Here is a 144,179-nt window from a genome sequence, read left to right on the forward strand (position 1 = left end):
CACAAAGACAACAACAGCCCCCCTTGGGGGTGAGCAAAGCTCCGTATGGAACAACCAATCATATATACAAGTATCTAAACAATGATATATGGTATGCAATGCATGTATGTCGTGGAGGTATCAGGTAATATGCCCATCCACTGAGCACATGTCAGAACCAATCGAATCGCTATCAAATCAATGCTCAAGCTGGCACACCGGCCAATATGGGATACTCGTATGATAGCGTCGGCAAAGCGCCATCAAATCCCAAATCTCATATCCAATCATATGGGGCCACAATTGTCTATGCTTTACGGGTCATATAATACCGGCATAGCGATTGTGTTCACAAACCCCGGAATCCAATCCAATCATATCAAGGTATCCAAGGATCATAGCTCAACGTGCATGTCATGTATCGATGTATGCATAAAATGATGTGTGTTTACAAAACATTTATTTTATACATCGATATCTCAATCTCAATGTCATGTATGCCACATCAATCAACAAATAAGGCATATAGACACATAATCTCATTCCAATCAATCAAATCAATCTGACATATATCATATAATACAGATACATGTCGTATGTTACCCGGTCGCAACATACCTCAATTCTTCGTTTCCAGTTGATGTAGCCTGAAGATATTGATATTACACTTTATCTACATCAATAACATACTCATTCCAATCAATAACATACTCCAAAATTATTAATATGAGTTTCAAATATCATTTGAAACTTCAAAAATTCATATCAAATTCAAATCATATCATAATTCAATTCCGACTTCGAATATGAGTTTCTTGTCGGTTATTCTACTACATATAGGAAATTCAACTTCAAATACATGCTATTCCAGCACTTTGATATTTAGAGCTGCTGGAACTAGAAGAAATTACCTCAGTCAGAAGCCCTCAACGCGACGATCACAAATATATAATTTGTTTCGCGTTTAGACAGCGTTTCGAAGTCGATTCGGACGGAAGAAATTGAATTCCCTCATATTCTTTCGAAACTCCTGAAATGAAAATGAAGAAGAAACAAACAAAAATCTGATTTTTATCTCCACCGCTCTCGCGCTCGGGCGGTAGAATTCTCGCGCCCGAGCGCGAGACATCCTGCCCCCAGCTAACAATTGCACCGCGCTCGGGCGGTCACAAATTACCGCTTGGGCGCGGCATGTTCTGCCCGAACATAGATTTTATATATCCTGGCGCTCGGGCGGTCATTTCCTACCGCTCGGGCGCCACATGTTCTGTACAAATATTGACTTTTGTACTATATTGGCGTCCGGCTTCTCCACTCGAGCTCTTACAACGTCAACTCATATTCAATATTCATTTTCTCAATTTCATTGTCATAATATACATCAAATGTATAATCACATATCAAATTCATGAATTATCGATAATCACACAGGATTTACGATAATACGATACACGGTCCTTACAGATGAACCACTACCAGACTTCTTAAACTGTCTTCCTTTGGCTTTCAAATGATCTTTCTTCTTCCCACTACTACTATCTCCACTCTCAAAATCAACAGATGTCTCAGTGCCCTTCAGAGTCGATGGTTCAAACAACTGAGATCTCTTCAGTAGTGTTGTATCATCCATCGGATTATTCGAGGTACTTCCCTGTTCTGGGATTCTTCGAGGAGGCATATCTGATTACCAAAAGGAATAGTAACCAAATACAACAAATCTGTTTCAGTCCTCCTCTGATCATCTTACTGCTGATCAAGAATCGGTTTTGATTCATTTCTCAATAACACATGTTTCCAATCAAATCAGATAATCAGGTAAACATGCATTTCAAAGTAGTAAACCATCACAACATAATGCAATGCTAGCATGCAAAAGCAGGAAAGAAAACTCAATCTACCCCGCTCACTAGCTTCTATCTCAGTCTAAGGAACCTACTGCTCTGATACCACCTGCTGTGGCCCAAACCTAATTCGTATTCTTAATCATCATTAGGATCAATTAATTAATCTGGGTCTAAATTTTTCTTAAAAAAATACAAGAGTGCGCAACATATGAAACAATTCTTATTTCATTTACAAGATCAACATCCAGATCTAAAGTACAAATCTTGTTCAAAAGTAAATCATAACAAACTACTGTTCATTCACTACATATCAGGTGATGAAACTAATCTACTTCTAAGTCCGGATCTCCACGCTAATCTTGATCTCTCATCCTCCTCTTGACCCTGATCCTGTCCCGCCTGTTGTCATGCACACATACAAACACAACAACAGCCAGATAACTCCGGTGAGAAATACATTCCCAGTATAAACAATGTATACATGCAATCATATAAACAGATATAAAAGCATGAAACAAATATCAATAACATGTATCATAATCTGAAAGACATGAATCGATATAAAACTGTAAATTAAACTCTGGACTCGTAATCTCTGACTCGACTCTTTCCAAATCTAGGGATCCCGGTCTAATTCAGACTTTGGCATTCTGTATAGAATCTTCGCAATGGAAGTCGATCCACTCCTACGCAACATCGATACACCAAAAGTCTGGTGTCTTGGCGGTTCCGTCGAAGACTTGGCAACTCAGCCAATAACAAGGCACATCAGCCCACAGACTTTGGCATTCTGTATCGAATCTCCGCAATAGAAGTCGATCCACTCCTACGCAACATCGATACACCAAAAGTCTAGTGTCTTGGCGGTTTTGCCGAAGACTTGGCAACTCAGCCAATAATAAGGCACATCAGCCCATGACTAGGCACATCCGCCAATGACTAAATATATGCTTTGCTATAAATCAATAGACTAAGCATATCAATCTTATGAATTGCAAATATCAATGCAATAAAGTAAAGTATGTGGTTTTGGGAAACTCAAGTCAAATCAAACTCGAGTCATATCTTCCCGGTTCGACATTGATTTATACCTTTCTCTTGTCGATCTAGCGAAGTCAAAGTCTCGAATTCGAATCTGTCAATACTCAATCTGGCAATGACAATATCAAGGAGTATAATATCAATATACCACTCAAATCAATACTGGATATAATCAGAACTCAATCAAATTCTGTTTCAACGGCATAACCGCACAATCTCAATATACTCAGCAATACAGATATCAACAAATACCAATCTCAACTCATAATCAATAACAAACTCAATCTGATATCAAATCTGTATAATCTTAATCAAATCAATTCTGAAAATGATAACAAATTCATACGGTATCCATTCTTCAAACTGATTTCAATTATACGATGACAACAATCTCGGGAACAGATAATATCAGTTATATCAGGATTTCTTCCATATCACAATTTCAAGTTATATCAAAACATGATAAAACTTACGTCCAGTTGAAGCTCTCGTCAATAGAAACACAGTAATACAGTCAGATTGAAATTCGGACGGACGGATTTCACAAAATCACAATTCTAGTATCAAGAATTGAAACTTTTCCCTTGGGCCTCGATTTTTTTTCCATTGTTTCCTCTGAAGAAATATGAAGAATATGATATATATATATATATATATATAATATATATATATATATATCATGCATGTACGGGGCAAGTGGCTTCATCTTTATGCAGCACGTCTCGCGCATATGCGCGACCCTCCTCGGCGCGTGTCTTCTCGGTTGCTCGTGCATATGCGCGCCCTCTCCCGGCGCATATGCGCGAGGTTCTCTGCCAATCTCACGCATATGCGCGGGTCCTGGTCGCGCATATACGCGAGGTTCTCTGCCTACCTCGCGCATATGCGCCCGGCTGGGTCGCGCATATGCGCGAGGCTCATTACTCGCACAAAATTCAAGTCTTCTTTTCGTCTTTTCCGGTCTGTTCCTTTCCGTCTATAATCACATCAATTATCAACAAATCATTTCAGATTACAATAACAAAATTCTCAGGCATTACAATAATTTAACACAAAACTGTTAGAAAAACTGAATGGGGAGTATGAATAAATGACGCAATTTTTTTTATGGATGTTTGGAGATATTATTCATATGTCACCTCTTCTTTCAGCTAAGAAGGTTTCCACTAAAAGACTTCGGCTTTACATTGTCATGTAACAGCCCACTTCTGTTAAGACTTATATATCTAAATTGAAATTTTAGTGATTACTTTACAAGCCCTCAGCCCTGGATATTTCAGAACCATTAATTCACCAGGCAACACAACAAATAACAATAACCAACAATCATCTTTTTAACTACTTTATATAGTTGATATAGCACGGGTTGATCCTTAAAGATCTGAATTGATCTGGTAAGCGTGTGCTTTGGTTGAGCAATCTGAAATGTGAGATGTTAAGTATAACGTCCCGAAAATTTGAAGGTTCACGTTAACCACATACATGCAAATTACAAAATTTCTTATGTATTTTATTAAATTTTTTTAATGCATGTTTATTGCATAAATATGTGTTTTGATTCATGGGTTATTAAAGTTTCATGCATTAGGGTTTTAAGTTGCATTTCATGCTCGAACGAGTAACGGTGACCAGGGATAATCAGGAAAAATATTTTTATTGAATAATTATGTTTAATTATTTAATATATGGTGTATTTAAGTATGATTTTTTAAAATGGGCCTTGGTGGAGTAGTTTTACTCGCCGGATCATATTTTAAACCGGTACTCGAATTTTAGGGAGTCAGGGGACTTTTTGAGGGCTGTGAAAATATTTTTTAAAACGTACCTAAACGAAATATTTTTCGGAAGTATTTTTGGGCTTGATGGGTTTATTTTAGTGCTTAATGGGCCCAAAACCCTTTTAATGCTTTAAATTTTAATTAAGGGCCCATTAATGTATTATATTTTGACTTAAATATATCATTAGTAAACCCTAACCCTAGCTCCCACTTGGTGGCCGCCCCCTTCATTTTTCCAGCAGCCATTCTCACGTAAGACAACAGATTTTCAATTGTTCTTCAGCAGCCACTTCGAATTCTTCAAAGGTTTTCAAGAAAGATCCTTCCCCGCTTCTCCGGTGCAAGCCCTACGCGCATACCTTCGAGTTTTTGATCACATAAACGCTAAGGCGCACCATGTATCTTTATTTTCGCATCATTCATGCTGTATTTATGCTGATATGTGTGCCATGTATGAAGATTTCATAAACCGTGCATGAGTAAAACGTTTCTTGCTTCGGTTGTTCATGAAAAAGAATGTTCTTGCGCACAACTCACGTTTTTCTTAAATTGTTGTGTAAGGGGGCTGTTGGTCTACATTTCTAGGATGCTGAGCACGTCAAGGGACGAGGGACCAAGGGGCTGGTGTCATGGCTTGGTCCAGTGGAAGGGGTAGCTAGGCGACTTGTTTTAGGTTAGGGCTTGGGTTGGATTGTTCGAGTACTATAGTTTGTCTAGCCGTGCATGGCTCGATTCCAGCCAAGGAGCCAACCCTCTTGGGTCCGTGACGGGTCTAGGAGAGGGCCATGAACAGCTGGTCATGGTCTAGGAGTTTATCGAAGGGCTAGGTTGATGTGTGGCTCGATTGGCTTGTGCGGCGCGGTTTCGAGGGTATCGCAAGGGGCTGGTGTTTTGGACAGTAGGGTTAGATAAGGTTGGTCAAGGAGAGCCTCTTGGGTTCGATCATGGTCCCAGTATAGCTGGTTAGGTGCTGGTCCGCTTGGTCTTGAGCTAGGATCGATAATATAGAAAGGTTGGTGCACTAGGGTTTCGAGTATGCACGTATAGTAAATTCCATCAACTTTATCTTATTGTTTGAGGGTCATAAGTGTTCTTAAATAAGTGGTTTAAAGGATGGTCATGTAGGTTCAAGTCATGGCTTGAGTTGGAAAAAATTTGGTTAAGTTTCGGGTTGATTTGGGTTAAAACGGGGACCCCGATTCAAGTTTTAAAACGAATCGTATAAGTTTTGAAACAAAATCTATTTTACGTCTAAAAAATGCTTATTATTATGTTTTGAGGATTTTGGTAGGTTTCGGGTCGAAATTTTGAGGTCTAAGGGTAAAATGGTCAACTAAGGTTTCCAGGGGCAAAATTGTCATTTTGCACCCAAGTCGAGTTTTTAGTCCTGGCAGCGCTCTAAACACAATTTTTTTAAATATATACGATATCATGTATATGACTTTTTATGTAATTATGAAAGTACGTTGCATATTTGATTTTAAGGAAAATTTCGTATATGCATGATTTTGATAAGTGATGAAAATTATGATGTTTTTAAAGGATGGAAGTTGGTTGTGATTGACGATATATGTATATGATGAGCTGTAAGGCCAAGTATCGGTGGATGGGTAATATTGTTGCTAATGTCCCCGCCGTCGGGTACCACAGTTATATGTAGATGGATCCATCGAATAAAGTTGATACGAAAGTCACACCTAACGAACTGCATTCGATTAAAAAAATTGAACAAGTACATGATGATATGATTAGATGTTTTGACACGCTATGCTATGACACGATATGTTTACGTTTACGTTTTAAGATCATGAAACGTATTTTTATTACAGTGCTTTTCAATGTTGCTTGCTATGTATATGTATCCGTTATAACGTTACATGTGTGTTGTACTAGGCATGAATGATGTAAGCGAGCATGTTGATGAGGAGGCTGGAGGTGCAGAAGTCTGGGTAGGCGAGGCTGGAGGTGCGCACGTGAACCCGATGACCATATATTTTCCGCACATCATGATTTGTTATAGGAGTGGACATGATTATTTTATACGTTTTTGTTTTGGCATATTGATGATCGTGAGGATTTTTACTTGCTTCATGTTATTTTATTTTTAACGAAAGTATAGTGTTGTCGACTCGGTGAATATTTTTTTAAACTGCAGTATTTTTATTGGTAATTGGATTACATCTATTTTTAAATGAGAACTCTTCAGCAGTATTGCATGCATGCATAAGTTATGAATTTTCGAAATTTAGCTTACAAAAAAAAAATTTGTCGCATTTTTAGTAGTAGATGTTTCATTAAGTATGTTCAAACGATAGAAAATATGCAGATTGTAGAATTTGTTAATTCAGTGAGAGTTTCCGGTGTTCTTCAGTTTGAATGTTCTGCTTATTTATAGTTGAAAAGTCCCAAATGTCAGATTTTATTTTTAATGATCATATGTACTACTTTTCGACAATATGAACAAGTTCTTTTCAACCATCTTATGTATCATTAAATTCTCTTTAATGTTCTTCTTGATTTTGCAACTTTAAGTCAACGTTATTTGAAAAGTTGATAGAACATAAACCAAATAGGTAATTTCTGTCGCTTCGGAGGTTGGTAGGGTACCACATGATCTTTCCATTTGCAACATTCATTTGAATGGCTTGACTTGCAGTATCCTCCTATAAATGTTCAAATCTGTCCACTAGTAATACGGTTGGAATAAGACGATTTGAATCTTTGCACTACATTGGATTTTCAGACCGGTCAGTTTTGTCAGATGATCTTTACAGCTGAAGTTCAATAAATACAACGGTTTTACTTATTGACATAACAGTTTGGACTCCTAAACGACTTGAAATGATTGAGTTTATCCAATGTTCTGAAATATCTGTTTTACTTAAAAGAGAACGAATAGATCTTGAAACAGCTCGATGCTGTTTATTTTTCCAATCACCAAAGCTTTCTGTTGTATGTAGATCTCACAATTATTTAATTGAATATAGAGGAACTGTTGTAAGGTACATAAAAACTTAGATGATATGTCAATTTTTAAAATTTATGTGAATAAATGTAATATTGATATGGTATATGTAATTTTTAAATTTATTTGAGTTTTTTTAAAATGTAAACTAATAAACTTGATAGGAGATTTATGTGATTAAAAATAAAATATATTAATAACTTGTTTTTTTGTTTCTATATTGTGGCCGCTCTTTCTTTATTGTGTAACCCACTGAATGATCAAAACCACATTTACTTTTACTTTTAAAGTCACATTTAAAAACTATAGTAATTCGGTCTGAATTTAATGGAAATACAACATACCCCAAAGTTCAAGTTTCTCTCTGGATAATAACATTTAGGGAAAAATAATCCAAAAATAAATGATTTTTGTTCTTTCGTTTGGAAAATTTCAATTTTAGTCTACATATTTCTCTTTATAATTTTAATAATCTATGTTATCAAATTTCAATTTTGATCAACTATCATTTTTTCTCCTTCAAATTCAATCTTTTTCCAGGCTAACGTGTGTGAAAATATTGCTAAAATTTGTAAAAAAAAACTTAAATATACTTGTCCAAGAGTAAATATTGTCCAGAACCAAAATCACAAAGTGACAAACATAAACAACCAAAATTACAGGACAATAAACACTAGAGTTACAGAAACACTCAACGCTTGCACCGGCCGACTAATACAAAGAAAAAACTCACAAGTTCGTTCTCTTCCACCAGACTGTAAGTCGCACCATTTTAAGTTCAGATGGAAACCAAATTTCTAGTAGTAATCAACAGTATGAGAAAGAGAGTGGTGGTGGTAGTACTAGACTACAAGTAGATTAGCTAAGGGATTCAACAATACGGAATCAGAGATAAGACACAAGCAAATGGACAAAGCAACACCTTAAAAAACACACATCAAAACAACGTTCCATATAATACAAAAAACTAGTGAGTCCTTTCATAACACAGTGAACGAAAAACCAGCAAATTAGTTCTCCCACATTCTGATGATGCTAAAAAACTCAGGTTTGCGTCGTGTTACTGCTACTGCTTCCACCAATTCGGTTGGGTTCACCCATTCTAGATGCCATAGCAAAAACTTCAGGTGACATTTCCCAGTTTCCACTTTTCCTACCCCAACTCGAACGCCTGGGATGTATTCCCGCACGATCACCCTCGTCTACTGTATTCCTGGTGATCTCTGGGGACATTTCACCATGTCCCACGTCCTTTGTGTTTAGGCCGTCACTGTCACTCAATTGACAGTCGTGATGATCTAAAACAGACCCTACATCTCCCCAAACTGCTTTCCTTCCCATCTCAATGTCCTCAGCAGCTTTCCCCATGTTTGGACTAACAAAACCACCACCCACAGATCGAGATGGTAAAGCATGTTCTTGTGGAACTTTTTTCCTAAAATCATTCTTTGATGGAGGCGTGGGACCACAAAATATCTCTTTAAAGTTCTGCACCAATCCTTTGTTGTAGGGATTGGCACGCTGATCATATCGATATCTAAAATTCTCATATGTTGTCTACAACAGCAAAAAAAGCATTTAGTTTTAACCATGGACAACAGGTTAAAAACGACAAAACACAAAGACCGTCATAAAATTTCAGATAGTAGCTTACCAAGAGAAATTCTTACCTGATTTGTACTGATCAGATAAAGATGGAATGCAGTAAGACCACCCACAAACCAAACTGATATAAAAGTGTAGAGAATCAAAACAATGGAAGCAGGAGTCTTGATCATCGCTCTCCATATAGATATCCCCTCAGCATCCATGATGTTTATAATATAAATCCAGCAGAAACTGAAAACATATATACAGAGTAGAGTTGTCGAGAAGACAAACACGAAGAAGAACCGATAGTTTCTCTGCGAAAAAAAAAAATCATGATATAAGCAGGTCAGACATGCTTTTGAACAATGCAAAGAGAGTCAATTACCTAAGTTGGTGTCATTGTAGAAGTTGATTTCACCAAGAAAAAGAACATGTAAAATATCTAGGTTGCATGAAACCTTCTTTGACTACCACCACAAAGCAAAGAGTACTACTAATCAATGTAACATGAATTTTCAGGGAGCTAAGAACACCAAAAGGCTATGAAGAAAGAAGCTTCAAAATGGTAAATCTTGATGGAGAAAATGTTCAACCATGCATTCATAAAAACTTGATGTTGAGGCAAATAAGAAGCATAAATGGACAAATTGAAGCTGACATCTTTCTAATGCAGCAATCTACGAATGCAAGTAACCTGACTAAACTTACATGGTAAGACGAGAGATTTATATCATATGAACTTTTTTAGAAAAAATCTATTTCAATTTTACATGTATTTTCCTTTAAATTATTAAACTACAAGGAACTAAATTTCAAATCAACGGAATATGTTAACTATACTCTAAAAGGTATGAAAGGGGGACCACATCATTATTATGATGTAACGTATTAGTCTGCTCGGCTGGGTCATAACATGGCGGTAAAGAATTTTTAAGCCAAAAGATCATGCTAATGACTTCTCTATTTCACAGGAATTTAAAATTTTGTTTCTATCCATCATTGTCAAACACGATGCACTCTTCAAAATTAAGTAAAATATTTCAAACATATGAACTGAAGAAAGAAATTTTCTAGCACTTTTTACTTGCTATGAATTCTTTTTCAATTTTTGTCAACATCTTAACTCTTAAGGTCACAAAACATTGGCTGGATGATTTCAGAAAATTCTAGTCCTTTCCAATAGACAATTCACGTACTGGTATCCCTTTGCATACACAAAAAAATGTGTCCCAGAAAAAGCGACTCTTACCAGTCCAATGCATTGACCAACCCAAGGACAGTGATGATCAAACCGCTCAACACAATTATTACATATTGAGCAATGAGAGCAACGGGGAGGTCTATAAAGCATGCAGGTGTCACAATACTTTATCTTCACCGTAACACCGTTAACTTCAACTTCCTTAACACGAGGCAAGCGTAGCTGCGGTGTTTGAGCCCCTTCTACGCTCCCATCATAGCCTTCAGGTTCTGGTGGGTGTGCATTTCGAGGAATTATACCTGGATCTCTTCCAGAAGTAAGCAGTAGAAGAATTAAATCCTGCCATATGAACCAAGGAAGCCAGTTGAGAATCTGACTTAAAAAGTAATAATCAAGATATTGCTTCAAAAGATGTCATTAAATCCATTGAATGATCAACATGCTTAAAAAGAACCATACCGATCTTCCATAGGATATTAGCTATATTTGAGTTCAAATACAGAACGACATCAAGCCACACACTTCAGGGATGCATAAGTGGAGAAAAGGTGTAGATCAAATACGGAAAAAACAAAGACTACATAATAAATTTTGATCATGAGTGTCTTCTCTTCAGCAAAAATAATACGAAGATGATTAATAAATTATCCAAAACCTCTAAGTCAATCTTTACGTTTAGCTAAGACAATCAGCACCTTAATCCATGTCTCTGATTAATAGAGCTAAAGGTCATATCTTACAGAATCATTCAACGACAACGTTCAAAAGCCCAACTATATAGAATTCCTCGGAGTCGATACGCAAAAACGATGAAATATTGTCACCGGAGATTGCAAATACAAGAATCACCAAACAATGCAAAAGCATACTAGAAGTTTTTGAAATTTAGGGAAATTGATCAACAGCTCCATCCAGAATGGTTATTTACCTTCAAAACCTTGACCTAAAAATGACCATTATCTCAAAACTTAGAAAATGCAAAACCATCACATCCAAGGTGACCGTTTTTCCATGAAAATAGCTCCAAATACTCACTTCAAACCAGAAAATTGAACTCCACCAGAGTGCATGCGTGTGTGAGGTTGTGTGGGTGCATGTGTGTGGAGAGAGAGACAGAGAGAGACGTACATAAAATGTGAAGCCGGCGGCAATAACCATTATTGATACTCCCCAATGATCAGAAAAATCATTCATTAGCTTTCTAGCAACAAAGACACAAAATACAGCGACAGGAACCACAATCAGTAATATTGTGAGTGCCAATGATCTTACATCTGGTCCAAAAATAAACCTTCCTTGAAGACAAAATTTCTGCAACAAGAAAAGAAAGCTACAACATAAACATAACATAATATCCAGAAAGAGCCTCAAAATGCGAAAACCAAAATCAAAGTTCAGTCATAACATCTAACTTCTCATCCCTACAAAGTAGTACAATATATTAGAAAAAACATTGCTAACATCTAACTTCCATTAACTGGAGAGACACAAAATTTAACAACATCCCAAGTTCCAAACCCCTAAAACTTAATTCTAATTAAGGTCATGAAACGCATGACTAAAATCTCAAAAGGAATCACATTAGATTAACAATTTCAAATGGACATACTAGCATACAATGTTGAACAACTCAGAGATGTAAACAGCAGATTGAAGTATTTTTACACATGCACAGGGGCGGACTGAAAAACTCATATTTTGGCTTACCCCTTCCGCAACTGCACATGTGAATTTAAAGCAAAAATTTACACTCCTTTCCTCATCCCATTTTCACATTCCACGGGGTAGAATGATTGCTTCAGAAAAAACCCACGTACATTGAACAAGATAACAACTTTCTTAGGTATGAAGAACCCGGTGAATGCCAGACAGTACAGAAACAGGTTACCCCAAATAAAAGTAAGAAATATAGATCGAAACAAGCATTCAGACTCTATGCATTCAGACTTTATCAACTATTACACCATTTCCAATAGAAAAACCTTTGAAGATGGAATCGCCAGATACAAGCAGTACAACCCGATGTTCCAGTGGCCATAATTATAATAATGATCACAAATCACTCGCGAAACAAGAAAAAAGAACCCCAAGTATTCCAAATTTCAGCAAACACAAACTTCACAGTCCAAGAAGCTAAGAAAAAAAGAAAGACTTACATTGCTGCCTTTCCAGGTCTGATAAACCAGCTTGGCATTCAACTCATTGGTAGATCCGGATAACGGATCGGATCTCTTCGGAGGAGGAACCACATACATCTTACTCTTTCCCTTCTCTCTGAGCGCCCCAAGTTCAAATCTTTACCGAAAATAACTGCAAAAAGAATTACCACCCGAGGTGGTTACAACAGCTAAAAGGTGCTCATAAGCTACTGGATTCAGTGTCCGAGTACCCTCCGGCGAGGCAATTAGAGACGAATTGGTGGAATATTCCGGCGATGTAGAAGGTAGTGTTTGGGGGCAAACAGAGCGTGGGCACGAGTGTTTTCTTTATTTTGTGCGACTGAGATTTGTGAGGGCTCACTGCGGTTGTCCAATCGACGTGGCTTCCTTCCATTGCATGTCTTTTTTTTTTTTTGAGGAAGTCTTTTTCTTTCTTATTACGCGTTGGACATAATTACGATATCAAAATCAGACACGACTCGTCAACTCGATACGATTCAATCCAAAAAAAAAAATTTGGGTTCGAGGTTTTCGGGTTAAGTTCAGATCAGATTGGACCCGATAGTTGACTCAAATAAAATGATCGGGTTGAGTTGGGTTGGATTGGGTTCGGGTCTTGACACGAAAATTTAAATTTTTTTAAAAAAAATAAAATCAATAAATATCACCTACATTTTTATATATTGTACATTTGAAAAATTATTTATTGTATATTTATATCATAAATTTTCATAATTTAATATTTATTTTGAACATTTTTTATTTTTTAGACAATTGTTTATTTGATTTAGTAAATATGTTTTATTTTTCTACGATTAGACTTTTAAATTTAAATCATATATATGAGTGAGATTTTGTTATTATCTGTTTAAATTAAAATATTATTATTATTTGAATTTTATTATTAAAAAATTTAAACAAAATTCAAAATCGGTTGATCGGGTTGATTCGGGTTCGGGTTGGGCAATTTTTGAATAGTACTATCACTAAACCCGACCCAGTCCACCTGAATTGACACCCTTAGACCTAATACTTTACTCATGGTAACTTGTGCATGTCTAAACGATTTTTTTAAAATGTTATTTTTAATAAAAAGAAAATTACCATTATATGATACAATATAAGAATTTTTTTACTATTTATAATTATTTTGTTGGTAAAAATACAATGTCAATGGTTTTTATATAGCTGAGCCAACATGACAATCGCATTTCTAAAACTTATGTCACTGCACCAAAAATATTGTTATGTATAGTTATTTCATCTATCCTTTCGATTTGTCTATCTATAGTTAGTTAGGCTCATCGTGTATATATAATTAGAGTGCACATGTTTGTGTAAATAATGAAGAGAAATAGAATGAATATTATTACTTAGAAATTTTTTTGTCCGAGCCTTCTTTTCTGCATGGTATCATCAGATCCCCTCTTTTTTTTTTTTTTTTTTTTTTTTTTTCCTGGACCTTTACGTATTCATATCAAGATCCAAGAACCTTTAAATCTCCATAAAGATGGATACATCAAAGGATAGTGGGGAACATGAACAGCGTGATAATCACTCCACTTTGGTTGTCCTTGGATGAATGAGATTTTGGCACAAAACCTAACCAGTATTCCCACAACAACATATGATACTCCTGCTACACAGATTCGAATCAAACTTGATGAAACAAATTACGATTTATGGTCCCAAGTTGTTGAGATGTATAAATGGTGATCTCCCACTACCTGAACCAATTGATCCAAATTTCAGAAGATGGGAGAACAAAGAATGCTATGATCGTCAAGGAATGGCTAATTAATTATATGGATTCATCATTGGTCGGTAATGTTATTCGCTTTCGGACTGCCAAACAAGTATGGGAGTCGATCCCCACGACTTATTTTGATGGAACCGACATCTCGCGCGCATGTTTACAGTTTAAAGAGACGGGTGACACGATTGGAACAAGATGGAGGTTCCATTGAATCTTACCACAACAATCTCCAAGGCTTGTGGAGGGAGACTGATTTTCGTCGCCCAAATCCCATGGAGTGTACAAATGATATACAAAAATATATTGCATTTCTCAATGGAACCTCCAGCTTGTTTGTGGTGCATGTTCGATTAGAAGACATTAGACATACAGTGATGCTATCAGAAATAGAGGCGACACCTGCTGCGGTTCTGGCTTCTAAAAGTTTAACACCAAATTCTCAACGGACCCCTTCACTCAAAATAGCAAAATCTGGACTCTTTTCTCAAAATGTGGAAAACCTAAATTTTCTTCTAAAGGAAAAGAACTTGCAGAAAGAGAAGGTTGTTCTCATTGTGGAAATCCAAAACATTCTCGTGATACTTGCTTCAAAATACATGGATATCCAGAATGGTGGAATGAACACAATGTTGGATTACGAGTTTTTTCGTACCTAAGGTGTAACAGAAGTTTAAAATTTTTAATTTTGATATTCAAAATATTCATTGGGCGTCGTATGATTTAATACATTCATAGGGTGTTTCCATATGTTTATCTTTGCTTATTTAACGTTAGACATCAAATTATTTCGAGATTAGCGGAGTTGGTCCTTCTTATAAATCTCTACGGACTGATCTTCCTCCTGCTTCAATCGTCAAATAAGTTCCACGATCAGAAACTGAATTCCTCGTATTTGTCGCACTATAGATCTAAACGAAATTCATGTCGAGATTGGATCGTGGGAATTTCAAAAATCTAACGGTAAGGACTGATGCATTTTCTTTGTGAAAAATTGAAGTGGCCGAAATTTTTCTTGAACGAGTAAAGGAGAAAGACAAACTTTTTGGTGCAAAAATAATCTGTTTTCATAAAACTTTAGTGAAATATTTATAAAATTTGATTTCAAATTTTCGTGTAGTATATATCATGCAAAATCAACTATCCATATTGTTATTTATTTTAATACATCATGTGCGCGCGCGCACACAAACACACACACACACATTAAGTGGTCACCATTACTAACACCTTTATTTAATTAATAGATTCTAAATTTGCTAAATAAATAAATTATTATGAACTCATTATAATCTCGATCGACGATCAGACAGCGCCGATGTACCGAGTGTACAAATTTGGTTCATATAATGAAAATTGAAAATTTCGAAAATCAAAATTTCCACTGATTCATTTTTTGCAGCTGCCAATTTTGTGAACTCCTTCTCCAAAACAAGCAGTTCCACTCTGTTCAGTTAATTAGCTGTTAAGCTAACTTTCACATCTTTCATCATAAGAAATTACATTATAAACTAGTTTATAAGCAATATATTTGATCTCCATCAAACTACAGTCGCCAAATTCAACTCCTTGAACTTTACTATCTCAACTAGAACACAAAATTTGATGCTTGTGCGATCCTCAATAGTTTAAAAATACAACTAGTTGTGAGTTCACAACTTTATGTTACTCAGATTAAGATTTATTCTTATTCTGACTTACCATAATTAGCATCATTCATTTTATCAACCCATTGATAAAAAATGTCAGAACTCGAGTCTGATTGCACCCATCAGATCATGGTAAGAGCATCTATTAGTATCACCTTATGATCCCTAGGAATCATTGATAGTGAATACAAGAACCTTAAGTTATGATTAGCATACAATACGGTCTCTTCAACTCATATATCTCGATCGAGTCTACAACCATTGGTTTATCGAAAGTTGCAAATGAAATCGTAATGATGCGATATATTTTGAGTGATAACATTGACATGGTATGTTCAACTGATGAAACATCTTTCCAAAATATATACGTCTTACTCTAGCTAGAGATTCTTTGCACTATCAACTCATAAGATCACATAGAATATCTTCACGCATAGGAAAATGATAAATTCCAACGACAATACATTAGCTCCTACGTATTTTGAAATTTCACACAACCACGTCACCTGATGACCTTCAATGAATCTAGTAAACGGATCAAAGTGCTTGCTAGTACGTAGACTTCTACGCTGTCCCGAGTCAAAAATTAATGGTGTACAACCATAACTGCAGATTATTCAACTCGATAAGTGATAACCATTTAGAGAGTTTGAGAGAATGTTGTTTAGTGCATCATCATATGATCACTCATCTGTATGAATGGACATCTCAATTATCTTACTAATGAAACATGACGTTTACATCACATATGTTAATCTCAAGCTCAAGCAACATTTATCTTTGAAGGATCAGGAAAATCCTCTAAAAACGTGATGAGCTGCAATAGCTCGTGTTCTAAGAATATTTACGCCAATGAATTAGATCGAGTTTGAAATTAAATCAAGTGGAAAATACTCGAAGTAATCCTTCGTTAAAAAAATTGATCGGTTAAAGCTTTTAATCTTATGTAACTAATTAACTGAAGATAAGAGATATCAGTTCTCGCATGTATCAGTTCAGTTATGGTGAGAACTGAACTGACTGATAAAGACAGTTTAAAGCTAGGGGTTAACAGTTAGAGTACACAAAATATGTTTATGGATGTTCGGAGACTGAACTACTCCTACGTCACCCCTTCTACCTCCTCTGGTAGGTACCACTAGAAGACTTTGATTAATTACAACCAGTGTAATAACCCAATCAGCTTAGGACTTACCCACTGCCTAACTGAACTCTTAGTCTAGAATGAATGGAACACCTTCCAGCCAACACTTGTTTAACGTCTGTGTGTCAAAGACTACATACACATGTTTTACGTCATTGTGCAAGACGAAATTTGAGTGGTGGTGTGTGTGTGTGTGTGAGAACTGATCTCTGAAAACTACTTAAAAGTGTTCTCACACACTGAGGAAAATATGCTTCTAAAACTAAGCTGATAACACGTTGAACTGTTCCCTCTAGGCTGATTGCTTCTTCAAAGCTGATGTGTGCCCTCTCTGTATTTTATTTTTTCACTCGGTCAACTCTCATCATCATCTGCACTGAGCTTCAGCTTTTATTTATAGGTGTTTGGCTGAACGTACAGTGAGACTTAATGAATGAATATGTTGCAGTTTGAATTTGTTCCCCCAAATAGATATCTGGAACATTTGGCTTTAAGTGATGCTGCAACGTCTCTTATTGTACCTTGATCGTACAATAGCTTTTTCACCTTTGTGCACAGTTGGATTAAGCTTGTCGTACAGTTTAAGCTTGGTAACTGATCAGTTCGAAGCCTGATCAGTCTCTGCTTTTGCGCACGTTGGTAAACTAATTAGAAACAAATAAACAAGTTTTGTTAACATCAAAATCAAGATTGCGAACATGAAATGTTCCAACAATCTTTATTTTAGGCTGTTGATTCTACTAAGAACCTGTTTAGAATATACAATACACTTCCTAATGAGTTTTATTATCTTATGTTACCAGACAAACCTCATGATACATATAGAATATTTAAAGACTTTATCTATGCAGCTTGCATGGTTATACAGATAAAAGTAAATGACATAATTGAATAAAATCGTAAAATATTATTAAAATAAATATTATTTTTACATAAAATTTAAAAAATCAAATCTACAATTTGGCTCGCTGGACATCTACTCTAACACATAAATCATGAAAACAAAAAGAAATTGTTGGAGAACGTCACTAGCAACACCGAATGCCAATTATCCCTTCTACCACATGTCAACTCTGAAAATGAACCAACTACTCTTAATGACCAAGGTAACATTTGTGCATTACTTGTCACTAATGAGCATGAATATATTGGTTGATAGTAGTAGACTCTAGTGCAATATATCACATTATGTTTTCAAACGAGGACTTTGTTGAGACTATAGAGCCAATATGCACTAGCATACTCAATGCTAATGGTGTTTCATATCCAGTTACAGGGTCTGGAAGAGCAAATCTATCACCCACACTTTCATTATCTAATGCTTTGTTAGTTCCCCCTTTCCAAACAAACTAATATCAGTTGGCCAAGTGACAAAAGAAATAAATTCAGTAACACTAATATATCCAAATTTTTGTCTCTTTCAAGATATTCTCACCAAGGAGATCATTGAGAGTGGAACTAAGAGAGGGGTGCTGTCCTATATGGACGAAGCACTTGCAGGATCAATGTCGTTCACTCAATAAACACCAAAGAAAAATATATATCGCTTTGGCATCAGCTGTTGGAACACTGTTTGTTTCGATATATGAAACATTTATTTCCCCATTTGTTCTCAGTTGTGAATCACTTGAGAGTTTCATTATGAACATGCATTTTAGCTAAAAGTCATCGTGTGCATTTCCAGTTGGTTCAAATAAAATAAATGTACTGTTACGAGTCCAGGAATGCTTAAAGAAGGAGAACAGAGGCATCAACGCATGAGAAGTGCACCTAGAAGATTAGTAGATTTTGTATCAGAGTACTTGCATACCAATTGTAAGAGTAGTGTACAAAGCGTGAAACAAAATTTAGAAGACAAAACTTGTTTATAGCTTGACTATTGTAAGTCAAAAAGAAAGGTACTTGTTTACATATAAAAAGAAGGAAATTAAAGAAAAATGATAGGCCTCGGAATTGAATTCTCCCATCTGTCGTTCTTAACTCCTCTCTCTGGATTTCTCTTCTTAGATGCTAACCTGCAGGTGGATCTGATCTCTGAAGCGGTGGTCTAACATTGGTGCTCTCGTTCTCACCCCATTGACGGATTAAAATCGTGGTTGCAGTGGTACATCAGCAAAGCGATGGCGGAAGGAACGCGATTTGATCGATTAGAGGAAACTCTTTCCAAACTCATTAATCTACAGGAATCTCAGGCTGCTTTGATTGAAAAACAACACAAAAGCATTGATACCTTCAATACTTCACTCAGCGAGCTCACGGTTGGCTTAAAAACACTCTATGCGAAGGTGGAGCAGCAATTGAGGCGCACCAACCCCGCAGTTGGTCCGAGCTCGCCGCTGCAGCCACAGTTGGTGAATAATTTGAATAGGCTCCAGAATTCCGAGCTACCATCAGGAGCGAATAAAATCCGAATTGATTTTTCGAGATTTTCGAGTGATCACCCTTCAGCGTGGGTAGCTCGCATTCAGAGGTATTTTGAATATTATAGAACTCCATAATCATAACGTTTAATTGTTGCATCTTTTCATTTGGATGCAGATTGTAATATCCCAACCTTTTATTATGCTATTGTTATGATGTTGATATTGGTAATGGATATTTTTATGGTTTGATGGTTGTGATATTGTGGTATAGTATTGGTGATTGAGTTTATGGGAAATGGTTATTGGTTATGAATATGGTTATTGGAATTGTTAAATATGGTTATTGTTTGGAGTTATGTGTAACCTAATGAATGAGTTTTCTTGTTGGTTGTGTTGGATGATTGAGGATGATTTTTGGATGTTTATTTCATTGGGATTGATTGGTATTGGAAAAGGTTGGATTTAAGGTGAGTTGGGGTGTATTTTTGGTATAGGAGATAGCGCCGCAGCGCCGGAAGGCAGCGCTGCCTGGGCTTGCAGGGCAGCGCCGCCTGGGCTTGTTACAATCTGCATTATCTAATGCTTTGTTAGTTCCCCATTTCCAAACAAACTAATATCAGCTGGCCAAGTGACAAAAGAAATAAATTCAATAACACTAATATATCCAAATTTTTGTCTATTTCAAGATATTCTCACCAAGGAGATCATTGAGAGTGGAACTAAGAAAGGGGTGTTATCCTATATGGACGAAGCACTTGCAGGATCAATGTCGTTCACTCAATTAACACCAAAGAAAAATATATATCGCTTTGGCATCAGCTGTTGGGACACTGTTTGTTTCGATATATGAAACGTTTATTTCCCCATTTGTTCTCAGTTGTGAATCACTTGAGAGTTTCATTATGAACATGCATTTTAGCTATAAGTCATCGTGTGCATTTCCAGTTGGTTCAAATAAAATAAATGTACTGTTACGAGTCCAGGAATGCTTAAAGAAGGAGAACAGAGGTATCAACGCATGAGAAGTGCACCTAGGAGATTAGTAGATTTTGTATCAGAGTACTTGCATATCAATTGTAAGAGTAGTGTACAAAGCGTGAAACAAAATTTAGAAGACAAAACTTGTTTATAGCTTGACTATTGTAAGTCAAAAAGAAAGGTACTTGTTTACATATAAAAAGAAGGAAATAAAAGAAAAATGGTAGGCCTCGGAATTGAATTCTCCCATCTGTCGTTCTTAACTCCTCTCTCTGGATTTCTCTTTTTAGATGCTAACTTGCAGGTGGATCTGATCTCTGCAGCGGTGGTCTAACATTGGTGCTCTCGTTCTCACTCCATTGACGGATTAAAATCGTGGTTGCAGTGGTACATCAGCAAAGCGATGGCGGAAGGAACGCGATTTGATCGATTAGAGGAAACTCTTTCCAAACTCATTAATCTACAGGAATCTCAGGCTGCTTTGATTGAAAAACAACACACAAGCATTGATACCTTCAATACTTCACTCAGCGAGCTCACAGTTGGCTTAAAAACACTCTATGCAAAGGTGGAGCAGCAATTGAGGCGCACCAACCCCGCAGTTGGTCCGAGCTCGCCGCCGCAGCCACAGTTGGTGAATAATTTGAATAGGCTCCAGAATTCCGAGCTACCATCAGGAGCGAATAAAATCCGAATTGATTTTTCGAGATTTTCGAGTGATCACCCTTCAGCGTGGGTAGCTCGCATTCAGAGGTATTTTGAATATTATAGAACTCCATAATCATAACGTTTAATTGTTGCATCTTTTCATTTGGATGCAGATTGTAATATCCCAACCTTTTATTATGCTATTGTTATGATGTTGATATTGGTAATGGATATTTTTATGGTTTGATGGTTGTGATATTGTGGTATAGTATTGGTGATTGAGTTTATGGGAAATGGTTATTGGTTATGAATATGGTTATTGGAATTGTTAAATATGGTTATTGTTTGGAGTTATGTGTATGGTAATGAATGAGTTTTCTTGTTGGTTGTGTTGGATGATTGAGGATGATTTTTGGATGTTTATTTCATTGGGATTGATTGGTATTGGAAAAGGTTGGATTTAAGGTGAGTTGGGGTGTATGTTTGGTATAGGAGACAGCGCCGCAGCGCCGGAAGGCAGCGCTGCCTGGGCTTGCAGGGCAGCGCCGCCTGGGCTTGTTACAATCTGCATTATCTAATGCTTTGTTAGTTCCCCCTTTCCAAACAAACTAATATCAGCTGGCCAAGTGACAAAAGAAATAAATTCAATAACACTAATATATCCAAATTTTTGTCTCTTTCAAGATATTCTCACCAAGGAGATCATTGAGAGTGGAACTAAGAAAGGGGTGTTATCCTATATGGACGAAGCACTTGCAGGATCAATGTCGTTCACTCAATAAACACCAAAGAAAAATATATATCGCTTTGGCATCAGCTGTTGGGACACTGTTTGTTTCGATATATGAAACGTTTATTTCCCCATTTGTTCTCAGTTGTGAATCACTTGAGAGTTTCATTATGAACATGCATTTTAGCTATAAGTCATCGTGTGCATTTCCAGTTGGTTCAAATAAAATAAATGTACTGTTACGAGTCCAGGAATGCTTAAAGAAGGAGAACAGAGGTATCAACGCATGAGAAGTGCACCTAGGAGATTATTAGATTTTGTATCAGAGTACTTGCATATCAATTGTAAGAGTAGTGTACAAAGCGTGAAACAAAATTTAGAAGACAAAACTTGTTTATAGCTTGACTATTGTAAGTCAAAAAGAAAGGTACTTGTTTACATATAAAAAGAAGGAAATAAAAGAAAAATGGTAGGCCTCGGAATTGAATTCTCCCATCTGTCGTTCTTAACTCCTCTCTCTGGATTTCTCTTTTTAGATGCTAACTTGCAGGTGGATCTGATCTCTGAAGCGGTGGTCTAACATTGGTGCTCTCGTTCTCACTCCATTGACGGATTAAAATCGTGGTTGCATTGGTACATCAGCAAAGCGATGGCGGAAGGAACGCGATTTGATCGATTAGAGGAAACTCTTTCCAAACTCATTAATCTACAGGAATCTCAGGCTGCTTTGATTGAAAAACAACACACAAGCATTGATACCTTCAATACTTCACTCAGCGAGCTCACAGTTGGCTTAAAAACACTCTATGCAAAGGTGGAGCAGCAATTGAGGCGCACCAACCCCGCAGTTGGTCCGAGCTCGCCGCCGCAGCCACAGTTGGTGAATAATTTGAATAGGCTCCAGAATTCCGAGCTACCATCAGGAGCGAATAAAATCCGAATTGATTTTTCGAGATTTTCGAGTGATCACCCTTCAGCGTGGGTAGCTCGCATTCAGAGGTATTTTGAATATTATAGAACTCCATAATCATAACGTTTAATTGTTGCATCTTTTCATTTGGATGCAGATTGTAATATCCCAACCGTTTATTATGCTATTGTTATGATGTTGATATTGGTAATGGATATTTTTGTGGTTTGATGGTTGTGATATTGTGGTATAGTATTGGTGATTGAGTTTATGGGAAATGGTTATTGGTTATGAATATGATTATTGGAATTGTTAAATATGGTTATTGTTTGGAGTTATGTGTATGGTAATGAATGAGTTTTCTTGTTGGTTGTGTTGGATGATTGAGGATGATTTTTGGATGTTTATTTCATTGGGATTGATTGGTATTGGAAAAGGTTGGATTTAAGGTGAGTTGGGGTGTATTTTTGGTATAGGAGACAGCGCCGCAGCGCCAGAAGGCAGCGCTGCCTGGGCTTGCAGGGCAGCGCCGCCTGGGCTTGCAGGGTAGCGCCATTCAGGCGGCGCCGCGGCGCTAGTCGGGCGAGAATTGTGTTTTTAAAACACGTTTTTGGTAGTTTTGAAGGCTTATAACATGATTCTAGAGGCTTCTAATTCATTCTATCATTCTCCCTTTTTCTTAAATCGATTCATGCCCTTTTTCTCTCCAATTTTCTCTCCACTTTTCTATTTCATTTTTTAAGGGTTCTAGTAGAATTTTTAGTGTCTCCTACCTTAGACTTCAAGCTACAAGGTAAGAACTTTTATATTCTTGGAGTTGGAAGGGTTTGAAGTAATGAAGGGTTAAGTTGAATTGTTGATTTCTTGGATTAATGTTGATGACTGTTGGTTATTATTGTGTATATTGATGTAGGAATTCAATCAAGGTTACATTGGCAACCATTGTGCTTGTGGTTGTAGGTAGAAGCTTCCTTTCAAGTGCTCACATGATTTTTATATGTAGCAAGCCATGTTATTGTTAATTAGCTCCTTCCCTTGTCATATAATTGATATGTATATTGTTATATATTCATTTTTCAAGGATTACCATTGAATTCATTGACAAATGAGCTATTAATTCATTGTCCCTACCAAGTGTTTGTTAAAATGCCATCAATGAAATTTCCTACGATTAAAGCCAAGGAATGATAGTAATTCATGCATGTCATTGGCCAATCACATGATTATGAGTATCTCTCATAGTTTTGATATTTGTATATATCAAAAAGATACTATCCACAGGTCACAGAACTATCATTTCCTTTCCTTTAATTCATGCCATGAAATATCATCTATATTACTTTGTTATCTATTGTTCATTGAAAATGGTATTATTCATCGTTCATTGCCATTGATTCATTGTTCATTGCCATTGTTATAGCCATGTTTCAAGCCAAGCTCATATATATGTACTTGTTATGTACAACTTTCTGCTTACTGAGTTTTATCTCATTCCAGTTAATGCCATGTGATGCAGGTGACAAGAAAGCTTGAAAGGATTGTCCGAGGCGGGACAAGTCATATGTAATGAGGAAGGGAAACTTTTGGCATGTGAAATTTGTTTTGATGGGTTGGATTTTGGGTGGTTATATTTGTTGTAGTATGCATCTTTTGGGTAAAAGATTGTATATTTTGTTGATGATATTGAATAATGGTTTAAGATCAAAATCTAAAAATGGTGATGACAAGTTATAGTCAAGTTTTGTTCACATGTTGGTAAATTTTTTTAGTATGAGCATTACATTGTTATTTTCCCTTTATCATGCAAAGTTTTCCGCATATGTTATCTCTTTATTTTTAAATGTCATGAGAGCGGGTTGTTCAAATTGGTATCAGAGAACAATTTTCTTGGACCATATATGACTTCTTCTACCTAGGACAATCCGGTATGTTTTCGATCATGCATCTATTGATTTTAACATTGAGAATTGATTCTATTTCATTGCCATTGATATATCATTTCTTCCTATCTATGTTAAAGTGAGCATTTGTGTAGGATATGCCTCCCAAGAGAAAGAATATTGAAGGGGATGATAGGACCCCTCCTACTGATAAGACTGCCAAGGTTGTTAATGAATTCAGTAAGTTATTACAAGAACAAGCGAAGGTTCATGGCGAGCAAATTCAACAGCTTTTGAGCATGCACACCTCGACCAAGGGTCATGGTCGTGGAAGAGGCCAAGGCACAACTGAAAGTTCTGATGATGGTGCATATGATCGTTTCAGACGTATGAACCCTCCTGATTTTATTGGTGGCCCTGATCCACTAGTGGCTTTGGAATGGGTCAAATCATTGGAGGCCATATTCGATTACTTGAAGTTCACCGACCATGATAAGGTAAGTTGTGCTGTGTTTATGTTGGTCAAAGTGGCTCGTATCTGGTGGAAAGCCACCAAGGTCACAGTTAATGTTCGAGAATTAAAGTGGGACGAGTTCAAGGAATTATTCTTCGCCAAATATTTTTCAAGAGAGGTCAAGGCCAAGAAGGTGAAGGAATTTCTTGAATTGAAGCAAGATGCTATGTCTGTCGCTGAATATACCTTGAAGTTCGAAGAAGGATGTGTTTTTGTTCCTTTTATTGCTGAAAACGACAAAGATAAGGGAGAACACTTCCTTTGTGGTTTGAAGTCAGAGATTCGAAGAGACGTTCATATGTCAAAGGTGATCACCTATCAAGACATTGTTGAGAGAGCCTTACTTGCCGAGCATGATGAACAAGAGATTGAGAAGGAGCGGCAATTAAAGAGGCAAGATTTTCAAGCTAAAGGGCAAGGGACAAGTACTAATGTGCGAGGTGGCCACAAAGGAAAAGGCAAGATGGAACATCGCAATAAGCCTTCTTTACCTTCTTCAGATACGGAGCGACCTGTGTGTCCTAAGTGTGTCAAGCTACACAAAGGTGAATGTTTGGTTGGTAGTGGTCGATGTTTTAGATGCAAGGAAATGGGGCACACAGCACAGAAGTGCCCTCTTTCTTCGAATCAAGGAAGAGTTTTAGGAAGGATTTTTGCAATGACCAAAGAAAGTGCTAATCATGATTCGTCAGTGATATCAGGTAATATTTTAATCTTCGACAGGAAAGCACTTAGATTAATTGATACTGGTGCGACACACTCTTTTATGTCTGAAGTGTTCGTGCATTCTTTGTCTGTTGAACCTACTGTTATGCCATTACACTTCAATATTATGTTGCCATCGGGAGATGAAATTTGTCCTACTAGTATACTTAAAGCTTGTCCTGTTCAAATGAGTACGAGATTATTATTTGCTTATCTTATTGTTATTCCGATGGTAGCATTTGATATTATATTGGGTATGGATTGGTTATCTGCTTATCATGAGGTGATTGACTGTGTGGGCAAGACAGTGAAGTTTTTAGCCGATGACCATGAGAATGATGTATTTGTTGGTATAGGCTCTTCGATGAGTATTCCTATTATTTCTTGTCTACAAGCTACTAAATTGTTGCAGAAAGGTTGTATTGGTTTTCTTGCTTCGGTGTTGGATGTGCGAAAGGAAAGTAATGTGCAAATACATGATATTGATATGGTTCAGGATTATCCTGACGTATTTGCAGATGATGTGTCTGGATTACCACCTGATCGAGAGGTGGAGTTTGTTATTGATTTGATTCCAGGTACAGCTCCAATCTCTAAGGCTCCGTACAGAATGGCTCTGAATGAGATGAAAGAATTGAAGAATCAATTACAAGAGCTATTAGATAAAGGTTTTATCCGTCCTAGTTCATCGCCATAGGGAGCTCCGGTTTTATTCGTGAAAAATAAAGATGGGTCGTTGAGGTTATGCATTGATTATCGGGAACTCAACAAGGTAACTGTTAAGAATAAATATCCTTTGCCACGTATTGATGATCTTTTTTATCAATTGCAAGGTGCAACAGTGTTTTTGAAGATCGACCTTCGGTCTGGGTACCATCAATTGAAGGTGAAAAATGAGGACATACCAAAGACTGCTTTTAGAACGAGTTATGATCATTATGAATTTTTGGTGATTTCGTTTGGACTAACCAATGCTCCTTCAGTTTTCATGGATTTGATTAATCGTGTCTTTAAGCCGTATTTGGATACTTTTGTCATTGTTTTTATTGATGACATATTGATCTACTCAAAGACACGAGATCTTCATCGTGAGCATTTGAGGATTGTGTTGCAGCTGTTGAGAGATAAACAATTGTATGCCAAGTTAAAGAAATTTAAGTTCTGATTGAAGCAGGTGCCATTTTTGGGCCATATTGTTTCGAAAGAAGGAATATCGGTGGATCCTTCTAAGATTGAAGCTATTAAGCAATGGTCCATTCCAAAGACAGTGTCAGAGGTAAGAAGTTTTCTTGGTTTGGCAGGATATTATAGAAGATTCATAGCGGATTTTTCGAAGATCGCATTGCCATTGACGAGTTTGACACGAAAGGCTACCAAGTTTGAATGGACCATAAAATGCCAACAAGCATTTCAAACATTGAAAGATAAGTTGACTTCTGCCCCTGTACTAGTACTTCCTTGTGGTACTGAAGATTTTGTTGTATATACAGATGCTTCAAAGCAGGGGTTAGGTGCTGTATTGATGCAGCGTGAGAAAGTGATAGCATATGCTTCTCGTCAGTTAAAGGAATACGAGAATAATTATCACACTCATGATTTGGAGTTGGCGGCTGTGGTTTTTGCTTTAAAGATTTGGCGGCATTATTTATATGGTGAGAAATGTGAAATATTTACGGATCACAAAAGTTTGAGTTATTTGTTTTCGCAGAAAGAATTGAATATGCGTCAGCGAAGATGGTTGGAACTTGTGGAGGACTATGATTGCACCATTAGCTATCATCCTGGTAAAGCTAATATGGTTGCGGATGCTTTGAGTCGCAAGTCGAGTTCTTTATTGGGATCTATGATTTCTAAACCATTGTTGCTGGATTTGCAAAGGAATGAGATCGATTTGGTATCTTCAGGTACAAGTGGCTCTATTATCTGTATTAGTTCTTCACTCAACTTTGTTTGATCGAAATTTGAAGGGACAACAGTCTGACAATCAATTATTAGAATTGAAGAGGAGAAGTGATCTGACAGGAGTTTCGGAGTTTGGGTTGAATCGTGATGGTTTATTGACCTTTCGAGGTAAGATATGTGTTCCTATGAATGATGATATTCAAAAAGATATACTTCTTGAAGCTCATAGAGCGCCATATTCTGTACATCCCGGTAGTACCGAGATGTATCAAGATCTTCGACGTCTTTACTGGTGGCCAGGTATGAAGAAAGATATCATGTTATGTGTTTCTGAATGTCTAATCTGTCAGCAGGTAAAGATTGAACACCAGAGACCGGCGGGATTGTTGCGATCCTTGCCTATACCGCAATGGAAGTGGAAGCACATAACTATGATTTTGTTGTTAGGTTGCCAAAGATGCAGAAGGGCTTCAATTCTACTTGGGTGATCGTGGATCGACTGACCAAGTCATCTCATTTTCTTCCTGTCAAGACGACGTATTCTATGAATCAATATGTTGAGGCTTATATTCAAAAGATTGTGAGACTTCATGGAATACCGGTATCGATAGTTTCAGTTGGCGATCCAAGGTTTACATCTGAGTTCTGGAAGAGTTTGCACAGAGCCTTGGGCATGAAATTGGCTTTTAGTACCGCCTACCATCCTCAAAGAGACGGTCAATCAGAAAGGGTTATCTAAATTCTTGAAGATATGCTAAGGGCTTGTACGAATGATTTCTCGGGAAGTTGGGATTCCAATTTGCCTTTGGTGGAGTTCACGTATAATAACAGCTATCAGTCTTCAATCGGCATGGCACCTTATGAAGCTTTATATGGAAGAAAGTGCCGATCCCCTTTGTATTGGGAAGAAGTAGGTGAAAGGAAGATGTTGTGCCCATAATTGGTTCAACAAACAGCAGATGATGTTGTGGCAGTGATCCAAGAAAGAATGAGAACCGCTCAGTCTCGACAGAAGAGTTATGCCGATGTTCGACGATGACCTTTAGCATTCGAGGTTGGTGATCATGTATTTATAAGATAGCTCCTCTCAAAGGAGTTATGCGATTTGGCAAGAAAGGTAAGTTAAGTCCTCGATACATTGGGCCGTTTGAGATTCTTGATAAGATTGGAGACCGAGCTAATCGTCTTGCATTGCCACCAGACTTGGATCGAGTTCATAATGTCTTTCATGTTTCTATGCTCCGTAAGTACCTTTCTAATTCATCTCATGTTCTTCTATACGAATCATTGGATCTTTTACCTAACATGAGCTACGAAGAAATGCCGGTTCATATTCTTGATCGCAAAGTTAAAGTGTTGAGAAACAAAGAAATTGGCCTTGTCAAAGTCCTATGGAGGAATCATGTTACTCACGAGGCCACTTGGGAACCGGAAGAAGAAATGAAATATTGTTATCCGAGTTTATTCGACGGTAAGCAAATTTCAGGGACGAAATTTTTATAAGGAGGGGAGATTGTAATATCCCAACCTTTTATTATGCTATTGTTATGGTGTTGATATTGGTGATGGATATTTTTATTGTTTGATGGTTGTTATATTGTGGTATAGTATTGGTGATTGAGTTTATGGGAAATGGTTATTGGTTATGAATATGATTATGGGAATGGTTAAATATGGTTATTGTTTATGATTATTGTTTGGAGTTATGCTTATGGTAATGAATGAGTTTTGTTATTGGTTGTGTTGGATGATTGAGGATGATTTTTGGATGTTTATTTCATTGGGATTGAATGGTAGTGGAAAAGGTTGGATTTAAGGTGAGTTGGGGTGTATTTTTGGTACAGGAGACAGTGCCGCAGCGCCGGAAGGCAACGCTGCCTGGGCTTGCAGGGCAGCGCTGCGACGCTACCAGGGCCGAAGCGCATGCACCGCAGCGCCATTCGGGCGGCGCCGCGGCGCTATTCGGGCAAGAATTGTGTTTTTAAAACACATTTTTGGTAGTTTTGAAGGCTTATAACATGATTCTAGAGGTTTCTATTTCATTCTACCATTCTCCCTTTTTCTTAAATCGATTCATGCAATTTTTCTCTCCACTTCTCTACTTCATTTTTCAAGGGTTCTAGTGGAATTTTTAGTGTCTCCTACCTTAGACTTCAAGCTACAAGGTAAGAAATTTTATATTCTTGGAGTTGGAAGGGTTTGAAGTAATGAATGGTTAAGTTGAATTGTTGATTTCTTGGATTAATGTTGATGATTGTTGGTTATTATTGTGTATATTGATGTAGGAATTCAATCAAGGTTACATTAGCAACCATTGTGCTTGTGGTTGTAAGTAGAAGCTTCCTTTCAAGTGCTCACATAATTTTTATATGTAGCAAGCCATGTTATTGTTAATTAGATCCTTCCATTGGCATATAATTGATATGTATATTGTTATATATTCATTGTTCAAGGATTATCATTGAATTCATTGACAAAGGAACTATTAATTCATTGTTCCTACCAAGTGTTTGTTAAAATACCTCAATGAAATTTCATACGATTAAAGCCAAGGAATGATAGTAATTCATGCATGTCATTGGCCAATCAAATGATTATGAGTATCTCTCACAGTTTTGATATATGTATATATCAAAGAGATACTATCCAGCACAGGTCACAGCTCACAGAACTATCATTTCCTTTCCTTTAATTCATGCCATGAAATATCATCTATATTGCTTTGTTATCTATTTTTCATTGAAAATGGTATTATTCATCGCTCATTGCCATTGATTCATTGTTCATTGCCATTGCTATAACCATGTTTCAAGCCAAGCCCATATATATGCACTTGTTATGTACAGCTTTCTGCTTACTGTGTTTTATCTCGTTCCAGTTAATGTCATGTGATGCAGGTGACAAGAAAGCTTGAAAGGGATTGTCCGAGGTGGGAGAAGTCATAGTAATGAGGAAGGAAAACTTTTGGCATGTGAAATTTGTTTTGATGGGTTGGATTTGGGGGGTTATATTTGTTGTAGTATGCATCTTTTGGGTAAAGGATTGTATATTTTGTTGATGATATTGAATAATGGTTTAAGATCAAAATCTAAAAATGGTTATGACAAGTTATAGTCAAGTTTTGTTCATATGTTGGTAAATTTTTTTAGTATGAGCATTACATTGTTAGTTTCCCATTATCATGCAAAGGCTTCCGCATATGTTATCTCTTTATATTTAAATGTCATGGGAGTGGATTGTTTCAAATATGCTTTGGATTGGTTCGATTGGATGAATCGTAATGAATTGATTGCTGGTTGGACTGAGTTTTTGAGTGCTATTATAAAACGGTTTGGACCATCGGAGTATGAAGATCATTTTGGGAAATTGAGCAAGCTCACACAATCCGGTTCTTTGGCTGAGTATCAACAATCAACTCGAACAATTGGCCAATAATATTTTAGATGTACCCGAGCATGTGCTTATTAGTTGTTTTGTGTCCGGGCTACGACCAGAAATTCGCAAAGAAACACAAGTTTATCGGCCACGGTCGCTAATCCAGGCTATGAGTTTGGCAAAGTTTTATGAGGATAAATTTTCGGATAGTGCTAACTTACCAGTTCATTGAGGTGACAACTCAGTAACTTCTAAACAGTCGTTTGCTACGGTCAATCCGAGTCGACTTCCTTTACTTCCTAATCCACCGGACCCCAAGAAATCTTATCCTATGAAGCGCCTCACTCCAGGGGAAATGTTGGCAAGACGAGATAAATGTTTATACTATAATTGCGACGAAAAGTTTTTTCCACGTCACAAATGTAAAGGACAGTTTTTCTTATGCATTGTCCCTGAGGTTGAAGTAGCGGAGGACGCTAGTGGGGATGAAAGTTCATTGGTATCTCCAGAGATTGGCAGCTTACAAGATTGTCCAAAAATTAGTTTGCATGCATTGGTAGGACACCCTTGTCCTCGTACACTACGATTGACGACTTTCATAAAAAAGGTGCATGTACAAACTTTGATTTATGGCGGAAGCACTCATAATTTTATCCAGGAGCGTCTTGCTAGATTCTTGAAGCTTACAATCATTCCTTCTCCGCATTTCTTGGTTTTGATAGGAAATGGGCAATCTATGACGTGCCAAGGGTATTGCCCGAAAGTGACAATATAATTGGAAACCGTATCTTTTGTGATTGATCTCTATGTTATCCAAGTGCAAGGAGCTGAAATTGTTTTGGGGGTGCAATGGCTCCAAGGATTGGGAAAATTTGCTATGGATTATTCACAACTTTATATGGAGTTTATGTACAATGGGAAGTTAGTGCAAATCCGTGGTCAGCCGTTGGTCGAAGTGGAAGAGCTCAATTCACATCAAATGCGGCGGTTGTCTCATACAGAGGGGATCGCTGGATGTTTCCAGCTGTTTTCTGTGAGGTCCGGGGCCGAAGAGGGCGGGGGGTGATCGCCGGTGCCATGAGATTGCACGGACAATGAGCGGCTCCTGGCAGGCTTCTAGGTGGAGGGAACATGAATGAACCGATCCCGCACCGGAATGAGAGGGATTCAGAGACTGTTCAATGTAATGGACTGTACAGTTGAAGAGGGCTTAAAAGATTTGATTGGTACTACTCATATCACGAAGGTGCATCTTCTTTTCGGTAGCTCATCACATAAGAACTCCAAAGTTAAGCGTGCTTGACTTGGGGCCATTTTGGGATGGGTGACCTCCTGGTAAGTTTCCCGGGGTGCATGTGAGTGAGGACATAAGCACGCTGGAAAGACTCGTCTTGATACAGTGAGGACAGTCGTCGAATCTGGGACGTTACAAGTGGTATCAGAGCCGACCTCTCTTAGTACGGTGTGGTTCGGGGACGAACCAAGCGGAAGCTGGTGGGCATGTGAGGTCCGGGGCCGAAGAGGGCGGGGGGTGATCGCCGGTGCCATGAGATTGCACGGACAATGAGCGGCTCCTGGCAGGCTTCTAGGTGAAGGGAACATGAATGAACCGATCCCGCACCGGAATGAGAGGGATTCAGAGACTGTTCAATGTAATGGACTGTACAGTTGAAGAGGGCTTAAAAGATTTGATTGGTACTACTCATATCACGAAGGTGCATCTTCTTTTCGGTAGCTCATCACATAAGAACTCCAAAGTTAAGCGTGCTTGACTTGGGGCAATTTTGGGATGGGTGACCTCCTGGTAAGTTTCCCGGGGTGCGTGTGAGTGAGGACATAAGCACGCTGGAAAGACTCGTCTTGATACAGTGAGGACAGTCGTCGAATCTGGGACGTTACAAGTGGTATCAGAGCCGACCTCTCTTAGTACGGTGTGGTTCGGGGACGAACCAGCGGAAGCTGGTGGGCATGTGAGGTCCGGGGCCGAAGAGGGCGGGGGGTGATCGCCGGTGCCATGAGATTGCACGGACAATGAGCGGCTCCTGGCAGGCTTCTAGGTGGAGGGAACATGAATGAACCGATCCCGCACCGGAATGAGAGGGATTCCGAGACTGTTCAATGTAATGGACTGTACAGTTGAAGAGGGCTTAAAAGATTTGATTGGTACTACTCATATAACGAAGGTGCATCTTCTTTTCGGTAGCTCATCACATAAGAACTCCAAAGTTAAGCGTGCTTGACTTGGGGCAATTTTGGGATGGGTGACCTCCTGGGAAGTTTCCCGGGGTGCGTGTGAGTGAGGACATAAGCACGCTGGAAAGACTCGTCTTGATACAGTGAGGACAGTCGTCGAATCTGGGACGTTACATTTTCATTGACCGGTTATTTACCCAATAACAATAAGGTGCATCCAAACTCAGTTTCTTTGGCAAACCTCCTTGATCTGTATCAGGATGTGTTCATGGAACAACAATCCCTTCCACCTCATCGCTCCATCAACCATTCCATCCATTTTCTGCCCAACAACAAACCAATAAATGTTAAGCCTTACCGTTATGCTCATTGCCAGAAATCTGAAATTGAAAGGCCGGTAACAGAAATGCTTAACAGTGGAATCATTCGCCATAGCCAAAGTCCATTTTCGTCCCCTGTTTTGCTGGTCAAAAAAAAGATGGAACTTGGCATTTTTGTGTTGATTATCGGGTTCTCAACCATGTCACTGTTAAAGATAAGTTTCCTATACCCACTATTGATGAACTACTGGATGAATTGCATGGTGCCACCATTTTTTCTAAACTAGACTTGATAGCGGGTTACCATCAAATTCGTGTGAATCCTCATGATATTCCTAAAACCGCATCCCGTACTCACAAGGGTCACTATGAATTTCTAGTGATGCCTTTTGGTCTTACCAATGCACCCGCCACATTCCAAGCCTCCATGAACCTTATTTTTAAACCATTTCTGCGTAAGTTTGTCATCTTATTCTTTGATGACATCTTGGTTTATAGTCGATCACAAAATGAGCATGTTTCACATTTGCAACAGATTCTACAGTGCCTTAGAGAAAATTCTTTCTTTGCAAAACATTCCAAGTGTTCTTTTGCTTAATCTTCCATTGATTACCTGGGACATATAGTGTCGGCCCAGGGAGTTCAACCTGATCCTACAAAAATTGAAGCTATTCGGTCATGGCCTGTTCCAAAAAATTTGAGAGCCTTAAGGTGTTTTTTGGGTTTATCAGGGTTCTATCGAAAGTTTGTGAAGGGTTATGCTTCCATTGCACATGCCCTCACGGAACTACTAAAAAAAGATAGTTTTTGTTGGTCATCTACAGCCCATGCTTCCTTCGATAACCTTAAACATGCTCTTAGCCATACATCTGTTCTTGTCTTACTCGATTTTTCGTTACCATTTCAAATCCGAACTGATGCCTCAGGGGTAGGAATTGGGGCTGCTTCTTTTACAGCAGGGTCACCCACTTGCTTACTTTAGCAAGAAACTACCTTCCCATCTTCTTAAAGCTTCAACCTACGTTCGGGAATTACTAGCCATCACCCAAGCTGTTAGCAAATGGCATCAATACCTCTTGGGCCATCATTTTTCAATTGTCACTGACCACCGTAGTCTTAAAGAAATTTTATCTCAAACTATCCATACGCCTGATCAGCAAAAATACTTGGTTAAACTCCTTGGCTATGACTTTGATATTTCTTACCAGCCGGGCAGCTCCAACACTGTAGCAGATGCATTATCTCGCCAATTCGAACTTCCAGATTCTGGTTGTGGCATCTCAAGTCAACTACTAGCCATCTCAATTCCTGACTCAACTTAAAGATGAGGTGGAGTCCAACCCTTTCTACAAAGATCTTATTAACAAGCAATCTACTGCACTGCGATCGATCTTCCATCTAAAGGATGGCCTCATTTATCGACACCATCGCATTTGTGTTGATCCTAATTCCGAAATTATTTCCAAAATCCTATTTGAGTTTTATAACACTTCTGTTGCAGGGCATGGAGGGATGCACAAGACCTTAGCTAGGATAGTCCCAAGTTTTTATTGCGAAAATATGAAGCGGGATATTCAAGTTTATATGGCTAACTGTGCTATTTGCCAACAAACCAAATATAGTACATAGAAACTACAAGGGTTGTTACAGTCTTTATCAGTTCCAGCAGGGGTGTAGGAGGATATCTCCATGGATTTCATTACTGTCCTTCCTGCTTCAAAAGGGTTTTCGGTGATTTTTGTGGTGGTTGACAGGCTGTACAAATTTGCCCATTTTGGGGCTCTTAAGTCGGGATTTACAGCAACGATGGTAGCAACGTTGTTTGAGGATATGGCTGGTTAAGCTCCACTCAATTCCCAAATCTATTGTGTCGGATCGAGACCCTGTTTTCTTGAGAAAATTCTAGGGCGAGCTGTTTAAATTCAGTGGCACATCATTGGCAATGTCTAGTGTATACCATCCACAAACCGATGGGCAAACGGAGGTCTTAAACAAATTCTTAGAGTAGTATTTGCGTGCCTTTGTGATGGATCAGCCGTCTCACTGGGTTTGTTTCCTGTCTTGAGCCGAGTTGTGTTACAACACCACATCTCACTCTTCTATAAAAATGATTCATTTTGAGGCAGTGTTTGGGAAGCCTCCCTCGTCGATCCCTTCTTATATTCCAAATTCCTCGTCTATTGAGGCGGTGGATACCTTGTTACGAGATAGGGATGAGTTGTTATTGTAGAACCCGTAAATCAGTCTACGTATAAGCCATGCATAATTCTATATTTTTTAATTTAATTGACTTCATTGCATGATTATTTTAAATGCATTTCTTTGAAGTTAATTATTTTATTATTTCAGTTCAGTAGTTTGATTTTTTTAGCGTTTCAGTTATTTCAGTGAGGCCTGGACCGGAGTTGGAGTTTTGAGATAGAATTTAAGATTCGAGAAATATTTCTAGAAGTTAATTTAGGCTAGCAACTAAGTTCATTTAAGTTAGAAAGGGAGGTTTGAGGATTTAATTTAATTATTTGAGGTGATTAAGAAATGAACTCATTTAAGTTACTTAATTAAGGGGTTAGCTCACTAAATTAATTAAAGGATTAGTAAAGTTTTTAAGGGTTATTAATTCACTAGATAATTATTTTTCCCTTCCTTTTATTTAGTGAATTTCGGCCACCCCCTTAGACTATTAAACAATTCATTTCCCTTGCCACCTTTGACCCTTTATTGTATTTAATTAGGAAGATAATTCTTTGATCTTTCTAGCACCATTTAATGATCTAATTAGCATTATCCTATCCTAGTCTAGCATGTAAAAATCGGCCATTACCATTCTAGAAACACCCAACATAGACTTGATATCAAACAACCATTCAAAATTCAAAAAAAAAAGGGACACTTGGTCATACATTGAACCCCTTTATTATTGGATCTCCCCCTCACTCTCCTAACCATCATTCCCCCTCCCTCATTCACGAAATTCAGAGAATTTTTCAGTAGAAAAACCGTGGGAATTCAGTAGGAAGCAAGGCAAGAAAAATCGAGAGTAAAGAAAACAAGAGAAGCACTCCATCTCCTCCGTGCCGCGTCGTCGTCGTTTCGTTTGTTTTCTTTCGAAACGAAACCAGGCATGTCTAGATCTCTTTCAAAACTCAATCAAGTCATATTATTAATTATTTTTCAGTACATGATCAGATTTTATCATTTCAAAAACCGAAATTTTCAGCAAAACAAGAAAGAAAATTCTGCACAGATTTTGTCGACTTTCATGCTTCACGTTTGGGTATGTTCCTTTTGATTTCAGGGATGGATCGTTCCAGGGGCTCAAAGCTACATATAGACATGTACTAGGACATGTTAGGGCCATGATAGATCGTGAGTTTCAGTTCCATACATGCTGGAACGGGCACATGATAGCAACCTCCCCATTAGTGCAGAATCTTGTTCGAAAAAAAAAAAATTCAGTTTGTTGTCATGGAGGAAGGATCTGATCTTGGCTGCCCCAAGGGCCTATAGCCATGGTTGGATCACTCCCCTAGAAAGTCTAAGACGTGACTAAGTCACCTTTTTGGTGGCTTGGTCCATGGCTCCTCGGTTTTAAATAAAAACATCAATACAGCCCCCATGTCCCTTCGGCCCCTTCAAATTTTCAGCATATGTATTTCGGTTTTGGTTGCTTGGTATGGATCTTGGTTGGCCTATAGCCCTTAGCCACGGTTCATACCATGCCCCTATATGTCTAGATCGTGCCATGGTCAATAAAATGGCCTCTGTAACGACGCAAGACATCGATCTAGGCAAAACACTACACACGCATGCACGTTGGTTCTCGGTTGGAGTTTCGGTTGAGTTTTGGTGTGACGCGGATTGTGGCTGGCCTAGGGCCCTTAGCCATGGTTCAAATCACTCCTTGGGATGTTGGTAAGAGTCTCTGGTCGGTGGTTCACGCCCCAATGGCCGGTAGTCTCGAAAACAACACAAGTTACACGATTGTACAGTTGCTGGAAAATTACAGCAAGTTGCTGTGTCGGTTCGGTGGCTCGTTCGAGTTCTTGGTTGGCTTTTAGCCCATGGCCTTGGACTGGACGGTGCCTCGTTGAGTTAGGAAGGTCATGGTTTTGACCGTTTGTCATTTGGATCATTTTTGAGGTCGTACGAGAATTTACGGTGCGATGTGCCAAATTGACTCTCGAAAGAGCGTTTCATGTTTTGGCCTCCATTTCACCTAGATTTCGACCCTATCATTTTAGGAGCATTATTTTATGATTTTTCAGCGTATTTTAATCATGACTATACGTCGGTTCGGTGTCGGTTCAGGTTGGCTCGGAGTCATGATTAAATGCGAAGTCATTAGGCATCATAGTCGCAGCTTTTGAACGTAAATTGCGTAGTTGGTCATGTTTAAGCTATTGCATATTTTTCATAGCTCAGTTAGGTTGCAGCGAGCCTGTGGACGATCTAATCCAATCTAGTTGGTAAAATTACAGGAATTTTCATTATGCCAGTTAATTATTTTACGTGCATTAAATAGAAAATGATTATTTTTGAGATTTATGCGATATGGCTTGTGGTTCATTCACTATGTGGGAGTGTTATTTTATACGGTCGCCAGTGACCGATCAGTTCAGTATGGTACCACCCGGTCGCCAGTGACCGGCCAGCTCAGTTCAGTTTCAGCCTCCCCGGTAGCCAGTTACCGATCAGTTCAGCTTAGTGCAGTGGCCACAGGCGTAAAACATAATCTCAACAGAAAATTTTATCAGTTATTTCAGTACAGGCTCCAAGGAGCAAACATTTTTTTCTGTGATTATCAGTTCAGTTATGCACGTATTATAATTGCTCAGTACCGATTATTTTCAGCATGCCTCAGGACAGGATATGTTAACTCATGCATATTTTAATTCAGATTTTTATTCGTTACCTGCGATATATGCATGCTGAGTCTTTAGGCTCACTAGACTTGATTGTTGTAGGTACTGATGAGGCCAGGGCCGAGGGCGGGGACCAGTGAGCCAGCTTGGGTCGGCAGTAGTAGGACACCCGAGGACCTCAGAGCAGCAGTTGTTATTTTATTCCGCAAACATTTTATCAGTCGTCGGATATTTTTTTTAAATTGTCATTTTTGGCAAACTTTATTTTCTTCCGCTGCAATATTTTGAAATATTGAACTTGTTTCACCAGTGATTTTATGAATGAGACCATTTAAGTTCTTTTAGAAAGAAAAATTTTTAATTTTCCGCAAATTTTCAAGCAAGAAGTTCTAGGGCCTTTGCAATTGGTATCAGAGCCAGGTTTTGTATAGGGTTTCACTACTACTGACCTCGAGAAGCTCACGAAGCCACGTCTTCGGTCTGTAAGTTTTTCAGTTCAGCATTTTGTTCAGCATTTTAGTTAAAGCATGAATTATTTTGTCAGCATGCTTCCAGATTTTCAGTATTTCAGTGTTCATTTAAAATAAATTATGGAATTATGCATGTTAGTTACGTATGGGTTATGTTGGAACCAGTATGCCCCCTAGACGCATTTTAGAGCGCAACAGAGAGGTGGAGCCTCGCCGAGAGGACAGAGAGGAGCATAGACCGGAGGGAGACCTACCACCTCCTCCACCGCCACCACCGGACATGAGTGCCCAAATGTTAGCTGGGATGGCACAGTTCTTCGCACAATTTGCGAGGGGCAATGCCGCAGCCGTAGCCGCAGCCGCAGCCAGGCCGACAGGGCCCGAGGCTGTTTATGAGCGATTCATGAAGATGCGCCCGAAGGAATTCTCTGGGACATCTGACCCCATGGTTGCCGAGGGATGGATCAAATCTCTCGAGGTCATCTTTGAGTTTATGGAGCTGAGGGACGCAGACCGAGTCCGGTGTGCCACCTACCTGTTCACTGGAGACGCCCGCTTATGGTGGGAAGGAGCTTCGGTAGCCCTGACCTTGGCTACACTTTCTTGGACCCGCTTTACGGAGGTTTTCTACTCCAAGTATTTTACTGAGGAGGTTCGCACCAGGCTGACCACCGAGTTCATGAGTCTGAGACAGGGGGATATGACGGTTACGGAGTTTATCTGTAAGTTCGAGAGGGGCCGTCACTTTGTGCCCCTGATCGCGAATGATGCCAGAGCCAAGCTGATGCACTTCCTGGTGGGTTTACGGCCGATCTTGCTCCGGGATGTTAGGGTATCTGACCCTGCTACTTATGAGATTGTCGTCTCCAAGGCCTTAGCCGCAGAGCAGGATCTGCGGGATATCGAGAGGGATCGCCAGGGCAAGCGCCCAGTCCAGGCACCGCACCGCCCTCCTCCTCATCAGCCTTAGCAGCAGAATAAGAGGCCTTTTCATGGACCGCCCAGGAACCGAGGCCAGCAGCAGCAGCAGCGGGGACGCCCAGCCCCGAGGACTCAGGAGCACCCAGTCTGTCCCAGGTGCTCACGTCGCCATCCTGGAGCATGTATGGCTGGCTCAGGAAAGTGTTTTAAGTGCGGCAGTCCAGACCACATGTTGCTGCAGTGCCCTCAGAGGAATCTGCCTACCCAAGGCAGAGTTTTTGCTCTCCATGCCGCGGAAACCAACCCGGAGACTATGTTGTTGACAGGTACCTTTAAACTTTAAGTTATTATTCGAATTTCAGCATTTTGGGAATCGGGATTTAGATTTTTGAACTTAGAACTGTTATAGGATTGCATGCTCTACTCAGATTTATTTTGGGGGAAATTAAGCTAGAAGAACCTTGACCTTTGCATGTCTATAAGTTTAGATCTTGTAGTGGGATTCAACTTAGAGTTCCGATCTTTCAAGGAGAATTTTTATATCTGGTTCCGCTACCAAGGCCTTGATAGATTCAGGGGCCACTCACTCGTTTATTTCGGAGGTCTTTGCAAACTTTCTCAAGATCCAGACCATTGGGCTAGATACAGCCTTTTCAGTAGTGTTGCCGTCAGGCGAGGAGATGGCAGCTACCAATGTTATCCGAGATATAGACCTTGAGCTGCACGGTAATCTTGTTATGCGGATCTGATCGTGCTACCGATGCCAGAATTTGACATCATCCTAGGGATGGACTGGCTATTGAAGAACAGAGTGTTGATAGACTTCCAGCGGAGATCTGTCCTTGTCCGACCGCCTGGAATGGAGCAGTTCTTATTTGAGCCGGACAGGTACTTTCCTTTACCGCGCATTATTCCATATGTTCAGGCTAGGAAGCTCATGCATAGAGGGTGTCGGGCATTTCTAGCGACCTTTTTATCTGTCCCCGAGGAACCCAGCCAGTCAGCCTCAGATGTTCCGATTGTCAGAGATTTCTTAGACGTTTTTCCCGAAGACGTCTCTGGTATGCCACCCGAGAGAGAGGTGGAGTTTTCCATTGAGCTTATGCCAAGTACGGCTCCGTTATCCAAAGCGCCGTACCAACTAGCACCGACAGAGATGGCAGAGCTTAAGAAGCAGATTCAGGAACTTCTCAACAAGGAGTTCATTCGCCCGAGCTTTTCTCCATGGGGCGCGCCGGTCTTATTTGTGAAGAAGAAGGATGACTCGATTAGGCTTTGCATTGACTATCGGGAGTTGAACAGGGTTACAGTGAAGAATAAATACCCACTTCCGAGGATTGAGGATCTGTTTGACCAGTTGCAGGGAGCTTCGATTTTCTCCAAGATTGATCTGCGCTCTGGTTATCACCAGTTGAGGGTGAGAGATGCTGATGTTTCCAAGACTGCTTTCAGGACTCGTTATGGCCACTACGAGTTCCTTGTGATGCCGTTCGGACTGACGAATGCGCCAGCGATCTTCATGGATCTCATGAATCGCGTATTTCAGCCGTACCTCGACCAGTTTGTGATAGTGTTCATAGATGACATTCTCGTCTACTCCAAGAGTCGGGAGGAGCACAGTAGACATCTGACCACAGTGTTGCAGACATTGCAGAAGCACAAACTATTCGCAAAGTTCAGTAAGTGCGAATTCTGGTTAGAGAAGGTGGCGTTCTTGGGCCACATTGTTTCTAGCAGTGGCATTGAGGTAGACCCGGCGAAAAGTTGCAGCAGTCAGAGATTGGGTTGTGCCTCAGAATGCATCCGAGATCCGCAGTTTTCTTGGGCTAGCAGGATATTACAGAAAGTTCATTCAGGGATTCTCCTCCATTGCCGTTCCACTCACAGCACTGACCAAGAAAAATGTGAAGTTTGTGTGGAGCGAGGAGTGTCAGAAGAGCTTCGATACTTTGAAGCAAGCTCTTATCTCAGCACCCGTTTTGGCTGTACCGTCAGGATCTGGTGAGTTTGTTCTGTATACCGATGCTTCGAAGCTTGGTTTAGGTGCAGTTTTGATGCAGCATGGAAGAGTGATAGCGTATGCTTCTCGACAGCTGAAAATCCACGAGAAGAATTACCCTACCCATGATCTGGAGTTAGCAGCCGTAGTTTTTGCTTTGAAGATTTGGAGGCACTATCTGTATGGAGAGAAGTGACAGATCTTTACCGACCACAAGAGCCTCAAGTATTTCTTTACGCAGAAGGAGCTGAACATGCGTCAGAGGCGTTGATTGGAGCTTGTGAAAGACTACGATTGTGACATTAGCTACCACTCGGGTAAAGCTAATGTAGTTGCGGATGCTTTGAGCAGGAAAGTCGCAGTGATGGCTCACTTGACGATTCAGAAACCTCTTCAGATTGAGATGCAGAAGTTCGATCTTGAGACTTACCCTCGAGGTAGAGCTCCTCGTCTATCTACCTTGACCATTCAGTCTTCCCTTTTGGACCGTATTCACAGTGGTCAGGCCGCAGATGAGCAGTTAGCATAGTGGAAGAAGAGAGATGAAGCCAAGGGCAGTGTTTTGTATTCAGTCAGCGACGGTATTGTGAGATACCGAGATAGGATATGGGTTCCTAGCAGTGATTCTATCCGAGCAGACATCTTATCAGAGGCCCATACGTCCCCGTACTCCATTCACCCTGGGAGTACGAAGATGTACAAAGATCTGCAGCTATTGTATTGGTGGCCAGGGATGAAGAAGGACATCAGACGGTTTGTGTCCGAGTGTCTGACATGTCAGTTAGTGAAGGCCGAGCATCAGAGACCAGCAGGTTTGCTCAAGCCTCTTCCTATTCCCGAGTGGAAGTGGGAGAACATTACCATGGGTTTTGTGACCGATTTGCCGAAGTCAGCCAGGGGATCGAATGCTATTTGGGTGATTGTAGATCGTCTTACCAAATCAGGGCACTTCTTGCCTATTAAGACGACTTTCACCATGATTCAGTATGCAGAGCTGTATATCCGAGAGATAGTCCGACTCCATGGTATTCCGATTTCGATCGTATCCGACAGAGATCCCAGATTCACTTCCTCATTTTGGAAGAGCTTGCATTCGACTTTGGGTACGAAGTTGCTGTTTAGCGTAGCTTTCCATCCGCAGACAGATGGACAGTCGGAGCGAGTTATTCAGATTTTGGAGGATCTTCTTCGCGCTTGCGTCATTGATTTCTCAGGGAGTTGGGAGTCGAACTTGCCACTGGTTGAGTTCACCTACAACAACAGCTTCCAGTCTTCTATTGGTATGGCTCCGTATGAAGCACTGTATGGCCGCAAGTGCAGATCTCCTGTTCATTGGGATGAAGTAGGAGAGAGAGCAGAGTTGGGTCCAGAGATTGTTCAGCAGGCAGCAGAGGTAGTAGCCAAAATCCGTGATAGGATGAGGACTGCTTCAGAGCCGACAGAAGAGTTATGCCGATCAGCGGAGGAGAGAGTTAGAGTTTGCAGTAGGCGATCATGTCTTTGTGAAAGTAGCACCTATGAAGGGTGTCATGAGATTTGGGAAGAAATGGAAGCTCAGTCCGAGATTCATTGGACCGTTTGAGATCCTTGACAGAGTTGGGACGCTAGCATATCGTGTGGCTCTTCCGCCGAATCTGGCCGGAGTACACAATGTCTTTCACGTCTCCATGCTGAGAAAGTACATGGCGAACCCTTCGCATGTGCTGAATTTCGAGCCGTTGCAGCTTACTCCGAACTTATCTTATGAGGAGAGACCATTGCAGATCCTAGACAGACAGGAGAAGAAGCTTCGGAACAAGCTGGTTAAGCGAGTCAAAGTCAAATGGCTCAAACATTCAGAGGAGGAAGCTACGTGGGAGTCTGAGCCGGAGATGAGAGATCGATACCCTGAGTTATTCGGTGAGTTCTAATTTCGAGGACGAAATTTATTTTAAGGGGGGAAGGATTGTAGAACCCGTAAATCAGTCTACGTATAAGCCATGCATAATTCTAGATTTTTAAATTTAATTGACTTCATTGCATGATTATTTTAAATGCATTTCTTTGAAGTTAATTATTTTATTATTTCAGTTCAGTAGTTTGATTTTTTTAGCGTTTCAGTTATTTCAGTGAGGCCGGACCGGAGTTGGAGTTTTGAGATAGAATTTAAGATTCGAGAAATATTTCCAGAAGTTAATTTAGCTAGAAACTAAGTTCATTTAAGTTAGAAAGGGAGGTTTGAGGATTTAATTTAATTATTTGAGGTGATTAAGAAATGAACTCATTTAAGTTACTTAATTAAGGGGTTAGCTCACTAAATTAATTAAAGGATTAGTAAAGTTTTTAAGGGTTATTAATTCACTAGATAATTATTTTTCCCTTCCTTTTATTTAGTGAATTTCGGCCACCCCCTTAGACTATTAAACAATTCATTTGCCTTGCCACCTTTAACCCTTTCTTGTATTTAATTAGGAAGATAATTCTTTGATCTTTCTAGCACCATTTAATGATCTAATTAGCATTATCCTATCCTAGTCTAGCATGTAAAAATCGTCCATCACCATTCTAGAAACACCCAACATAGACTTGATATCAAACAACCATTCAAAATTCAAAAAAAAAAGGGAGACTTGGTCATACATTGAACCCTTTATTATTGGATCTCCCCCTCACTCTCCTAACCATCATTCCCCCTCCCTCATTCACGAAATTCAGAGAATTTTTCAGTAGAAAAACCTGTGGGAATTCAGTAGGAAGCAAGGCAAGAAAAATCGAGAGTAAAGAAAACAAGAGAAGCGCTCCATCTCCTCCGTGCCGCGTCGTCGTCGTTTCGTTCGTTTTCTTTCGAAACGAAACCAGGCATGTCTAGATCTCTTTCAAACCTCAATCAAGTCATATTATTAATTATTTTTCAGTACATGATCAGATTTTATCATTTCAAAAACCGAAATTTTCAGCAAAACAAGAAAGAAAATTCTGCACAGATTTTGTCGACTTTCATGCTTCACGTTTGGGTATGTTCCTTTTGATGGATCGTTCCAGGGGCTCGAGGCTACATATAGACATGTACTAGGACATGTTAGGTCCATGATAGATCATGAGTTTCAGTTCCATACATGCTGGAACGAGCACATGACAGCAACCTCCCCATTAGTGCAGAATCTTGTTCGAAAAAAAAAAAAAATTCAGTTTGTTGTCATGGAGGAAGGATCTGATCTTGGCTGCCCCAAGGGCCTATAGCCATGGTTGGATCACTCCCCTAGCAAGTCTAAGACGTGACTAAGTCGTCCTTTTGGTGGCTTGGTCCATGGCTCCTCGGTTTTAAATAAAAACATCACAACAGCCCCCATGTCCCTTCGGCCCCTTCAAATTTTCAGCATATGTATTTCGGTTTTGGTTGCTTGATATGGATCTTGATTGGCCTATGGCCCTTAGCCACGGTTCATACCATGCCCCTATATGTCTAGATCGTGCCATGGTCAATCAAATGGCCTTTGGAACGATGCAAGACATCGATCTAAGCAAAACACTACACACGCATGCACGTTGGTTCTCGGTTGGAGTTTCGGTTGAGTTTTGGTGTGACGCGGATTGTGGCTGGCCTAGGGCCCTTAGCCATGGTTCAAATAACTCCTTGGGATGTTGGTAAGAGTCTCTGATCGGTGGTTCACGCCCCAATGGCCGGTAGTCTCGAAAACAACACAAGTTACACGATTGTACAGTTGCTGGAAAATTACAGCAAGTTTCTGTGTCGGTTCGGTGGCTCGTTCGAGTTCTTGGTTGGCTTTTAGCAAATGGCCTTGGACTAGACGGTGACTCATTGAGTTAGGAAGGTCATGTTTTTGACCGTTTGTCATTTGGATCATTTTTGAGGTCGTACGAGAATTTACGGTGCGATGTGCCAAATTGACTCTCGAAAGAGCGTTTCATGTTTTGGCCTCCATTTCACCTAGATTTCGACCCTATCATTTTAGGAGCATTATTTTATGATTTTTCAGCGTATTTTAATCATGACTATATGTCGGTTCGGTGTCGGTTCAGGTTGGCTCGGAGTCATGATTAAATGCGAAGTCATTAGGCATCATAGTCGCAGCTTTTGAACGTAAATTGCGTAGTTGGTCATGTTTAAGCTATTGCATATTTTTCATAGCCCAATTAGGTTGCAGCGAGCCTGGGGACGATTCAATCCAATCCAGTTGGTAAAATTACAGGAATTTTCATTATGCCAGTTAATTATTTTACGTGCATTAAATAGAAAATGATTATTTTTGAGATTTATGCGATATGGCTTGTGGTTCATTCACTATGTGGGAGTGTTATTTTATACGGTCGCCAGTGACCGATCAGTTCAGTATGGTACCACCCGGTCGCCAGTGACCGGCCAGCTCAGTTCAGTTTCAGCCTCCCCGGTAGCCAGTTACCGATCAGTTTAGCTTAGTGCAGTGGCCACAGGCGTAAAACATAATCTCAACAGAAAATTTTATCAGTTATTTCAGTACAGGCTCCAAGGAGCAAACATTTTTTTTTCTATGATTATCAGTTCAGTTATGCACGTATTATAATTGCTCAGTACAGATTATTTTCAGCATGCCTCAGGACAGGATATGTTAACTCATGCATATTTTAATTCAGATTTTTACTCGTTACCTGCGATATATGCATGCTGAGTCTTTAGGCTCACTAGACTTGATTGTTTTAGGTACTGATGAGGCCAGAGCCGAGGGCGGGGACCAGTGAGCCAGCTTGGGTCGGCAGTAGTGGCACCCGAGGACCTCAGAGCAGCAGTTGTTATTTTATTCCGTAAACATTTTATCAGTCGTTGGATATTTTTTTTAAATTGTGATTTTTGGCAAACTTTATTTTCTTCCGCTGCAATATTTTGAAATATTGAACTTGTTTCACCAGTGATTTTATGAATGAGGCCATTTAGGTTCTTTTAAAAAGAAAAATTTTTAATTTTCCGCAAATTTTCAAGCAAGAAGTTCTAGGGCCTTTGCAGTTATCAACTTTACGGGCTCATATGTTGCAAGCACGAGAACGGATGAAAATTCATGGTGATAAGAAATGTTCATAAAAAGTCTTCGAGGTGGGTCAATATTGCTATATTCGGTTACAACCTCACAAGCAAACTTCCTTGGCTGGGCATCGTTATACCAAGCTTGAGCAAAAAGTTTTATGGTCCGTTCAAAATCATTAAACGAGTGGGTGTTGTTGCATATAAATTGGAGCTACCACCTACAGTGAAAATCCACCCAATTTTTCACATTTCGGTGTTAAAAGCTTGTCCAAATCTGGAAGAAGTTTCCGCATTGTCACTTCCTGTCACTTTTGTGGAGAATCAACCTTTAGTGTTGCCCTTGGCCATTCTGAATCTTCGTCGAATTCGTCGGCAAAATACGTGGGTGCCTCAAATCTTGGTACAGTGGTCAGGTCTGCCCTTAGAAGATACTTCTTGGGAAGATTTAAGCTCATTCCAGCAACTTTATCCACCCTTTCATCTTTAGGGCAAGGTGTTGTCTAACGAGGAGGGCAATTTTACGAGTCCAGGAATGCTTGAGGAAGGAGAACAGAGGTAGCAACGCATGAGAAGTGCACCTAGGAGATTAGTAGATTTTGTATCAGAGTAATTGCATACCAATTGTGAGAAGTAGTGTACAAAGCATGAAATAAAGTTTAGAAGGCAAAACACGTTTATAGCTTGACTATTGTAAGTCAAAAAGAAAGGTACTTGTTTACATATAAAATGAAGGAAATAAAAGAAAAATGGTAGGTCCCTGAATTGAATTCTCCCATCTGTCGTTCTTAACTCCTATCTCTGGATTTCTCTTCTTAGATGCTAACTTGCAGATGGATCTGATTTCCGAAGCGTTGCTCTAACATGTACCTTCTATTTTATTCATTCTGATGTTCGTGGACCCTCACCCATATCAACTATTTCTGATATATTTTGGTTAATGACTTTTGTAGATGACTACACTTGAATTACATGGTTATACTTGTTGAATCACAAAGATGAAGTTTTTAATGTGTTTAAGCCCTTTCATGCTATGGTTAAAAATAAATTCTCCGTTAAATTCAAATTCTTAGGTATAATAATGGGCGAGAATATATAAAACCAATAATTTCAGGAATATTTTTGGATTAATGGAATTATTCACGAGACTTCATATGCCTATACCCCACAACAAAATAAGGTGGCTGAGTGAATGAATATGCATTTTCTAGAAATTTCACGTGCACTTTTAATTGGAGCCAATGTGCAAAGCATGCACTAGGATGATGCGGTTGTTACTGCTATATACCTACTTAACCATATGCCCTGAAGAGTGTTGGATTTCAAGACATCGTTATTGGTTTTGTCCAAAATGTTGATTTTCCTTCTGTGCTTTTTATTTGGCGTTGTGTTTTTAGATGTGTTGCATTTGTTTATATACAAAACACCAGCTTACAAAACTAGCCCTTGTGTTGTTAGATGTGTTTTTCTAGGATATGCTACAACAAATAATGTTATCAGTGTTATGATCCAAATAAAAACATTAATATATCACCATGGATGCCAAATTTTTATAATCTGAGAATTTTTACTTCGCGGGTATCAAATTCTCATATTCGAGGTGAGAATTAGGATGAAAAACATAAGTGGTGGGATTATTCAACCTTTGAGGGAATTCAAACAAGTATGGGGCAAACTGATGTTAAACAAAAAAATGAAATAATTCACGCAACTCTAGAAGACCATGATAATCCTTTTTCAAAGAATATTTAAGAGGCGTCTTACCTGTCACACCCCGGGACGGGGGTGGTTGACACTGGCGTTGCTCTCAAATTTACATTCGAAAACAACTAGCCTCATAAGTACAAAATTCAGAAACCAGTCTTTTATTCATAATACGAATTAATTCATTGTCTGATACAACTCAAGTCACTAATGTTTTACAGCGAAAATGTAAAACCAAATATAACAGTATCTTAACAGATGCAGCGGAATAAACATAAACTATAAATGATAAACAACGGTCTTATTCACCAGCCCCAGAATTGAATCTGCTCTTCTTCTTCTAACTTTTCTTCCTCACTTTTATCTGAGATGGGTTTGGTGGGTGAGTGATATGGTTGTCACTCAGTAAGCAGGGGCGAGAATAACTCCCAGTTTTCGAAATCGTTTTCAACAGAAAAAACAGTAATACAATAATATACAGAAAACTCGCATTTTCAGAACAGAAATAAGAATTCAGAAATCACAGGTTTCTGAACAGAAATAAGAATTAGTATGCACTGAGCACGTTAGTGAATTTCATGGCTAAACTGATATCAGTCCCCTATATGTTCTCTCCTCTAAGGGGTGAGGCCAGAATCAGAATCAGAATTCAGAAATGTTCAGAATATATATTCCTACCATTAGTTCACTAGGGAGTTTCAGTGCTTTAAAATCATATATAAAAAATTAAACATACAGAAACTGTGCTTTAAGAAAGAATTATCAAACTGATTTAAGATATTTATATAAGCCCACTTACCGTAATTTGCTTAAAGAATTTCGGTTGAAGTCTGAAAATCTGCTTGCCTCGCTACTGGATTTTACAGCTTCGAAAAATGCACTCTCTTAGCTCTAATTTCAAGTGATAACTCAAGATTTTGGTAACATCAATTTCAGATATTGAGGGTGCTATTTATAGGCCAAAAATTTGACTCTTAGCCTTCCAATTAATGACCATAATTTGCCATTAACAGCCTTTATTCCATATTAAATGCTACAGTTACAAGTCCTGAGTAGAACCAGTAGCTATTTGCTGGAATCTCGCTACTGAACTCTTCTGCTGCTGGATTCTGTCTGCTGGATTTTGTCTGCTGAAAAATACCATCTTCTGAATCTAAGTTGCTGCTGGAATTGTTAGCTTCTGCTGAAATTTGCTAGCTGCTGCTACTGCTGGAATTTCAAGTTCTCACATTACCATTCAGGAAGAATAGAGGAAAACCAGAGACTTGATATTCACCATATATGGAAGGATAAAAGATAAAAATATCCAATTGCTAATCATGTAATCACTCAAAGGTTGTCTAATTCTCTTAAAGCCTATGTACACAAGTGTCATCACACGATGTTCTTTTCGGGATTCAAGAAGCTTTAGAAAATTTAGAATGATCTAAACTAATTCATTAAGAAACGAGAGCTATACAAAAGAACAATGATTTGGATCTTGTATTACTACCCAAGGGAAAGAAAACAATCGGATGTAAGTGGGTGTTTTTCATTACATATAATGCATATGAGTCTATCAAAAGATACAAGGCAAGACTCGAAGCGAAGAGATAAACACAAACTTATGGTGTTGACTATCAAGAAACCTTCTCACCTATGGCAAAATTGAATATATAAGTATTGATATTGTTGGCAGCAAGCTTAGATTGACCATTGCACCAATTTGACGTGAAGAGTGCTTTCCTACATGAAGAGATTGATGAAGAAAGGTCTTGATATATAAATCAAATCTCTTATACCAAGGGTCTGCACTAAGTCTGTTGTATCCAAATCTCGTGATATAGGAATCAAATATCTTATACCAATACCTCAGCTCCTGTTTGAAATTGTACAAAGATTTGTTCAACCCTGCAAACCAAGTTCTTTTTGCCTATTTCTGCAAAACATTCTAGCTGGAGCATATAAATTTCTTCTTCAAGATCTACATGAAGAAATGTCATTTCCAAATCTAGCTGTTCTAGACGTAGTTCAAACACCGAACACAATGCCAACACTACTCTGATTGTTGTAAGCCGAACTACAGGAGAAAATATCTCATCGAAGTCAATGTCTTCTTTTTTAGCATACCCTTTTACCACCAATCTAGCACAATACCGCTTGCTTGATCGTATAGACCTATCTATTGCCAATGATTTTTCTCCCTCGTGGTAGTGTAACAAGATCTCAAGTTTTATTCTTGTCTAATGCCCCAATTCTTCCTGCATTGCTGCCATCCACATAGATAAATTTGAGCATTGAGTAGCCTCGTGGAAACTCGATGGATCATCATCCTCTGTTAATAGACAATATGCAATATTTTTGTTTCAGTGACATAATCTGAAAGCCAACCCAGTGGTCTTTTCTCTCGAGTTGACTGCCTTACTTCGGTAACCTCAGAGGCAAGATGTTCTTGTTCTTTGTGCTCTGGTACTACTTCACAAATTTTTTTATCTTCGTTTGTCTTATTTCCACCTAAATTATAGTAGTTTCTAAATTTAGTGTACTTTTGTCTCTCTTTACTTTATCTTCCTCAAAGATAACATATGTGTTGATGACAAGTTTGTGGACAGTAGGATCTCACAAGTGAAACCATTTTACTCCATTAGCATAACCCAAGAAGATGAGTTTTTGGATTTCAAATCCAACTCAATCTTTCTTGTTTACTGTACAGAACGTACACATGACTTTCAAATGTATGCAAATTAGAATAATCTGCCAGCTTCTCAGTACACATCTCATCAGAGTCTTTAGGTCAATCGCCACTGGACGAAAACAATTGATGATATAACAAGCAGTTTTGACTGCTTCTGTCAAAAATAACTTGGCTAGACCCGCAGTTCTCAACATGGCTCTTCTTCTGTCCCACAAGATTTTGTCCATCCGCTTCATTACTCCATTATGTTGAGATGTGTAAGCCGTCTTGAATTGTCTTTTGATGCTCTCATGTTGGGAAAATGTATCAAATTCTTCATTGGTATATTCTCATCCATTATCAATTCTCAAAACACTTGAGAAATCATCAATGAACGAGACAAAGTATCTCGTTACTCCTAGGAATACAATCGATGATTGCCAAACATCCTGTAGGACCGAGTGTTTACCGCTTTACCAAAAGCTATAGCTAGTGATAATGGTGCAACTCAAATATTTTAAACCGCACAGCAGCTCAAGCACCATAGTTCGATCACTCTATCAAGTAGGGACAATTATTGCACCCAATAATCTCGCTCTCAATAATTGCACTCCTTGCAATCAATGGGAATCAAGCCCATGACCTTAGCTCTAATACCAATTGTAGGATCGAGTTTTTACCGTTTTACCAAAAGCTATAGCTGCTAGTAATAGTGCAACTCAAATCTTTTAAACCGCACAACAGCTCAAGCACCACGATTCGGTCGCTCTACCAAGCAGTGACAATTATTGCACCCAACACATCCGATGAATAAGCTCCAATATTGTGAGGCCTAGTTATTATAATTAATGTTAATTATCAAATATTAATTATTAAATTTAAATATGCAGCAGAAAATGGTTTAAAATACTTAAAAATCAACCTCAGGGCCTGAAAAAATTTCAGCATGACTTCCTCGTAAATATAACATACTAAAAATTTAAAAATACATGCAAAGAGAAAATGACTCAAAGAAGACGCTGCGATATTCATAAACAATCACACCGAAGTTCTGGCCAGTAATGATTTAACAATTCACATGTAGTAGTTCAAATATAGCCGACACGGCTCACAACAATACAAAATAAACTCAAATCCACCATGAAAACTCCAAATAGCCATAGAAATATATGGAGCATATTTCTTGTCAAAAGACTCTGATATAAAACTGATCACTCCAAAATAATAAAAATGAACTAACTGGGAGACTTCAACTCTGACCATCGAGAAATCATATCTCAGTCACGAGCTCCACGACCAGAACCTCTGCCTGGTGCTACAAAATTACTCGGGTGACCTACTATGGTACCCATCAGCAGCCACTGTAGACCCTCTAGTATAAAATACTGAGATTAGGATTCTGGTGTGAAACCGTTCAACAATAGAAACAATAAACATAAGTCATGCATAAACATATATAAGAATGAAACATGCAATGAATGAACATGATTCAATAACAACATGAGAATAGGAGCCAATAAACGATACGATAACAACATAAGTAATGCTCGAGCAACAACACACATGGGAGCTACATCGTCATGCAGCTAAACCGCTCTGCCAACTATGTGAGGTTTGTTGTGTTGTGCCTAATAAACATTCACGGCTCGACATCCATACACCTAATAGGATAACAATACAAAGGAAGGCACGATAACGAACAATGTATCATGTCAATATTTCAAGTGCATATCACATAGAAAATTCATCAAGAAATAGACAATCATAATTTATGTCTCAGAGAGAACTTGAAAGTTACTCATTGATTCCGAAATAAGCACGTGTGCTAGTAATACAATATAACAGAAATAACGGTATCGAGAACGATAGGGCTCAACATGAATGACATAATATCATGCCACATACTAAATACCATAAAATATGTCAAATTAACAAGCATATAATCAACGAGGCATTTAACAAAATCATACAAACCACATAATCACATTAACACCCATAAAAACGATACATAAATATGTTTAAAACATAATTTGTACGTTACCGTCGTATGTTACCAAATTGTACATATCTATAACCTACGAACAATAGTAAAACTATCACTTTAATCTCCACGACCTAACAATGATAAAATAAGTCGAATAATTTCACAATACTCCAAAAAAGCTAAAAACTATCCAACTTATTTTTTAAAATTACTAAAGTTGAATTTATTTACTAAAAATCCATCTTATTGATTTAGTTATCATAACTTAATCTCAATATTCTTAATATATCTCAAATCGTATATTATTCCAAATAATATCAAAAATCACTTATTGAATTCAATATTCAACTAAAATAACAATTAATTCAATAATTTGATTATTTTTCCAACTATTCGAACGAACAGATTTATTAACTGATTATTGCTCAAAATAAATCATAACAACTTCAGTAATCAACTTGTTAACCATAATTCCAAAAATAATATCACAATTCAATCCGACTAAATTTATAACTCGTCGAATTATACCTTAAAGCTTTCCAACATCGAACCTACAATATAAATTTGATATATACGTCAATATAACACATTTCAATCTACAAAAACGAATTAAATCAGAGCTGCTAAAAACTCGAAAACCTGGAAACTTACAATACGAACAAGAACTGGAATTTCGAACCTGAACTTGTCAAGAACTGGAATTTCGAACCTGAACTTGTCAAGAACTGGAATTTCGAACTTGAACTAGCGGTCTCAAGGCGACGCCACCCACCAGAGCTCGTCGGAAATACATTAAATCTAGGTTGAAGATGGATGGAAAACAAGAAGAAAACATGGCTAACAAATCCTCACCAAAATTCCATCAATCGACCAAGTAAATGATACAAACACTCACCAAAATCGGAAAAGAACTCGCACAAGAACAGCTCACGAACGGAACTCTCGCTTGTCTTCAATCCGATTTGATCTCCTTATCTTTTGGTTGTTGTGGGCTGTTACATCTTTAGCTGCATCTCACGGTGGTCGGCTTCAGAAATTCGGGCGGCATGACTAGCTAGAGCAAAGCAGGGAGGCCGAGGGGTTGCGGGGAAAGGTGACGGGTTTACGGGAATGACTTGTCTTTCTTTTTCCTTTCTATAATAGGTAAGTTTTGTGAATGTATAAATTTGAATTTAATATTAGTTGATTACTAAAAATAGTAATTCATTATCATTTGTCTTGGTTATTCATTTATTTAATATTCGTGTGTTATTTAAACTCTATATATATTTTATATCTTTTAAATGTTCAATATTTTAAAATACATATTTTTAACACACACCTTGAATTTATTTGACATAATACATTATTTTAATTTAATAATTCAATAATTATTCTAATTGTGTCAAATTACCGAATAATTAATTAACATGGCCTTACAAATATGCTTTTGCCAAGTGCCAAACTTGAATCTGTGTTATTTACTGGTAACACAATGCTCACAGAAAGGTAGAGACACTTTTGTAAGCCCCGAAAGCAGCTTCCGTTCTGAAAAAATTTTCAACCCTTGTTTTGACATATGCCCGAGCTTTCTATGTCATAACACTGTTAATTCTTTTCCTAAACCAATCGATGCAACAACTAGTTTTGCCTTCCTTTTGTTTTTCTCCAAAAAGTACATATAGATTTACATTAACTTTTTCCACCTTCATAACCACAAACGTGCCCTTAACAATTTTCATGATCTCATTATCAATACTGATTTCGCACCCGATATCATCCAATTGCCTATTCTTGATACTGGTTTTACAGCAGTCTCCTCACATGTACCTCATGTATGGTGAGAATGATGCTATCAAACATTTTTATTTTGATAGTACCGACCCTAACGATTTTAAGACACGATCATTTCTCATGAAAACAGATCCTCATGAGTACTGATTTATACTGATCGAACCATTCTCTCTGAGATGCCATGTGCCTCGTCGTTTCTGAATCCATAATTCACGTGTCACAAAATCTTCCTCTTATCATCGGTGAAGCTTCTTTATGCTTCAAAGTTACCAACCTATCTTCCTTACTCTTGCGTCGGCTTTCTTTTACAAGAATCATAGGTTAAGACATCGTCGAATTTTCAAGATCCCATAAAGATATTGTTGGTTAAGTTGATCATATGAATCTAATAGACTTTGAAGTAGAAGCTCCGCACTTTCGTTTCCTCTTTTTTTTATACCCCATAGATGTTACTTGGTCAAATAGAATATTTAGTGTGTTGATATGATCGGTCATCAATGAGGAATTCTGCCATTCGAAGAGTATAAAATCTTCTCTTTAGAAAATTCTTGTTGTCCAGTGAGTTGATCTCGTACATTCTTGTCAGAATATCCCAAATATCTTTTGTTGTTTTTATTTCTGAGATACTTGTCAATACTTCATCTGCTATAACCAAATGTAAATTGAAAACAGTATTATCATTAATCTATTTTCATTTTCCATTGTTCGTCATTTCCCTCATTCTATCTCCAATAGCTAGCAAACAATTCTATTTTCTTAAAATTGCTTGTATATTTATTTTCTACAACATAAAATTGCTCTCATTGAACTTTACTAACTCATACATGCCTGACATTATGTTTAAAACAAAAATAGTTGTTTGGACAAAATAATCCTGCTTTTATAAAAAAAATATCAAAAAAATCTTTTCTAATGTGAAAGATCAGTCTAGGCAGCAACCAGAGAGCATACTCATAATTTTAAGAAATTTTAAATCAAAACTCTGATAACAATTGTTAGTCTCAAGTGCGGCATCTTGAGATATAATTATGAAAATAAAGAATAAAATTGGACACCGATATTTTACATGAAAAACCCTAAAAATTATTATAGTAAAAATCACGAGCAAGATGATAAGAATTCTACTATGATATTTTATGGTGTACAATCACTCACTTTGTTTTTAAAAGAACACACACTCTTTTAATACAAAAGAACAAAACATCTCACAAATATTATAGAACAACATATTCAAATAAGAATATATTTAGATAAGAGAATAACTCAAGAATGAGATGATTTTGAATGTGGGGATGAAGTTCTATTTATGGAGCTACTCGTCCATGTGAAAACGCATATAAAAATACGTCTTCTGTCTGAACATTTCTTTTGTCAAATTATCCGTATTTCATCCGAAACTTCAGCACGCACAATTAATATGCCATTATTTGTCTACCTCTATTATTGCTCACCTAACTCCACTTAGATTCTGTTGGTAAACATACAATGTTAATGGTTTTTATATAGTAGACCTAGCATGTCAATCGCACTTGGGCCCAAATTATATTGTTCAATAGTTCGCGAGTTTTGTTATTTTATTAATATAAATATATAATTAGTAAATAGATTTCGAACATTTTGAATATTTATTTTTGAGCAATAGTTCGAATAGCTCGTAAACATATTTGAATCTTTCGAGCGAAACTTGAAATCAAGTCTTTGTTTGATCAGACTCGAAAAAAAAATTTAATTTTGCATACTTTGAATCTAGGTCAAGGAATATATATATATTTCGATATGAATTCTAAAATTTTTATTTTATTCGAATTGATTTAGTTTGTTTACGCCAATATAATTTTTTTTTGCGAGGCCAGTGGGATTCGATGGGAGGTCTCACTGCAGCTATCTGATCGACGTGGTTGCGTCCCATTGCATGTCTTTTTTTCCCTTCTCATCTTAATCCTCCTAGGACCTATATGATACGTATTGCCATATAAATTCTCTTCCTTGTCGGTGCATAAATAATCGATTTTTTATTTTTATTATAAAAAATAAATTATATTTTTTTTTATCTTTTTATGATACAATATAAGATTTTTGTTGGTATTTATAATTATTTTTTTGGTGAAAAATACCATGTTAATGTTTTTATATAGTAGAGCTAGCATGACAATCGTGCTTGGAACAAAAGTATCGCTCTCGTGGGCTTACATATATTACAAGAGTCTCATGCCTTATATATATAGTATGGATATAAAAATAGAGAAATGTTACAATATTTTCATTTTATGTAATGATAATTACATAAAATATTTATAATGAATGAATTATTCCATACAATAAATGATAACTATGATTGGTGTTGGGTTTGGCCCAATTTCCTCCGGCCCATTACCATAGCCCTTCCCCTTTTAACCCTTATTTGTGTCTGGGCTATAGGATTTAAATAAGCCTCTCTTCTTTTCTTTTTGCATAGGCCGCCTTAGAACGTTTCCTCCTCTACATATTGTTGAAGCTGCCTACTTGAGAGAAGAGAGAGCTTGAGACTTGAGAGAAAATAAAGGTTGCTTCATGTGCGTCTTCCTTCGGTGTCTGAGTGTCTTCAGTGTTCTCTTTGCTTTGTGCTATTATGTGTGTTTCTCTCTCGTTTGTTCACGTTACAGAAAGGGGCCAAATCTGTGTGGGTGCCAAACCTGCTAGTCGTCTTGGAAGTGAGATATCAAGAGCGTGAGTTGAGGGCACTAATCAGTTTTTCATTGGGAAACCTTTGTGGTCTTTTCCTTGGTTTACTGTGTATTTGGAGAGGCCAAAATCAGTTTGTCTGAGCCTCGTTTTATCCTAACATATCATATTTTATTGTATCTTGTTGTGGTGAAAGTTGCAGGTTGGCCAGCCAGCTATAGAAGGTACGGCATCACCGATGGATTCATAACAGTGGTATCGGAGCCATTGGTTGATGCCCGCCGTGTCGTCGCCGTCGGTTTGTCGGAATCTGAAACTCTTACTTAGGGTTTCGCTCTGGTATATTGGCTGGAACCTCTTTTACTGCTTTAGTAGCGTAACTGCTTGCCGCGAATTTATGTGCTAGGATTTGCTGCTGGTAGAACTCTAGGTTTTATATGCTTGTTGTTTATTGTTGTGTTTTCATTTCTGTGGCTAAAAGTTGCTTCCGCTGTGTTTGTTTTGATCTTGTGCGATTTAAATTTTTTCTGCGTGAAAATTTGTTTTTTTTTTTGTTAATTGTTGTGTTTTTTGAAAATGACTATGACTGATATAATCTCGAACCTTTTAATGGGAAAACAGATTTTTCAATATGGCTGCAGAAAATGAAAGGTATTTTGGTACAACAAAGATTTTTCAAAGCGATAGACTTGTCATATCCTGCTGCTGAAACTCCTGAAAAAAGAGCTTAAATGGATGATTTTGCTTATTCGTCTATAATTCTGAACTTGTCTGACTCTTTGTTAAGAAAAGTTGGTAAACTAAAATGGCTAAGGAACTTTGGGAAAAATTAGAAGAACTTTACACTGAAACTTCGTTGCCAAGTAAATTGTTTTTGCTTGAGAAATTTTTCCGGTTCAAATTTGATTTAAACAAGGATATTGATGAAAATCTTGATGTGTTTACCAAATAGTTCAAGATATTAAGCAAAAAGAAGATAAGAATATTGATGACTACACCCCTATTATTTTTTTAAATGTCATACCTGATTCTTCTAGCGATGTTAAATCTACTATTAAGTATGATAGAGATCAGATAAGTTTAGAAACTGTCGTTAATGGCCTGAAAAGGCAAGGAGATAGATTTAAAAACCAATAAGGGTGGTAATAATTCTGGTGAGGTTATGTTTGTTAGAGGAATGTCTGAAAACAAATTTCAGAATCAAAAACCTTCAAACAACCACAACCAATATCCTGTTAAAAATAAAGGTAAAAGTAAGGCAAGGTCCAAGTCGAGACCCAAGAATAGAAAATGCTATAATTGTGGTGAAACTGGTCATTATATTAGAGAGTGTTCTATGCCCAAGCAAAACCAAAACCAAGCTTTCAAAAATCAGCATAATGACCTAGCTAATATGGCTTCTGGTAGTGAAAACATGGGTGATGTTTTTATTGTGACTGAGGTATGCGATGAGTCTGTGATGAATTCTGTGCATTCAAGTTCTTTTTGTGAGAATGAATGGCTAGTTGATTATGCGTGCACTTTCCACATGTCCCTATTTAAAAATATGTTTTCTAATAATAAAGAAGTGAAGCATGGGTCTGTTTCTATTTCAAATGAAAAATTGTGTCAAGTTGCTGGTCTTGGTGATGTATCGCTGAAATTTGATTCTGGTTATGTGTTAACCTTGAAAAATGTGAGGCATGTTCTCGATTTATGTCATAATTTTATTTCAGGTACTGCATTAAGATGATGGTTTACAAGGTAGATGGGAAAATGGGGTTATGAAAATTATGAAAAGGTCTTTAGTGGTTTTCAAAGCTGCCAAAAAGAGAAACTTGTATGTTTGGCATGCTGAATATGAAACTTGTGTGCAAAATTCTGTGAATGTTGTCTTAAGTGATAAAACTGATTTGTGGTACAAAAGATTAGGTCACATGAGCTCTAAAGGTCTTGATATTTTGCACAAAGATGGTTATTTTGGTGGTGATAAATTGTCTTGTATGTCATTTTGTGATTCTTATGTTCTTGGCAAACAGTCCAGAGTTAAGTTTCCAAATTCCCCTATTCCCAAACACTCTGTCACTTCTGAAATAATTGAGCATTTGCATGCTGATGTGTGGGGTCCTACAAGTGTGCCAACGCATGGTGAAAATCAGTATTTTCTATCTGTTATTGATGATTTTTCAAGAAAAAGTTTGGGTGTTTTTAATTGAAAAACAAATCTGATGTGTTTGAGAAGTTTAAAACTGGAAAAACTTGATTGAAAATCAAACATGTAAGAAAATTAAGATTTTAAGAAGTGATAATGGTCTTGAATTTTGTAATCGATTGTTTGACAATTTATGTGTTGAATCTGGTATTCAAAGACATAGGACAGTCCATTATACGCCTCAGAAAAATGGTGTCGCTGAACGTATGAATAGAACTTTACTTGAAAGGGTAAGGTGCATGCTTGCAAGTTCTGGTCTTTCAAAAAAGTTCTGGGGTGAAGCGTTTGTACTGCTGCTTATTTGATAAATAGGTCTCTTTCTGTGCCTTTGAATGGTAAGTGTCCAGAATCTTTGTGGTCTGGTACCCAATTAATTTTTCAAACTTGAAAGTTTTTGGTTGTTCTGCTTTTGTGCATAAGAAAAATGACAAACTTGAACCTAGGTTTGTGAAATATGTTTTTATTAGCTATCCTGATGGGGTTAAGGGTTATAGATTGTAGTTAAGGGACAAACTTTGTTTTAAAGTGTTAATCAGTAGGGATGTTGTTTTCAATGAGTTTGAATTTCCCTGTTTATCTGTTCTTTTACCTATTCCTTAACCTGCCACTATTCAAACAAGGTGGAGCATTTACTTGGATCCAAGTCATGATTCTGAAATTGTACAGAATGTTCCTGATGTGAACGATTTACCTGAAAATATGTCTGAAACTTTTTTGATTATCAAGTTGATGCTGATGTGCATGAAGAAATTGATGAAAATATGCATGAAACTGATCTTAGTGATTTGAATGATTATCAATTGGCTAGGGATATATCTAAAAGAAATATTAGGCAGCCACAACGTTTTGATGATTTTCATATGACTTCTCATGCATTTAGTGTGTTTGAATCAATTGATAATGTTGAACCTAAGTCATATGAAGAAGCTTTAAAATTTGAAAACTCTGTGCAATGGTTAAATGCGATGAATGATGAAATTAATTAGTTTCATGTTAACAACACTTGGATTCTTGTACCTAAACTTGAAAATTGTTCTGTTGTGGACTGTAAGTGGTTATTTAAAGTCAAGAATGAATGTGAATCTGTCAGATTTAAAGCTAGGTTAGTAGCTAAGGGATTTTCTCAAAAAGAAGGGATAGACTATACTGAAATATTTGCTCATGTTGTAAAGTTTACTACTGTGAGAATTATGCTTGCCCTTGTTGCTCAGTTTGATCTGGAGTTGAAACAATTAGATGTTAAAACTGCTTTTTTACATGGTGAACTTGATGAAAAAAATTTAGGAGGCAACCTGATGGTTTTGTTGATTCTAAGTATCCTGGTCATGTTTGTTTGCTAAAGAAATCTTTGTATGGATTGAAGCAATCTCCTAGACAATAGAACAAAAATTTTGATGAATGCATGCTCTCTATGGATTTTACTAGAAGTAATTATTATCATTGCTTGTATTTGAAACACAATGCTAAATTTCATGTTTTCTTACTCATCTATGTGGATGATATGCTATTGATTAGTTTGTGTGTGAAAACTATTGATCATGTCAAAAATTGTTTGAGTGATAAATTTGATATGAAATTCCTAGGAGATGCCAAACGTATTCTTGGCATGAACATTTATAGGGATAGAAAACGTTCTGTCATTTTGTTGAATCAGGATACTCATGTTATGAAAGTTTTGAGTAAATTTTTCATGTCGAATGTAAAACCAGTCAATGTACCTTTAGTTGGTCATTTTGTTCTAAGTAAAAAGCAATCCCCTAAAACTGATTTTGATGTTAAGAATATGAAAAATGTGCCATATTCAAATGCTTTAGGTTCTGTCATGTATTAATGGTTAGCACGAGGCCTTATATTGCTTATTATGTGAGTTGTTTGAGTCGGTATATTTTTAATCCTGGTGTTTACCATTGGCAAGCTGTCAAATAGTTTTTGAGATATCTGAATGGTTCTGTAAAGCATGGTTTAAAATTTTCAAAATCTGATGTTGTTGTTAAATTGGATATGTGGATTCTAACTATGCAAATGATAGGGACAATAGAAAATCATTAACTTATTATGTGTTTACATTGTGTATTGCTTGTATTAGCTGGAAATCTCAATTACAACACATTGTTGCTCTTTCAACCACTGAATCCTAGTATGTTGCTGTCACTGAAGCTTTAAAAGAAGCTATTTGGTTAAAAGGTCTTATTTCTGAAATTGGTTTTCTTGAAGGTGAAGTTGTAGTATTTTCTGATAGCCAGTCTGGTATACAATTGTGTAAGAATCATGTTTCTCATTATAGAACTAAACATATTGATGTTAGATTCTACTACATTCGTGATGTGGTTGCAAAAGGCATAGTCTGTCTTGAAAAAATCCCCTCTCAATTTAATTCCTGCTGATATGGGAACTAAGTGTTTACCAGCTGAAAAATTTATGTCTTGTCTAAAAATTTTAAACTTTGATACTTCTGATTGATGTGTTATGTTCCTGTTCTGTAGTGTAGCTTACTTAGTGTTTGCTACATATTGGTACTTGTATTAACTTTGTGTTTTCTGCAAGTGGGGCAATGATGATGGCTGTAGGTGACTCTCCTGACCAGTTGAACTGGTGTTGGGTCAAAAGTTGGAGAAATGTTGGGTTTGGCCCAATTTTCCTCCGGCCCATTACCATAGCACTTCCCCTTTTAACCCTTATTTGCGTCTGGGCTATAGGGTTTAAATAAGCCTCTTTTCTTTTCTTTTTGCGTAGGCCGCCTTAGAACGTTCCCTCCTCTATAGATTGCTGGAGCTGTCGACTTGAGAGAAGAGAGAGCTTGAGACTTGAGAGAAGAGAGAGCTTGAGACTTGAGAGAAAATAAAGGTTGCTCGTGTGCGTCTTCCTTCGGTGACTGAGTGTCTTCGGTGTTCTCTTTGCTTTGTGATATTATGTGTGTTTCTCTCTCGTTTGTTCACGTTACAGAAATGGGCCGAATCTGTGTGGGTGCCCAACATGTTGGCCATATTGGAAGTGAGATAGCAAGAGCGTGAGTTGAGGGCACTAATCAGTTTTTCGTCGGGAAACATTTGTGGTCTTCGCTTTGGTTTACTGTGTATTTTGATAGGCCAAAAGCAGATCGTCTGAGCCACGTTTTATCATAACATATCATATTGTATTGTTTCTTGTTGTGGTGAAAGTTGCAGGCTGGCCAGCCAGCTATAGAAGGTACGGCATCACCGATGGATTAATAACAATTGGTTTAGTGCTTTCGAGATTTGTATTTGAAACTGCACATGCCCGAATTTATGCATTATATATGTAAACAAAAATTGATATTGTAAAAAATCAAAGGAAAAATTCCAAAGCTTATCATGTGAGTTAATTAGTTCAAATAAACTTTTGGTCAGATGACTTATTAAAATTTGATTTCATTTATAAATCAATCTTTTCTTGTATTTTTTTGTCAGGGTAGTGAAATTACGTCAGACATATCAACGATTTTTTATGTTATATCAAGAATGCCTGAAGTCATATTAATACTTGGAAAAGAAAAAAAGATTAAAAGTGCAAAAAACATCTATTTGTTATCAAAAGACCAAATATCAACCCATTAGAGAACTTGAAATCTATCTAAACCAAATATACATGAGTATTATTGAAATTTTCCCAGTAAAAAAATTGACTGAGATGGCAGTTACTTGGGACCCAAATCACCTACAGTGGTACCACCACTGTAGGTGATGCCGTGCCTATTTTTTATTATTTTTTCAATTTTTTTCTTTTTTCTACTTTTCTTCCTCCATTTTTTTTTCTTTTGTTTTCCCTCCATTTTTTTCTTCTTTCACAAATATTAGCCAACAATTTTATATGAAATAATATAAACATTTTAATTATTTTATGTTAAATTAATAATTTTGCCATTAAAAATTACTATATTAAATTTTTACATGTGAAAAATCGTATCATTTTTTTCGAATTTGATGAGTATTATTAATTTTATTTTTCAATGAACAAAATTTTTAACAATATAAAACTATTAACATGTTAATGCTTAAATTAAAATTTAGAACATTTCCATCATGCAATATCAAAAATTAAAATTCATCACCACATTTCCATCAAAAATAAATAATTCATATGTTTTGAGACTTCATTTCAACTAACAATGTTAATCGGCTATTATTTAAATAAAAAACTACTCAAGAGCATTATTGGATATATCTCCATTGAAATCCATGGCTTCAAGAGAATGGTGAGGATGATCAAATTGTGCCTACATTAAATAAGAATAAATATTATAAAATCAATTTTACTATATAAGAATTAATATTTTTTTGGCTTAAGATTTTTACCCACTAAAAAATTTCTAGATATCATTAAAGTTCATACCATCAATAATTCAGTGAAATGGAATTGACACAATAAGAGTTTCATATCAATAGCACCGTAAAAATACAAACCAACAAAATCAATTAAAAAATTCGATAGCCAAACAATTAGAAAAAAAATTAGACATTTAAAGAAACAAGAAAATCGAACCTTGTATGTTATAGTATTTCCTGTAAAATTAAAAAATAATAATAAAATTGAGTGAGAGAGAAAAAATGAGAAAAAAAAAAAGAAAATAGACAAAAGAAGACGAAATGAAATAGCCGAGAAGAAAACAAAACTGTGTGAATAATGTCTGTGGAAGAGGGAAAAATGAGGAAAATACAGGGGAAAACAAAAGAAAAAAAGAGAGGGAAAGAAAGTAGAAACAAGAATACAGTGCTGGTGCCACTGTAGGTGATCCGGGTAGCAGTTACTTGGGATGGGTCGATATTTGCTTAGACAGCCAAATTTGTTCTATCCTGGGAAAGTGAGTAAGAAAGAATAAGACAAAGTGCTGCCATGCTGCTAGTCTTACTTCTACAAATTCCTTCACAAATTATGCTTCAACACTTATTTTTGTTCTTACTTTTATGATGGAAACAGATTTTGACTCCATTCTGTTGTTAATATGTACGAAAATCAAGACTATAATAGCTGTCAGACGAGGTGCAACTTGATCATCGGTTCGAATAATCCGGCCTAATATGTTCGCCTTTTTTCTCCCTACAAGTCTCAGCCCACATCTTAGCCTCTGCAACGGCAAGCTCTCGATCCTGATTTTCGATGTTCAACTGTTTGGACGTTTCCTGTTCCTTAAACTCACTTCTTTGTCCACCTCCTTCGTCCGTTTTATGATCTTTATTCGAATCATAATCCAAAGATTGGGATGTCAAGTAATTCATGGCATGCGCTATGTCTCTCATGTTAGGCCGAGATTGTGCATCTTCTTGGAGACACATTAGAGCCACTTCTATGGCCTTGCTTAAGATATTCTCTGAAAATCGGCCTTTTAGTAGTGGATCTGCAAGATTCACGAACTTCTTGCGCTCCTTCAACATAGGTCGTGCCTATAAAGATAATTATCCGCGATCACAAACATGTGTATAGCAAGAATAATGCATGACTCAAACTCTCCCCACCAACTCCCCTTCCACCGATATATAAATACTAATAGTTATTTGGAAATATTTACCCAGTCTACAAGCATGTGCATTGTGCTTCCTTGAGTCACCTCCACCGCTCTACGTCCGGTGATCAACTCCAACAGAAAAACACCAAAATTGTATACATCCGACTTCACTGTAAGTTTTCCAGTTTGAGCATATTCGGGCGCGCAGTATCCTCGAGTACCCATTACCCTGGTGGAGACATGTGACTTGTCATCATCTGGACCAAACTTGGCGAGACCGAAATCTGATAGTTTCGGGCGGAACTCTTCACTTAATAATATGTTAGATGCTTTCAGGTCCCTGTAGATTACTTGAGGCTTAGCTTGGTTATGCAAGAAATCCAATCCTTTGGCTGCACCAGCTGCTATTTGCATCCTTGATTTCCAATCTAATGGCTGCATATCAGGTGCAAGATCTGCGATGATATTTTTTTATTTATATATGAATGATCTAAGGATTTATCTTGAATTCATGATACAAAAATGAACAATTTATATTCATGCAGGCAACTGGGGGACATAAAGGAATGTAGAAGTTATATATATCTTGGATATATATACGATTAGTGAATGGGTAATGGAAATTACGTAGGCTAGACTTTAAATTTTACTTGTTTCTTTAATCCATCTGTCACATTATGTTTCATTAGAACTTTACAAGTTTTACTTCATTAACTTGCAGTTTTTCAATTTGAGTATTTTTCCACAGGAGTGCTGATGTGACACCGAAAAACAATGATGTGGCCCCGGACATTGTTAATTTGACTGATGTTATGTAAGCATTCTGATGAAAAATGATTAAAATTGAAAAAAAAAATGTAATCTAGTAGATTGAAACTGACCAATAACATGATAAAAAATGAAAATATGTAAGTTATATTATAATACAAAAAATGTTGTTTTTCCTGACCAAAATCATCATGTAAGTTAGCTTGTATATGATCCAATCATCGAGTCAAAACTAGGTATTAATACAATAAATATTTTGTTCCACAATTGTCTTTTTTCACCAAACTACAGAATGACACTAGATATTATTAACATAAGGTTGTATATTGCTGACATGACATGCATATATTCCAGCAAAACAGGAACACAAATAAGAAAAATTAACTTATTATTTGAAGACCAAATTTTGATTACCTAAAAAGACCAAACCCAAACTTAGGCTAATTACTTACGGTGCAATATTGGTCATTTCCCTGTACAGATGTGGTTGTCACAAATTCATATAAACCTGTTTTCTGCTTTTACAAACTTTTTCTGTTCTAGAATAATTCAATGTCAACCTATCATCACCACATATCTTTTCACGTACTAAGTTACTCCATGAATTTTTCTTTGCTTACCAACTCTTCTAGATATTATTGTTCTATTCTATTATTTCATGTTTGATGCTAGTATTGTCTAGAACATTATTCAAGAAATGGGCATCACAGTTTATCAGAAAATCGAAGATCATGATAACATGCATAATTATTTTACGCGATCACACGAGAGTAATAATTAATCAAGTCCAAACCATGGAGGTGACATTCCAAAGATCCCAAAGGCATGAATTCATACACAAGAAGGCGCTGCTCCCCTTCGGCACAATATCCAATCAAACTCACGAGGTTAGGGTGCTGCAGATTAGAAAGCATGAGAACTTCCACCAGAAACTCCTTGTCACCTTGCAAACCAGAATGATTTAACTGTTTAACAGCAACAACCTGCAAGTAAATTGAACACCCGCAAAATTGACTTGAGTTAATACAAGAAAAACTACGTCTTTGTTCATGTAACTTGTACAGTTTTCGTTTTTATAAGTCATGTTATCTATCAAACAATGCACGGTCTTAGCCAACTAATTTACATTTTTTTCAGTTTTAATAATACATAACATCAATATTCGGTGTTATGTCATTATTTTCCGGTACCATATCAGTATTATGATGAAAAAACATAAAACTGAAAAAAACAATGCAAACTTGTGGACTAAGAACGTGAATTGACTAATAACAGAGCTGAAATTGTAAAACGTGTTAATTTTCATATAACTTGTGTGTAATACCTGGCCAGTGGTTTCTATTTTGCCCTTGTATACTGGGCCAAAACCACCTTCCCCGAGAAGGGATTCTTGCCTAAAGTTGTTGGTTGCAGTAGCCAGCTCGCGGTAGCTAAATATGATCAAGCCATTACTTTTACCATGATCATTTGAGTCTGCAGTATCATGCCTTTGCTCTATTTTCATATTCATACTCCCTGATATATATATATATATATAGTTCAGCTCGAGATTTAGCGTCGATCGTCATAATATATGTGTATATATAATGTAACATGTAGATATCCGAATTCAGATCTTTATACAAACAAAAATTGCATGGCGTAGGAAGAAGTAGACAAGAAATTTGATTTACACGTGAAAAAGGAAACATCGATAATATTGATTATACATACATGAATCGAAAGCAGATATAGATCTACTAATTGATGCAAAATAGAAATCATTTTAATTAATTTGGAGACACCCTATCTGAAAACATCAATGCACATGCAAGAATCTATTATATTTATTTGGATTCGTGATCATCTGAATCTGTTATATTTATTTGGATTCTCTTAATTCCCACAAATTTGATTCATTTTTCATCCTAAATTTTTCTATGGATCAATATAATAGATTTCAGATTCAGTCATTTGAAATTTATTCATCGGATCGAAACAAAATCCGTGCAAACGCAAACACAGAGATGTGAAGAATAACAAGAGGACGAATTTAGAAGGCAAAGGAAACAATGAAACTGACCTATTGACTTGTCATCAAGATGTGGCTCGCTTTTCAACTTGATCTCCTTGTTTCTTCCAAAACATGAACAATGGCCTGGCCATTTCAACATGGAAACAGATTTGTTTTTTTCCTTCTTTTTTAAAATACTTTTACCTAGCTGCACATAATTAGCAACCAAAAGTTGAGTAGACAAGCTGTTTTTAGAGGTTAGTTATATTTTCTGTTTGCAAGCTAAGTATGTGCATGGAAAAATTATATTTATAGTCATGTAATTTGTATGTTTTTCATTTTTAGTATTATTATTGATCAATCTACTATTTTAGTCCACTAATTTAAAAGTCATCATTTTCGATGATACATATTTTGTCAAATATGTTGCACAATATATCGAATGATAAAGTACAGTAAACTTTCGTAAAAACCAGTAAACTAAATGATGAAGAAAACACAGTAGAGCAAAGCTTAAAGTAAACCAAACCGAGGCCTGTATGAAGTACAGTTTTCTTAAAACAGATTTGTCACCTCCTGTATGTGCTTAGAGGATCGTCTTGGACGTCTGTTTCCCATTATACAACGGAACAACCAGCAGTGAACTAGCACGAGGCACTAGTACGGCGAACTGAAAACGTACATTCACTTTATCAGCGAAATTTAACGGAGGCCAAATAGAAAGCTAACAATATGAAATAAAAGAGAATGCTTGAAAGTAATCTTGAGTGTTTTTAAAATTTTTATTTACATGAAATGAAGAAATGAACACACTATTTATAAGCCCCAAAATGCACACCAAGAGTCATGCAAGATTAATTGACTCAATTAATCTTCCCATTAACTCAAAAATATAAAGAGACAAAAATCTTCAATCAACTCAAGAATGTAGAAAGTCAAAAGACACTTCCACAATAATGAGCCCCAACTAACTCAAGAATGTGAAGGGCCAAAAGACACTCCCACATTCGTGAGACATAATTTTTATTCAAACTCTAAATTTGATTCAAATTTTCAACAATCCCCCACATGAATGAAAATTGATACAAATCTTGGTGACAAAGTTCTACAGTTGAATCCTGCATAGGATAGGTAGTGTAGTTACCCTTTGAACCTTCTCTTATGAAATATATTTGTTTTACTAGCTGACAAGTACACATGATGTCCTTGAATTGTTCCGCCGTTTATGTAAATTAAGATATACTTCACACAAGACTCCCTGATACTATACAGTTCTCATGATTGTGTTCGTTTTGGCCATGAACACACGCCTGGTTCTGCGAAAGGGTCTAGAATTGAGCCTAACAGTTCTTTTGAAGCGACTCCACTTCTCTCTCACATAGGTGATTCTATATTCTTCTCTTCAGAATCACTAAAAGTCGTAACCTTTCCCTCAACATCCACTGTTTCATAATAAGAATGGACTAGGGATAACCCCCAGAGTGATCAACCAAATCAGTGTGATTAGTTGTCCCATTAAAACTAGTTTTTGGGATCTCCAGTCAGCGTAGGTTGGGTTTTTCTTCACACTAATTTATTCTATAGGCTTGATCTTCATTCTCCTTGACATTTTCGCAAATAACTATCTGTTTAATCCATTGGTTAGCGGATCCATTATATTATCATTTGACTTTACATAGTCAACAGAGATAAATCAAGTTGAGAGTAGTTGTCTAATGATATTATGTCTACGGCGTATATTCCTAGACTTACCATTATACATTTTATTTTGTGCCTTTCCAATCGCAAATTGGCTATCACAATGTATACATATAGCTGACACTGGTTTTTCCCATCCTGGAACATCTTCTAAAAGTGACGCAGCCATTCAGCCTCTTCAGTACACTTTTCAAGAGCTATAAACTCATATTTCATCGTGGATCTGGCTATTACAGTTTGTTTAGAATATTTCCACGCAATTGCTGCACTTCCTAAAGTGAATACAAATCCACTTGTAAATTTTGAGTCTTTCATATCAAATATTCAATTTGCATCACTGTATCCTTCAATAATAGCAGGATATTTGGTATAGTGCAGCCCATGATCACGAGTGTACCTTAAGTATCTTAGCAATCTGATAATTGCTTTTCCAGTGTTCGACTCCTGGATTACTCGTGAATCTACTCAATTTGCTTACTGCAAAGCTATGTCTGGTCTTGTACAACTCATTAAGTACATCAGACTTCCAATGACTCGAGAGTATTCTAATTGAGACTTACTCTCACCTCGATTCTTTGATAGATGTTGACCGGTATCTATCGAGGTTATAGTCAATGCAGAGTCATCATTATTGAATTTCTCAAGTATTTTGTTAGCATAATATGACTGACTCAGAATTAGCCCTTCTGATGTTCTATGAATTTTAATTCCACGGATTACATCGGCTAAGCCCAAATCTTTTGTGTCAAATCTTGAGTTCAATAACTTCTTGAAGGATTTGATCATCTTATCATTACTACCAATGATAAGTATGTCATCTACGTAAAGACATAAAATGACATATCCATTTTCAGTGTTTTTTTATGTATATACATTTGTCACATTCACTTAATTTAAATCCACTTTCCATCATGGCTTTATCAAATTTTTTGTGACATTGCTATGGTGCTTGTTTTAAGTCATATAGAGACTTCACCACTTTAAAAACCTTATTTTCTTGCCCAATCGAAGAAAATCATTCAGGTTGTTCCATGTAAATTTCCTTTTCTAAATCTCCATTTAGAAAAGCAGTCTTTACGTCCATTTGGTGTACTTCAAGTTTTCGCAAGGCGGCAATTGGGAGTATCACATGAATATAGGTTATTCTCGAGACAGGAGAATATGTATCAAAGTAATTAAGCCCTTCACGTTGATGGTAACATTTGATTACCAATCTGGATTTATAATTATCTATGGTTCCATCTGATTTCATTTTCATTTTGAAAACCCATTTACATCATAGTGGTTTGCTTCCCGGAGGAAGATTTACTAACTTCCACATATGGTTTTGTAAATGAATTCCATTTCGAAATTGATAGCCTCTTTCCATAGAGGTCCCTCAGATGAACTCATTGCTTCCTTGAAACTTTGAGGTTCACTTTCTATCATGAAAGTGTTGAAATCTGGACCAAATGATTTCTCAGTCCTAGCTCTCTTGCTACGTCTAGGTTCAATATCTTAGTTAAGCTCTTGTTCCTTTTCAGTTGTCTCATATAATATTTTGTATGAACTTGGGTTCTTCCTTAAATTTGTATGGAAACATGTGTTCAAAGAACGAAGCATTTCTTGATTCCATTATCATATTTTTGTGAATATCAGGTATTTGAGATTTATGTACAAGAAAATGATAAGCGCTGCTGTTTTGAGTATATCCAATGAAAATGCAATCAACGGCTTTTGGTCCTATCTTTACTTTCTTCGAAGTGGATACTGCAACCTTCTCAAGACACCCCCACATTCGCAAGTATTGGTAGGAAGATTTCTACCTTTCCATAACTTGTATGAACTTTTATCTTTCTTCTTTCGGGGCACCTTATTTAAAAGGTAATTTGATGTTAGAACAGCTTCCCCCACGTGTTCTGTGGTAAACCAGAACTTAATAACAACGCATTCATCATTTCTTTTAAGGTGCGATTATTTCTCTCTGCAATGCCATTTTGCCGAGGATAATAAGGTGTAGTTCTTTCATATTTGATACCGTGTTGAGCACAAAACTCAGCAAATGATGATTCATATTCACCTCTACGATCACTTCTTAGCACCTTAATTTTCTTGTTAAGTTGGTTTTCAACTTCACTCTTATATTGGAAAATTTTGTTAATAGCTTCATCTTTACTTTTAAGAAGATATACATAACAAAATTTTGTGTTATCATCAACAAAAATAATGAAGTATTTATTTCCACCACGAGTTTGTACACCTTTTAAATAACATATATCACTATGAATTAGATCAAGTGGTTCATTATTTCTTTCAATTGCTCGAAAAGATGATCTCGTTAGTTTTACCTCAACACAAGTTTCACATTTGTGTTGTTTATCAATTTGGAATGCAGGAATGTTTTTCATGTTAATTAGTCTACGAATTGTATCATAATTAATGTGTCCAAGTCTACCATGCCACAAACAAGAAAACTCAAGCAAGTAAGCAAAAGTATTAACTTTATTAATCACATGCTTAATAATATTACATTGAGTTTGAATAATCCATTACAAACATAAAATTTGCCTACAAACATGCCACTTTTCGACAAAACAACCTTATCTGACTCAAAGACAATGCGGAAATCATGCTTGTTAAGAAATGACCCGAACACCAAGTTCTTGCGAATGTCAGGTACATACAACATATTGTTCAGAGTCAGTTCTTTTCCAGATGTCATCTTTAGAACAACTTTACCTTGACCCTTGATTTCAGAAGTAGCGGAATTTCCTATGAATAGCTTTTCCCCATTCTCAGATTCCTCGAGAGTAGCAAACATCTCCTTGTCCGAGCAAACATGGCGAGTGGCACCAGTGTCGATCCACCACTCCCTAGGGTTCGAACCCATCAGATTAACTTATGATATTACAGCATAGAGATTCATGTTCGAAACCTGCTGAGAAATGTTCTCTACCACATTCGCCTCTCGGTTTCTCTTCGGCTTCTTACATCCGGAGGCCTTGTGACCCATATCATCACAGTTGTAGTATTTTCCAGAGAAATTTTTCTTCGAAATGCCTCCTTTGGGTCCCAAGTTCAACCTTTTGTTAGAGGAAGAAAAAGTTCTCTTTTTCGAGCTTTGACCATGCTCGGCAACATTTGCCTTAGCAGCAACAGGAGAAAACAATCGTCTTTCCTAAATTTTGTTGTCTTCCTCGATCCAAAATCGAACAATGAGCTCTTCAACATTCATCTCCTTGCGCTTGTGCTTCAAATAATTTTTGAAATCCTTCCAAGCTGGTGGTAGCTTATCAGTAATAGCAGCCACTTGGAATGATTCGCTCAAAGTCATCACCTCGCCGTGAATCTCAGTGAAGAATCACCTGGAGTTCTTGAACTTGGCTGATTACAAGCTTTGAATCCACCATTTTAAAGTCCAGAAAGCGGTCTACAAGAAACTTCTTGGCCCTAGCATCCTCGGTTTTGTACTTTCTGTCAAAAGATTCTCATAGCTCTTTAGCCGTTTTCTTTTCGCAAAACACATTGTAGAGCGAATCGGCCAATCCGTTCAGTACATAGTTTCGGCATAAGAAATCAGAATGATTTCATGCCTCCACCGCACTAACAGATTCAACATCTCCCTCGCCCTCCTTGAGTTTAGAAGCATTCTCAGACAGAAATCTGGTCAGGTTCAGCGTCGTCAAGTTGAACAACTGTATTCTGCTGCCACCTTTTGAAGTCCACACCAGTGAACTTCTCTGGTTTTTCACCGTGACTAGCTCGGACAGCAACTGCAGCAGCACGTGGGGTAACATGAGGGACAACTTGAGGCGGCACAGTAGGGAAAACATGACCAATTTTCCTTTGCACGTTGGTTTCAGTAGTCATATCTGAAAGTTAGCACATAATGAGAATGTGTTTTAAGTTTGTTGCACAATATATTGAATGATAAAGTACAGTAAACTTTCGTAAAAACCAGTAAACTAAATGGTGAAAAAAAACAAGTTGGGCAAAGTTTAAAGTAAACCAAACTAAGACTTATATGAATTAAAGTTTTCTTAAAACAGATTCGTCCCCTCCTCTATGTGCTTCAAGGATCGTCTTGGACGTCTATTTCCCAATATACAACGGAACAACCAACAGTGACTTAGCATAAGACACTACTACGACAAACTGAAAACTTACCTTCACTTTATCACAGAAATTTAACGGATGCCAAATGGAAAGTTAACAATATGAAATAGAAGAGAATGCTTGAAAGAGATCTTGAGTGTTTTTAAAATTTTCATGTATATGAAATGAGAAAATAATACACTATTTATAAGTCTCAAAATGCACACTAAGAATCATGTAAGATTAATTAACTCAATTAATCTTCTCATTAACTCAAGAATATGAAGAGCCAAAAGTCTTCAATTAGCTCATTAATGTGGAAAGTCAAAAGACACTTCCACAATAATGAGCTCTAACTAACTCAACAATGTGGAGGGCCAAAAGACACTCTCACATTCATAAGATATAATTTTTATTTAAACTATAAATTTGATTCAAATTTCCAACGGAATATATATAAATCAAATTTTAATGTCATTCTAAATAATTAAATCGTATTTAATCTTGATTTCACCCATGCATGGAAACCGTTGGTTTGGCTACAATATTTTGTTCACGTGCAGAACATTGTGAAAATGACATAAATTTTATTTATAATATTTTTTATTTTATGGTAAAAAAACTTCAAAAATAATAAATATTATATTAAAAAAATTATTTAGTTCTTTTTATTTATTTCAAATAAACGGGAAGGTGTGAGGCTAGCCAATCACCCTAACCCCGGCATTGATTTATTTTTTAAAAAAAATAAGATAACATTTTTTTTATATTTAACGTTTATTGAAAATCCTGACTATAATCTGGTTTTAATGGTCAAACTTTAGCCAATTAATGGGAGCACCTCAAATTCTTGAATTCCTCCCAACCTCACGTTGGAATTCAACCCTGTGCATGCATGCATGTGTTCATCTCTCCTTACCCCCTCCCGGCCGGCCTGTTTCTTGCAGGCGTTTGATGTCTGAAAATGGGGTCCATTGCAATGGAACCCGATGACATAGTTTCATATGCACAGATATATCATCCGCAGGAGAATCTCTCATCAATCTGCATCCCGACCGGGAGGTTTTATTCGAGGGGCATCTTCGCCAATACCAATCCTCTTGATTATTCCGTTCCTCTCATTCTGGCACAGCTCTCCCTCTCCTCCGTCTTCATTCTCTTCACCTCTCGCCTGCTCAGCCCTCTCGGCCAACCCAGCATGGTTATCCACATACTGGTAATTGATTTTGAGTTGATTACGTACTCTAGCTTGCCAGTGGGTCTATGGGATTGAAATGTTATATGGGTTGATGATGTTTTGTTCATGCAGGCTGGTTTGGCTTTGGGTCCATCGTTTTTGGGCAGGTTTGCTGGCTTTACAGAACATGTGTATCCCTATGAGAGTCTGATCCTTCTTGATGCATTTGCAGTGTTTGGTTGTATGTTCTACTTCTTCCTCATTGGAGTGCAGATGGATCCCTGGATATTGAGAAAGATTGAGAGGAAACAGATAACCATCGGGGTTTCCACCGTCGTCCTGGCATTAATGTTAAGCATCTCTGCCTCATCCATCGTATCACGGCTCAGCTATAGTCCGACGACCCCGACTCTTGGTCTGGTGGCTATCACGTCGTCTGTGCTTAGTTTTCCAATCGTAGCTCGCTACCTCACGGAATTAAAAATGGCGAATACGGAGTTTGGGAGAGTGGCCTTGACATCATCCTTGGTCAGCAATGCATTTGGCTTCTGCATCATAACCATCACTATCTTGACGCATGAAAATGGTTCAAATTCCTGGATCGAGGTTATAAAAACTATTGCAGTAGGGTCTGGCTTTCTGCTGTTGGTTGCTTTCGTGGTCCGACCCATTATTCTATGGGCATTGCAAAGAAACCCGGAGGGGGAACCCTTGAAGCAAAGCTTCATTTACATGGTGTTTGTTGGTGTTGCGATGGCTGGATTTTGCAGTAAAGCTGTCGGGCTCAACATTTTCTTTGGCCCTCTGGTTTATGGGATGGTGATACCCGCAGGCCCTCCCTTGGGATCAGCCCTCACGCAGAAGCTAGACTTCATCACTTCTTGGATCTTTATGCCTCTCTACTTCGTGAAGAACGGGCTGGTCATCGACGTATTCCAGGTTACCATTGGAGACTATTTGACAGTGCATTCTGTCATACTCATCGCCAGCATCGGCAAGTTTCTTGGAGCAACGCTCTCTTCCATTTTTGGAGGAATACCACTTAGGGAATCAGTTCAGATTGGCCTTGTGATGAATGTACAAGGTGTTCTCGAACTAGGTCTGTACAAGATGTTCAAGAGAAACAAGGTTTGGAAAATTCTATACACTCCTGCTTTAACACACACACATTATTTTGAAACCCGTTGATGATCTTGTATTAGTTGATTTGATGGCACAGGCAATAGATGAAAACACATTCGTGGTTTTGTGCGCATCAATGTTAGTTGTTACTGCTATCTGCACCAATTTGCTCAGGTACTTGTACGATCCTTTGCGGAGGCACACATTTTACAAGAGGAGAACAATGTTGGAGTTGAGGCCAGACTCCGAACTCCGGGTCTTAGCTTGCGTGCACCACCAAGAGAACGTCCCCTCGATAATCGAACTTCTTGAAAGCCTCCATCCTACAAAGCGCAGCCCCGTTGATGTGTATTTGTTACACCTTGTCGAACTTGCTGGTCGTGCTCATCCACTGCTCATTCCCCACAAATTGGAAAAAATACACTCTGCCAAGACTCACACACCGATAAGTATCATCAATGCCTTCCAAATCTTGCAGAAAAAATACCATGGAGCCATCACCGTGCATCCCTTTACTGGGATATCTCCTTATGCAAGCATGCACGATGAAGTGTGTCAGATGGCAGTGGACAGGAGGGTTTCGCTCGTGATCATTCCATTTCACCGGAGATTTAACTCAACCGCTGAATCGTCGTCGTTAGGTATCAAGATGATGAATGACAAAGTTCTCCAAATGATGCCTTGTACCACAGCCATCGTGGTCGACAGATCACCAACCATTATATCATCATCAGCCACAACAGGAGCACCGCCATCATCACACGGGGACCTATTTGGAGTCGCTGTTTTTTTCATCGGGGGCCCAGACGACCGAGAGGCACTTGCTATAGGATCAAGGATGGCGGCACAAATCAACATCCACTTGACCATATATCGGCTAATCCTCAGGGACGAGGCAATCAGTATTGATATCGAGGATACAAACATGGAAAAGAAGTTGGACAACGAAGTTATGAATGAGATATTGGCGAAATCGCGATATGATAGTGATCAGAGGGTGAGTTATGTAGAAGAAGTGGTGAGAGATGGGACCGGGACAGTCGCGCTGATTCGATCCATAGAGAACGAGCACGAGACCATAATAGTTGGGAGACGACACGACACGAAATCCCCACTGTTGGGAGGCCTTTCAGATTGGAGTGAGGATTCGGAACTGGGAACAATAGGAGACATGTTTGCTTTGGTAGATTCAAATGCTACTTCAACCATCCTTGTGATTAAAAACCACATCACCCATTCATTATCTAACAAGTTTACAATGGAAGAAATTGGAAGAACAGATACTATGTAACTTTATTCAATTCACTCGTTCTTTGTAATACTGATCATGTAGTTTTCTACTGTAGAATACACGTTTCTGTTATTGTTTCGTTTAGATCCTCGAAAAAAAAAACACACAAAACTAGCGGATTTCAATTTTTTTGTCGGTTTAGTTCAATTTATCTTGCCAAAAATTTGTGTGAGACAGTCTCACGGATCGTATTTTGTGAGACGGATCTCTTATTTGAGTCATCCATTAAAAATTATTATTTTTTATGCTAAAATATTACTTTTTATTGTGAATATCGGTAGGATTTATCCGTCTCATAGATAAAAATTCGTGAGACCATGTCACAAAAGAGACGTATTCATCTATCTGAGCATCATCATTGTCAGAATATTTTTATGTAAAATCAAGAATAGACTCATATGTCTGGACCAATCATAATATAAGTGAATCTGATAATTATATACATATATATTATGTTATATTATACTATATTATTATATTACATTATACTGGATAAACAATACAGAATAAAATGATCATTCATATTATTCATAATTTTAAAAACAAAATATTATTATAATACACCATAATTTTATAAATAACAAAAAACTATACTACTTAAATAACCATTTGACTGCTGATAACTCTCTTTAATTTTTTTTTTACGAAATTTATTTAATGCTAAATATTAATCGCACGCCGTCAATAGTATTATTCACGGCATGCATATATATTATTAACACGCTGCGGAAAATGGGTGTATTATTAACGGCGTGCTTTTATTGTGCGCTGTTAAAAGTAAATCATTTTTTTAAAAAAAATCGTGTTTAAACATTAACGGCGTACATTAATCGCACGCCGTTAATAGTATTATTTACGGCGTACATATTTAATGCACGCTGCGAAAAATGGTTGCGAACATTACTAAAACCGTCGTCGAGTTAAATCGACGACGGTTTTTTAACCCGTCGCTATATGTAGCGACGGTTTTTAATAATTCGTCGCCGATTTAAAACACCGTCGCTTGTAGCGACAGTTACTTATAAACCGTCGCTAATAGCCGCGACAATTTAATTAAAGACCGTCGCTATTAGCGACTGTTATATATTAACCGTTGCTATTAGCGACGGTTTAATTGACAACCGTCGCTAATAGGCGCAAATTGCCTATAAATATCCAATTTTCGTTTCATTTTTCCTCCACACCACTTCACAACACTTAAAATTTTTATCTTTTAAAAGATTTTAGTTTCGATTTAGATACGTTTTTTTGTTTAAATTTTTGATTAATTTTTTAACTGTTAGTTAAGATCATGAGTATTGTTAATTAAAATTATTAAAATATAAAAGTAATTTTTTTTATTTTTACGAAAAATTTAGCGACGGTTTAACCGTCGAAAATTGTAGCGACAGTTTCGTAACCGTCGCTAAAGTTTGACGATCGTCGCTAAGTAGCAACGGCTTCTTCGGTTTCAACCGTCACCAATTAGCGACGGTTTTGTCATAAAACTTCACTAATGTTAGATGTTCTATGAATATTAACGGCGTACGTTGCACGCTGCGGATAGTTGTATTAACGGCATGCATATGCACGCCGTGGATAAAAGTATTAACAGCGTGCACATGTACGCCGCGGATAATCTTGAACTTTCAACAGCTTGCAACTTTGCAGCGTGCAATGTGCGCTGCGGAAAGAGAATTTGCACGCTGCGAAAACCGATTTTTGTTGTAGTGATTATCTTTCAATTTTATTCATTTTTCATTAGAAGTGTTGACTTACATTCATCAATGTCATTCATTCCACACTATATCAGTTTTACATTGATTTCACATTAGTATCATATTTGAAAAAAATATCTATGAAAAAAAATAAAATATAACTTACGAGAACCCAAACTTTCAGAAGAACTAATAATTCCAGCAATAGCTACCATTTTTCAACAGCTAGCAAATTTAGCAACTGATAATTCTTTTTCGGCAGACAAAATTCAGTAGCAGCAAAAAAAAATTTGCCGCAGCAAGCAATGTACAACAACAAACATGTTTTTAGCAGTAGCTAGCTTTTGCAACAACTGACCATTTCAACGGACGAAAATTCAGTATCTGAAATCCATCAGACCATATCAACAGTCAACTGCTGATTCTGATCCAAACCCATTATTGAAGCATTAATGTGACGTCTAACTCATTTTTTTAAATTCTACTGGACATTTTTTTTATATAAAAGCCCACATTTTCCAAATAACATTTAAAAATAATCTTAATAATTTGACAGTAAAAATAGCGCAGTTTAAAATAACCAAACTCATCCAAAATCATATATAAACATAAACGAGTAAAAAATCTTAAAATCATTAATGTGTAAAAATGTTTATCTCCTTTCAATCTCATAAATCATAATGCGGAAAACGTGTGGTCCTCGGGTCGTGTCACCGCACCAGATCTGCCTACTCAGAGTTCGGCACCTCCAGTCTCCTCGTCATTAAGCTCACCTGCATCACACACGCCTAGTGAGTCTAAAGACTCAGCACATCTGTACCAGGAATAACAAGTACATATACAGGCACACAACAGTGAAAAATATCATACTCAACATATCTTTCATTAACTTAAAAACATGAACATAAATATGTCGTATAAAATCATGTCGTGTCAAATCATGTCATCTCATATCATCATATACGTGTCAAAACATGTCATCTCATGTTATCATATACGTAAACGTGTCGTGTAAAATCATATCGTATTAATGCATGTCATCATATACGTATACATTTTCTTTTTTAATTGAATTCAGTTCATTAGTTGTGACTTTCGTATCAGCTCTATCGATGGATCCATCTACATGTAACCGTGGTACCCGGCGGCGAGGGACATCAGCGACAGCATTACCCATCCACTGAGCTCGGGCCTCAGCTCATCATATCTCATATCATCGTATACATATATATCGTCAGTCACAACCAAATCTCATCCTTCAAAATAGCATCATAATCATCACTTAATAAAAACATGTATATATGTAACTTTTCCTTTAAACCAAGCATGCACCGTATTTATCATAATTGCGTAAAAATCGTAAACATGATGCATAAACATTTAAAAACATGATAGAAATGTGCTCAGGACGCTGCCAGGACCAAAATCTCACCCCGGGTGCAAAATGACCATTTTGCCCCTGGAAACCCAAAATTTTTGTTTTGCCCCTAGACGTAAAATTTCACTTCTTTGATATTTTCTTAATTCCATTGACTCTAACATGTCCCAAATCATTATTTAAGCCTACATGAATTTTTCCATATTTATATTTGGCTTAAATCGATGACTTATAAATTAATATTTAACTATAACATATTAATGCGTTTTAATCCCGAATTAAACCAAACCTTAGCATAAAATTCCCAAATTAAAAACTTAGACTTCTAGTAATTATTTGAGCTTAAATAGAATTTCTCATAATTTTATTAAGCTTAAATCTAGGCGTTTCAATTAATTCTTTAATTAACGTTTCGTGCGGCGACTAAATCCCAGATAAATCCAAAACTCATTATTTTGATCCGAAGCTTACCAAACTCCTAAAAATGTCCCAAAATATATATAAAAGCATCCCTAGACGTAAACTAAAGTTCATTTCATAACTTAACCGAATTGTTTTAAAACTTGGACCGGTATCCCGGTTTTAACCCGAATCGACTCGAAACTTAACCGAATTTTCCCAAAATTTTAACCATACCCAGTACACATCTAAAAGACCCTAAAATCACCAAAATCAGACCCTTAACTTTCGAATAAATCCCTGAAATGCTGCTGGGAATTACGGCACTTTCCTATTCTACATATCCTAAATGGCACTACTTTCCATGTTATGCTCCTAGCCCCAACACTGATGGTTCCAGCTGCGGCTCGAGCCCTCCTAGACCACACTAGCCCCAACACCGATGGTTCCAGCTGCGGCTCGAGCCCTCCTAGACCACACTAGCCCCCCTACTGGTCCTACTCAACCCGTGGAACCAGCCCCATGCAGCCCGAACGTGCGTACAACCGAGTGGAAGCAAACCTCTCCAAATCTGCGGCCACCCTCTATCAAACCAAGCCCCTCGATTCTTCTTGCAGGACGAGACCAACCGCTCCCAGCCATCTCCCAGACCTTCCACGGACCCAAGAGGATCAGATTCTAGGCTGGGATCAAGCCATTCACAGCCGGCTCCCCCTCGAGACTCGATCTAGCCCGTACAACCCTCAAACGCTACAACTCGACCGGATCTGCTCCTCCCTAGGCTAGATCTCGAGTACTCCTACTCGTCTCCAGCACTTAGATCTCGGCTCTCTCATCCTCACCAGCCCCTAAACGTCAAACGTTGGCAGCCCCTTGCACATCATAGAGCAAAACGTGAGTAACATTTAAAAGAAATGCATGCCATGGATGAAAACCGAAAAGAATTCTTCCTACTCATGGACCGATCAGATAATTTCATGCATCTTACACACATTAGATATATATATATATTACGTGAATGATGCAGCAAAGGTGATACAAAGCATGCCTTATGATGTTTGGAGAGCAAGAACGAAGCGAAGGAACCGGGGAGATGTTTTTCTTTTGCAAACCAAGAGAGGACCGAAACCTTCAGCTGCTGAGTTCTGAAACCGAAGATAATGAATTCTGAATGAGGGTGTCGGCTGTTGGGGGAGGGTGATAATGGGTGTAGTAGGGTCAAATAGGAATTATTTAAAATAGTTAACAATTAAGTTAATGGATCCTTATTTTAAATTAAAAGGAATTAAAAGAGTTTTAAGCCCAATCAACTTAAAAGTAGGACTATTAAATCCAAACATAATCCCGAAAAATATTTCATGTTGGAAAGATTTTGAAAATATTAGCCGAACCCTCAAAAAATCTCTCGATCCGATAAAATTTGCGTACCATTAAAATTTAAAATCATGCGAGTAAAATACCCCAAAAATCTCATTTCTTGAAAAATATCTTTAAAACATCTTATATTAATTAATAAAAATGAATCATGTAATTAAAATAATTTTCCTGAAAATTTCCCGGTCTCCGCTCCTCGTTCGTGCGCGAAATGAAACTTAAAAATCATAGTGCATGAACTTTTAAAATTTCATGAATTAAATCATATCATGCAATAATAATGCATAAAAATAATTAAACACAATTTAATAAAATAAACATATATTTTATGCTTTAAAAGAATTTAATAAATACCAAAGAAATTTAATAATTTGCATGCATGTGGTTCACGTGGACTTTCCGATTTTCGGGACGTTACAATTAAAGTCGAAGCCATGTCAGATAATGACCATTAATTGGGAGCTAACATTCAGATTTTTTCCTATAAATAACAGATGAATTTCTGAGTTGGTATTACACAAATTCTAAGCAAATCACCCAAAACTTAGAAGCAATATTTCGAGCTAAGAGAGGGAATTTTCGGGCAGTAGTCCAGTAGCATTTTCGAGCAGCAGTACAGTAGCAAGAAAATAGACCATGTTCAAGTGCCAACCGAAATTATTTTAGCAAACTGCAGTAGACTTTCTGTTTTAACTCTTGATAATCGTTTTAAAACCAACCAATATATATGTATGTATGAGTTTTGAAATCTGTATTTCTGAAGCACTAATTAATGAGAATATATATTCTGAACATGTCTGATTCTTGTTATTCTCGATTTGTGCTTCACCCTTTAGAAGATTAAAATAAAAAAATTAGCTATGAAATTCGTAATTTGTTTAGTGCTAAAATGATACATTTTATTCCGAATATATGTTGTTTCTATATTGAATATATGTATACAAGATTTCTATTGAAAATAATCTATAAGGTTGGAAAGATTTACCTCATTTATTGAGTGACAACTATATTACTCTCCACGCAAACCTCTCTCAAATAAGAATTTAAAAAAGATCGTACAGATCCAGTTCTGGTACTGTGAAGAAGAACCAATAATTGTTGCTTCTTAGTTTTGATTCTGTATAGCCACTGCATTTGTTAAACATTAGGTTATTTTGTTATATATCTAGTTTTACATTTCTTCCACTGTAAAACAATATATGAAGTTGTATAAGACAATGAAATGTTCAGTATTATTAATATATATTAGTTTTGAAGTTCTAAAATATATATATTTTAGGCTTGTTGTTCTCGAATATATGTTGGAGAGTAATGCTAATGTAGCAGCACCTCTCTTCTGATTTGTGACATAACAGTTTAAGAGAAAATTAACCACAATGAGAAAAAATAACTTTTCTAGCTCATAATTTTATCTTGGGAAAACAACATTTTTTATCCACTAAGTTTTCTCATTTTGCGCTTTAGTTCATTGACTTATCAAAATTTGATTTTTATGCATTAACTTTTAATTTCCGGAATTTCAGTGCATTTGCTGATATGGTTCCGGACACACTAGCATTTACTGGTATCACATCAATATTTTTCTATGCCACATCATCAATTTCGGTGCAAAAAAAATCAAAATTACTGTGTCAAAATTAACCAAATTTTGAATATTTAATGGATCAATATCTAAAATAGAAAAAGTTAAAAATATTTTCCCATTTACCTTTTGAATCAATCTATCAAAAGATGGATGAAACATGAAAAATTGATGTTTGGGGCCTGGAGAACTAATATAAGTTGGAATCAAGCGAAGCTGACGCTTCTCCTTTATTCAACTGATTTACTGGTTTACGCTATTTTTTCTTTATGTAAGATTATGCTACTGTTTTCAATAAATTAAGATCACATCCACCTTTATCGCCCTACCATCCAATTGCAATCGCCATTTATAGAAGGCATCAACCAAGAAAGATAAAGAACTTCTACCACCAAAATCTAAATCATATCAGATAAAAATTAATCCAAAACTTCCATGATTTTCTCCTATCTATTTTCTGGGGTTCAAGAGCGGTCATCAAAAAACCAACATTGCATTTGCAGACAACCACCTTAGAAAGCAATATGGTGGACTATAGATTCATTTAATGATGTTTTTCGAAGGATCGATGATGGGTTTTATGAAAGATGAGATTTTTTCCTTTTTTAACAACAGATGGCTCGTTTTCGTGGCCGCAATGTGGATACAATCTTGTGCGGGGATTGGATATTTGTTCGGCAGCATTTCACCGACCATCAAAAGTTGTTTAAACTATAACCAAAAGCAGGTCGCGTGGTTGGGCGTGGCCAAGGACTTGGGAGATAGCGTAGGATTCTTGGCAGGTAGTTTATCTGAGATTTTTCCATTGTGGGGTGCTCTTCTTGTTGGCGCTATTCAGAACTTTGTTGGATATGGCCTGGTTTGGCTTGTAGTCACCGGCCGAATTCCTGCTTTGCCATTATGGACGGTGAGTATCGAATTATTGATTGTAATAACATATGATTTTCTTCAAACTATTGCTCTTGATTAGACAAAAAAATGTTTCTGATAAATAAGGTTGACGCATCCCGTTATATCATGGGATACCGTTTGACTACTTTCTTGATGAATTTATTGCAGATGTGCATTCTTATATTCGTAGGAACAAATGGGGAGACATACTTTAACACAGCTGCACTAGTCTCTTGCGTGCAAAACTTCCCCAAAAACCGTGGCCCGATTGTCGGAATACTGAAGGGTTTTGCTGGTTTGGGAGGTGCAATCTTGACTCAGGTATATGCAATGATGCATTCCCCAGATCATGCTTCACTCATATTTATGGTAGCGGTCGGGCCGACGATGGTGGTCATTGGTCTAATGTTCGTGGTCAGGCCAGTTGGAGGTCACAGACAGATGAGGTCCTCGGATGGGTTCAGTTTCTCTGTCATCTACAGCATATGTCTCATCTTGGCTGCGTATCTGATGGGGGTCATGCTTGTTGAAGATCTAATTGATTTGAGCCCAACTATTATCACAAGCTTCACTGTAATTTTATTTGTTTTGTTGTTGATTCCCATTGTTATCCCCGTCACCTTAAGTTTCTCTCGGGAGCCAAGGTCGCCAGCAGAGGAGCCATTGTTACCTCAAGAGGATGTCATATTCAGCGAGATCGAAGACGAAAAGCCGAGAGGAGTGGACTTACTGCCAGCTTCGGAGAGACAAAAGAGAGTGGCTAAGCTTCAGGCAAGATTAGCCCAAGCAGCTGCAGAAGGAGCTGTGAGAATCAAGAAGCGAAGGCCGCACCGGGGGGAGGACTTCACATTGACAGAAGCACTGATAAAGGCGGACTTTTGGCTCATATTCTTCTCTCTTCTCTTAGGTTCTGGTTCCGGCTTGACGGTGATCGACAACTTGGGCCAGATGAGCCAGTCCTTAGGGTACGACAACACCCATGTATTCGTTTCCATGATCAGCATTTGGAACTTCCTCGGGCGGGTCGGTGGCGGTTACTTCTCCGAGAATATTGTCCGGGACTACGCATATCCACGGCCTGTTGCCATGGCCATTGCCCAACTTATAATGGCGATCGGACATTTCTCCTTCGCAATGGGTTGGGCGGGGGATATGTACGTCGGAACCCTTCTGGTCGGGCTCGGATACGGAGCACACTGGGCTATAGTGCCTGCTACCGCCTCCGAGATGTTTGGACTGAAGAAGTTTGGAGCATTGTACAACTTTCTAACATTAGCCAATCCGGCCGGATCATTAGTATTCTCGGGCATCATCGCCAGCAGCATATACGACAGCGAGGCGGAGAAACAAGCTCGGCACATGATCAGATCAAACACAGATGAAGCTCTAACGTGCGACGGGGCAGTCTGTTTCTTCTTGACTTCGTTGATCATGTCGGGACTTTGCATTCTTGCAGTTGTTCTGAGCATGATTCTTGTACATCGAACGAGGCCAGTGTATACTCATCTCTATGGAAAGTCCATAACTCGGAAGTAGCTATTGTTAGATTGTAGCTGTAATTTTTATATTGTTTTTTAGAATTAATGATTTTTCAAAACTGAAAGACATTGGGCTGTAAATAACATTTGATTTAACACATGTGATTGATTAAGTTGATTATGCTAAATAAACTCCTATAATCATGAAATTAAAAGTTTACTTAGGAAATATATTATCTCAGTTACGTTCACAAAAATTCTCACGAGTTGATTTCGTCAGACGATCCTCACTCATGAAATAAAATATTTTTTATATTAAAAATATTATTTTTTATTATAAACATAGATAAAATTGACTTATCTCATAAAAAATATCATTGAGATCGTCTCACGATTATGAACATTTTTTAAACTTCTCTTATGACTTTGAGTGTGATTTCAGCTGATCTCCCAAAGAACTTTTAAAAGGGAAAATCAATCGGACAAAAACACGACCCAAACGGGCCAAACTATAGATGCACAACAATCCGACCCGTATCGCTTATTCTACATACATAACGTGCAAAATTCCCTTATCCAGATGATACTATTCAGTAGTATGCACAATGGCTACCTCTTTCCTACCCAACCTCTTCTCTTTCTTCACCCTCTCCAAGCAACCGCCGCCGCCGCCGCCGTCTCTCCCCGTGACTCCGCCGTCGCAGGTCTCTCTTTCCTCCACCAACCGTGGATTTTCGTCTGATGAGCTCCGCTGGAATCCAACGCCGCTTTCTTCCTCTTCAGATGTCACGTCCGTGATTTGCCCCTCTCTCGCATATGCCAACACTCTCTTCTTCCGATCGGCGTACAATGTTCAGGTCCTCGTTGATGATAACGAACCGGAGGAGAAGCTTCTCGGCCGCTTCAGAAGAGAGGTCATGAGAGCTGGAGTCATTCAAGAATGCAAACGCCGCCGATTTTTCGAGAATAAACAGGATGAGAAGAAGCGCAAAACACGCGAGGCTGCGAAGCGCAATCGTCGCAGGTTTCTCTTTTACTAGTGTATTAGTTATTATTATCTTTAACATTTCTTATAATCACATTATTACGGCTGGAAATCCAAGGAATCATGTTCGTAATTAAAAATCGACTCCTGGTCTGTTTTTTCATATCATATTTTATGCATCGGTACTTCTTGAATGTGTGTGGCTGTCCACCAAAGCAATGCTTAAGCTTTAGCCTTTGGTGTTAAGAATTTTACAAAACTAGCCATACAGACCAAAGAGAGCCAAACTTAGTATGACATCATAATGTTTGAGGTTCATCCTGATTGATACCTACCATCACAGCTTCGTTATAGCTTATTTTTGCGAAGTGAACACCTCAGGACTCACTTTCTCCTGAATTGTTTGGACAATCTTGCCTCCTAGAAAATTTATGTTGTCAATTGTAGTTTTAGTTTGCGTTTCTTTTAGAAGAAGGGAAAGTGTGCATATTACCAGTTGTTGAGTTGACTGTTAGTTTTAGTTTTCTTGCAACTGTTTTTGAAATATTTAAACCAATAGAATAGTTGATGGCTCATAGCATGCTGCAACACAAAGCATAGAAGTTTTTCATCACTCTTTGCATTTGGCATGATTGCGCACATTGTGTTTCTTTTGCTTTTTCTATCGTTTTTGGTTCCTTCTCTCGAAGGTTATTCATTTAGTATATAGTCTGTACTTGTTCCCAGAAAAGTCCACTGTCCTGTTTCCAACTAATTTTCAAATTTAATGGCCAACCGTGTTTAAATTTTTGGAGCACTTGATGTTCTTCATGATTCTGGATCAAGTAATTTTGTTAAAATCTTATTAGGCGCCCTCAATGGAAAAACGGTCTGCAAGATAGAGAAGAAGCATCTAAGATCAAGAAGAGGGATGAAGATGGAGATAACTGGGATATTCCTGAAGGAGCCCTTGCCTAATGATCTCTTATTGTAGTTCCTGTTCTATGTGATAGAATACTGCTGCTCTCCCATCCTTTCTGGAGGATTTTCAGTACATGTAACTTGTCATTATATTTTTTCTTTAAGTTTTACCAAAACTTTACCTTCTGCATCCTTGGTGATGAACATATGATGTTTTTGAATTTTGGTTTCATTTATTAACGAGAAAATGACTGGTCCTCTGTTTATAAAAACATGACATTTTCTTGGCATGGTTGGATCTGCTTGTATGCATACTCTCCGCGCAAGGACTGAGATTTTTCTATCACCGCAGATCCAATAGAAATATTATTGTCCAAATTCAATTTCATTGGATAATATTCCAAAAGTTCCAAGACCTGCTCTTTTATTTCACAAAACAAGGTAATTTAATTATTTTAGAAGTCTCTATGTGTTACCTATGTCGTGTTTTAATCTACATCTTAAGACCAAGCCTATTATCGTGCTCATTATCCTAGCAGCAAAACCAAAATATGCATCCCTCCACCGTTTATTGATCATCAAAGAGCCACATATTCCCAAAACCCTATCAGGTAACCCAATTCCATGAAAGCAAATAGCAAGAGCTTTTCCAGATTATCGTTCTCATTTGTATCACCCCCTGTCTTCACCGGGAAATGGAGACAAAGAGATGCTCATCACATTCAGCTGATAATGGAATTCCACAGAGAAACATGTTTCTTTCATAAATGGATGGATCATTCAGTGTTAAGAACTGATTGCTTGTGGGAATCCTGCCCGACAGGTTATTGTAGGATAGATTTTAGTGATTCAGGAAAGTTAAAGCCGCCATACTTAGTGGGATAGGCCCTGACAATAGGTTTTTTGAAAGGTCCAGCATTTCTATCCTCTCTAAATTCTGAATATGAAGGGATTTTTCCTGTCAAGCAATTCATGGATAAATTTAGGGTGCCTAATCTGAATAGGGTTGTGATTTCTGCTGGGATTTCTGCGGATAAATTGTTATTTGACATGTCGATACTGTTTACAAGGTAAAGGATGGTCTTAAACAGCAGTAACTTCCCTTTTGAAATCACCTTGCGAGCTCCCCTCGTAAAGCAATGTATCCTGAGGCACTAAATCTCTTTTAAAGCCACTGATTATTTCCGAGGCAGGAAGGAATTTTCCCAGACAAGTTATTTTTGGAAACATCCAAAATGTGAAGGACTGAGAGTTTACATAGCTGTGAAGGAATGTTGCCAGTGAATGTATTGTTGCGTAATCTTAAAATCAATAGTGATGCCATGTTATTTCCAATCCAAGCTGGAAGGCCTCCGGAAATATTATTGTCACCCAAATCAAGGCTAGTTAGTTGGGTACAGTTTCTCAGGCGGGCAGACAAGCTTCCTGAAAGATTATTGCTGGAGCCAATGAAAAATCAAAGATTGGCTAGGGATCCTATGGAATCAGGTGTGTTATCATGGAGAAAGTTGTTTGACATATCGAGAACGTAAAGCATGGGCATGTTAGCCCAAGAACCTGGAATTTCTCCATGAAGTTGATTGTTTGACACGACTAAAGTCATTAACCCTGTCGAACTAGCCAAGGACGACGGAGTTGTGCCATTCAGATTGTTTATTGAGATGTCTAAGTCAGCCAAAAAAGGCAATGTTGTTCCAATGTTGTGTGGTATGGGTCCACGAATTTGTTATCCCTTAGATACAAGGTACTCAAATTATGACCAGCGTGGGAAATATCCCTCAAAACTGGTGGAACTCAAATCAACATTGGAATCGGAAATGAACTGTAGTGAGTTCGGTACCCTGCCTGTCAGTTTATTGTATGCAACATCGAATTCTTTGAGTCGCAAACCCATCTCCAAAAACCAATCAGATATGACATCTGAATTATTTGCATAGTTGATCACCACGGTTTTAAGATCCCTTTGATTTCTTAGCCATGTTGGAAACACCCAGTTGGCATCCTTAAATTTTAACATATTCGAGCTTGAAAAGAGGCATCCACTCAGAGCTGATACTGAATGCTAGGGAAGCATCAGGTGAAAATCTACCAATAGATATTTCTTCCAAGCTCGAAAGATTGGCGAAATGTGCTTCCGTGATGACACCTTCCCATGAGTCTTTATACAAGTCCATCACAACCAAGGATACAAGTTGGCCAAAATTCAGGTATTTTTCCACTCATGGTGTTGTTTGAGAGAGAAAGCACCAACAGCGATGACAATTAATTCCCTATTGTTGATGGAATTGAACCAGTGAAAGAGTTGTACCAGAGATATATATTTCTCTGGTTCCTTAAAAGACCAAATGACTCGGGAAGAATTCCAGTGAGTTTACTGTATCCCAGGTTTAGAGTCTTAATCTGCTGTTGTTGCAATCAGAGAGGTGGTCAACAAATTCCATGATCTCGCCATTGAGGTTGTTTTCAGCAAGAGAGAACTTCTGCAGGTCACATAATACTCCTAGCCCCTGTGGTAAAGGACCTCCAATATCGTTATTCGATGACATATCAAGGTTCTGAAGGGCGGTTAAGCCTGATAATTCTTGTGGTATCACCCCATAAAGACCATTGTAACTTAGATCAAGGCTTTTTAGGCTAGTGAGATTGAACAAACATTTCGGGATTATGGAAGTGAAACCGTTGCTGGAGAGGTCAGGTACCAGAAGGGACATCAAATTAGTAGATTGCAAGTAGTGGGGAAAGCTCGAAAGCTGGCATCGTGGCAAATGCAGCTCCAAAAGAGATGGCAATATGCCAACAGTTTCAAGCCAGTAAGAAGCACCTTCACTGAGGTCAGTTCCTCCCAAATTCAAATATTTCAACGAATAAAGGCCCGATATCCATCTAACATCGCTCTCGAGGGACTCGTAGTTGGAAGAGCTGAGATCTAAATACTCCAAGCCTGAAAGATTTCCAAGATTTTGAGGAATCCTGCCACCCCAAGATGCACCAGATAGATTGAGATACCTCAATCTTGTAAAGGACCCGAAAAAGTTGGGAATTTCATCCCCTTGGAAATTGTTCATGCTCAAGTCTAAATGACTCAAATATTTTAGTTCAAGCAAAGAAGAATCTATCTCGCCGCTTAGCTCCTCTCCATAACCATGGACACCACTGCCGGAGTACCTGTTTCCTAGGTCGAGCTGGAGAATGTTTCTGGTTCTGTTACTACAGGTTACGCCACTCCATCGGCAGCAATCTTTTCCTTCCCAAGAAGAGAACCTTTTCCACAAATGCACGAGATTTTCTTTGAACTTTAGCAGTGAATTCTTCTCATTCTCTTTTCTACTAGAACCGAGATTTTGAGTGCGAAACACAAACAAAAGTATAAGAAATGAAAACCATTGAAACAGTACCCTTTCCCTACCCATTCTTACTCTGCAAAAGAGAGCAGCTAAATGTGAGAGTTTATGATTGTGATTCACCTGCATCTTAAAGTTAATGACTACAAAGAATTTCCAAGAAATTTTGGAGAACATGTACCGGTCTACTGCAAAATTTGGAGTCAGTCTTGGTAATGTTAAATGTAGAAAAAGATCTCATGTTTCAGATACATTTCCTTTTCCTCATTACTTCCAACAGAATTGCACTCATTCATATAACAAGGAAAGACTTTTCACAATTACTGAAGATGGTTCCATCCTAGGTTTAGTCAATTGAGCAGATTTCAGGGTGTGTCTGTCTCTAGGAAAACAGAAAAAGCAGGCACACACCCCCCCGCCCGACCATTGACTATAAATGCTATGGATTGTGAGAACCGAAAATCTTGACACTAAGACATAATATTGCATATGATTTTCGAAAATCCTCCTAGAATATATGCCTAGATGTTGTGAGGCATGAGTACAAGGAAGCATACAAGGTAAATTAGAAATAATCATCAAACTTCTGCACAAAGAAAAGAATCCTTACCATGGCCACCATATTTTCGAAATTTTGGAGGGTATTGAGATCAAGAATGAATCTCACAACTTTAGTAGCTGAATTTTCGAAAAATAGCAAGGAATATTGGAGTCAACCTATGAGATTTGGCATGATTTTGGTATGATTTGAGTACCTAATTTAGCTCCCCTCCCTTCACCTATAAATATGCCATCACTCCCACTCCTCAACTCACCCTAATTCTCGAAAATTCAGAGCTGAAAAACTCGAAACATCCAGCAACTCCCCTAGCCGAAACTCTGCCGAAAAACGTCCCAAAGTCGTCCAAGAAGCCAAGCCGAAGTGCCGTCGAGTGAAGGGCAAGAAACGATCCACTTCGAGAAGCCAAGCACCTACGTTTTCTTAGCATCAATAATTATTGTAAGTGGGCTGTTTTAAAGGTTTAAAATTTCGGATATATGCATATGTGATTTTTTCGATATTTTTGAAAATACAGTCGAGTACATGTTCTTTCCTACTCCTTTTCTTGTGTCGATAGTCATAATGTTTTAAGCACTTTGAGGAGTCGACTGTATATGGGTGGGAATCCCAACCATGACGTACCCTTACGCGGTGAGGGATATAACCGCTATACTGCCTCGCCCCCTTAGAGGAGTAAAAATTAGGGACTGACGTCAGTAAACCATAGAAAGTTAGATAAATCACAGTGGCTAGTAAATGTTATGCATGTTTATGAAGTACGTATGAAAGTCATATGTTTTGAAACTTATGCATGTTGTTTTTATTGTGCTCGATATTCCCCCATTTACTGAGTATTCCCAAAATACTCACCCCCCTTACAACATGTTCCAGATAAGTCCGAAGAATAGGTCGAGGATGAAGAGTCCGAACAGTTTTGGGGTTGGTGATTCGCAAGAATTGTAGTAGATTTTATTTCGAATATTCTGATTTAAATGAATTGTAAGACACTTCTGCATTGCTCACTTTTTCGTTGAATTTCGTTATTGTAAAGACAGTTGTTACGTTTAAAATATGATATATAAACTGGTTCGGTTTATACTGTGTTACGAAAGGCTTGTTGTTTCGATTGTGTGATTGTTAAACAACGCCGGTGTCAATCCCGAGCTTCGGGACGTGACATGGATGGATAGTGCTTTTTCACATGAGCCAGCATGTCGAATTTACCACTTTACATGAAAAATAATGTGACGTCGTTTTTGAATTACCCAGAAGATAGACTCAACAAATCCCCTATGATGATTGATAAAATTATAAGACGTCATGCAGATAGACGTATAAAAACACAGCATGGATTGTTGATTGGACGAATATAGAGATTATTTAAATTATTCCGTCTTTTCGATATATTCTCTTATTAAATCAGGTTTATTTATATTTTTTTATGCCCACGCCACCACATTTTTTTTTTTTGTTATTATGTTTATTCAAGTTCTTTGAGCATCTATTTTTTCGTGTATAAGATTCAACTTCATGATCATTTTTAAAAGGAATCGGATTCCTTATCATTGTGGGATTTAATTTCGAAGCAAAGTTTATAATTAAAATGAATGTTCATGTCTAATGGGAGTTTTTCAAAAATATAGGTATACAAGTTTTTGTTAACTTCAATTAAAAGAATTTTTTGTTTAGATGTATCTTGATAATCTTGGTCTTAAATCTAATTAAATTTGACATAATCTTCACAGCAAACTCAAATGACTATTATATGATTCTTCTGTAACTTCATGGATTCTCTACCTGTATTTATTTACACAATGACAAATACAGAAGAGGACAGCTAGTTAGTTATCTGAACTGAAGCTATGACTGTGTCATATTGTCTGATTTCTGATCTGCATCAGCAGTAGCCTGGACTTGAGCAGCATACTGTAAATTCCAGAGAACGTCCTCGAACGATGGCCTGTTGGAAGCTTCCGGGGATATACATTTGTTGGTGATGGATATCACTATGGACAAGGATTCTTGGGAGCTAGTGGCTAGCACGATTGGATCCACTAGTTTTCTTCTACCATCTTGGCTGCTGAAGGATGCCTATCACATGGAAAAAGCAACAAGAGATGAGATATTTGCTTGGCTACCAATGGATGTATTGTTACCACATTAACACACCATTTCGTTTAGCATAAATGCTTCTTTGTTTTCACTTGCATCAAGACCTACAAGTGTTTCGAACAATATGAGCCCAAAGTTGTAAACATCGTCGTCCGGCTTTTCCACATGCCTGAAACAGACATTTCTAGAGAAATCAATCACAACTAGCAGAGAAATTTTCATAAAGGAATCTTGGAAAGTTTGTTATTGCTTGCTATCATTTTCAAGCAGTCATTTTTCTCAACAGCACCAGATACTAAATTTTGGGATGCAAGAGGCTAATATGGTTTTCTCGATGAGAATATTTGTTAAAATGCAATGTTCCGTACTCTGATTTTGCAGCATCTTTCTTCGCCTACAAAACAGAGATTGCGTGAGTTAGTCATAGCTTATACAACCTTAATATGGTCTGAATATTGAAGGAACCATACCTCAGGTTTTTCAGTTTCATCACCAATTATGGACATTCCGTAATCGCTAAGCTTTGCTCTCTGATGCTCATCAATTAGTACATTATTCGTCTTAAGCCTATTGTTAAATGAAGGGGGAATCACCCCAGTATGCAAAAAATGGACACCCTTGGCTACATCAATTAGCACAGCCAATCTGTTCGACCATTTCAGAACCTTCTCCGGGCAGTTTTCTTGCAGGAACAAGCAATTCAATTTAAGACTCCCAAATATAAATTACAATTACTAGTTTTAAAACAAGGCAAATAAATGGTCCAAATATATTTTTATCTGTGCAATATGGATTCAAATAGATAGCACTCGACTATAGGAAGCTCAAAACTCATTGTAGGGAATTGCTGTATCTTCTGTTTTACCAAAAGATAATTAGAATAGCTAATCACCTTATTCAGTCAGCAACAATCCTATAAACTCTAGTCAATAACCAAAAGAGACAAGATTTTCTTGTTTATTCAACCAACATTGAGTTGCCATTATGCACTGACTTAATCCTCCAAATTGAGATGAGGATAGTGCCTAAAATATAAGTACCTGAAAGATGAGAATGTAAGTTCCCATTTGGAATGAATTCGTACACAAGGAACAATCTATTCACGGTGACGTTTTCCTGGAGTTCTGCTTCAACGCAATGACCCAGAAGATTAACTAGGTTCGGATGACGAAGTTTTGAGAGTAAATCCAGCCTCAACTTGAGGTTCCGGACTGAGTATTTTCTGAATAAAGTCAAAGATCGTATGGCAACAAAGGCACCATTTTCCAACTTTCCTTTAAAAACCTGCAGAAATGAAGGTAGACCCAGAGGTAGTCAAGAACTAAATTTTACTTCCCAACAGAGCTGAACCAGGCACAAGGATACCTTTCCAATAGTGCTTTCACCCAGATACGATGATTGCCCGAACTTCCCTGTGGCATCTTCCAGTTCTTTTATGGAGAACACCCTGTATGCTGAAGCAGAAGGGTTGCGCATTTTCGCTGCTGGTGAAATTACTCCTGGAGTACCAAAAAAACCCATAAAAAGACAACAAAAAGATAATTATACTAGAAGGATTACAGATGCAATTCTCCAATATAGAACAAAGATAGAACACAAAAGCATGGTGCGGATGCCTCTATGAAATTGCAATAATTTCCACGTCTAGTATATTCTTAATTTGCTAAAAAAAACCACTCCAAAAGCATGATAGAACATAAAATTAATCCTAACCAAACTTACTGGCACTTCCAAGAGTAGACCTGATAAAGTGCAAAACTAAATTTGACTCAACTTACTAGCATTTTCAAAAACTTCAGTTGAAATCCCTGACCTTGCACCATCTTGCACAACCTTTGGTGCAATATGCTGAACTACCGTCTCCTGTACAATGTGTCTTTTACAGAATGTGACATATCCAACACCTAAGAGGATGACTACGATAATGGCAGTTCCGCTGATAACACCGACCACCACTGCTATTACCTTTCTCGTAAATAGCCTTTTCCCATTATCAGGGTCTTTGCAGTATTGTGCCGGATGCTGGTTAGAAGCATTGGTGGAAAAGCAATTCCCTCCAATTTTTACAACTCTAACATCAGCAGCAGAGTCCAAGCAACTCGGAAGCTGACCTATGAATCTGTTGCCAGAAAGATCAACAAGACTCAGTGTGTCCCCACACCTGATATTTTCGTCAAGTGATCCACTGAGAATGTTGGATGATAAATTCAAGTAACTGATGTTGGGCAAAGAGAACAATACAGAAGGTGGAGTTCCACTTATATAATTGTCTGACAAGTCAAGATGCTGAAGTTGCTTCAACTGGCCAAATTGTTCAGGAATGCTTCCAGAAAACGAATTGTTACTCAGGAAAACATTAGCCAGCTCCTTGGGCAATGGAGAAAGTTCAGAGTCCAAATTATTGTCTCTCAAATCTATCAACCTTAAGCTAACTAAATCACCCAAAAAAGGTAATTTCCCAGAAAGGAAATTGTGGGACATCACAACTTCAGTCAGTGTTGCCATTGTGGACAACGCCGAAGGAATCTGACCCTTCAACCTGTTCTTCTTTAGGCTCAAAATGGACAAATTTTTTAATGAATCCAACCACTCAGGAACTGTATCATTGAAAAAGTTTCCATCCAATGTCAACGTCTGAAGCTTTACCAACCTAGAGATTTCAGATGGGATTGAACCATACAAGAAATTCGAACTCAAATCCAAACCTTCAAGCAAAGATAACCGATGAATTTTATCAGGAAGTGGCCCCCAAATCCCTAAAGACACTAAGCTAAGGACCCTTAAACTGGACAACCTTGTCAATGTAGTAAACAAAGAATCAACAGAGAAACTCTGAGATAAGGTTTGATTAGGTACTGCAAATCCACTAAACTCACTGATATTTGCAGGCTTAGCTCCAATAATCCTGAGTTCGGTCACAGAATCATTCTCACACTTAATGCTCATTTGCGGCGGAGAGGACAAGCTACACAAATCCCCATTGCTATTTTCCCAAACACTTAACACCACTGGGTACTCCAAATGCTTCATCAGCTGGAGAAGTATTTCCGTGTCATAGCTTCGCAACTGATGAGTGGAGCTTGACGCAAAGAGAACCCAAGAAACAAACGCCAGAATAAAAGAAGATGAACACCCCATTTGCAAACTTCAGCTAGTCAGGGCTGACGAAAGAGAGAGTAAAAACCCAGCGAGAAGAGTCTTTCCATGAAGAGCTAAGCTAAAAATGCAGTATATTTCAAAGACTGTCCCTTTTAAAGTGGTCGCTGAAAAGAAGACACAAGCAGCACTATATTCAAGACGGCACTTTAATATAGGCTCGTTTATTGGTGGCTTTAAATGATAGAATCTGCCACCAAATTCCAAGAACAATCTGAAACTGAAGATGGGAATTTCAACATTGATGGCTGGTTAATAGCTTATTAGGAAAACCCATAAAAGAAGCAGAAAGAAACAACCTTGAGCTACCCCAAGGCACCAGTAGGATGCCGGATGTTCTTGGTAGACCTGCCTGGGTCTGGGTCCGGGTCCAGGTTGGATTCGGATGGTTAGGGTTCGGAAAATCTAGGCTCTTACGGACGGTTATGGGCCGAGTTATGGATCTGACGAGCTGATTTCGGGTTTGGGTTTGGTTAATCGTCGAGTCCGAGTCTAGTTAATTTTTAAAAAAAGAATTAAAAATTTGACATTAAAAAAATAAATGAAAAACTTTTAATTTTTTATGTCCAAATATTAGAAACGATTATGTGTATAACGACTTATAAAAAAGTATAATATCATATTTTGTTTTCACGAGTCTTTTTGTCGATTTTTTGTTGATTATCCGTTTATAATCATAGTTTTATCATCATTGTTTATTCATCTCTCTCTTAATTTATGATTGACAAAAACTTGTGTGAGACGGTCTCACGGATCGTATTTTGTGATGCGAATCTCTTATTTGGAACATACATAAAAAAATATTAATTTTTATGCTTAGAGTATTACGTTTTATTGTGAATATCAATAGTGTTGACCCGTCTCACAGATAAAAATTCGTGAGACCGTCTTACAAGAGACATACTCGTTATGATTTTGCAGCATTTTTACTTCTCACAAGATAACATTTCACCTTCCAATTTTTTGCTATTAAAATTATATTTTCTCATTTTTCTTGTTAATTTTCTACAGACTTATTCTTGCTTATTCTTCCCCGCTTTTAAATAAAATAAAAAAATTCGTCAATCATAATGAAAAAATTAAACATTTATCAACCAATGAAGTAAAATATTTAGTAGCAATAAGCATGAAGTTAAATTTTAATTTTAATTCTAAACTGAAAATTGAACACATTAATTGTCCGTATTTCCATTCACAAATTAACCCACCAAGTATCTTCTTTTTAAGTAATTTAAGATGCCTCCATGCATGATTCCTATTTTCACAATAATTAAGAAAATTAAACATTAATTAGTATATTGCATGTCATACAACTTCGACAATGATTATAAACAGAGGTGTCAAAATGAGTTAGATTTGTCGTGTTGACTAGTTCCATCGTGTAAAATAGATGGGTTGAGTTGGTAATTTCCCAACTCACCAAATGACGACATATCCGCCCCACCCAATGGTGGGTTGTGAAGAATAGTCTGCCTCAACATGCCAAATTACACATAAGTATATCGGGTTAGCCCGCCCCCCTCCGTCACCTAAAATAAGTGGGTTGAGTCGGTGTTTTTTCAACCCACCTAAAATGTCTTGCCTCGTCTAATGGTGAGTTGTGGGGCGGCCACGACACTAACACTTCTATTTATGAACAAAGGTTTTTAAACAAAGTTTCCAAACATAATATTAGCCATATGATTGACTAGTAATATATGAAATTGGTAAATTAAAAAAAAATCAGCCCTTCATGTGTGAATCACATGAATTTTTTTTCTTAAATTTTGATAGAGATATATGGAAAATCGAATTCCTTACTTAATTTCAGTGTTCTAAAAAACCCGCTTAAACTTGAAATTCGACAAAAACGCCCTGTTTTGGAGAAAATCAGAAAAAAAACGGTTAAACTGTAGTTTGACCGAATTAAACGTAATTAAGGAGTTTAATTAAGTGTGCTTAATCACAGTTAATCGTATCTATTTATTTTTAAATTTTGTATTTTGAAGGTATGTCTTTTTATTTTAAAATAATAAATTACGTTTATAATTTAGATGTTTATTTTTTAATTTTAATTATGATTAAGCATGTTTGATAATGATTTGACAAATATTTAGCATTATTAATGTGGTTTAGTTGCAAAAACAAATAAAGATTGCAATTTTGAGATTTTTATGTTTTTATAAATATGATAATTAATGCATCAAACTTAATTTATCATATTTGACATAGTTTGATACATTTGATAACTAAATGATTAATAAATTATCATCTTTCATTCCATATTTGGTTCATTTTTTAACATCCCATACAACTTGGATGGACATGTGATAATGCTGGTCCACTATGGAGTAGACATCCCACTAATGTGTAGGGATATCTCCATGATAAATAATAAATTCTATGAAATGACATTATTGCCCCCATTTCTCTAGCATTGGGATTTAAATTAGTTTTAGATATTCTTTCGAAAAAAATTGCTATTGATATTGTGTTGGGGCATATATAAATTATTAAATTTTAAAAATATATTTTTATTATTAAAATTTAAAACTAAATAAAAAGTATTAAAATTAATCTATACTATTTGTTAAACTTGAAATATTTCGAAATTTTGCCAATAATTTATTTTAAAATATCCATAATCAAATTATAAACTCATGAAACAATAAAAAAATATTAAAACGTAAAACATAAATAAAATAAATATATAAAAAAATGAAAAACGAACTAGCGTATTGCACACAACAAATAAAAATTTTAAAATATATAAGATTATTTGATAAATACTTTATTTATAATTATTTTATGACAATGAAACACATATATACACACACGCATATATATCATAATTTAAGAATTGAGATATGCAAGTGCATGATCTCGATGACAATGAAAAATAAAGTTTTTATGATAAGGTTAATTTTTTCATTACAATCCAATATATAAATTTAATCACTCTTGTTAAAATCATACCAAACATGCAATATATTATCTTATCATCATGCTTATCTTTGATTTATCTTTATACTAGTATTTAACCCGTGCGATGCACGGGATGATATTATTAAAAATTAATTATTATAAAAAAATAATAGATATTTAAATTTTAAAAAAATAATATAATTATAAAAAATAAAAATAAAAAACTATTTTTTCGCTAATTTTGAAAAAAATTCTTAAATAAAAATGTATGTCGATTAATTGTATTACCCAAAAGCAATGACATGGTTCTTATCGTGTTTAAAATATTAATGTCGACCACCAACCTAAATACATATTTAATTCTTTAATTTCTGAGAAACTATATATATTATTATTTTTTTATCATGTGATAAATAAATATTTTTAAATCAAATTTAATAAAATTAATGAGAAATACTTTTTTCAAATCATATCACAAATTAAATTGATTGATATAATCGATGAAAAAGTTTTAATGTAGTTTATATTTAATAGAGTTTAGTTTCATTTTGAATAAAATAATAATAAAAGACATATAATACATAAATTATATTTGAATTAATATAAAAATGAATTAAATTCAAATTTGAACTAAATGAATTGATATAATCAATGCAAACAATAAATGAAATTATCATTTATTGCAGTACATATATTTCAATATTTATGATATATCTTTCTTTTTTTAAAAATGACATTTTGGCGGAAAATTACTATTTTTGGCAAAAACTCTGTTTTTATATAAATATAGATTATATATCTCATACTTATCATATAATGTGTACCAAACTATGTTTTTATGTATTATTTTATCTATTTATTGTTTTGATATAATTACAATTACACTAAAAATAAAAAATGTTTTTTTACGCTTAAGCATGTGCTAATTTCACTTAAACTTGAAAAAATTAAAGTTCGACATCCGTGTTTTGAGACGCTTTACGCTTTTTAGAACCTTGCTTAATATTGTACATCTCATAACGTCCGGATTCTTAATTGTTTGGCTAACAAGTTGTTGTAAAATAATGGTTGTCCTTTAGACATCTGAAGAAGAAGCGGCCAACCCGGGCTGTGCACACAGGAAAGCGGGCCTACATTAAATGTCGCTGCATGCGTTCAAAAAGCAAAAGGAAATGGATATTTTTCGTTTTTTTTTCCTTTATATTTTTAGTAAGGTTTTCTTGGATTAATAATATAAAGACATAGTTTGATACACATGATAGGATAAATATGTGATATATAATACAAGGATAAGTTAAGGATAAATAAAATGTATGATATAATATTTAATGTTTGGTATGATTTTAATAAGAGTTATTAAAATTTATATATTAGATTGTAATGACAAAATTAACCTTATCTTAATAAATTTTATAATTTCAAAGTTGCTGTTTGAGTTCATATTTCTTATTTGTTCATGCGCTGACAGTGCTTGCATGATTTATTTATTTTTACCTAATTTTATATATTATATAATATGATAATTGAGTCATTGATTTTGTGAGTCAAGTCAAATATCAATTTTTAAGGTTAATCGAGTGATACTAATAATTTTATTGAGATTTATAAAAATTATTTATATAATTATCTCGAGTTCATTTATATAATTATCATGTTATATAATATATAAAAATAAATAAAAATATTTATTTAATTTTAATTTCAACCTAATAACATAGAGTTATAAAAATCATTTATATAATTATCATCTAGTGATACTAATTTAAAACTTAATCATATATAGGGTTTATGATTTTTATATATTGATGGCAATTAAGTCATTTGTGGTGTTTTTATCATTAAATTAAAATTATCACATCTCATAAAAAGGATATTTTATCATTGTATTAAATTATTTATCATAAGCCCATGATATTATCATGAGCTTTCTAAAAAGGTACCAAACGTGAGATAAAAAAGATTATTTATCAATCCTTCTCTTATCTAGTATACCAAACTTATATCTAAGACAATGAAATTTATTGTTTTTACAAAAAAGTAGTTGAGTGAAAAGAATTTTAAAATTATATATTCGAAATATATATAATATAATATAATATATAATATAATAAATAGGTACATTTAAATTGGACAGGACCACGAGTCGGTAGCTAGCTTTTTTAGATTGGAATTATTATTATTCTTATTGTTATAAAGTAATAGAGATAATAAATGAAAAGTTTATAAAAGAATAATTTTGACAGGATAATTCATAATTGTCATTTAATAAAATTGAGTGAAGGGTGTGTGATTATTGGAGTACGGAGGGCTTTGCTTTGCTTTGCTTTGCTTTGCTTTTAAAGGGCAAATGATTTAATTTTCTACCAACTAAAGGCTTTCCATTCGACGTTGCCCTTTTGACCAAATCAAAAGCAAAATCGAAACTGAAAACCGAGAAGACGGATCCTTAAACCAAATTTTAAATTAAATCTTTTGAATCAAGCATTACCTTTCAATCATTTTTCTTAAAAATTTCAGAAATCCTTTTTAAAAAATTTGAAATCGAGTTTTTCGAGCTCGGACTAGAAAATTATTACTCCTACTCGAGCTCGAGTAGGCTCAATTGAACCTCTATGCATTCAAGCTTAAGTAGTTGAATTTTTTTTTTTTTGAGATCGAGTTGTACCTTTATTCATAGCTTTGAACACAGTTTTTTTTTTAAAAAAAATTGTTTTTGAATTTTTAAATCTAATAATTATATTTATAAAAAATAAAATATATATGAAAATTCTCAACAGCTGAAATTTTTTTTAAAAAAAATTAATTTCCAACTTCTTTTTTAATTAAAAAAAATCAAAAATTAATTTATAGATACTCATCAATTATCACAAATTATTTGATTCTTCCAAACATAGTTATTTAGGTGTAGCTTCTTAGATAGTTGTCTGACATGATCTGATCATGTGAAGAGGAGATCAAACACAATCTCAATCTGATATACTTTAGATTGACATGTTAATGAAAGAAGTAGAAAGAGAGATGAGCCATTGAAAAATTGTATAAAAGTGATTAAAAAAAATATCTTACATATTGATTTAAAATATGGCATATGAGAAAATCGCTTAGTTTTGAGAACTAATATTCATATAATCGACCTCGCAAGTAGTGAGAATGTATTGTTATGATGATGATTATGATGATTTCACTCATCCAGACATATTATTCTACATCATAAATTTACATTTATAATTAAAAAAATAAATAAATTTTAAATAAATTACACTCGTAAAATAAGATTAATTTATTTTAAGTAATGAATATATTTAGAAATAATATTATAATAATAATCATTTCTAGATAGTAAATAAATTAAAATATATATTTATTTAATGTAAAATAAAAATAAAAATAAATGATTGACAAATAATGAATGTTAATTTTAAAATGCAGCAAAAAAGAGAGGTGTTATTAATATGTGTGTAGCATATTGACGACCACATGTTTTTTTTTAGGATATGGTAAACGTTACAACACCGTGAATGTGGATGTCCTTATAATTATTCAAGTTATTTTAATTAAACCAATTCATATTAGCAATTATTCAAGTTATTTTAATTAAACCAATTCATATTAGCGATTATAATATAAGATCAATTTTTGTATGATGTAATTAAATTAATGATTAGAATAATAATTATTTAAATGCATCATTTATACATGTCAAAAACTTGTGAGTGACGATCTCAATGGTCGTATTTTGTGAGACGGAACTGTTATTTGGGTAATCTATGGAAAAATATTAATTTTTATGCTAAGAGTATTACTTTTTATTGTAAATATCGGTAAAATGACATGTTTCACAGATAAAGATTCGTAAGACCGTCTAACAAGAGACCTACTCTCGATACATAAATGTAATTGAGTATTTATAAAGTGATATTCGATTAAATAAAAAAAAAACTATTATAAATTAAAAGAAAAAGGAATATTCACGAAAGTTTGAAACAAATATGATGGATAATAGATTTGTTTTTTTAGCAGAAACATGCACTATAATTGCAAGAAATGACGTTAATGCATAGGCAATACTCCTTAAATCTAAATCTCATGCTGAGCCATCCTCGAACACAGGCAAAAGGTAAAATGATTGGAATCCAAAATTTCAGTCTTTAGCACTGATAATCACATTATTATAGCTTGCTACAATCAGATACAGACGGACGGAGCTGCCAGCCTGCTACCCTCGACACATTTAGCTTGCAGCAACTTTCAACTGAGCGTTTGAAGAAGCCTCCAGATACGAGATCACGAGATCAGCAGCATGGCACCCACTCGATATTGCTTTCCCGACGGATAATCCTCCCTTGTGGTTGCCTATCAATGATCTTGTGTGTTTCAGCACAAACATAAACACACAAACACAAAGATCTGAGATAAAGCAAAATGCTTCGACTACCCCCCCAAATGCGTGTTTACTCTTTGGTTTGCCTTATTTTTACAACATATTATTCCCCCTTCCAGCGGATGGTGTCATATTTTTTGATTCTTCAAAAATGGCAAGAAGTGTGATGGAATAAATAACAATTTGCAGTTATGCAGATAAAAAATGAAAATGTTTTCCGGTAATAGCTCTACGAGTGTTTAAAGATAATAACAAGTAGAAGAATATTTAAGAAAACCAAAGAAAGTAGACATTAACCGGAGACTTGCCAGCATAAAAAAATCCTGGAAGGTCTTTTTCCATCTTCCCAATAGCTTCGATGACCGAGTTATAATCATGCCCATATAAAGGAAATCCTCTGCTCCAATAATAGTGACTGCAATCAATCACATAACCTGTAAGCAAGTATAACCGGAAGCACTATTTTCCTAGTCCAAACTGCAAAATTATATACTTCAGAAAAGCCGGTTCTCCCTCAGCTCCCAACAATTGTTTGAGATCAGAAGTCACTATCTGTTCCAGTTCATCCCTGTTAAAAAATTACTATGAGAAAGCTGTATGTACTGGAGACATGCACAAAAAGTCAATGATATTTTCTATACCTTGATGCCTTTGCAAGTTCTCTGTTTCGGCTCCCCCCAACAAAAGTGGTGTAGAGATGAACATCACTGGGTGCACGATCTGGAAACATCATAGAAGAGAAGAGGGTGCCTGCAAGCACAAGGGATTATAGCAGAAATACAAGGATAACAATAATAGTTACACAACCTGGAAGGGCAGTGTGTCACCAAGTGTCTTCAAACCATTTTCTTGCTCTTTGGAAGGTACGAGAATTCCAAAACCTTCAAGGGGCCGCTTGACATACTCTCTCTTAAATGTGGTGATTATAACAGATATTGGTATATAACTGACCTGCACATATTACATCTAGAATGAACGACAATCGAGCAGAAATCATACAAGCACTTCTCTATTAAATGCAACAAGTGCTGTACACAAACTTATCCCACTATGAATTACTAATCATGGTAAGGATGTTAGCACTAGGATAACGTAACCTAAGACCTATTAAATGTCACAAACTGAGTGAATATATCAAACATGTACGACACCATTGACCTGTGCAAGTAAGAATAAACAATTACTGTTCATCCACAAAATAACACTCACAATTGCAACTTCCTTCTTGAATTTGTCAACACAAAATAATATGATGAAACTTGGACGTGTTTACTGAAAAGGCTAAAAAATGCATACCTCAGGAACAAAGTCTAGTGGAAAAGGGCTTCCTCTTATGATAATATTCATGTGCTTAACAACAGAGAGGGGGGCCTGACAGAAAAATTCAAAATCATTCCAATATCTCAGACATTCTGTACATTGTAAGTTTTAACATCGTAAGCACTAGAATTTGCATTAAAAAATAACTGTCCAGGTTACTTCCATATTTATATGGACACAAGAGGCTAGAGGATAGAAGTGATCTCTTTTATTGTATACAAGGCGGTCTATCTATTGTGACATGGACTTCAAAGAGATATAATTGCTTTTGTAAAAATTCATTACAAAACCGTCTCTACAAATATTTACTTACTGTAACTACCAATGCGTCAAAAGACTTCTCATCATTAAGCTTCTTGCCATCTGACTCGTAAGAAACTGACCAGTTATCTAGTGGAGAGTGCTCATTGCAGCTACTGGATAATTCCAGCACCTTAGATTGGAGTTTTAGTTCCTCTTTATCAAGTACATCGCACAGTGCGTCAGTGAGTGTCTGCAAAGACACATAAATTAACACATCACCATGGCAGGGCCATCGGTATATCCAGAAAGTTTATGTCAGCATGATGACATAAGCTAAAAGGCACGTGCGTAACAACTAGAGAGTCTGACCCTTCCGAATCCCTTAGAGAAGGTTTTTAATGAAGTCAATAATAAGCAATCACAACTTTTATATATGCAATGCAACTAAGGAGTACAATCGATTTTATTCTGAGTAAATCTGTGAGTATCTTGATTATATGTTATTCACCCATATAGGATACAAAAGATTTTAATGCCAGGGCTTAAACTTTATTCTTTATCTTGATGGTCTCTTAGCAGGGTTGGGAAACAACAGATACCTGCATCCCACCCAGAAATGAGAAAGACCCACGCTCATATTTTTTCGCTGATGAGTTCTTCATCCCGCCAGAAGTATCCTTTTTGGAAGATAACTTAGACTGGAAAGCACCAGCTATAATGGAGCCAAACCTGATGACACCGAAGTTTTTTCAGAACTATCAATAGAATCAAAACAGAAATTATGAATGCATGTGTTTAGATTGTTTCACGACTGTTGCCTCCATGTGTCTAAACTATAATCATACAAAGTAGATAGTCATAAAGAAAGATCTTCGCCATCTTTCTCTACATAAGAAAATATTAATTCAAACTACAAATAACCCATAAGCAACTGCATTCCACAGATTAACATACCAACTTACCTCTGCTCAAGATTCCATAACTCTGGAAATACATGGTGCATCTGGTCAAGAAGAAAATAGGAAAAACATTTTCGGTGATTTCAACAGCATAGTTTATGTAAGTTAATCGAAACAAAACCATCAAAGGAGTGAAATGCGCTCCAGTGTCTATTCTTTCATTTTCCTCTGTTCAGTCATTGATCAAATCATTAGAGATATTGTCATTCAGTAGTTGGGCGGATCAACAAAGAAAATTGAAATCACTCACAGAAAGGGATTCAGGATCACCTCCGCTTGTTCCCGCAACGAAAGGATCGATAAGATAGTCAACAACCTAACAAAAAAAAATTCTTAAGAATATATTTGGAAGCTGAAACTTACAAGCATTGTGTAAACAAAGCCACAGTTGATCATTAAAAAAAATCCGGGATAGAATTTCCATTTTGAGGACACAACAAAAATAAGGCAAAAAGGTGTGATCAAAATCAACATATTGGTTTGGGGTCAATGGCAAACATGACAATCGTTGAGCTGAAATGAATGAAAAATTTTAAATTTGTGAAGCTATATAAACTACCTCTTTCCCAAAATGGCGTTGGAAGAAGGAGCCAACACTGCAGGAACAATTAAACGTTGGTCACATATTGTAAGCTCGTTTTTTCATATGGCGCGAAAAAATAGCTAAGCGAAGTAAAGTTAATGTAAGAAGTGATAGAAGAGAACAGAAACTAATAAGGTTGACCATGTCTTGCTGGAGGAATCCTATAACATATACATATATTCCCTAAACAATTCATTACTAAAGATGGTTCCTAGTAGATTTATCAACAAACAAAAATGTTTTCGATGACAACGATCAACAGAATATGCCAAGAAAGCTCGTTGGTAATAACATAAATAGGGTTGACAATGGCATCGCAGTTTAATTAGGAAAAGATATCATTCAAAGAGAAATATTCAAGGACTCCATGATAAAGAAGACAAAGATAAATATCACAAATAAATAACTAGTGAAGCATGTTTGTCCAATAATTGATACCTTTCCCATGTGTCAGGCCCATTGGAGATATTATTTTTCTTCCATAAAAATGGCTCCAATAAGAGTTGAAGCTGGAAATAGAAGAAAAAAGAAACACTGCAGCGAATAAATGGGGGTACTTAACCCCATGCATTAAATAAAGAGATTTCATCAAAGTCAAATGAGATAAGCAACCTTTGATCCTGATGAAAGAAAATTGCTTCGGATCAATTCTATGGGATTCGATGGTAACTGTACAGGAATAATTTACTAAATATTAGGGAAAAAAATTTGCCAAACATGAAGTAGTACCTTCTGCATAATCAAGAGGATAATATATGCTTCTCCTGTAAATGAACTGAGGACATTACCATTACAGGGGACCCATTTTTGGCAATATAGCGCTTGTGCTGAGAAATTGGCTGCATTCAGGCACACAAAGTTAAAAGCACAAACTAAATAAACTAAAGCAACCAAATCAAAAGCTCAAGATTGCATGCAATTATACTTCATTAATCATATTACGGCAACAAAACTCAAACCACTTGACTAAAACCATCCAAGGCCATTTCAAGAAAAGCAGAAGCAAAATGAGGGGGAACGAAGAAACAAAACAAAGGAAAAAGGCCATACAAATTGTTGCTTCTCCCTGAGTCCGAGATTATCCAGCAAAAATCCAACATCAGCCTCACTCTCAGTCTAAATATCAAAGTCAAGAAGAAGTCATTTGAGTTAGCATATATATATATATATATAAGTTCACAATGTATTATAACAAACGAACCATGGTATTTGCACCCTCGTCCCATATCAAACCATCGTGGGCAACGGTTTTCAACTTTCCTCCAGCTCTCCCATCAGCTTCAAATACCGTGACATTTAAACCTTGCAATTTCAACTTGTACGCCGCAGATAACCCACTTCACAAAAAAGAAAAAAGAGGCCAGATAACGTAACAAAACACAAGAAACACACAGTTGAAGCGAAATTCAGCAAAAGACTGGAAAAATCGCAAGCCTTCCCACAAGACAACCACATTTCTATGCTTTTATCACAAAGTATAACACTAGCTTGATTCACGACTAACATACCTAACACCAGCTCCAATCACAGCAACACGCTTCCGCGAAAAATCTAAAACGCGACAATAGTCAATCTTTCACACCGAGGATTCCACGGTCGCAATAAAAAATAAAGTGAGGAAACCAGACCTTTCTTATCATCTTTGGTCGCAGAATTCATTGCCAGTATTCTTCGAACACGAATTTGTGGCAGCGAAAGTTGATGGGTTAGAGATTTATCCAGCCTTTCTCCGTGGTCTTGGCGTAAGAAATTACTACTGCTTCAAATTCAACAATCTTGTTCAGGTGGAAAACCGCTTCAAAAAAGGCAGGTGGAAAAAGGCTGTTGGGCTTTCTGATTTACATATAATGGGCCGCTCTGTTAGTTTTGGACCATATTCACACGACGTATCGGCCCAATAACGATATTTGGATAATGCTAATTACTTCAGATGAGCACTTGTATATGTGTTCAAGTATCTTTATTGATGAAATGCAACATATCACAAATATAGGTTCCAAACAAGTAAGTTAACTTTCTTCTGAGCAAACCACTAATCAATCCAAAATTGATTTAGAAACTCTCGGTCACTGAGAAATGTATTATTTTCAGTTTTTCTTGATTATCAACATTTGTGCAATCACATTGCTTGAGCTATGTTCGGTCTTGTACAGATCATGGTGAACATCAAACTTCCCACTGCTAATGCATATGGTACTCGAAACATCTCCATCCTCTCTACTTCACTGCTATGACACATTTCGGAGGATAACTTGAAGTTAACGGGAAGAGAGGTCGAAATTGGCTTACTATCTTGTATGTTGAAGCGTTGCAAGACTTTCTTCAAATAAATTTTCTGGGAAAGCCAAATTTTTATGTTACTTCTGTCTCGTTGAACTTGCATCCCTAGAATCTTGTTTGCTGGTCCCAAGTCCTTCATATCAAATTTCCTAGCCAACTGTGCCTTCAATCCTTGGACCTGATCTTTGTCGGGGCCTGCTACCAACATGTCATCCACATACAACAGCAAAATGATATAATCATCACCGGACCTCTTGAAATATGTACAAGGGTCTGCACTCAGTCTGTTGTATTCAAGGCTCATGATATAGGAATCAAATCTCTTGTACCAACATCTCGGCGCCTGTTTGAGACCGTAGAGAGATTTGTTCAACCTGCAAACCAAGTTCTCTTTGCCTATTTCCGCAAAACCTTCTGACTGGAGCATATAGATTTCTTCTTCAAGATCTCCATGAAGAAACGCCGTTTTCACATCTAATTGTTCTAGATGTATGTCAAACACCGCACACAATGCCAACATTACTCTGACTGTTGTAAGCCGAACCACAGGAGAAAATATCTCATTGAAGTCAATGTCTTCTTTCTGAGCATATCTTTTTACCACCAATCTAGCACGATACCACTCCACTTGGTTATTGCCATCACGCTTGATCTTATAGACCCATCTGTTTCCAATGGCTTTCTTCCCTCGTGGTAGTGTAACAAGATCCCAAGTTTTATTCTTGTCTAATGCCTCCAACTCTTCTTGCATTTCTATCATCCACAAGGATACATCCGAGCTTTGAGTAGCCTCGTGGAAACTTGATGGCTCACCATCCTCTGATAATAGACAATATGCAATGTTACTTTCAGTGACATAATCTGAAAGCCAACCTGGTGGTCTTCTGTCTCGAGTTGACTGCCTCACATTGGAAACCTCAGACTCAACATGTTCTTGTTCTTAGTGCTCTGGTACTGCTTCACAAGAAACTTGACCTTCGTCCGTCTTATTTTCCACCTGAAATATAGTAGTTTCTGAATTCAGCGTGCCTTTGTCTCCCTTTACTCTATCTTCCTCGAAGATAATATTTCTGCTGATGACAAGCTTGTGAACAGTAGGATCCCACAAGCGAAACCCCTTTACTCCATCAGCATAACCCAAGAAGATACATTTTCTGAATTTCGAATCCAACTTCGATCTTTCTTGCTCATTGTACAGAACGTACACAGGACTTCCAAATATATGCAAATGAGAATAATCTGTCGGCTTCTCAGTCCACATCTCCATCGGAGTCTTCAGATCAATCGCCACTGAAGGAGAACGATTGATAATATAACAAGCGGTTTTGACTGCTTCCGCCCAAAATGATTTTTCTAGACCTGCAGTCCTCAACATAACTCTTGTTCTGTACAACAAGGTTCTGTTCATCCGCTCTGCCACTCCATTATGTTGAGGTGTGTAAGCCGTTGTGAATTATCTTTTGATGCCTTCAAGTTGACAATATACATCAAATTCGTCACTGGTATATTTCTCCTCCATTGTCAGTCCTCAAACACTTGATTTTCTTTTCAGAATCAAGTTCAACCTGCGCTTTGAAATTTTTGAAGATCTGGAAAGTATCCGATTTCTTCTTGATTGGATACACCCAACATCTCCTAGAGAAATCGTCAATGAACGAGACAAAGTATCTCGCTCCTCCTAGGGATACAACCGGTGCTTGCCAAAAATCCGAATGAATCAGCTTCAATATGCTTTTGATCCTGGCAGTAGAAGTGCCAAACTTTAATCTGTATTGTTTACTGGTAACACAGTGCTCACAAAAGGGTAGTGACACTTTTGTAAGTCCCGGCAGCAGCTTTCGTTCTGAGAGAGTTTTCAACCCCCGTTCTGACATATGCCCGAGCTTTCTATGCCATAACACTGTTAATTCTTCTTCTGAACCATTTGATGCAACAGCTAATTCTGCCTCTTTATGTGTTTCTCCCAAAAGTACATACAGATTTGCAGCAACTTTTTCCGCCTTCATAACCACGAGCGCTCCCTTCACAATTTTCATGATCCTATTCTCGATCCGTGTTTTGCACCCGATGTCATCCAATTGCCCCAAGGACAAAATGATTTTTCGTCAGTCCCTTCACATGTTGTACCTCATGTGTGGTGAGAATGGTATCATCAAACATTTTAATTTTGATAGTACCGACCCCACCGATTTCCAAGGCATGATCATTTTCCATGAATACAGATCCTTCCTGAGACTGGTTCATATTGATCAAATCATTCTCTCCGAGATGTCATATGCCACGTCGCTCCTGAATCCATAATCCATGTGTCACAAAATTTGTGCCTGCCTTCTGCAACAGTTACTGCTTCGCTGAATAATATTTCACCACTGCCTGAAGTACTGGCCACATTTCCTTGAGAACTTTTATCGATACTCGTACACTCTTTCTTGAAGTGCCCTTTACCGCCACATTTAAAGCATTAAATGTTTTTCTTCTTACTTATTGACTTTGATCTACCTCGACTTTGGCTCCCACTGGAGTCACGGTCCATAAATCTTCCTCTTATCATCGGTAATGCCTCTGTCTACTTCGAAGTAACCAACCTGTCTTCCTTATTCTTGCGCCGGCTTTCTTCTCCGAGAACCGCAAGTTAAGACATCGTCAAATTTTAGAAAGTCCATAAGAATATTGTTGGTTATGTTGATGATAAGTTGATCATATGAATCTGGTATACTTTGAAGTAGAAGCTCCGCACGTTCATTTTTCTCTATTTTATTCCCCATGGAAGTGAGTTGGGCAAATAGAGTATTTAGTGAATTGATATGGTCGGTCATCGATGAGGATTCCGCCATCCAAAGAGGATAAAGCCTTCTCTTTAGGAAAATCATGTTGTGTAGCGACTTGACCTCGTACATCTTTGTCAGAATATCCCAGATAACTTTGGCTGTTTTTATCTCAGAGATACTTGGCAAAACTTCGTCAGCTATAACCAAGTGTAAATTGACAACAGCATTATCATTCATCTCATTCCACTTTCCATCATCCGTAATCTCCACTGATCTATCTCCAATAGCCGCCAAGCAATTCTCCTTTCTTAAAACTGCTTGTATCTTTATTTTCCACAGCATAAAATTGCTTTCATTGAAATTTCCTATCTCGTACCTTCCTGCCATTATGTCTACAACAATTTTAGTAGACCGGACAAAATAATCCCGCCTTAAATAAAAAATCTCAAAAAAAATTTTCTGATGTGGAATATCAGTCTAGGCTGCAACCACAGAGCATACTCAGAATTTTAAGAAATTTTAAACCAAGGCTTTGATATCACTTGTTGGTCCCACGTGTGGAATTTGAGATAATAAAACCCGAAAATAAAGAATAAACTGGACACCGAGATTTAGTGGAAAACCCCCAAAAATTATTAGGGTAAAAAACACGGGCAAGATGAAAAGAATTCCACTATAATATTTTGTGGTGTACAACTCACTCACTGTGTTTTCAAAGAGAACACACTCTCTCTTAATACAGAAGAACAAACACCTCACAAATATTATAGAACTAATAGGATGAGAGAAAACTCGAAGAAGGGATGATTTCAGAATGAAGGAGGGAGCTCTATTTATAGAGCCATTTGACCGTGTGAAGACGCGTATAAAACGCGTCTCCCGTCTTCTCACGTAAATTTCGGTGAAATTTCCGCACCAGTCAATAAAACTCATTTAATGTGTTGGCATGCAATAAATGTGACTTCTTTGCCCACAGACACTATATTATATATTGATAATTTTTACTCGATTTCTAACTTAGAGATCGATTTTGTAAATTCAGATACTAAATTAAAGACCGAAGATAAATTTAGTATATAATCTAGGGACCGATTTAACGAACTTTGTCTCTAAATTAGAGACTGATATAATAAGTTGGTCTCGAATCTAGACCATAACTATTTTGTTGTCTACCACCAATTCAAACAACACAACATCGATACCAAATCAAGCAAAATATTTCTACAAAATATTCAAGTTCTTCTATGTCAACGGATGATCACCTCGGACGACTCATGCCCTGACTGACTATAAGAACTTGTTAATAGAGACCAAGTTTAAGGATTTAGTGTTTATTTTTGATAAAATAAATTTAATTAAAGACCGAATTTACTATTCAGTAACTAAAAAACAATTTGTTTATAAATTAGAGACCAACGAAATATTCGGTTTCAAAGTAAAGATCGACTACCAACATTCTCTCAAATTAGGTACCGAAAATAACTAATCGGTCACAAATAATATATTATTTTATTTTTTAGAGAAAAAAAATATGTCTAAAAACCGAATTTAATTTATCGGTCCGTAATTAAAGTCCGATTTTTATTTTTGTTCTTTAATTGGGAACCAACATTTATTTTCGACTCTGATGCCGTTATAAATTCGCAAATTTCATTTTATTATTTTTTAAAAAAAAAAATTTAAAGACCTGATTTAATTAATCGTTTTTAAATTAGAGACCTATGTCTATTGCGGTCTCTAATTCGGTTACAAATTTACAAGAAATATTGGATTTTTTTAAAGATATTCTCCCACTGTAAATACAATACTCCACATATATTATATTTATATTTATATAGCCCCACAGTATGAGTCAAGAAAAATAATATATTTATATATAATAATAATAATAATAATAATAATAATAATAATCATATTATATGCCACTGCTTTTGTTGTAGACCGACAATCATTCTTCCATTGTGTGAGAGGTTAGAATTCATATCTTAGTGATAGGAGATATATAGTTCACTCACTACAAGTAGTTAAAAAAGAATATATATTTTGTAAGGTTAATTATGCAAAGGTGAGAGAAATTAATGTGACGAGTGATATTTTGATAAGCGGTTACGTTGCGCTGTTTGATCTGATTGGCTAAGTATATCATAAAAAATAACGTCAATTTTAATGAGTAAGATTGTTTTCTGTTCGAACAACACTAACAGTAAAATAAGGATAAGACTGATTTTGATGAACTAAGACAGCACCAACAATGAGACATGACCCCAAAACCTCTCTCGATTCAAGGGCCTAACAACCCATCTCATCGGCATCACAACAGTGTTAACTCCTCATGTCCGCCCGTTGCTTACCAGAAGTTATGTGCTTCCACAAGTATAAAGAAATAAAATTAGTGTCATGAATAAAATTTAACAACTATAATTTTTGTTCTAATCATATACGCTCGATCCTAACGTATTTTAATTATTTGAGTTGAATCAACCAATAAGCAATTAATCAATTACTCATTTTAATATTTCTTACACAAATAATTTATGATAAAAAAAATAATTTCTTAGACAGTACCATTATATTTGAAAAAGAGATCTTTGATCATATTAAATATTAAAAAATAATTTCTTGAACACTACCATTATGTAACAATATTAAATATTGTAAAGTAGTACCTAACTATAATGAAACCTCACTAAAAAACGCTAATGGAATTCAAAACTTCAAAATTATGGGATGCTTGTAATTTTGAAGTTTATTTGCGCCGCAATACTTAATTTCATATTGTTTTAAGAGACTAATTTTATCCTTTGAAAATCGGTTCATTTGATATTATATATTATATATTAATTACTGAATAAAAAAATGGAAACTTAATTAAAACAATTTTGATTGTGATTTTATGCTCCACAGCAGCACATAATTCATTGCTATGGGAAGATTTTGTTATCAGGTATGTTGTATCGATACATTTTGCGCGAATCTATTTATCTATTAATATCATGCAACGACTCATATTAATGAATGAATAAGTCGATAAAAAGTCAAAATTATGCATTTAATAGGTGACTCACTTCATTGGTGCTTGTGTGCAACATATCAAAACTCTATCTATATAAATAGTTTTGATATGGTTAACACTCATCGTGGGCACCTATGTGCAAAAAGACAGCCAAAAGAGGGGGCATAGGAAGTTTTCGTCCCCTCAATTTTTGCTTTTATAAACCAAGATACTAGATGTAATTATTTTACTTCATTTCCTACTCTTAAAATTTGCCCTTGTCCTCCTAAATTTTTTAATATACTTTTCATTTACTAACTTAGTTTTTCTGGCTCCGTCTCTGCATGTGCGAGCACCGATTGAGACGACTTTCTTATGAGTTTTCGATATGTTTAGTGCCATTGCATGCACCTATATGAACACCAGCTGAGGTGGAGCCCTGTACATCCGATAGGTGGATGACACCTCAACTGTTGCTTAAATAAATGTTCACGATGAGTGCTCATCATATCAAAACTCATAAATCTTAGCAAATTAATTTTATCAAATCTTATATTAAAGTTTTGTCAAATCTTTTAAAATACATCGATGAAATAACATTTTAGTTCTACAGCCCTTAAAACCGGAATAAAATTCAAGTGTTTTGCAATAATAGTAATTTATTCGATAATAGCAATTTTTGCAAAAGAATTAGACAGTCAAAAAAAGGATATTCATGTTAGACAGAAGGAATATGATATGATGATACCAACTTTTCCCTGGGTCCGGTCTGGTGAGCTTGAGCTTCAGATCAACAATGTTTGAACCGGAGCGGATGGAGCACCATCGGTTTATACAGACTAATGGGTACTGGAAGGTGTCAAAAATTTTTTCGACACGACCACTTCGACCTTTTGATCGGATTTAGGAACAGAGAAATGGGAAGATGTGATAGGTGAAAGTTAATATCTTGATCCCTTTAACCATGAAACATATATGGGTATTTATAGTGGTTGAGAGAACTTCTTCCCATACCGTGCCGAAGTCTATTTTAGGTAAATTTCCTTATAAAATTAAATTCTTCTCCCATCACTGCCAGTTCGGGCCGGATTCCTCGTCACATCTAATCATACGACGAGATTCTAGCCTATTTAAAGATTATTCACGCTTTTGACATGTGACAAAGTTCTTAGGATATGAACAAGCTCGGACCTGAGATTCATGTCACAAGCATCTGTGCTTAACAGAACCCTGCTCTGAGCGCTGATTGGGCTCGGATACGTGTGATTCGGCTACCCGAGCTCGGACGAGCGCCAGGGCTCGGCCACAGGGGCTTGGCCGAGTCCTACCCTGGTGCTCGGCCACTAGTGCTCGGCCGAGCACTAGGGCTCGAGCTCTACCTCGGGCTCGGCCGAGCCCTACACTGGTGACAGAGCTCGACCGAGCATCAGGGCTCGGTCCTCAAGGGTGCGGCTGGGCTTGGTGCTCGACCGATGTGTTCAAGAAGAACGGCTGAGCTCGTTTATAGATGGTATCGAATTCGGACAAGTCGTGCTCGACGGGTTACGTTTAAGATCCTCGGGATGAAAACTCAAGCGCGGTGGAATATTTTGGGGGCATCATGATCATATATATACACATGCAAGGAGACCAACTTCACATGAAACTGAAAAGGGCAAAAAAGAAACCAACACTAACCAATGTATTACACTTATATATTTACTATTATCATATAAAAATGTTGATTTTTGCACAAATTTTGTGACGTGTGTACACCTCATTGGACGCATAAAATGCTAATTCAACCTTTGATCAAAGCGTAGACGTTTATTGCACATCAAAGATCTCACTCAATAATTGCAATCCTTGTAATCAGTGAAAAATCAAACATGTGACATTGATTTTGATATCAATTGTATGACTTGAGCAATTGATATTTTATCAAAAACTATAACTGATGGTAATTGTGCAACTCAATTTTTTTAAATCATATAACAGTTTTTTTTTTCAATTCTAACTTGTTGAAGTATTATTATACTTTATCCAAACATTATGAAAAATGACCAAGTTGAGGCAAATGAGGGACAAAATAAATTAAGTAGGGTTGACAACTTATATATCAAAGAAATCTTTTATGTATATAAAAACTTTTCTTTGAATTCTAATGAAAAGATAAATAAAATTAAAAAAAGTAATATTTTTGCGTTAATAAAATTCAAAAAATTTCTCTCGTTTTTACAATTCAAATTATTTTGGTTTCTCATTTAATGAATATGCGTTTTCGGCCATATATTTTTTTTATTGCTTTTGTAAATGTAATTTATGACCAATGAATATTAACTAATCATAAATATAAGGAGTGACAATAATTAAAAGAAATAAGAATTATATATTTTGACCGTTCATTCAAATCTCCACAAGATATGCAAGAAACCCCACATTTGGAGAAAATCGTATTTTTTATTAATATGATATTTGATTCAAACATATCACATTCTAGCCTTTAAGAAATACCAAACATATAAAGAGTAGGTAAGTCTCACAATTTTTATCTGTGAGACGGGTTAACTCAACCGATATTCACAATAAAAAGTAATACTCTTAACATAAAAAGTAATAATTTTTTATGGATGACCCAAATAAGAGATCTGTCTCACAAAATACGACCCATAAGACAGTCTCACACAAGTTTTTGCCACATATAAATTAAAAATTCTATTATTTTAAAAAAAAATTTAAGTTATCTAAGCATAAAATTCAAAAATATTATAACTAATTCGATTAAAAAAACGTATTATTTTAAATTAAAATATAAGTATAACTCCTATCGTTAATAATTTCAAATAAATAATATAAGTTGAAATCGGAATTTTGAATTGTTTTACAAGCACTTAATTCATTATAATTTTTTTTGAACATAATTTAAATATAAAATTTAATCGACACAATTTTTATTGGTTCAAGTAGAATGATATAATTAATCTCTACAATTTTCTCTATGTATCGTGTTACGGGTTGATCTGATTCAAAATTATCATGAGTAGAAATATTTTTGACATAAACATAATAATTTTTCATGAATTTGGTCGCGTCGAAGATTCGTCTCACAAAATTGATCAATAAAATCGTCTCGTCTCGTATGAGTTTTTAATTTATTTTTTATACGGGTCATAAATTAAACTGGTTTTGTAATTATTATTATTTTTTTTGAGAAAAAACAACAAATTTGCCCAAATAACAACCTAAATCATTATCTTGTTATTATTTCAACCTTGAAATCACGCCAACTGACATTAGTACCATATTTTTAATTATTTTAAAGATATATAATATTAGTTATTATATATTTAATATATGCCCATAAATACCCCCACCTCTGCCACTGGCGCTCACTCGTTTCAAGTTTTTCTCTTTCTCGACTACTGTGTCGCCATTCTCTTTCCAGCCACCAGGCAACTCGCCATTGCACTGCTACTCTGGTCTTCCGCTATCAAATGATGGCATTGAGGCACGGCCACGGCGGCGGCGGCGGAGGCTTTCTCGCGGGGAAGCAGGTGGTTCCCCTGGATTACCAGGCCGAGGTCTCGCAGCGGCTTCTCGAAGCTGCGCTGTGTAACGATCTGAAATCGGCGATCGAATGCATCGGCGATCCGTTTGCTGACGTCAACTACGTTGGTGCTGTGTGCTTGAGGATCCGGAAGACTGAGATTGTTTTGCTTGAGGAGTCACCGTGCGAGGTGCGAGTCGATTACGAAGAGTTTCGGACTGACGTCACGCCGTTGTTCGTGGCTGTTAATAATGGAAATATTGATCTCGTTAAGAACTTACTGGTAAGACAATGTTGAGTTTGAGCTGTTGATTTCTATATCATTTGCTTTCAGTTTCTGCTCATTTTTTTTGTTTAGATGCATAGTTTCTTCTACCAATTCTTTCAATAGTCGCTCAATACAGTGTCAGGACTCTCTCGATGAGAAGTTGTTGATTAAGGAAGTGTCTATGATTTAACATTGGATTGCTGAAATCTCGGTTTTTATTTTGAATGGGGACTTCCGCTTTTCTATTCAAAATTTAAAACTCGATGCTCGAGTTTTCTCTTTCCTACTCCTTTTTTGAAACGCCTTTACGACTTGATTAGGAGGTTTTAGCTGTTTTAAAAGCTTAAATCCTGTTCTTTTTTATTTAATTAGACTTCTCTTGCCGTGATCAAATATTATAAACTGAATTCGCCTTTATTTTTTTTGCGCTACCATGATAATCTTCTTCTGATAAAACTGAATTCGCCTTTATTTTTCTTGCGCTACTATGGGAATCTTAATCTGATAAAATTGAAACTTTTACGACTGTATGACCCTCGCATGATGCTAACTTGTGCATTGACTTAGCGAATGTGAGTCATCTGACAGTTAGAGAGGACAGGCAAGTATTTGGAGCTTTCTCTCATGCTGCTTTTAGTTGCTCTCTTGCAAGAAATTACAAATTATTTCGAAACTGATTTAGCATTTGGAGTGAAGGGGATTTCAGACTGGTGTTGTGTCTTTTTCCAGAGTCTTGTGCACTTGTTTTGTCTGCTGTGATTTATGAATTTATTCTTTTGTAAATTGTCAGAGTGCAGGAGCTGATTTGAACCTGCAACTATTTAGGGGATTTGCGACCACAGCAGCTGTAAGAGAAGGCCACTTTGAGATCCTTGAAATTTTACTCAAGGCTGGGGCATCTCAACCAGCATGTGAGGAAGCATTATTAGAGGCCAGCAATCATGGGCGATCAAATTCTGTGAAGCTTCTTATGGGTTTTGATCTTATACGGCCTCATGTTGCCATTCATGCTCTTGTGACGGCATGCTGTAGAGGGTTTGTGGATGTGGTGAAAGCTTTCATGAAGGTTAAATTTCTGACATGTTTGGTAATATGAATTAGGGATATTAAAATTGTTGGCTAACAGCTCGATCAGCTATTTGTTAAGATAAAGAATATATTTAATGAAAATATCCGATCATTTATTTTAAAAAATTGAGCGTCTTGGAAGTTACTTGTCTTTCCGCCCTTTTATCCATGCCTTTCGTGAAGTCAAGTTACTGCTATGAGAATCCCACTTTGTCTACAGTTAGTCCCGCATGTTCATAGTCAACATTATAGCACTAGTGAGGCCACCTAGCTGTGTTGATTACCCATTTATGTTGCTGGTTCACTTGGAAAAAAAAAAGAACCTAAGAAGGGAGATCGTATGTGTGTAATCAAGAATTTTCTTGCATAGATTTGAGTCAACACTGATTATGAGTTAAAGTGTGTTTCCTATTAATTTATTTCTGTTCTTTGTGCTCACATTACATGGGAAACTCATGTATGTTTGTCTATCTTGACCTTTTTTTTTTTGCTTTTCTCAACCAATCTGCTAATCTGACGTCATCTTTATTTTGTTGCTTGGTTTCAGTGTGGAGTGGATGTGAATGCAACTGACCGCATATTGCTTCAATCATGCAAACCTTGTCTACACGCAAATGCTGACTGTACTGCGCTTGTGGCTGCTGTGGTCAGTAGGCAGATCTCAGTTGTTCGCCTGCTGCTGGAAGTAAGCAAATTGATGCTAAGTTTGTGTTTGTCATGAATCAACTTTTATCTAGGAAGTTTCAAGAATTGGTGAAAACTTTCTGCTAAAAAAATTGCATACCCAGTTACCTTGTAAAAATTCCACGCAAAAAAGGTCATATTTTAAGTTTTGAATGAAATAGAACCACAACCAATCTATGCTGACAATTTACCATAATTGTTTATTATTTCATATTGTTGGTCTAAGAACTAGGTGATGTCACACTCTGCAAACTATCTTCAAAGAATATTTTGTTTTTGCGTTTTGTGGACAGAAACTGACATCCATTCTGTCTTTTATTGACTTTTGGAGCGAAGGCTGGAGCCAGAACTGATGTTAAAGTGCAGCTTGGGGCATGGTCATGGGATACAGCTTCAGGTGAGGAACTTCGAGTGGGTGCAGGGCTGGCAGAGCCTTACCCCATTACCTGGTGTGCCGTAGAATATTTTGAGGCAACAGGTTCAATCTTGCGGATGCTTCTCCATCACCTCTCCCCAAACGCCCGTCATCATGGAAGAACGCTTCTCCACCATGCAATTCTCTGTGGCAATGATGGTGCTGTGAAAGTGCTTGTAAAATGTGGTGCTCAAATAGAAACTCCAGTCGAGACCACTCAAAAATTGGAGTTTAGGCCATTACATTTTGCAGCTCGTCTTGGATTTCCAACGATGCTTAAAAGTTTAATGGATTCTGGTTGTAATCTCAACTCAAGAACAGAATCCGGGGAAACAGCACTTTTAATCAGTGTCAAGTACAAGCAGGAAGATTGCCTTAAAGTATTAGCAAAAGCAGGTGCAGACTTTGGTTTGGTTGACACAGCTAGCCAAACTGTGGTTTGTATTGCAAGGTCTAATCAATGGCATATAGAGTTTCAACATATAATGCTGAATGTAATCCGAAGTGGTCACATGCCCATGTCTTCCAACACATCTGCATTTTCACCTTTTCTATTTGTAGTGCGATCAGGAGATATTCTAGGTTTGAAATCTCTGATTGGAAAGAAAGGTATTGATCTTGATGAACAGGATGCTCTCGGTTTCTCAGCAGTGATGATCGCTGCCATGGAAGGCCACGTTGATGCCTTCAGGAAACTTGTGTATGCTGGGGCTGATGTGAAGTTGTGCAATAAATCTGGCGAGACTGCCATCACTTTGTCTCAACTGAGTCACAATAAAAATATGTTCGAAAAAATCATGCTTGATTTTGCCCTCGAGAAGGGTAACCACAATTCTGGAGGATTTTATGCGTTACATTGTGCTGCCCGATATGGAGACTTGGATGCGGTGAAGTTACTGATAAGCAAGGGTTATGAAATCAACGCTTCAGATGGAGATGACTACACGCCACTGATGCTGGCTGCAAGGGAAGGTAATGGTGAGATGTGTCAACTCCTGATCTCCAATGGAGCACATTGTGATGCGAAGAATGCGAAGGGTGAAACTGCGTTATCACTTTCTAGAAAATATGGGGGACTGCAAAATGATGCCAAAAACATCATCCTAAATGCACTTGCACGCAAGCTGGTATTATGCGGTGCTACGGTACTAAAGCACACAAAGGGAGGGAAAGGATCTCCGCACGCAAAGGTCATTAAAATGGTAGGATCTACCGGAGTACTTCGATGGGGAAATTCGAGCTGTCGAAATGTCATTTGCCGAAAAGCTGAAGTAGGCTCTAGCATAAGCTTCCAGAGAAGCAGACAAAAGAAAGGCGATGGTAGTAAACCTGGAATTTTCTATGTGATCACATCAAAGAACAAGGAAGTCCATTTTGTGTGTGAGGGAGGAGAGGAAATGGCGGAGTTATGGGTGCGTGGTATTAGGCTTGTAACAAGGGAAGCTATTTTTGGCAGTTAGAGAATTAGAAACGTTTTTACATAAGCTGTACATATAATCACAGCGGTGCTTACATCTCAAGGCACTGGAGTTCGTCCTGTTCCAATGAGATGATTTTGGACGAACTAGTTGGCATATTCAGTTTTAGTAATTTGATCGATGATATTTTGAGATTCATAAAATCTGTGAATCGGGTTTTGGAACAGATATTTACCCCACGCCCGCACACCCGGAGTGTGTGTGTACGTACATATATATATATATATATATATGTAGTTTGATAGATGATTTTCTGAGATTCATAAATTTTGTGAATCGGGTTAGATATGATATTCAATTACAAAAAAAAAAAAACCCAGCAACATAAGAAAACAGGGTCTATAAGATTTACAGAGTGCTGATTTAATTAAATTTAATGGAAATTCATTTGAACACAAAACATAACTAATGAGTTATGCAGACACAAAACCGTGAATGGAGACAAAATTTAAACCACAGGTGCTGCATCAAAATATAATTGAATCAATCCCTGATTGGATTAGCTTAGAGACACATGACATGAAAGTGGGTACACTTCTCGCAAATCAGTGTGCAAGAAATACGTCACACAAATAGTCATCATTCACGTACTTCACTTTCCTTCTCCTTAGTCTTACACAACAAAAAAATTTTTTTGATATTTTTTTTATTAAGACGAGATTATTTTGTCTAGTTTACTAAATCATTGTAGATATAATTTTGAGTAGGTACGAGACCAGTTGCAGAGTTAGAAATATGGCTCTGTCCGGACTATAATTTTTAACTCTATAATCTTTTAATATTTTAAATTGATCTACCTGTGCTAATATCATATTATTCCAAAATTATACAAAATTTATATATAATTTTTTTAAAAAAATTTGGGCCACCTGGGCTAAAAGCCCGGGTATAAGAGCATGTGGTTCCGCCCCTGTACGAGATAACAAAGTTCAATTAGAACAATTTTATGTTGTGGAAAATAAAGATATAAGCAGTTTTAAGAAAAAAGAATTTTTTGATTGAAGATAGAGCGAGGGAAATGACAGATAATGAAAAATGGAATGAGATGAATAATACTGTTATTGTCAATTTACACTTGGCTATAGCATACGAAATACTATCAAGCATCTTTGAGATAAAGACGACAACAATTATATGGGATATTCTAACAAAAATGTGCGAAGTCAAGTCACTACATATAAGATTTTTGTATAGATAATGATTTATACTCCGGATGACGGGATTCTCATCAATGACCGATCATATCAACACTCTAAATACTCTATTTGTCTAACTCACCTCTAAGAAAAAAGAATTTTTTGATTGAAGATAGAGCGAGGGAAATGACAGATGATGAAAAATGGAATGAGATGAATAATAATGTTATTGTCAATTTACACTTGGCTATAGCATACGAAATACTATCAAGCATCTTTGAGATAAAGACGACAACAATTATATGGGATATTCTAACAAAAATGTGCGAAGTCAAGTCACTACATATAAGATTTTTGTATAGATAATGATTTATACTCCGGATGACGGGATTCTCATCAATGACTCATCATATCAACACTCTAAATACTCTATTTGTCTAACTCACCTCTATGAGGCATAAAATAGAGGGGAAAAAACATGTGAAGCTTCTAGTTCAAAGTCTACCAGATTCATATGATCAACTTATCATCAATTTAACCAACAATATCCTCACAAACTATTTAAACTTCGATGATGTCTTAACTGCAGTTCTCAGAGAAAAAAGTCGAAGCAGGAATGATAAAGATAGGTTGGTAACTTCGAAGCAGACATAGACTTTACTGATGATAAGAGAGAGATTTATGGATCGTGACTCCATTGGCAGCCAAAGGCGTGGTAGATCAAAGTCAAGAAGTAAGAAGAAAAATATTTATTGTTTTAAATGTGGCGGTAAAGAACACTTCAAAAAGAGTGCAAGAGTATCGAAAAGGTTTCTGAAGGAAATGTGGTCAATATTTTAGGCACTAGTGAAAAAGAATGCAAGAGTATCGAGAAAGGTTCTGAAGAAATCTATATGCTCCCCCATATAGGAAAACCGTTGGTAACAGATATGTCTATAAGATAAAGCATGATGACAATAACCAAGTGGGATGGTATCGTGCTATAGATTGGTGGTAAAATATATGTTCAAAAACAAGACATTGACTTCAATGAGATATTTTCTACCGTGATTTGGCTTACAACAGTTAGAGTAGTGTTGACATTGTGTGTGATGTTTGACCTACATCTAGAACAACTACATGTGAAAACTACTTTTTTTCATGGAGATCTTGAAGAAGAAATCTATATGCTCCAGCTAGAAAGTTTTGCGGAAAAAGGACAAAGAAAACTTGGTTTGTAATAGATAAAATCCATGTACGGTCTCAAACTAGTGCCGAGGTGTTGGTACAAGAAATTTGATTACTGTATCACGAGCCTGGGGTACAACAGACTGAGTTCAGATCTTTATACATATTTCAAGAGGTCTGGTGATGATTATATCATTTTGATTTCGTATGTGGACGACATGTTGGTAGCAGGTCCTAACAAAGATAAAGAATTGAAGGCACAATTGGCTAGAGAATTTGATATGAAGGACTTGGAACCAGCAAACAAGATTTTAGAGACGCAAGTTCACCGAGACAGAAGTAACGTAAAGATTTGGCTTTCTCAGAACAATTATTTGAAGAAAGTTTTGTAATGCTTCAACATGCAATATAATAAGTCAATTTAGACTCTTCTTCCTGTTACCTTCAATTTATCATCCGAGATATGTCCTAGCAGTGAAGTAGAGATGATGAAGATGTCTCGAGTACCATATTCATCATGAAAAAGGATCGGTTAAGGTACCCGCTTACGCAATGGAAAGTTTCAAAATTATTTTCTAGCAAGAAAATCAAGCACCCTAAACACTAAGATGTGTAGCAAATACAATAAAACACAAAATGACATTCATAGAGTGTTTTAGAAAAATTATCTATCAATCTTAAAATATTGATGATGGCTTCAACTAAGTTGTAAACAACTTAGCTCTTCAATGGCAAGACAAATCTTCAAGCTTCCAATGAGAACTCCTTGCTAAAAAATTAAGCCCACCACTATTGGGTGCAATAATTGTTTCTGCTTGGTAGAGCGATCGAACCGTGGTGCTTGAGCTGCTGTGCGGTTTAAAAGATTTGAGTTGCACCATTACCACTAGCTATAACTTTTGGTAAAGCGGTAAGCACTCGGTCCTACAATTGATATCAGAGCCAAGGTCACGGGTTCGATTCCCATTGATTGCAAGGAGTGCAATTATTGGGAGGGAGATTGTTGGGTGCAATAATTGTCCCTGTCTGGTAGAGCGATCGAACCGTGGTGCTTGAGCTGCTGTGCGGTTTAAAAGATTTGAATTGCACCATTACCACTAGCTATAGCTTTTGGTAAAGCGGTAAGCACTCGGTCCTACAACTACCAACAAGCTAAATCCACCTTACACTTGCACTAGAAAATGTAAGAAATTTTTCTTTGAGAAGACTAAGCTTTCCTCAACAATTGAAGAAGCAAAATTGAAGGAAAAAAAGCTTGAAAATTTCGGCCAAGAGGTGCTAGGAGAGAGGGGGGGGGGGGGGGGGGGGTGTGGAATTTTTCTTGGTGCTTGAAAAAGTGATAAAGTGCATGAGCATGCCATGTATTGTTTAATCAAAAAGTTGCCTCCAACCCTACACCTCCCTTGCATGCTTTTTACTTGGGCTTGTAACAATTACAAGGCCCATGAAATTTTATTTAAATATCTCAAACACATTTGAGACTATTTAAACTTTACTTGATTTTACTCAAGTTTACTAGTTTAATAATTATTTCTAATTTGGCTCTACAAGGCCCAATGTTGTTTAATTAATTCAACACTTGAATTAATTTAATTATTTGTACTTTACTAGGTCCACTAGTGTTTAATTAATTCTACACTTGAATTAATTTAATTTAGTCCATAATAATGTTTATGAAAATCACAATTTTCAAATACATTATTTGTTTGGCTAACTTTTAATTTAAGAACATTTCCTCAAATTAAAAGTCACATTCCCCTTATAGAAGCCATACTTCTAATTTTTCTTGTGCTTATAAACTTATTTATAAGCCGTTCAACACAGGGATCTAGAAAGTTAGCACTTGTGTGGCCCTCAATGGTTCATTGATACAACTAACCGTGAGTTCACATCTTAATGTGATTCGGGACTAAACATGTCCTTATATGAGCATACCCCAATTGCTCCATTCTTAAATATCAACTCCTTGATAATAAGAACGTCAGAACTCAAGTCTGATAGTACTCAACCAATCATGTTAAATGCCTAGCAGCATCGCTTACATGATTCCCTAGGTATCAAATGATAGTTCCTGCAAGAACCATTCAATTATGATTAACGTACAGTACGATCCCTTCATCTCATATATCCCGACCGATTCGACAACTATTGGTATGTCGAGAGCTGTCAAAGAATCGATACTATGTGTCATGTCGTAGTTGCATCGATGGTGTAATATATGAAACCCCTTTCATAATTACCACCATACTCTGATCAGAGATTTCATACTACATATACATGATATCACATAGGATATCCATACCGAAGGTAAGCGGTGAATCCCCGACTACAATGCATCGACTCCTATATGTTTCGACAAAACACCCAACCTTGCCACCTCATGACCCCATATGAGTCGGTAAACAAGTCAAAGTGCAATGCTAGAATATAGTCTCAATGTTGTCTCGGGTCATAAGGACTAATGGTGTACAACCATAAACTAGGACGTTTTCACTCGATAAGTGAGAACCACTTGGAAAGTCCTTTATGGAGGGTTGTTCAGTGCACTCTACAAGGAGCACCTATCTGCATGTTTAGACATCACAATGTCCCCTACCAATGAAACATGGTACTCACATCGCAGATACTAGTCTCGAACTCGAGCGGCCTATATCATTCTTAGTGGCAGCTGAATCGACTAGGAACTGTTTAGAATATACAGTATTGCAAATATGAGTTTCATGATACTCATCATATGAGCATCTCATATTCTTTCTACTATTTATATATTCAAAGACTTTATCTATGCAACTGACATGTGTATACAGATAAAGATGTGCCAAAAAAATAATTTCAAATATTATTAAAATAGAGATTGTTTATACATAGAGTTTCAACATGAACCCTCGACCAACACTTGGCTCGACGGGCACCTACTTTAACACATCAGCAGTAGGAAGTTTGATTTTCGTCATGATCTGTACAAGATCGTACATTGCTCAAGCATTGGAGAGCAGTTAGTCTGTATATGACGAATCCTGGACGAGAGCATTGGAGTACTGTTAAGAGGATACATTAAGGGTATCTCAAATGCTGCATTATAGTATATAAAAAAGATGTTAATAATATATAGCTCAATATGATGATGACATTTTTTTAATCACGATATAATTAACAAAATATTCAAACAATTTAAAATTATTCCAAATATCATATAACTTATATTTTATAATTATTGTTATTATCCATCATTTATTTATTCTATCGCACGAATCAAGCTATACCTAAAATGATTGTTAATAGTATTTGTGACGAGGGTTTTGATACTTAATTATCCATGTGAAGAGTTGGTATATCCAAAACTTGCCCAAGTCAATTCAGGTTAGTGGCATCATATACCCTACAAAATGTACGAGACTCAAGTCTGACTCTTCCACTATGCTAATTAAGTAATTTTACTACACTAAATTTTATTATTTTAATCTACGATAAAAATTTATTACAGAGAAAAAAACAATCATCGACGTATCAAATTCATTCATAAAATCTAGGCAAAATTTTGTTGCTATGTAAAATTTATTGAATAAAATTCTATATTAATAAATTCATCTGGCAGAGTCAGCCATCAAAATGCCAGTGTTTGGTATATTTAGCAAACCTTTTTTATTTTTTTATAATCTTAAAAAATATTAATTTTAAGATACCCAGGCTACCAAAATTAATTTATTAAGGCGTTAAAATATATTAAAATTATTTTAATGGTAAGCTTTGGATAAATATATATAATAAAAAAATTTATGAGATTGTTTCTTGGTTTAATTTAGTGAGACAAATTTTTAATCATATCCAATTCATGAAAAAAATATATTTTATGTTAAAAAAATATTTTTTTTATTTTAAATATAAATTAATTTAATTCGTATTACATAAGACTATGGTAAGTAGATATGTATATGAATTAAACCGTTTGCGAATTGCGAGCTATTCGAAGCTCGGCTTGATGAAAAGCTCGTTTGAGTTTGTTTGTTAATCAAGCCAAGCTCAAGCTCGATTTCGAGCTCGAAAATTCAATCAAACCAAGCTCAAGCCTAATGATATTTGGTTCATGAGCTCGCAAACATGTTCGATAATAGGCTCTCGAGCTCGAGCTCGGCTTGTTTAGGTGGCTCATAAGCTCGAGCTCGACTCGTTTAGGTGGCTTGTAAGCTCGAACTTGGCTCATTTGTTGAGTTGACAAATAAAAATATTAGTACTAATGTCAATGAAATGAATTGAACACAAAACATAGTTGAAAAAAAGATGAATTTACACCATATAGTCACAATTATATTTTTTTATCTTGCATATCATTATACTAAAATGTTTTTTAAAACATAATAAATTAACAGAAATACACCAACTTATTCTTTTTTCCCCAAAAAATTTACATCACCAAGTCATATACACGTTGAGTAACTTTACAAACTATTATCCTAAAATATTATATTAAATTGAATATAATGAATTTATATTATTAAAAAAATAAAATTTATTTGGAACACAACAAATGAAGTATTAAAGGAGTGAAGTTATTGCAATGTTATTTAAATGGTGATATCAGTGTGTGACGAATATTTGTTATCTGGATGTTAGATGTATTATTTTGGGATGTTCAATAATATAATAAGTTTATGTTTTTTTAGTTGTTATTTTTGTCGTTTTGGTTATTTATGAATAAATTTATATTTTATGTATGATTTAAAATTAGTTTCATAGATATATTTAATTTTTAACAAGCTCGAAATCGAGCCCAATCCTATGCTTTACGAGCTCGAAAACGAGCCGAGTTCAAGTCAGGCTTGTTAAACATGATAAACGAGCTATTAATGAATCAAGCTCAAGCCAGACTTGATTAACATGATAAACGAGCCGAGCTTTTCTCGAGCTTAGTAATTTCAATACAAACCGAGCTCGAGCCTGATAATAGAAGCTCGAATCGAGCTCGAGCTCAAACAATAAATCTGTTACTGTTTGGTTTGATTTAGATCGTTTAGATCTCTGCTGTTAAGTTAGCCACTGATTTTACCTTTTACGTGTACAACAGTGGAAGGGAGCAATAATTTGTGTGCTCAAATAGTAAAGTAGATTGAATATGGCCCAAATGGATGTTGAAATCTTGTGTGACAAAAGTGGGACAAATAGTATTAACTCCACGTGAAACCCAAAAGAATACATAAAATTTTATATAAAATTACATTAAAAAAATTAATGATATTTTAAAATAATTTTTTTCTTAAAAAAATTAGGCGTAAAATCCTCTGTAAATAGGAATAGGTGGATGTTTTTTTAAAAGCCAGGATTTGAAAGTAACTTTAACTTTACAGTTACCATTTATGTTGTCACAAATGTTTGATAAAAGTGTAATATATAATTATCCATCCATACCACAGAGTAAATCATATCCCTTTATAACATTTTAACTAAATTTTTAAAGGTAAAAATTTGTGTAAGACGGTCTCACGGGCAGAGCCTGTACCTGTGTTGAATGAGGCCTGAAACGAAAATTGAAAAATGGGCCCTCTTGTTGCAGTAATAAATATAAAATTCAATTTGCAAATAACAAATATACTAATAAATACATAAATATATCAAAACCAATATATTACAACAACTCAATAAATATTTAAAATAATTACATAACTACTACTCGTCTAGTTTTTTAGAGGCGAAAATATTTATTAGGCGAAAATATTTATTAAATCTGTGTAATCTAATTGTCAGACCATTTCTTTCTCAATAGACAACATCGTTAGCCTATTTATTCTATCTTGCGACATTGTTGATCGGAGATAATTCTTGTAGAAACTACACTTTTAGTCTCTATGATTGTAGAAACTACAAAATCAAAAATTCTTTGAGTCGAAATAACAAACCACAAAATGAAAGGACAAAGAAATCACAAAAAACAATGAATTTAATCTTTCAACGGTCTACACATTCAAGCTTTATTCACAATTTATTTTATTTCCTTAGACTATCCACTTATTAATTACACAAGTCTCACATTAAATTTATATAAAACTCGTAAACTCATTAAAAATTTTAAATAATACGATGTGTGTTTTAGTTATATATTTAATTAATATGATCTCTAAGCACATACAGTATCCATATCGCAAGTAAATTTCATTTTCGGTAAGTATCCTTTGATAGATTAATCTACAAATATAAATATAAATGTGTATTTATAAAGAAGATTTGAAATGGAAATAAAGCATAATTCATGAAGAAAATTACTTACCTTCAGGCTTAATAGAAGTATGGGACCGTAAACTTTATTTGTTGAATGTGAACAAAAATCAGTGTTGAGATTTGGAGTGAGTTAAAGAACAAATAACATATATCATATATATATTTATGTATATAAATTTGGGCCCTTTATTGGGCCGGGCTTGAGGCAACCGCTTGGTTGGCCTCATAAAAGGTCCGGCTCTGCTCACGGGTCGTATTTTGTGAGACAGATATCTTATTTGGGTCATCCATGAAAAGATATTACTTTTTATGTCAAAGAGTATTACTTTTTATTGTGAATATCGGTAGGGTTGACCCGTCTCACAGATAAAGATTTGTGAGATCGTCTCAAAAAAACCTATTTATTTTAAAATATAAAATTTTACAATTTCCCTAATAATTTTGAAGTAGATATGATGGATGAAAGGTACACCCTAATTTCAAAATATGCATAAAGTGACACGCAAACCCCCTACAATTTCCACTTCTTTACATACGTGTTCTCCTTGTTATTGGTTAGTACAACCCAACCAATTTCTAAGATACACACATCTCTCCATAGCCAATGGTTTTATACCACGCACATCACGATGTTTTTCATTCGTTCTCCTTAATTATTACTTTGTCCGGTCGATAATACTTATTAAAACATGCATTGAATTTCCAAATTTAAGTTATTTTATCTCAATGACATACGATGCTAATGGATCAATATGAAATCTGATCCTTTAACATGAAAGATTTAAACATTACATTCTTCATAAAATCCATAAACAAAGAAATGACAAGTTGTTAACTCCATCACGCTAGTTATAAAGAAGAATATATCTCTTGTGAGACGATCTCACGAATATTTATCTGTGAGACGATTCGACTTTACCGATATTCACAATAAAAAGTAACACTCTTAGCATAAAAAATAATACTTTTTTATAGATGAGCCGAAATAAGATATCCATATAACAAAATATGACATGTGAGACCGTTTCATACAAGTTTTTGTCTATAAATAGATGACAAGTCGATAATGATCATCGTTTTATCTTATGATATTTTTGTTTTACTCCATCATAAAAACAAAAATTATATTTTTGTCTTTACACATTAAAGACTCATGGTCATAAAACACATTAAAGCTAATTCACCAAAACATTGACCGACCATTTAAGTTTTGAGTTTCACCTTAATAAACAAAATATCACATGATAATTTTTACATGTAATTGAAATTAACCCTTGTTGCAAGATATATCGAATGATAAAGTACAGTAACTTTCGTAAAAACCAATGAACTACACGGTGAAGAGAAAACAGTAGAGCAAAGCTTAAAGTAAACCAAATCGAGGCCTGTACGAAGTACAGTAGTCCTTAAAACAGATTCGTCCCATCCTGTATGTGCTTCGAGGATCGTCTTGGACGTCTGTTTCCCAGGATACAACTGAACAACCAGCAGTGACTTAACATGAGACACTACTACGGCGAACTGAAAACGTACCTTTACTTTATCACTGAGATTTCACGGATGCCAAATGGAAAGCTAACAATATGAAATGCAAGAGAATACTTGAAAGATATAATATTTTCATGTTTTTGAAATGAGGAAATGAACACACTATTTATAAGCCCAAAAATGTACAGCAAGAGTAATACAAGATTAATTAACTCAATTAATCTTCCCATTAACTCAAGAATATGAAGTGCCAAAACTCTTCAATTAACTCAAGAATGTGGAAAGTCAAAAGACACCTCCACAATAATGAGCCACAACTAATTCAAAAATGTGGATAGTCAAAAGACACTCCCACGTTCATGATACATAATTTTGATTCAAATTTCCAACAAACCCAAAATATTTACAATAACTCGCATCATTCTACAACCAATGACGAATGCCTCCAAACTAAACTCGAGGTTGGATCGGTCATGGTGGGTTAGTTAATTATATTAAGATTAATTTTGCGTATTTAGTGTGGTTTCAGACGGAATACTACTATGTCAACATACATATCGCCGGCGTGATATGTCTGAATTTAAGAGATCGGACAAATAAATAAAACGGATAACATATGTTTATCTAATGTGGTATGTCCAAAGTTTTGTTTGATTAATGGAGATCAAACTGAAAACACACACCTGTCTCATTTCTGGAACGTTGACAGTACGCTCTAATGATTCCTTTACTTAGCTAAGGTGTCTGTCCTCTTTTTTTTCTTTCCTAGTTGGTCCACTCCTGCATCAATCTTCTCCTTTCATGGCCTCCCACGTGTCCTTGTATTGCAACCTTTATATTTGGCTTTTGTTGCTGCTGCTGCGGGCTTGTAGCACCATTTAATCTTTCTCTTTTCTTCAGATTCCCGTTGTTCATATCTGAGGATCGATCGAGCTGATATATTGAATGATATATGCGTGGTTTTGAGGCAAGAAAAGCTTCGAAATCGAGGGAGGATAATGAGTACTCGGTGACCAACTGGCTAATGCTGAGGTTCAGGCCAATTGCTCCCAAGCCAGTCGCCGGAGATCGGCAGATCTCCGGCTCCGCCGTTGATCAGAGCAGGCGAAACGGCTTCGCCAAAACTGCTGGAAGAACCAAGAGAAGGTACGTTAGAGTTCGGGGTAGGCAAAACAAGCAACTGGTCAGGAGAAAAACTAGCGACGGGGAAAAATCAGGAGTCGAAGATGAATCCCAGGGAAAAGATAAGGTGACCCTTCAACTGCTACCGGCACCTGAGAGATCAGAAGATCGTGATAATTATTCTTTCGGTACCATAAGCTTTCAGAAAAGGCAGGAAAATCCGTCGATATGCATGTATCGTGATTCAGATCCGTCGTCTAAGTTATGTAACAGCGTCGTAAATCACAAGGCTGTGGACTCCAGGGACGTAACAGCCGAGCGAGCCCGTTCCGTGGCCGAAACGTGGATAATCGTGGAGTGTGTGACGGAAGGGTACGCAGACACTGCTGCGGGATTAGGTTTAGGGTTTTCGGACAGAGAAAAGATCGATAACCTGGAGATAGACGCGTGTCCCGGGTTCGTTTCGGACTGCACCAACAAGGTGGTGTGGGTGAATGAAGCGTGCAGGAAGATGATCCAGAACGGTGAAGATGATGCGACAGTGGTGAGGTTGGTTGTGAAGGAGAAGCTTCCCCATTTCTGGCCGTCGTTTGCATGTCGAGTGAGGTTGATGCAGCAAGGACCCAAGAGGTCGACAACTGTGGTATGCGACGTGTGGAGAATGGAAAACGAAGGGTTTGCATGGAAACTGGATGTAACCACTGCGCTGGGTTTAAGGTCTTTCCAATGAAGATCACAACATGATCCTGATTTCTCCAGGTGATTAATCTGTTTTAATTTTAGTTTTGAAAGGCAATACAATGGACAATTTTAAAAAATATTAACGATACTCAGATAAAATTGTATTTTTGGTCGTGTATATTTGTCTATTGATGTTTTGATATATAAGTTATTAAATTTCAATCTTAATTTAATATCATAACTATTTTGACAAAAGTTTGTGTGAGACGATCTCATGGGTCGTATTTTGTGAGACGAATATCTCATTTGGATCATTAATGAAAAAATATTACTTTTTATAATAAGAGTATTATTTTTTATTGTGAATATCGATATCCATCTCACGTATAAAGATTTGTGAGATCCGTCTCACAAAAGATCTACTCTATTATTTTTGTATTTGTTCTGATATGGTACTGACTGGACGTTAATGTGACGATTACATGAGTAGTCCATAAAAATTACAATTTCCTAAATTTTATATAGATTTCATGATATATATATATATGTATATATATATATGTATGTATGTATCTAAGATTTTGATGCGTACATTTAATTTCCACCAGTACAACTCACGGGGAAATTAAAAAATGCCATTGAGTTTTCAGTGTCCATTACTAAATCCAGCCATAGCTAGTTGATGTTATTCATAGGCAATCAGGGAGACATATAATATATATATATATATATATATATTATATAGTTATCAAAACCCCGTGCAATACGGTATAAATCGATCGAGAATAGTTAAATTAGTACAAGTATGTTAAAACGTCATGGTTAAATTGAAGATTGATTAAATGTTTTTTACAATGAAAATAAAAAATATCGAATTTTTATTTAGTTATTTAAAACTATTTACATACTTATTTATCCATACTTTGCAAATTTCTATTTTGTATTTTAGGAAAATATTCAAATAAATAGTAATCATGATAAAATAATAAGAATCTAATCAAACTTCAAATAAACAAGTTATAGTTGAGTTGAAAATTGATTTAAAAATTATATAAAAAAATTATAAATAACTAATCTGTTTTCTATATTTATAAATTTAGTTATCTAAAACTATTTAAGTATTTTATTTGTACATACTTTGCAAATATCTCATTATGCGTTTTTTTAGAATATATTCAAAAAAATAGTAATTGCTAGTCCAATTAATATTTTAGTTAAGTGAACATATCATTAAATATGATGAAAAATTTAAGTATAAATAATATGGTTGTTTTACAATTGGATTTAATTTCTTTAAAAAATAATAAATATTTTTTTAAAATTTAAAATAGTTATCAATTTTTTATCTACAATTATTTACATGTTATCGTAATATAATATGATATAATAAATATTTTTACAATTAAAGTTGGTATTTTAGTTAAATTTTATCTGGAGATAACAAAAGAGTGGGTATGATGAGGCAGGTTTTTTTTAAAACTTTTTTTAAATTATAATTTTTTAATGATAATCACTACATAATAGTAAATGTTTAAAAATTAACAAATCAAAGTTATTTTTCATTTTTATATCGATAATATTTAGTAACCAAAAAATATTATCACAATTTAAAAACTATTAATTTAAATACAATTAATAAAAAAATGTTAGGATCGAGAAATAGTTTAGAGGAAGATGAATAAACTTTTTGAAAATATTTGCTTTTAAAATTTGTTTTCAACCATTTTTAGGCGATTTAAAGTTTTTCTCAAATAGTTATAAATATGAACCACTTGAAAAGTGCGGAAAATAGTTCAATATTTATAATGATAGTTTCAACCGGTTGGCAGTCTAATCAACAAGATATTGTTTGAAATGTAAAAGCTTGCGAAAAGTAAAGACACTAAATTTTATGGATGCTCAGAGATAAAACTCCTTCTTCCTCTGTAAGGAAGATTTCACTAAAAGAATTTTGCTTTACAAAACTCTTTGCAACAACCCACTCTTTTAAGAACTCTCGATTCATCAGACACCGCTATTAATCAAATAACCAAATGTTACTGATGTAAGTAAAACAATCTGTTTTAGTAGCACGAATATGATATTTGAATAATCAGATATCTTTTTGTCGAGTACGTGCTCGATGAGCGATGATAAATTTGATCTTTGATTGCGCTCATATTCTTTAAGTATGCAGGCTTGCAGTAATCGCACTATTGAAAGCTTGATTATTATGTGTATTTCTTGCATACTTCCAGCTCTTCTTATATAACTTGTCATTCCAAAGGTCGGAAAGATATGAGTAACGTTAACCTGTAACCTTGAAATGATGTGTCACTATCAGCTGCAAATACATTAAATGTTCTTCAGCAAAGCATTTAATGTTATTTTTGCTAGCATATGTTTGAATCACGTTCCTTGAGGAGTTACTGCTAAATATTCTTTTATGACAACTGTTTTTATCATCAGAACTTGTAGGATATAAGTAATCTTTCTTTTGTGAGATAGTGACATAAATGCAAATCCATATCGGGACTGGTGCAGAAGATGGTTGTCTTGTAGCGGTGCAAAACCATTGAATGTCCTGAACCGATCAGAGAATGTCTTTCATTAAGTGGGCAATAAATAGCTCTTTAATGACTCGATTTAATGTCTTCGAACAACCGGTTGAGAAGTTCTTTAGAGTTTGAACTTCTTCTCTTCAAATGGTTGAATGGTAGGCGGTCTGAAATTCAAGCGGCTGAAGACTAGGAGGTTGTAAGTTTAAATAGTTGAACTGGTTCCTGTTATACACAGAAGATTAGCAACTGTTTCCTGAAAAAGTAAGTGTTGTTTTGATTTTGTCGATCATCAAAACTGTGGATAGTAGTAATTCCTTAACAAAAAAATCATAATTATATATTTTCATCACTATTTGGTCTAAAAGACGAAATATTTGCGGGAAAAATTTGTCCATAACAAACACGCTTGTTAAAATACCTTAAAGCTGCCTATATAAAATTACGAGTTTTACTTTACATAAAGTTCATCGATAAATAATAATAATAATAATAATCATTGGATATAAAAAATTTCGTATAATTCAAGGTTTTGATTCCGGATCAAGGTTTAAAAATCAATCAAATTCAATTAGAATACTCGATTTGGTCCGACCCTAAACCACATTAACTGGTTCCATATTGAACGAGTTATGTTGGATCGGTTATGGATCAACCCAATCTATTAACTGAAAGAAAAAATAATTCTTGGTTTCCAAAGATTAAATTTATGTTCTAATATTATCTTTTTCTTATTTATATGATTGTGTAAAATAATTAATTATGGGTTTTTTCTTTCTAGATACGTGACAATTATGATATGATATCATTATTTAAATAGAGTTTATTTTTGACAAAACTCTTGTTTGCATATTTTGTAGGATTATTTTTTGACATAAACCCTAGGAGACAAGGAGGTTATAAATAAGAGAAGTCAGCCGAGAAAAAAGACTTTTCGTGGCTTCGCACATTTGTACTTTTGCACGCCATGAACTTAAGAGGAAAAAACAATTCACACAGACCTTTTTTTGAATAATATTGTTTTATGTGTTGCCTTGATTGTGAGACATCTGCAGACAACACGCAGTGGAAGTGTCGGTTGAAGATCGTGTTTTTATTACTTCAGTTTTCGACACCGTGTTTTGCTTTCTTGAATACGTTTTACTTTGATTATTTTTTTTAGAAAGCAATTTGTTTTATCTATGTTGAGGAAATTAGTTTTCGTTAAAATTACTAGTGTTGGTTTTCTTGTAATTATTTTTCCATGAGGCAACACACAAGTATTTATAATACTCGTGCATATTTAATACATCATACTTTATTTATTAAAGTTGAATTGTGTTCTTAATTGAAATATTCCGGTGCATGTTGTGGATTGGCGTTGCCAACACCTCGCACAACGCCTAAATATGATATACACCAATTCAATAATTTCTATAATTTTATGTTGAACAAAACTTTATAAGTGATATCAGAGCCTACGCTTGATATATTAAGTGTTTATTCTAGCATTTTTGTTTAATAGTTTGCTTAATTAATGGACGCATCATTTGCAAATGCAGCACTTCGACCATCTGTTTTGGATGGGTCCAACTACAGTCTATGGAAGGATAAGATCAGAATATACATTAAATCCATTGATGAAAGAGTATGACAACGAGTTGTCAGGGGTTGGAATCCACCGAAAAGAATAGATGAAGATGATGATAGCCTGATAAAGCTTGAAAACGAATTAACAACTGATGAAGTACAACTTTCGAATGACAATTCAAAGGACTTAAATGTCATTTTCACCTCAGTTGACCTAAATATGTTCAGCTTGATTACAAACTGCGTATTAGCTAAGTATGCGTGGGAAATTCTTCAGAAACATTGTAAAGGTTCTGAAAGTTTGCGAAGAACGAAGTTGAGACTGCTGACGTCCAAATTTGAGAATCTGAGGATGGAAGAAACTGTAACAATCATTGATTATGATCGATGCCTCAAAGAGATTTCCAACGAAGCATTCAGTCTGGGTGGTCTAATCTCGAATGAATGTCTCGTTAGCAAAGAACTAAGATCACTGCCCGCATGATTTAATATCAAATTTTGTGCAATTGATGAAGCAAAAGAAACAACTCAACTTGCACCGGAAGATCTGATAGCTCACTCCGCACCTTCGAGATGAATATGGATATGCAAAAGAAAGATAAGGATAAGACGATCGTTTTCCAGTATCAAATGACTCATTTAATGATTTTTTTTCAACTGTCACAAGAAGTTAATGAGTCGGATCTTTGTGAGAACTCTATCTCTTATATCACAGAGAAGTTTGGAGATTATTTGAAGAGGATTAGGGACAAAAAAAGGACTGAACAACCATCCAAATTACCCAGTATCACTGCTTCTAAAAAACCATAGAAGTTTCCCGCCCAACGATAGTTTCAGCAAAAGAATGAAGGCAAGGACCAGTTTAATCCGAAAAAATATTACTATGTGCAATGCAGAGAGTGCAATGCCTTTGGACATTATGTCAACGAATGTACGAACAAATCTCTCAAGAATAAAGGACTTAATGTTTCCCTAAGTGATGAAGAATCTGATGAGGAGGAGAAATCCAATGAATAAGATAATCACACCTCCTTGAATACTTCTAGAAGAAAAATGTTGGTTACAAGTGAATCCACTAGGTGTTGCCTCGGTGTTGCCACACCTAGCGAGAACACCTTGCTCAAAATCATTATGTCTCAATTCAATAACTTCTACAAATTTAAGAGTAGATGAAGATTTGGAAGCTGATGATGAAGAAATCACTCTAGAGCATAACACAAAACTATATGAAGAGTTGTATGCTGGCTGGACTAAGAGAAACAAGTTGAACACAACTCTCACAAAGGAGAATACAGAGCTGAATTCTGTAGTTGTTCAACTCGAGTACATCTAAGCTTGATTCCATATTCATGATGGGAAGAGACAGTAAGACTGGATTAGGCTTCAAAAATAGTGTCCTTGAAGTTGGATCTAAATCAACTTTTTTGTGAAAGAAAAAGTTGATACGTCTAAACAGCCCCAAGCCACATCTACGATTAAGAAATCTCCACAGAAAAGACAAGTTGCTGCTCAAAAGACGAAGCCAAGGAAACGCAAGTATGTATGTCACTACTATTTTAAACCTGGTCATATAAAAAACTACTGTTTTAAGTTTAGAGAAGACCACATGAACAACAAAGTAAATCAGATGCTGCCCAACACCTCCTGCAGCACCTCCAACCATCAACCTACAATAAGGAAAATTTTGGTACCAAAGGTAAAAATTCACTGTAATGCTGTGTATACATCAATAAAAACTAACACTGCAGGTCACTGATACTTTGATAGTGGAAGCTCAGACCACATGACAGGTTCAAAAGAACACTTCACGGATTACGTTGAACAAAAAAGTGGTAGAGTAACATATGGGGGGAGAGCAAAATGAAGGATTGTTGGAAAAAGAATATTGAATGTTGAAGGACTGCCGAAGCTCCATGTGATACATGTCGAGGGAATAAACTCAAATTTGATAAGCATTAGCTAATTGTGTGATGATAATTTACATGTTAAGTTTGATAAACATACATGTGAAGTTTTTGATGATACTAATGCGTGCATGATGACATGTACAAGATCTTTGGATAATTGCTATCAATTAGGAGAAGAACTCACATACAAACGTGCAAAGGTAAGTGAACTTGACATTTGACATAAAAAAATTGAGGCATGCAAATTTCAAAACACTGAAGAATCTCTGTATATATGATGTCGTACGACGTATGTCTAATTTGTCATATGGTATATCATATGTGTTTGGAGATTGCCAAAAAGGTATGCAAACTCGCGCGTCATACTCCGTGTTGTCACACTTCGGGACAACACTTTGGCTTGAGTTGTTACACATGGATCTTATGGGTCGTATCGAAGTGAAAAGATTTGGAGGTAAGAAATATATATTTTTGTGTGTCGATACGTTTTTCATGAGTAAGTTTTATTAGAGAAAAGTCGGACACCTTTGTCACATTAAAAAATTTAGTAAAAAAAATTACTAATCTCCATAATTTGAAAGTGGGGAGAATCAAGACTGATCATGGTAAGAAATTTGAATATTTTTTGTTCTCGTCTTTTTGTGATATGAAATGTATTTCATATGAATTATACGCTCCAAAAACTCCACAACAAAATGGCATAGTCGAATGTAAGAATATAAGACTACAAGAAATGATTAAGGTGATGCTGAGCTCAACGTACATCTCAAACCGTTTTTGGGCTGATGCCCTAACACTGCATGCCATATTGCAAACCGTGTGTATTTAAGAAATGGTTTAACAATGACACCATATGAGATAATAATGGGAAAGAAACCAAATCTTAAATATTTTCATGTTTTTTGGTTATGTTTTTTATGTCTTGAATAAAAGAGATCACTAGCAAAATTTGACTCGAAAAGTGATAAGTGTTTGTTTATTGGATATGCCACTAATAGTCGTGATTAATATGTTTAATCTAAGAATTAGGACTATTATGGAGTCTATTAATGTTTTTTTTTATGATCATGCAGATCTCAAAAGGAAAACTGTCGAGGATGGCATGGATGACATGCTGAAAATTTCCATCTCGTTGGAAAATCCAGATGTTGTCCCCAAATGTTGCAAAATCGAGCACAACACATGACTTTGAAGTGATTGAACCCGAGGATGAACATAAAAGAGATTACGATGCAATCAAAGATTGTAAGAATATCCCAAACAAAATTCAGAAAAATCATCATTCGTCCCAAATCATTGGAAATGTGAGTGGAGACATACAAACCCGAAAGGAAGAAAATGTTGACTACCACAAAATGGTCGGGTTAGTGTGCATGAGTTTCATGTACTCACATGTTAGACATTCATTTTTTGTATCTAACATTGAACAAAATACTATTGAGGAAGCATTGAAAGATGATTTTTGGAATGATGAGCTTGAACAATTTGTTCGAAATGATACGTGGTACTTAGTTCCACCTCCTGACGATGGAAACATAATTGGTACAAATATATTTTTAAAAATAAAACCGATGAGTCAGGAAACATCATTAAGAACAAAGCAAAGCTGGTTGCTTAAGGGTACACCTAGGTAGAGAGTGTTGACTTTGATGGGACCTTTTCTCCTGTAGCCCGCATTGAGTCAGTCCGACTATTACTAGCTATTGCACGTTATATAAAGATCAAAATCTATCAAATGGATGTAAAAAATGCATTTTTGAATGACATTTTGTGTGAGGAAGTGTTTGTCAGACAATCTAAAAGATTTGAAGATCCACACTACTTGGATCATGTTTATAAGTTAAAAAAGACTCTCTATGATTTGAAACATACACCACGTGCATGGTGTAGTAGACCGACCGAGTATTTACATGAAATTGGCTTCAAACAAGGCGAATTAGACAAAACTCTTTTTATTCAAAAGCCAAAAAGTGAAATACTTATCTGTCAAGTTTATGTGGATGACATAATTTTCGGTGCATCTTCTAAAAAACATGGTAATAGTTTTGTTGAATGTATGTCTTCTTCTTTTGAAATAAGCATGCTTGGTGAGTTAAGTTTTTTTCTTTGATTGCAAATTAAGCAAATGCATGATGATATTTTTTATGCCAAAGTAAATTTGCTAAAAATTTGATTCAGAAATGTGCAAACAAAAATACTACACACATCAAAACACCTATAGGCTCGAGTGAGAAATTGTGCAAGGATGGTGTTGCCGATAATTTTTACAACACCTTATATCACAGTATCATAGGAAGCCTATTGTATTTGACTGTTACTCGCCCTAACATTATGTTTACTGTCTGTTTGTGTGCTCGATACCAATTAAATCCTAAAATTTCTCATCTAAAAGCTGTTAAGCGTATTCTACGCTACATAGCTGGAACTATAAACTTAGATTATGGTACACTCAATAAACCAATACCAACCTGGAAGGTTTTTCTGATGCCGATTTGGCGGGAGCTTAAATGATAGAAAGAGCACAACGAGAGAATGTTTCTACCTTGACAATAACTTAGTCTCATGGTATTGTAGGAAGCAAAATTGTGTATCACTTTCATCTATTGGATCCGAATATATGGCAGCTGGAATTTGTTACTCCCAGCTCTTATGAATGAATCAAAAGGTAGAAGATTATGGATTTAAGAGTGGGACCCTAATTGTGTACTGTGCTAATTCTAGCGCAATTGACATTTCAAAAAATCCAGTACAACACTTTCGAACAAAACACATTGATATCCGACATCCTTTTATTCAAGATTTAGTAGAGAACGGTTTGATCATCATGAAATTTGTTGGTAAAAATAGCCAATTTACAAACATATTCACAAAAGCATTACGTTTTGAGAGATTCTCCAACCTCAGGATCTCTCAGCATGTGTTCATCTTGATCTTTGATGGATGTTGTCTTAGATATTATAACATCTCGAATAACACCTAATATGCATGTTATTTTTAGTATTCAGGCATTCTGCATTTGCACTCGTACTGTTATATGTTGTGTTTGCACTGCGTTGCATAATCTTCTGATGTGCTTACAATTCCTTAGTTTTATTTAAATCAACACATTTGGACATGATATATGCTCTGACTAAGTCACAAAGTAGTTGAGGGATTTTCTTGTACACCATGATCTTTTCCCATGTAATAGTGACTTGAGAAGATTAAGAAAAGAAGAAAATTAAATTATATTGTGTTCTGTAT

At 36.3% G+C, this 144,179-nt stretch overlaps 10 protein-coding genes, 2 long non-coding RNA genes and 1 pseudogene across 19 annotated transcripts; 6 read left to right on the top strand and 7 right to left on the bottom strand.

The window, feature by feature from the left end:
* Positions 1 to 8,441: 8,441 nt before the first annotated feature.
* On the bottom strand, positions 8,442 to 12,914 carry LOC142531035 (putative protein S-acyltransferase 7). Its single transcript, XM_075637023.1, has 5 exons — positions 12,555 to 12,914; positions 11,527 to 11,709; positions 10,447 to 10,737; positions 9,278 to 9,511; positions 8,442 to 9,164 (listed from the first exon to the last, which is right to left on the bottom strand). Exons 1-5 carry the CDS (start codon positions 12,651 to 12,653, stop codon positions 8,652 to 8,654), a joined length of 1,320 nt encoding a protein of 439 aa, XP_075493138.1. The 5' UTR covers positions 12,654 to 12,914; the 3' UTR covers positions 8,442 to 8,651.
* A 9,557-nt stretch (positions 12,915 to 22,471) lies between these two features.
* On the top strand, positions 22,472 to 28,472 carry LOC142530628 (uncharacterized). The gene is made up of 9 exons (XM_075636451.1): positions 22,472 to 22,821; positions 23,646 to 23,685; positions 24,768 to 26,063; positions 26,136 to 26,292; positions 26,665 to 26,780; positions 27,006 to 27,446; positions 27,540 to 27,615; positions 27,710 to 28,033; positions 28,105 to 28,472. Exons 1-9 carry the CDS (start codon positions 22,472 to 22,474, stop codon positions 28,470 to 28,472), a joined length of 3,168 nt encoding a protein of 1,055 aa, XP_075492566.1.
* Positions 28,473 to 52,226: 23,754 nt separating this feature from the next.
* Positions 52,227 to 54,240, bottom strand: LOC142532043 (uncharacterized). The gene is made up of 4 exons (XR_012816452.1): positions 54,103 to 54,240; positions 53,917 to 54,005; positions 53,736 to 53,758; positions 52,227 to 52,595 (listed from the first exon to the last, which is right to left on the bottom strand). It is a non-coding gene; the product is annotated as an uncharacterized LOC142532043 (long non-coding RNA).
* Positions 54,241 to 64,487: 10,247 nt separating this feature from the next.
* Positions 64,488 to 68,257, bottom strand: LOC142531259 (putative serine/threonine-protein kinase PBL7). Its single transcript, XM_075637354.1, has 5 exons — positions 68,124 to 68,257; positions 67,386 to 67,576; positions 66,855 to 67,044; positions 65,357 to 65,748; positions 64,488 to 65,231 (listed from the first exon to the last, which is right to left on the bottom strand). Exons 1-5 carry the CDS (start codon positions 68,212 to 68,214, stop codon positions 64,842 to 64,844), a joined length of 1,254 nt encoding a protein of 417 aa, XP_075493469.1. The 5' UTR covers positions 68,215 to 68,257; the 3' UTR covers positions 64,488 to 64,841.
* Positions 68,258 to 74,692: 6,435 nt separating this feature from the next.
* Positions 74,693 to 77,511, top strand: LOC142530305 (cation/H(+) antiporter 15-like). The gene is made up of 3 exons (XM_075636076.1): positions 74,693 to 75,042; positions 75,136 to 76,131; positions 76,223 to 77,511. Exons 1-3 carry the CDS (start codon positions 74,791 to 74,793, stop codon positions 77,414 to 77,416), a joined length of 2,442 nt encoding a protein of 813 aa, XP_075492191.1. The 5' UTR covers positions 74,693 to 74,790; the 3' UTR covers positions 77,417 to 77,511.
* A 2,179-nt stretch (positions 77,512 to 79,690) lies between these two features.
* On the bottom strand, positions 79,691 to 82,068 carry LOC142531347 (uncharacterized). The gene is made up of 2 exons (XR_012816264.1): positions 81,939 to 82,068; positions 79,691 to 79,886 (listed from the first exon to the last, which is right to left on the bottom strand). It is a non-coding gene; the product is annotated as an uncharacterized LOC142531347 (long non-coding RNA).
* A 2,175-nt stretch (positions 82,069 to 84,243) lies between these two features.
* On the top strand, positions 84,244 to 86,363 carry LOC142530289 (protein NUCLEAR FUSION DEFECTIVE 4-like). 3 transcript variants are annotated; one of them, XM_075636048.1, is made up of 3 exons: positions 84,244 to 84,373; positions 84,462 to 84,753; positions 84,906 to 86,363. In XM_075636048.1, exons 2-3 carry the CDS (start codon positions 84,484 to 84,486, stop codon positions 86,271 to 86,273), a joined length of 1,638 nt encoding a protein of 545 aa, XP_075492163.1. In that variant the 5' UTR covers positions 84,244 to 84,373; positions 84,462 to 84,483; the 3' UTR covers positions 86,274 to 86,363. The 3 variants fall into 3 exon arrangements, with proteins under 3 accessions (XP_075492163.1, XP_075492162.1, XP_075492164.1); XM_075636047.1 differs by having other exon boundaries at positions 84,244 to 84,753; XM_075636049.1 differs by having other exon boundaries at positions 84,244 to 84,753; positions 84,928 to 86,363.
* Positions 86,364 to 86,783: 420 nt separating this feature from the next.
* Positions 86,784 to 88,374, top strand: LOC142530362 (small ribosomal subunit protein bS21c). Its single transcript, XM_075636166.1, has 2 exons — positions 86,784 to 87,239; positions 88,049 to 88,374. The coding sequence occupies exons 1-2, from the start codon at positions 86,821 to 86,823 to the stop codon at positions 88,155 to 88,157; spliced, it is 528 nt and encodes a 175-aa protein (XP_075492281.1). The 5' UTR covers positions 86,784 to 86,820; the 3' UTR covers positions 88,158 to 88,374.
* Positions 88,375 to 88,507: 133 nt separating this feature from the next.
* LOC142530360 (receptor-like protein EIX2) lies at positions 88,508 to 91,752 on the bottom strand (annotated as a pseudogene).
* Positions 91,753 to 93,656: 1,904 nt separating this feature from the next.
* LOC142530361 (putative inactive leucine-rich repeat receptor-like protein kinase At3g03770) lies at positions 93,657 to 97,636 on the bottom strand. Its single transcript, XM_075636165.1, has 7 exons — positions 95,873 to 97,636; positions 95,460 to 95,593; positions 95,135 to 95,378; positions 94,565 to 94,776; positions 94,463 to 94,488; positions 94,152 to 94,263; positions 93,657 to 94,073 (listed from the first exon to the last, which is right to left on the bottom strand). Exons 1-7 carry the CDS (start codon positions 97,230 to 97,232, stop codon positions 93,843 to 93,845), a joined length of 2,319 nt encoding a protein of 772 aa, XP_075492280.1. The 5' UTR covers positions 97,233 to 97,636; the 3' UTR covers positions 93,657 to 93,842.
* A 6,483-nt stretch (positions 97,637 to 104,119) lies between these two features.
* On the bottom strand, positions 104,120 to 109,429 carry LOC142531108 (protoporphyrinogen oxidase, mitochondrial-like). Of its 2 annotated transcripts, XM_075637138.1 has the most exons (18): positions 109,269 to 109,428; positions 109,149 to 109,191; positions 108,842 to 108,977; positions 108,691 to 108,756; positions 108,429 to 108,479; positions 108,253 to 108,309; positions 108,079 to 108,149; positions 107,617 to 107,653; positions 107,308 to 107,373; positions 107,061 to 107,101; positions 106,698 to 106,827; positions 106,169 to 106,348; positions 105,832 to 105,906; positions 105,363 to 105,486; positions 105,177 to 105,285; positions 105,029 to 105,103; positions 104,844 to 104,950; positions 104,120 to 104,507 (listed from the first exon to the last, which is right to left on the bottom strand). In XM_075637138.1, the coding sequence occupies exons 1-18, from the start codon at positions 109,297 to 109,299 to the stop codon at positions 104,386 to 104,388; spliced, it is 1,521 nt and encodes a 506-aa protein (XP_075493253.1). In that variant the 5' UTR covers positions 109,300 to 109,428; the 3' UTR covers positions 104,120 to 104,385. The 2 variants fall into 2 exon arrangements, with proteins under 2 accessions (XP_075493253.1, XP_075493255.1); XM_075637140.1 differs by lacking the exon at positions 105,832 to 105,906 and having other exon boundaries at positions 109,269 to 109,429.
* A 9,638-nt stretch (positions 109,430 to 119,067) lies between these two features.
* LOC142531889 (uncharacterized) lies at positions 119,068 to 123,191 on the top strand. Its single transcript, XM_075638160.1, has 4 exons — positions 119,068 to 119,489; positions 120,265 to 120,540; positions 121,090 to 121,227; positions 121,563 to 123,191. Exons 1-4 carry the CDS (start codon positions 119,154 to 119,156, stop codon positions 123,099 to 123,101), a joined length of 2,289 nt encoding a protein of 762 aa, XP_075494275.1. The 5' UTR covers positions 119,068 to 119,153; the 3' UTR covers positions 123,102 to 123,191.
* Positions 123,192 to 133,780: 10,589 nt separating this feature from the next.
* LOC142531998 (uncharacterized) lies at positions 133,781 to 142,420 on the top strand. 5 transcript variants are annotated; one of them, XM_075638295.1, is made up of 2 exons: positions 133,781 to 135,001; positions 142,010 to 142,420. In XM_075638295.1, exon 1 carries the CDS (start codon positions 134,073 to 134,075, stop codon positions 134,970 to 134,972), a length of 900 nt encoding a protein of 299 aa, XP_075494410.1. In that variant the 5' UTR covers positions 133,781 to 134,072; the 3' UTR covers positions 134,973 to 135,001; positions 142,010 to 142,420. The 5 variants fall into 5 exon arrangements, with proteins under 5 accessions (XP_075494410.1, XP_075494412.1, XP_075494411.1 ...); XM_075638297.1 differs by lacking the exon at positions 142,010 to 142,420 and adding an exon at positions 139,002 to 141,918; XM_075638296.1 differs by lacking the exon at positions 142,010 to 142,420 and adding an exon at positions 138,321 to 138,736.
* Positions 142,421 to 144,179: the final 1,759 nt, after the last annotated feature.

This window comes from Primulina tabacum, chromosome 17, assembly GCF_025594145.1.
Source record: "Primulina tabacum isolate GXHZ01 chromosome 17, ASM2559414v2, whole genome shotgun sequence".
Classification (NCBI taxonomy): domain Eukaryota; kingdom Viridiplantae; phylum Streptophyta; class Magnoliopsida; order Lamiales; family Gesneriaceae; genus Primulina; species Primulina tabacum.

Bases quoted from the DNA above. Each gene is read 5' to 3' on its own strand.
- LOC142531035 (XM_075637023.1), bottom strand. From the start codon at position 12,653: ATGTATGTGGTTCCTCCTCCGAAGAGATCCGATCCGTTATCCGGATCT. The intron at 10,738-11,526 runs GTACGTCTCTCT...TTCATATGGCAG, and splicing joins CCGCCGGCTTCACATTTTAT to GATTTAATTCTTCTACTGCT. The intron at 9,512-10,446 runs GTAAGAGTCGCT...TTTTTTTCGCAG, and splicing joins TTGGTCAATGCATTGGACTG to AGAAACTATCGGTTCTTCTT.
- LOC142530628 (XM_075636451.1), top strand. From the start codon at position 22,472: ATGGCGGAAGGAACGCGATTTGATCGATTAGAGGAAACTCTTTCCAAA. The intron at 27,616-27,709 runs GTAAAGCTAATA...GGATTTGCAAAG, and splicing joins CACCATTAGCTATCATCCTG to GAATGAGATCGATTTGGTAT. The intron at 28,034-28,104 runs GTATGAAGAAAG...ATTGAACACCAG, and splicing joins ACGTCTTTACTGGTGGCCAG to AGACCGGCGGGATTGTTGCG.
- LOC142531259 (XM_075637354.1), bottom strand. From the start codon at position 68,214: ATGTTGAAATGGCCAGGCCATTGTTCATGTTTTGGAAGAAACAAGGAG. The intron at 67,045-67,385 runs GTATTACACACA...ATTTACTTGCAG, and splicing joins AAATAGAAACCACTGGCCAG to GTTGTTGCTGTTAAACAGTT. The intron at 65,232-65,356 runs GTAAATATTTCC...TTATCTTTATAG, and splicing joins TGCACATGCTTGTAGACTGG to GCACGACCTATGTTGAAGGA.
- LOC142530305 (XM_075636076.1), top strand. From the start codon at position 74,791: ATGGGGTCCATTGCAATGGAACCCGATGACATAGTTTCATATGCACAG. The intron at 75,043-75,135 runs GTAATTGATTTT...TTGTTCATGCAG, and splicing joins GCATGGTTATCCACATACTG to GCTGGTTTGGCTTTGGGTCC. The intron at 76,132-76,222 runs GTTTGGAAAATT...TTGATGGCACAG, and splicing joins AGATGTTCAAGAGAAACAAG to GCAATAGATGAAAACACATT.
- LOC142530289 (XM_075636047.1), top strand. From the start codon at position 84,394: ATGATGTTTTTCGAAGGATCGATGATGGGTTTTATGAAAGATGAGATT. The intron at 84,754-84,905 runs GTGAGTATCGAA...AATTTATTGCAG, and splicing joins CTGCTTTGCCATTATGGACG to ATGTGCATTCTTATATTCGT.
- LOC142530362 (XM_075636166.1), top strand. From the start codon at position 86,821: ATGGCTACCTCTTTCCTACCCAACCTCTTCTCTTTCTTCACCCTCTCC. The intron at 87,240-88,048 runs GTTTCTCTTTTA...AAATCTTATTAG, and splicing joins GCGAAGCGCAATCGTCGCAG to GCGCCCTCAATGGAAAAACG.
- LOC142530361 (XM_075636165.1), bottom strand. From the start codon at position 97,232: ATGGGGTGTTCATCTTCTTTTATTCTGGCGTTTGTTTCTTGGGTTCTC. The intron at 94,777-95,134 runs GTACTTATATTT...TGTTCCTGCAAG, and splicing joins CTTACATTCTCATCTTTCAG to AAAACTGCCCGGAGAAGGTT. The intron at 94,074-94,151 runs GTGTGTTAATGT...TCCATGTGATAG, and splicing joins CATTTATGCTAAACGAAATG to GCATCCTTCAGCAGCCAAGA.
- LOC142531108 (XM_075637138.1), bottom strand. From the start codon at position 109,299: ATGAATTCTGCGACCAAAGATGATAAGAAAG. The intron at 108,978-109,148 runs GTATGTTAGTCG...TTTTTTGTGAAG, and splicing joins GTGATTGGAGCTGGTGTTAG to TGGGTTATCTGCGGCGTACA. The intron at 108,150-108,252 runs GTTGCTTATCTC...TTCTATTTCCAG, and splicing joins TTCTTTCATCAGGATCAAAG to CTTCAACTCTTATTGGAGCC.
- LOC142531889 (XM_075638160.1), top strand. From the start codon at position 119,154: ATGATGGCATTGAGGCACGGCCACGGCGGCGGCGGCGGAGGCTTTCTC. The intron at 120,541-121,089 runs GTTAAATTTCTG...GCTTGGTTTCAG, and splicing joins TGGTGAAAGCTTTCATGAAG to TGTGGAGTGGATGTGAATGC. The intron at 121,228-121,562 runs GTAAGCAAATTG...TTTGGAGCGAAG, and splicing joins TTGTTCGCCTGCTGCTGGAA to GCTGGAGCCAGAACTGATGT.
- LOC142531998 (XM_075638295.1), top strand. From the start codon at position 134,073: ATGCGTGGTTTTGAGGCAAGAAAAGCTTCGAAATCGAGGGAGGATAAT.